Source organism: Carcharhinus amblyrhynchos, chromosome 1, assembly GCF_965287045.1.
Source record: "Carcharhinus amblyrhynchos chromosome 1, sCarAmb.v2.hapA, whole genome shotgun sequence".
Taxonomy (NCBI): Eukaryota; Metazoa; Chordata; class Chondrichthyes; order Carcharhiniformes; family Carcharhinidae; genus Carcharhinus; species Carcharhinus amblyrhynchos.
In genome coordinates this window covers 13,050,245-13,194,423 of record NC_137324.1, presented here as the reverse complement: position 1 = coordinate 13,194,423, position 144,179 = coordinate 13,050,245, and the positions used below count along the sequence as shown (strand labels likewise).

Sequence of the window (144,179 nt, the reverse complement as noted above, 5' to 3'; positions counted from 1 at the left end):
GAGTCTCGGTTCTCCCACAAAAGGAAACATCCTCTCCACATCTGCCCTGTCAAGACCCTTTGGGTTCTTTCCTAATAACTTGCTGTATCTGTACACTAACAGTTTGCAATCCCTCTACACCTCAGAGTTCTGAATTCCCTCGCCACTTAGATAATGATCTTTTTTGATTCTTTTTCTGCCGAAATGGACAATTCCACCATTTCCCACATTTTGCCCCATTTGCCAGATCTTGACACATTCATTTAACTGATCTGTATATGCGTAGAAACATAGAAAGTAGAAGGAGAAGGAGGCCATTTGGCCTTTCGAACCTGCTCCGCCATTCATCACGATCATGGCTGATCATCCAACTCTTTGCTGATGACACCAAAGTTGGAGGTGTGGTAGATTGTGAGGAAGGGTGTCATAGTCTGCAGGGAGACTTAGATAGGTTGCAGAGCTGGGCCGAGAGGTGGCGGATGGAATTTAATGCGGAGAAGTGTGAGGTAATTCACTTTGGTAGGAGCAACAGATGTGTCGAGTATAGGGCTAACGGGAGGACTTTGAATAGTGTGGATGAACAGAGGGATCTAGGTGTATGTGTACATAGATCCCTGAAAGTTGGGAATCAAGTAGATAAGGTTGTTAAGAAGGCGTACGGTGTCTTGGCGTTTATTGGTAGGGGGATTGAATTTAGGAGTCGCAGCGTCATGTTGCAACTGTACACTACTCTGGTGCGGCCGCACTTGGAGTACTGTGTGCAGTTCTGGTCCCCGCATTACAAGAAGGATGTGGAGGCGTTGGAGAGGGTGCAGAGGAGGTTTACTAGGATGTTGCCTGGTATGGTGGGGAGGTCCTATGAGGAGAGACTGAGGGATTTAGGGTTGTTTTCGTTGGAAAGAAGGCGGCTAAGAGGGGATCTTATTGAAACATATAAGATGATTAGAGGTTTAGATAGGGTGGATAGTGATAGCCTTTTTCCTCGGATGGAGAAAGCTAGCACGAGGGGGCATGGCTTTAAATTAAGGGGGGGTAGCTACAGGACGGATGTCAGGGGTAGGTTCTTTACCCGGCGGGTGGTGAGGGATTGGAATGCCCTGCCTGCTGCAGTTGTAAATGCGTCTAGTTTGGGGGCGTTTAAGAGATCTCTGGATAGGTTTATGGACGAAAAGGGATTGGTATAGGCTAGTGGGTCATTGTTTTTGTAACTGGTCGGCGCAACATCATGGGCCGAAGGGCCTGTTCTGCGCTGTAATGTTCTATGTTCTATGTTCAATAACCTAATCCTGCTTTCTCCCCATAACCTCCCTGATCCCATTTGCCCCAAGTGCTGTATCCAGCTGCCTCTTGAATACATTCAATGTTCTGGCATCAACTACTTCCTGTGGTAATGATTCCAGAGGCTCATCACACATTAGGTGAAGAAATGTCTCCTCATCTCCATCCTAAATGGTCTCCCCCAAATCCTCAGACTGTGACCCCTTGTTCTGGGCACCATCAGGAACATCCTCCCTGTCTTGTCCTGTTAGAATTTTATAAGTCTCTATGAGGTATGTCTGAACTCCCATGAAAACAATCCTAACCTCGTCAATCTCTCCTCATACATCAGCATCTAGCCTTACATCTTCTTCATGACTTACTTTCCTAACATCTTTGCATCATCAGCAAATTTAGCAATCATACAAAGAACAAGGAACAGTACAGCACATGAACAGGCCATTCGGCCCACCATAGAGTCCATAGAACCCTACAGTGCAGAAAGAGACCCTTCGGCCCATCGAGTCTGCACCGACCACAATCCCACCCAGGCCCTACCTCCATATCCCTACATATTTTACCCACTAATCCCTCTAACCTAAGCATCTCAGGACACTAAGGGGCAATTTTAACATGGCCAATCAACCTAACCTGCACACTAAGCCTGCACCGATCATGTTGTCCTATCTAGAACAACTGCATCCATCTATACCCCAACTGTTCATGCCCACCTCAATAAGTCTTAAATGTCGCTCATGTATCTCTCGCAACGACCTCACTTGGCAGTGCATTCCAGGTCCCCACCACCCTCTATGTAAAAAAAACCCATCCCCCCAGCACATCTCCACTGAACTTTTCTCCCATTATCTTGAACTTGTGCCCCCTTGAGATTGTCATTTCTGCCCTGAGAAAAAGCTTCCAACTGTTCACCCTATCCATACCCCTCTTAATTTTACAAACTTGGGGTAGCACAGTGGTTAGCACTGCTGCTTCACAGCTCTAGGGTCCTGGGTTCGATTCCCGGCTCGGGCCACTGTCTGTGTGGAGTTTGCACGTTCTCCTCGTGTCTGTGTGTCCTCCGGGTGCTCCGGTTTCCTCCCACAGTCCAAAGACGTGTGGGTTAGGTTGATTGGCCATGTTAAAATTGCCCCTTAGTGTACTAGGATGCTTAGGTGAGAGGGATTAGCGGGTAAATATGTAGGGATATGGGGGTAGGGCCTGGGTGGGATTGTGGTTGGTGTGGACTTGATGGGCTGAAGGGCCTCTTTCTTCACTGTAGGATTCTATGATTCTATCAGGTTGCCCCTCAACCTTCATCATTCTAAGGAGAACAATCCCAGTTTATTCGACTTCTCCTCATAGCTTTACCCTCCATTCCAGGCAACATCCTGGCAAACCTTTTCTGCACTCTCTTCAAAGTCACTGCACTTTGATCACTTTATCCAAATCATTTATATAAATTGTAAAAGGTTGAGGCCCAAGCACTGACCTCTATGTCATCTCACTTGGTATATCTTTCCAACCGGAAAATGACTTATTTATGCCTACTTTCTATTTCCTGTTAGTTAATTATAGTTAGTTTTGTATAGTTAATCATCATCCATTCCCCGGTTTACAGCTATTTCTGGAGGGTGACCACCAGCCTCCTGCCCCACCCACCACCCTACACCACGAGTTTTTGTTTTCTGCAAAGATAATGATGTTTTGAGAAATCTAAATACCGTACATCCTCTGGTTCCCCTCTATTCACAGTACATATTAATTCTTAAAAGAATGTCAATAAACTGGTTAAACATGATTTATTAAATCATAATGTCTTTAATGTCTTCAAACTGGATTCACTAATTTTAAGGCAATGACTGTCCTCTTTACTCTTGCCTCCTGTCTCTCCTGTTCCTTTATGGTCACAGTTACTAACCTTTATGAGTCACTATACACACGGGGATGTGATGGCCTAGTGATATTATAACTAAACTATTAACCCAGAAACTCAGCAAACGTTTGCGTTCAAAACCCACCATGGTGGAATTAGACTTTAAAAAAAATCTGGAATTAGGAATCTATTGATGACCATGAAACCATTGTCAATTGTTGGAAAAAGCCCATCTGGTTCACTAATGTCCTTTAGGGAAGGAAATCTGCCATCCTTACCTGGTCTGGCCCACACGTGACTCCAAAGTCACAGCAATGTGGTTGACTCTCAACTGCCCTCTGAAATGGCCTAGTAAGCCATTCAGTCCAAGGGCAACTCAGGATGGGCAATAAATGCTGGCCAGACAGCGACACCTCATGTCCTGTAAGATAATAAAAAAAATGTGATCCCAAATCAGAAACCAGTTTGGATTTTAGTCTGCTCTTCTCCTCTATTACGATCCATTCAAATCAATTTCTCTCACCTTCTCTAATTGATTCAGTGTTTTGTCTTTGGTCCATATTTGGCTTGAAATCTTTCAAAGGCCTTTTCTCTAAGGGCATGTTTGCTTCCTTTGTTTATCTAGTAAGGGAGAATGGAGTCTCTTTATTTTTCAGGTACCTTCAGGCTCACAGTGTTGACAGTAAACAGTTTACTTCCTTTCCTTCTCTGAGCGGCACGGTGGCACAGTGGCTAGCACTGCTGCCTCACAGAGCCAGAGACCCAGGTTCGATTCCCAGCTTGGGTCACTGCCTGTGTGGAGTCTGCATGTTCTCCCCATGTCTGTGTAGGTTTCCTCTCACGGTCCAAAAGATGTGTTGGTTGGGTGGATTGACCACGCTAAATTCTTCCTCAGTGTACCCAAACAGGTGCCAGAGTGTGGCGACTAGGGGGTTTTCACAGTAACGTCATTGCAGTGTTAATATAAGTTTACTTGTAACACTAATAAATTCCTGGCTTGGTTTACTGTCTGTGTGGAGTCTGCACATTCTCCCCGTGTCTGTGTGGGTTTCCTCCCACAGTCTGAAAGACGCGCTGGTTAGGTGGATTGACCCGAACAGGCGCCGGAGTTGGTGACTAGGGGAATTTCACAGTAACTTCATTGCAATGTTAACATAAGCCTTACTCATGACTAATAAATAAACTTTACTTCCTTTAAATAAAGTTAAAACTTAACAACTTAAAACTCTATCTCCCGACAGTCACACTGATCTTTGTTTAGGTGTTAATCCTATTTAAAGGACTCCGGTCATACATTTATAATATTATTCAAAATCTCTTTGGTCTGCCTTTCGCTAACATTAAGGCATCTTGAGCGCAGTTCTTGAATACTGAGCTTTCTGGCAGTCAATGGAGTCAATTGTTTTCAGAGTGAATTTTTCATCGCTGTGTATTAGACATGGCCTGCTTCAATTTAACATTGTTCACTGGCACTTTATTTCTCGAGCCAGACTCGCTAGAATGTACTCTGGACTGGGTCCTACCTGTGCAAGGTCTCGTTTGGCTCCTGCTACACTATTTCATATAGGACAAGTGTAGGAAAATGGGATTAGTGTGCCCTTAGTGGTAGGCATTGTTGGTGCAGACTTGATGGGCCAAAGGGCCATTTCTGCACTGTATGACAGCACAGTGGCACATGGTTAACACTGCTGCCTCACAGTGTCAGGGATCTGGGTTCGGTTCTGGCCCTGGGTCACTGTCTGTGCGGAGTCTGCACATTTTTCCTCTGCCTGCGTGGGTTTCCCCCCACAGTCCAAAGATGTGCCAGTTAGGTTGATTGGCCATGCTAAATTGACCCTATTGTCAGGGAGATTAGCAGGGTAAATGTCCGGGGTTATGGGAATAGGGCCTGGCTGGGATTGTGGTCGATACAGACTGGATGAGTGAATGGTCTCCTTCTGAACTGTAGGTATTCTATGATCCTTTGAGTCTATGTTTTGGCCTTGTCCAAGGCTGGCTACTTTCCTATCTTCTGTGTTCTCAAATTGTTCAAACATGATTGGCAAATCCATTAACACTAAGCCTATGATTGATATTTTTGGGGTAATCCCTGACGAGAAAGCGGCCAACCATCACCAGTCAGATGACTTGGCCCTTGCCTCAATGCTTGCATGTTGACTTATCTTTCTCACGGTGGCACAGTCACCAGGGACCCGGGTTCGATTCTAGCCTTGGGTGACAAGTCTGGTTGGAGTTTGCATGTTCTCCCCGTGTCTGTATGGGTTTCCTCTGAGTGCACCAGTTTCCTCCCACAGTCCAAATATGTGCGGGTTAGGTGGATTGGTCATGCTAAGTTGCCCTTTAGTGTCCCAAGATGTGTAGATTACATGGATTAGTGGGGTAACAGTAATGAGTGTGTGGAGTTACAAGGATAAGGCCTGGGTGAGATGCTCTGTCGGAAAGACAGTGAAAACTCAATGGGCCGAATGGCCTCCTTCTGCATTGTAGGGATTCCATGATTTAGTTGGATGTCTGCGGCTTCAGGGAGATGATGGCTATTGTTAAACTTGAAAAGATTAAAAATACCTGATCTGGATCAACTTGATTCAGCCTAGCAAACTTTTATTCATTATTTTGACGATCTCTTCTTTCTTCTACAGTTTGAACAATTCTTTCTACTCCTCGCCTTTTCTTTGTCACTTTTCTCCAACCCTCTTTTCTTCTAACATTTCCCTTGTCTGTATTTTTGTAAGAAAAAAGACAATAAGTGATGTTTTAAAACAATAATAGCCTGGAACATTTTCCCTGCGACAGATGTGAAGCGAAGTGGCCTGTAGTTTCGGGCTTTCCGTCTCCCTCCCTTTGTGAATGAAGGGTGGGATTTTCCGACACCCTCACCTGAAGCCAAGTCCGCCCCTCGCCCGTTACGATTCCCGTGGCAGGCAGGACAGGAAAACCCACCCCAAAGAGTCACATTGGCTGTTTTCTAATCTAACCGAGCCTTCCCTGAACCTAGGGAATTTTGGAAAATTAAAACCACAGCGTCTACTATCCCGCCAACCACTTCTTTTAAGGCTCTGGGATGAAATACATTTGGATCTGGGGATTTTCCAGCCCACTTCCCTAGTGATGGTAATTTTCCTGAGTTCCTCCTTCCCTTCCATTTCCAGATTTACAGCTAATTCCGGGATGTGACTTTTTTTTAGTGCCAAAGGGGGCCATTCAGCCCATCGAGTTGTGAAGAATGATACAAAACAGCTGTTTAATCCACCCATCCTCTCCTTATTTTCCTTACTAATTTTCCAGACTCACTTCCTATTGGACCAACATTCACTTTGTCAAGTCTTTGCGTATCTCTTACCACCTGTTTTGTTTTATATTTCAAGCTAGCTTATACTTGCACTCTCATTTTTCCTTCCTTCTCAATCTCTCAGTCAACCTTTGCTGTTTAAGGAAGGAAACACTTGCCTTAGAGGTGACAAGGTGAAGGGTCACTTAGATTGGTTCCTGAAAAGAAAAGGTAGTCCCAGACAGACAGGCTAAGTTTTTTTTATTCATTTGTGGGGCATGGATGTCACTGGCTGGCCAGCATTTATTGCCCATCCCTAGCTGCCCAGGGATAGTTGAGAGTCAACCACATTGCTCTGGCTCTGGGGTCACAAGTAGCCAGACCAGGTAAGGACAGCAGATCTCCTACCCCAGAGGACATCCGTGAATCAGATGGGTTTTTCCGACAATTGACAATGGTTTCACGGTCATCAGTAGATTCTTAATTCCAGATACTTTTTATTGAATTCAAATTGCACCACCTGCCGTGGCGGGATTCGAACCCAGGCCCCCAGATCAAGTTAGCCAAGTTTCTAGATGAATAGCTTAGCGATGACACACCACTAGGCCATTGCCTCCCAAGGGAGTAAATTGGGCCTATCGTGACTTTGGAAGAATATGAAGTGATCTCACTGAAAACAGACAGGTTTAGGAAGGGGACTGAAGGTGCCAACACTGAAAGGTTGTTCTCCCCGAGTGAGAAATCTAGAATGAGGGCACAGTTTCAGCACAGAGCACTGGTCATTCAGTAAAGCGATGAGGGGAAGTTTTGTAAGTCAATGGGTTGTAAATATTTTGAATTCTCTGCATGTCAGTGCAGCTAGGGAGGGAATTCCCAGATTTTGACCCAGTGGTAGAGAAAGTATGGTGATATATTTCCAAGTCAAGATGGTGAGTGTCTTAGAAGTGTTGTTGTGTTATTATAAGCATTTTCTTTTTCTTTGATTTCATTTGATTTAGTGTCACACGTATTAGTACACAGTGAAAAGTATTGTTTCTTGAACGCTATAGAGAGAAAGCATACCGTTCATAGAGAAGGAAAAGAGAGGGTGCAGAATATAATGTTACAGGCACATCTTGGGTACAGAGAAAGATCAATTTAATGCAAGGTAGGTCCATTCAAAACTAATGGCAGCAGGGAAGAAGCTATTCTTTAATTGGTACGTGACCTCAGACTTTCGTATCTTTTTCCTGATGGAAGAAGGTGGAAGAGAGAATGTCAGGGGTGTGTGGGGTCTCTCATTATGCTGGCTGCTTTTCCAAGGCAGCAGGAAACGTTGACAGAGCCAATGGGCTGTATGACTGGGTTTTGTTCGCTACTCTCATTTAAATGCATTTGCTGATGTCTTGTAACAATTGTGCACATGCGCAGAGTGACGACATCCAAGGGGTTGGGGGAGAGGCAGATCTCTTAGTGCACTGTGTACATCCAGTGTAAACAGCACACTGGATGATTGAGCTAGAGATCAGCAGCCAGCTTCCAGACATGACTAGGCTCCACCAACTCCCCCTACAGGCGTGAATCACATTTTGCCTCATTTTATTTGTCTTAGTATGGTACGATAGCATCTGGGAGCTCGCCCAAAAAAATGGAAGCGATTCTCTTCATTTTCACATTTGTTCGGTACATAGACTTTTTTGTAAGATCCCCCACTGAGTCTTGAGGATGTGAACTAGCTCCCAGTACTGCTATTCCTGCTGTATCATATTTTGATGTTTCATATGTCCCATTCATTGACTCTGTCTACTTTCCCGCCTCAGAAAAGCAGCCAGCATAATCAAGGACCCCATGCACTCTGGACATTCTCTCTTCCACTTTCTTCCTTTGGGAAAAAGATACAAAAGTCTGAGGCCACATACCAACCGACTCAAGAACAGCTCCTTCCCTGCTGCTGTCAGACTTTTAAATGGATCTACCTTGCATTAAGTTGCTCTTTCTCTACACCCTAGCTATGACCATAACACTACATTCTGCACTCTCTCCTTTCCTTCTCTATGAACAGTATGCTTTGTTTGTACAGCACGCAGGAAGTAATACTTTTCACTGCCTACTGATACATGTGATAATAATAAATCAGATCAAACGTCTTCTTGTATATAAAGCAGTTTGAATTTATTAATGTGTTCGCCTATCTCTTGTGGCTGAAGTTACCACAGAGGGGAACTCCCAGGTGGTGGTGTTTCCATGCTCCTGTTACCCTGGTACTTCTCAATGCTGGTGGTTGTGGGTTTGAAAGGTGCTAATGAATTTAGCGTCTGAAGGGTGTTTCACAGGTGTAGAATGAGTGAAAATTTGACACTGAGCGAAAGAAAGAGTTTAACAAAAAGGGCTGGTTTTACACCAGAACCTGGCAAGGGAGGGAGATATTTGGGTTAGGAACATCTACAGACCTGGACAACTGATGCCATGGACAGAAAGAAAATTTTGATTTGATTTGATTTATTATTATCACATGTATTGATATACAGTGAAAAGTATTGTTTATTGTGTGCTATACAGGCAAAGCATACTGTTCGTAGAGAAGGAAAACGAGAGAGTGCAGAATGTAGTGTTTAGGTGTAGAGAACAATCAACTTCATGCAAGGTAGATCCATTCAAAAGCCTGACAGCAGCAGGGAAGGAGCTGTTCTTCAAGTCTGTTGGTACGTGATCTCAGGCTTTTGTATCTTTTTCCCGAAGAAAGAAGGTGGAAGAGAGAATGTCCGGGGTGTGTGGGGCCTTTGATTATGCTGGCTGCTTCTCTGAGGCACTGGGAAGTGTAGACATAGTCAATGGATGGGAGGCTGGTTTGACTAATGGACTGGGCTTCATTCACGACCTTTCGTAGTTTCTTTGCAGTCTCGGGCAGAGCAGGAGCCATACCAAGCTGTGATACAACCAGAAAGAATGCTTTCTATGGTGCATCTGTAAAAGTTGGTGAGAGTCATCGCGGACATGTCAAATTTCCTTAGTCTTCTGGGAAAGTAAAGGCATTGGTGGGCTTTAGGAGCCTCTTCATTCCGGCTAGACTCTTCCTGGTGCAGCTCTCGCTACCAGCTCCCCACCAGCTGCCCTCCCCGCCCAACCCCCCCCCCCACCTCTCCCTCCGCCCAACCCCCCCACCCTTTCCCCCCTCCCCCGTGCCCAACCCCCACCCCTGCCCCCCTCCCAAACCCCCACCCCTCCCCTCCCCCCCTCCCAATGTCAGATATTTCCTAATGTAGTAGATCCAAGCCTTTACTTCTGCACCAACAGGACTCGCATTTCCATAACGTTAGAGCTCCAGCTTCAGATCAAATCAAATCCGGATCTTGACGAACATAAGACCGGAAGAGGGGACCGGTGGGGGGGGGGTTAGTTAGAAAGCGGGAGGTTCAGTGAGAGGGCGAGTCAGGGAGGCGAAATGACCAAGGGATCATAACTACTGCCATGCTACGATTCTCGCCAACTTTTACAGATTGTTGTAGGTAAAGATACCTCTGAGACAAATTGTGGGTCAAGGTGCAGCAGTTTATTCGAAAGCTTTTGGGAGACACACCTGTCAGCTAACAGCGGTTCCCCAGGCGTCTCCCTGAATACAAGTTAAGAGTGTATATTTATGCTGCCGCCGCCCCCCCTCCCCTCCCCCACCCCCCCACTCCCCATCACGTACGCATCTTCTCATTCTCAACAGTTTCCCAGGCTGTGGGTTGTCCTCCATCATGGGAACGTGGCTGCCTCAGCATTTCTTCATGGTTATCTCAAGGCCGCAACTGACGTGTGTGATTAGCCCTTAGCTAACGTACAGGCTGGCAAGACAAGTTAAACGGGCCGGTATAACAATCTATGCTCACAAGTTGCATTATATATATGTATAATATGTTAGTACATGACACATAAGCAGTATATAATGAATATATATATAAACATAAAATATATTTAGGACACGCAGGCTTCACTATATCAGGCAAAAGTCCACAAAATTAAAGACACAACATAACTACAAGCTGGGTCAACTACATTTCTAAGCAGGCTTATCATAAAACTTGCAAGAGCAGCTGCTATCTCCCTGTCTGGGTCACCTGAAACTTGTGTACAACAGCAAGGGCACTGAGCAGTCTGGCCACACGAAAACAAAGTTACATTTATCTGAAATATGTGAAATATATGCATCTACACTATAAACAGGCTTCATCTAGGCTACTGGATATTTTTTCTCATTCTCTCAAGCATTGCAAAGTTCATTAACTCATTCCCTACTACACAGACGCACCATAGAAAGCATTCTTTCCAGATGTATCACAGGCACCAAAGTGTGGCGACTAAGGGATTTTCATTGCAATGTTAATGTGAGCCGACTTGTGACACTAATAAATAAGCTTTAAAAGTTTAACTTTGGTATGGCTCCTGCTCTGACCAAGACCGCAAAAAATTACAAAAGGTTATGAACAAAGCCCAATCCATCACGCAAACCAACCTCCTACCCATTGACTCCGTTGCCTCAGTGTAACAGACGATCCCACACAGCCGGACATTCTCTCTTCCAGCTTCTTCTATTGGACAATATGTATGATAATACATACCACCCGACTCAAAACTAGCTTCTTCCCTGCTGTGGTCAGGTTTTTGAATGGACCTAACATATATTAAGTTGATCTTTCATAGAATCATCGAATCCTACAGTGCAGGAGGAGGCCATTCAGCCCATCGAGTCTGTATTGACTACAATCCCATCCAAGCCTTATCCTCATAACACCATGCATAAGAACATAAGAACGTAAGAAATAGGAGCAGGAGTAGGCCATCCAGCCCTTCGAGCCTGCCCCGCCATTCAATAAGATCATGGCTGATCTGAAGTGGATCAGTTCCACATTCCCGCCCTCTCCCCATAACCCTTAATCCCCTTGCCTACCAAAAACCTATCTACCCGCACCTTAAATATATTCAGCGAGGTAGCCTCCACCACTTCAATGGGCAGAGAATTCCAGAGATTCACCACCCTTTGAGTGAAGGAGTTCCTCCTCAACTCTGTTCTAAACCGCCCCCCTTTTATCTTGAGGCTGTGCCCTCTAGTCCTGCTGTCCTTTCTGAGCGGGAAGAACCTCTCCACCTCTACCCTATCCATCCCTTTCATCATTTACCCTAGCTAGTCCCCTTGCACTAAGGGACAATTTGGCATGGCCAGTCCACCTAATCCGCACATCTTTGAAGTGTGGGAGGAAACCAGAGCACCCAAAGAAAACCCACATAGACACAGGGAGAATGTGCAGACTCTGCACAGACAGTGTCCTAAGCCAGGAATCGAACCTGGGTCCCTGATGCTATGAGGCAGCAGTGCTAACCACTGTGCCATCCAAATGGAATTCTAGGTATTTCTTTACACCCTAGCTAAACTACATTCTGCACTCTTTCCCTTCCTTCTCTATGAACGGTATGCTTTGTCTGTATAGCGCACAAGAAACTATACTCTTCACTGTATACTAATACAAGTGGCAATAATAAATCAGATCAAAAACTGGAGGAACACCAAGCAGGGGTAGGTCTGGAGGAGAATACAGAGATAGGGTGGGGGGGGGGGTGCCAGGTGGTTAATGAAGGAATTTGAAATTACGGGTGGCAATGTTAGTCAGTGTAAGTCAGCAGGCATGATGGCTGAACGAGATCTGGCATGTGCAGGAATTCGGAGACTCGAGAAACGTTCCCCCCTTGTGTTCACTTGCATTCCTTTGGGAATTTTCACTGATCCCAGCTTTCTGCAGATTCCAGCGAAGTTTGTTCACGTGGTTTGCTGGAGCCCAGCTGAACCTTCACTTTCTGAATGGGAGTTTTTTAATTGTTGGTGGGAAGGTAGTTACAGTAAAGTGGAGGCAGTTACTGAACTTTTTTGCCTTTATTCTTGAACCAAATACCTAGAACTGCATTAGTCACCGTTTAGAGGTGTCACAGTTGAAACTGAGAAAAAGAATGCGGTCAGGGATAGCCAGAGTAGAAAGGAAGTGGTTTTAGTGTTTCTTTGTAAAATGCAAATGTTTCTAAATTGGTGGTTTTTTTTAGCAGCTATGTCATTCGGATCTAAATAATTAGTATTTCCCCCCCCAGTTAGAACCAATATGTGACTCCAAGCATCTTCCTTGTGGTAAAACATTCAGTCAGGTGATTGGAAAATCTCGGGCTTTTGAATTTAGCGGGAAAAATGAACAAGAAAGAGTTTGGAATTAGTAATTCAGAATGTTGCCTCAAACTCGACTATCCGGCGAATCAGAGGAGAAGACGGGGTTTTTTTTAAAAAATATTCTTTCATGGGGTGTAGGCGTCGCTGGCTAGACCAGCACTTATTGTCCATCCCTAACTCGCCCTGGACATGGTGGTAGTGAGCTGTCTTCTTGAAGCGCTGCAGTCGGTGCCATGTAGGTAGACCCACAGTGCTGTCAGGGTTCCAGGGTTTTGACCCAGCGACAGCGAAGTTGATCTTTCTCTACGCCCCAGCTGTGACTGTAACATTACGTTCTGCACTGTCTCCTTTCCTTCCCCCCCCACTGCCATGTACTGTCGGAACAGTATGTTTTGCCTGTACAGCGTGCAAGGAGCAATGGAGGCCATTCTCCCAGCCCGCTGTGCTGGTTTAGTGGTGCAGTGAGCCTGGAGACTCAAGTGGAGGCTGGGTAGTGGGCTCCTGAATCTCCAGTGCCGGCGCAGAGCTGTGTGATTTATTTATTTAATTGACCCTTTCAATACATTTTGATGTCATTGGTGGGCCCAGGACTGAACTCTCCAGGCCCACTGACATCAACTCCCCGACCACCTAGTTCACTCCAGCGGGGTTTACGACTGCTGCAGTGAAGGGTGGGCAAGCAAGGTGCCCCCCCCACCACCCCCCCCCACCTCCTCCCAGAGACTCAGGCACTGGGGGGTGGGGGGAGGTACCTCATGGGCATTGCCATCTTGACAGTGCCAGACTGGGCCCCCTGGAACTGCCCGAGGTGTGATGTTGCAATGCCCAAGACGCATCTTGGCACTGCCCACCAGGCATAGAGCAGTGCCAAGGGGGCAGGGCCTAACGGGGTTAGGGTCTGATGGGGGGGTGCGGGATGCAGGGAGATCAGTTGGGGTGGAGGGTCCCATTGCCACTCTACACTGGGATCAGTGACAAAGGGAGGGAGGCCAGTGATTGGGGCTGGTAGGGAGTGGGGGCCTTGTTCAGCCTGCTGGGGGATTGGGGGGAGCGGGGGTGGTGATCGGGAGGATTGGGGCTGCGTGATAGTGATGGGGGAACACATCTGGACAGGCTGGGGGCAACGCAGAGGGGGTCGAGGCTGGCTCAGGCACATCCAAGAGGCCAGCAACAGGTCCATGGTGGGAGCGGCACATCCAGCGAAGTGGGGGGGTGCGGGGCTGACCAGCGATCGGGAGACCGGCAACGCGAGGCCACTGCGCGTGCGCTGATCTCGGTGCCGACAGATCGGCACACGCACAGTGGCTCCCGACAACTGAATCTTGCTGAGGCATTCTGCATTGCAGAGTCTGAGAGATTCATTTTGAAAACCCTGCTGAAAAAAACCTGCAGGATTTATTCCATTTTTACACAAATTCAGAACTGAAAATAGTTTGGGGAGAATCGCCTCCCACAGTTTTCACTGTATCACGATCAGTGTGCCAATAGTAAATCAAATCAAGCAAAGTACAAAATAATCATTAAAGAACAGCAGGGCTATTCTGAAATGGGAAAAGCAAAGTTGCTTGCGGAGATTGAAGGAATGAAAGAGAAACTAAGCAAATATTGTGTCTTGATTGTAACAGTGTGTGGTAGTAAACATAGAGAAATAAGAGAGGATGCCCCATCGATAAGGAATAGCACTGAATAAGAAAGTGAAAAAGTAGAAAAGCCAAGGGCAGCGTGGTGGCACTGCTGCCTCACAGCGCCAGGGACCCAGGTTCAATTCCCGGTTTGGGTCACTGTCTGTGTGGAGTTTGCACGTTCTCCCCATGTCTGCGTGGGTTTCCTCTGGGTGCTCCAGTTTTCTCTCACCTTACAAAGCGGGTTAGGTGCATTGGCCATGCTAAATTGCCCCTTAGTTCCCAGGATGCCTAGGTGAGAGGGATTAGTAGGATAAATGTATGGGATTACGGGGATAGGGCCGAATGGCCTCTTTCTATGAATGAGAGCTGATGGTATCGTTTCTTGAACACGGTCCATAAGGAACCAAAGCAAATGACATCAATATTTCAGAAAGCCTTAGATGTGGAAATGACGACTAGAGGAACAGAGGGCTGCCTATCTAACAACTTCAATTCCAAAAAAGGAAAAATGATAAATAAATCCTTCCATCAGCTGAGCATCAGTAATGGTGAAGTGAGTAAAGGCCATGGCACAAAGACAGAAAGTGCTGGAAAACCTGAGCAGGCCTGATTGCATCTGTGGGGAGAGAATTGGGCCAACGTTTCCAGTCAGAATGATTGAATTGATTTGATTTATTATTGTCACACGTATTGGGATACGGTGAAATGATCGAGAGCTTCCATGTTTTAGGTGTCCAGGTCACCAACAACCTGTCCTGGTCCCCCTATGCCGACGCTATAGTTAAGAACATAAGAACGTAAGAAATTGGAGCAGGAGTAGGCCATCTAGCCCTTCGAGCCTGCCCCGCCATTCAATAACATTATGGCTGATCTGAAGTGAATCAGTTCCACTTTCCCGCTTTCTCTCCATAACCTTTAATTCCCTTGTCTATCAGAAACCTATCCACCTGGGACTTAAATATATTTAGCGAGGTAGCCTCCACCACTTCAACGGGCAGAGAATTCCAGAGATTCACCACCCTTTGAGTGAAGAAGTTCCTCCTCAACTCTGTGAAAACCCACCAACGCCTCTACTTTCTCAGGAGGCTAAGGAAATTTGGCATGTCGCCTACCAGCATAATCAAGGACCCCAGACATACTCTCTTCCACCTTCTTCTTTTGGGGAAAAAGATACAAACATCTGAAGTCACACGCCAACCGACTTAAGAACAACTTCTTCCCTGCTGAGATCAGACTTTTGAATGGACTTACCTCGCATTAAGTTGATCTTTCCCTAGCTATGACTGTAACACTACATTCCGCACGCTCTCCTTTCCTTCTCCATGAATGGTATGCTTTGTCTGTATAGCATGCAAAGAACAACTGTATGTTAATACATGTGACAATAATAAATCAAATCAAAACAATCTTCGAGTCGCATGATCTACAGGCATTTAGAGACACAAGGACTGATTAGGGACACTCAGCATGGCTTTGTGAGTGGAAAATCATGTCTCACAAACTTAATTGAGTTTATTGAAGGGGTAACCAAAAAGGTAGATGAGGGCAATGCAGTTGATGTTGTCTACATGGACTTTAGCAAGGCCTTTGACAAGGTACTGCATGGTAGGTTGTTGCATAAAGTTAAATCTCGCTGGATCCAGGATGAGGTATCTAAATGGATACAAAATTAGCTTGATGACAGAAACCAGAGGGTGGTTGAAGGGAGTTGTTTTTCAAGCTGGAGGCCTGTGTCCAGCGGTGTGCCTCAGGGATCAGTGCTGGGTCCACTGTTATTTGTCACTTATATTAATGATTTGGATGACAATATAGGGCGCACGTTTCGCAAGTTTGCAGATGACACCAAAATTGGTGGCATAGTGGACAGTGAGGAAGGTTATCTCCAATTGCAGCGAGATCTTGATCAGTTGGGCCAATGGGCTGACAAATGGCAGATGGAGTTTAATTTAGACAAATGCGAGGTAATGCATTTTGTAAATTGAACCAGGGCAGGATTTAATTAACGTTAGGGCATTGGGGAGAGGTACAGAACAAAGAGATCTAGGGATACATGTTCATAGCTCCATGAAAGTGGAGTCACAGGTGCACAGAATGGTGAAGAAGGCATTCGGTACGCTTGGTTTCATCGGTCACAACATTGCATACAGGAGTTGGGACGTCTTGTTAAAGTTGTACAAGGCATTGGTATGGCGACATTTGGAATACTGTGTGCAATTATGGTCACCCTATTATAGAAAGGATATTATTAAACTAGAAAGAGTGCAGAAAAGATTTACGAGGATGCTACCGGGACTTGATGGTTTGAGTTATAAGGAGAGGCTGAATAGATTTTCTTTGGAGCGTAGGAGGCTGAGGTGTGACCTTATAGAGGTCTATAAAATAACAAGGGGCATAGACAAGGTAGAAGGTCAATACCTTTTTCCAAAGGTAAGGGAGTCTAAAACTAGAGGGCATAGGTTTAAGGTGAGAGAGGGGAGAGATACAAATGTGTCCAGAGGGGAAATTTTTTCCACACAGAGGATGCTGAGTGTCTGGAACAAGCTGCCAGTGGTAGTAGTAGAGGCAGGTACAATTTTATCTTTTAAAAAGCATTTAGATAGTTACATGGGTACGATGGGATAGAGAGGTATGGGCCAAATGTGGGCAATTGGTATTAGTTTAGAGGTTTCAAAAAAAAGGTGGCATGGACAAGTTGGACCGATGGGCCTGTTTCCATGTTGTAAACCTCTATGACTCTGTGAGTCTAAATCAAGAAGTATTGTTTCTTGCGTGCTATACAGACAAAGCAGATTGTTCATAGAGTACATAGTATTGAACCTTTGCATTGGCTCTACTCTCTGTCCACAGATTCTGTCAGACCTCCTGAGATTTGCCAGCATTTTTCTGTTTTTTGTTTCAGATTCCAGCACCCGCAGTATTTTGTTTGTTGACACCAGGTAAAATTAATATTTATCAAGACTAGTGTAGGTTAATTAAAGATAGCCATGATGGATTTACAGAGGGCCCACCATTTCTTGAAAACTTTTGAATTCTTAATTATTTAGCGTCCTGAAAAACGCTGTGAATGTTGTGCATATTAGTTTTCAAAATATGCTTGAGGAGGTGTTATACAAGAGATACGTTGGTTAACTAAGAAACACAGGAATTATCCCAGTCACATCGTAAACGCGATAAGAATGTATTCATTGAATCTTGTTTAAAGTTTAAAAGTTTATTTATCAGTGCCACAAGTGGGCTTACATTAATACTGCAATGAAGTTACCATGAAAATCCTCTAATCGCCACACTCCGGCGCTTGTTCAGATACATTGAGAGAGAATTTAACATGGCCAGTACATCTAACCAACACATCTTTCAGACTGCGGGAGGAAACCAGAGCACCTGGAGGAAACCAATGCAAACTCCACGCGTAAGAACATAAGAACATAAGAAATAGGAGCAGGAGTAGGCCATTTAGCCCTTTGAGCCTGCCCCGCCATTCAATAAGATCATGGCTGATCTGTCGTGGCTCAGTTCCACATTCCCGCCCTCTCCCCATAACCCTTAATCCCCTCGCTTATCAAAAACCCATCAACCCGCGTCTTAAATATATTTAGCGAGGCAGCCTCCACCACCTCAACGGGCAGAGAATTCCAGAGATTCACCACCCTTTGAGTGAAAAAGTTCCTCCTCAACTCCGTTCTAAACCGCCCCCCTTTTATCTTGAGGCTGTGCCCCCTAGTCCTACTGTCCTTTCTGAGAGGGAAGAGTCTCTCCACCTCTATCCTATCCATCCCATTCATCATCTTATACGTCTCAATGAGATCTCCCCTCATTCTTCTAAACTCTAACGAGTACAAGCCTAGTTTATTCAGCCTCTCCTCATAGCTCAACCCCCTCAACTCCGGTATCAGCCTAGTAAACCTCCTCTGCACTCCCTCCAAGGCCAAAATATCCTTGCGTAAGTGCGGCGACCAAAACTGCACACAGTACTCCAGCTGCGGCCTCACCAATGCCCTATACAGCTGCAGCAAGACCTCCCTACTTTTATATTCAATCCCCCTCGCTATGAAGGCCAGCATCCCATTCGCCTTCCTGACCACCTGCTGCACCTGCAGGCTGGGTTTTTGCGACTCATGCACAAGGACCCCGAGGTCCCTCTGCACCGTCGCCTGCTGCAGTTTTTCGCCACTTAAGTAACAGAAGTGACCCAAGCCAGGAATTGAACCTGGGATCCCGGTGCTGTGAGGCTAACCACTGTGCCACCGTGCCACCCTCAGCTCGCGGTGGAAGCTCTGTCTTCCCCCGTCCCTCTGAGAGATGGGGCAGGTAGTCTTGTTGGGAAATTTGCTCTTCAGCAGGAGGTGAAATGTTCACATCTTTGGTGTATACACTAGGGGTGATAGGCAATGGCAGCGTGGGGGCTCAGTGGGCCGAGAACATAGAACATAGAACATAGAACATTACAGCGCAGTACAGGCCCTTCGGCCCTCAATGTTGCGCCGACCAATGGAACCAATCTAATGACCCTCAACCTAAACTATTCCAATGTTATCCATATGCCTATCCACTGACCATTTGAATGCCCTTAAAGTTGGCGAGAAGGACAAACTAAACCAACCAGGCTGGAATGTGTTGCTGGTCAATGAAGATTTGCATTTCTGTGGCATCTTTCATCACCTCACGATGATACAAAGTACCTTGGAATACTTGTGTTGGCGCTGTTGGTATTGCAGTGTAGGAGGCAGGACAGCTCTGTCCCATAACCAGCAACGTTCCGGAGCTCGGCTGGGTACCACTCATCTCTGTGACAGGACACTGTGGCTTTGGGTTGCAATCAGAGGCAATGACATCATCCAGACGAATATTGCAGTACAATACTGAGGGGGCGCGGCAGAGAGGGGGAAGGGCGTGGCAGAGGCGGGGGGGGGGGGGTGGTGGTGGTGGGGCGCGGCCGAGGGAGCTCAGTTGGCTGGGCAGCTGGTTTGTGATGCAGAGCAATGCCAACGGCGCGGGTTCAATTCCCATTCCGGCTGAGGTTATTCATGTAGGCTCGGCCTCTTGAACCTTGCCCCTGGCCTGAGGTGTGTTGACTCTGAGGTTAAGTCACCACCAGTCAGCCTACGGCCATCCACGACTATGGCAACTTTTTGACCCCATCAAAGGGTCAAGTGGACTGGAAGCAGCAGCAGGCTCTCTTACACTCATTCCAGCTTTGTACCAGGGTCCAAGAATATTGCTTCTGAGTGAAGCAGGGTAAGCCCCATGGCCAAGGCTCATATCTGTCGTGTTCCTACGCTGTTAGTGAAGCCAAATGGTGAATTTCCACAGGAGAAATGATTCCTCACAAAATTTCAAAATAATTAATTCTGGTAAACTGTAAGCACTTTCCTATTTCACAATTAATGTCTTTCTGAAGAGGAAATACAAAGTGGCATTTGGATTTCAACAAAGCATCAGTTCCCCATAAGTCACCTCGACTAGCCGTTCCGCCACATCAGACAATCATGGAGTCCTCACAGTGCAGGAGGCCATTCGGCCCATCGAGTCTGTACCGACCCACAATCGCACCCAGGGCCTATTCCTGAAACCCCACACGTTTACCCTGCTAATCCCCCTGACTCTAAGGGTCAATTTAGCATGGCCAATCCATCTCACCCACACATCTTTGGACTGTGGGAGGAAACTGGAGCACCCGGAGGAAACCCACGCAGGCTCGAGGAGAACGTGCAGACTCCACACAGACAGTGACTCAAGTCAGGAACTGAACCCGGGTTCCTGAGGCAGCAGTACTAACCACTGTGCCATTGTGCTGCCCAACTGACCATCTCGCCTTTATTCACAGGGAATCATGAACTTCAGACTAAGAGAAGTCTCAAATAAACGAAGAAGACTTTGACAGAAAAAGCATCAGGCTAAAGCATCAGGTCATATGATCAGTGCAACTTGTGGGCCGAAGGGCCTGTTTGTGCTGTAGTTTTCTATGTTCTAAAGGACCAGTGAGACCTGTTTACGTGGGCATTTGTGACATTCACCATTCCCCCCTTGAAGCGGGCAGTACGCACACTTGGTACTCCATTCTCATTTATAAAATGGCAGTGTTACCCGAACTGGGCCTACCTTTCTTGATGTCTGACTACTCAGGAGAAAGCTGGGGCACACGGCTGGGGAGGTCATTGCTGGACTGGCCCCAAGGACCAGACAGCAGTGCAGCAAGAAGTTCAATGACCTCAGGCAGATGGCCAAAGAACATCCCCCAGCCATTGCACCAGATGAACATACATATAAATATACAAATTAAGAGCAGAAGTAGGCCACTCAGCCCTGTGTGCCTGCTCAGGCCTTCAAATAAGATCATTTGATTGTAAAGTCAACTTCACATTCCTGCCTAACCTGATAACTTCATCGACACTCCCCAACTTATATATATGCATCATAGAAAGCATTATTTCTGGATGCGTCACAGCTTGGTATGACTCCTGCTCTGACCAAGACCACAAGAAACTACAAAGGGTTGTGAATATAGCCCCATCCATCACACAAACCAGTCTCCCATCCATTGACTCTGACTACACTTCTCACTGCCTCGGCAAACCAGCCAGCATAATTAAGGACCCCACGCACCCTGGACATTCTCTCTTCCACCTTCTTCCTTCGGGAAAAAGATACAAAAGTCTGAGGTCACGTACCAACCAACTCAAGAACAGCTTCTTCCCTGCTGCTGTCAGACTGTTGAATGGATTTACCTTGCATTAAGCTGATCTTTCTCTACACCCTAGCTATGACTGTAACAATACATTCTGCACTCACTCCTTTCCTTCGCTATGAACGGTATGCTTTGTCTGTATAGTGTGCAAGAAACAATACTTTTCACTGTATACCAATACATGTGAAAATAATAAATCAAATCAAATCCTCTCCCGCCCCCCCCCCCCCCCGCCCCCCTGTTAATCAAGAATCTATCTAGCTCCATCTTAGAAATACTCAAAAGGGCAGTTGAGGCGATCATACAGTGTGAATGCAGGAATGGCTGTGTTTTTGCACGTCCTGGCTCTACTTATCTTTCAATCCATTCTTCTTTGCTGGCGCATGGCCTGTAACTAGTTGCCAAAAGTACAACTAGTTTTGGCCTGATCCAAGGAAATAAGTCAAATGACACTCAGCTGCCAATCTAATCTTAATGTTCAATTGATTCTGGTGTGGATAATCTGCGCAGTGTTTGTGAAAGATCCCAGTTAACTTTTTTGACTGCAGAGGCTGAATTCAATCAAAGAAATGTTGGTTTGCAAGATGTGACTGGATGGAGCTGACTCGGGTGGGGCCTGGTTCACAGTGGCACCTCCTTGGTGAGCAGGCACGAGCTTGTCTGCTGCTGTTGGCGCCAAGATGAAGACTGCTTTTATGAGCAAAAATATGGAAGATGTATTCTGCTCCCCGGCACAGAATTCCTACAGTGCAGAGGAGGCCTGTCAAGTCTGCGCCAACAACAATGGAACCCAGGCCCTATCCCCATCACCCCATGCATTTGTTCTTGTTAGCCCCCCCTGACACTAAGGGGCAATTTACCATGGCCAATCCACCTAACCCGCACATCTTTGGAGTGTGGGAGGAAACCGGAGCACCCGGAGGAAGCTAGACAGACACAGGAAGAATGTACAAACTCCACACACAGAATCACAAAAACCCAGTCTGCAGGTGCAGCCGGTGATCAAGAAGGCGAATGGGATGTTGGCCTTTATAGCGAGGGGGATAGAATATAAAAGCAGGGAGGTCTTGCTGCAACTGTACAGGGAACTGGTGAGGCCGCAACTGGAGTACTGTGTGCAGTTTTGGTCGCCGCACTTGCGGAAGGATATATTGGCCTTGGACGGAGTGCAGAGGAGGTTCACTAGGCTGATACCGGAGATGAGGGGGTTAGCCTGTGAGGAGAGATTGAATAGACTGGGTCTGTACTCGTTGGAATTTAGAAGGCTGAGGGGGGATCTTATAGAGACGTATAAGATAATGAAGGGGATAGGGTAGAGGTAGAGATTCTTCCTGCTTAGAAAGGATAGCAGGACTAGAGGGCACAGCCTCAAGATAAGGCGGGGTGGGGGGGTGCAGTTTAGATCGCAGTTGAGGAGGAACTTCTTCACTCAAAAGGTGGTGAATCTCTGGAATTCTCTGCCCATTGAAGTGGTGGAGGCTACCTCGCTGAATATATTTAAGTCACGGGTAGATAGATTTCTGATAGACAAGGGAATTAAGGGTTATGGGGAGAAAGCGGGAAAGTGGAACTGATCCACTTCAGATCAGCCGTGATCTTATTGAATGGCGGGGCAGGCTCGAAGAGCTAAGTGGCCTACTCCTGCTCCTATTTCTTATGTTCTTGTGATCCAACGCCAGAATTGAACCTGGGTCCCTGGCGCTGTGAGGCAGCAGTGCTTGCCCTTGTGCCACTGTGCTTTCCACTATTGAAAGGACAACAGGAAAGTGGGTGGGGAATCAGGGCAACAAGTTAAGGCCGTGGAAACATGGCACTTTATTGCACTCCCTTCCATGGAGAAATGAAATGGAAGCTCAAAACTCAATGACCCATCAACGGATGTCCAGTGGATCCCAGGGTATTTAGCCTGTCTGCACCACCTTAGGACAAACACAGGATTTCTTAGACTCAGAATAACAAATAAACAGTCAAAAAACACCAATAGTTCTAATGGGATAAATGGCCTCCATCTGCTGTGGAGGGATTAGATGATTCTATCTGTGCGGGAGGAAGCGCTGACATGGTGAATGGTGGGACCTTAGGTAATATCATGGAACAGAGGGGCCTTGGAGTTCAGGCGCACAGTTCTCTAAAGATGGAATCGCAGGTAGATAGCACAGTGAAGAAGGCTTTTGGCATGCCCGCCTTCATCAGTCAGGGCACCGAGTACAGAAGTTGGGAAGTTACGTTGCAGTTGACAGGATATTGGTGAGGCTGCACCTGGAGTACTATGTTCAGTTTTGGTGGCCTTGCTATTAGAAAGATGTTATTAAACTGGAGAGGGTGTCAAAGAGATTTAACAAGGATGTTGCCAGGACTCAAGGGACTGAGTTACAGGGAGAGATTGGACAGTCTAGGACTTTATTCTTTGGAGTGTAGGCGACTGAGGGGTGATCTTATCGAGGTGTATAAGATCATGAGAGGCACATGGATAGGATGAATGCACTCTCTTTTTCCCAGGGTTGGGGAATCAAGAACTAGAGAGCATAGGTTTATTAAGAGTGGGAAGAATTAATGTGAATTAATCTGAGGAGCAACATTTTTACACAGAGGGTGGTATTTTTGTGGAATGAGCTGCTAGAGGGAGTGGTTGAGGCAGGGACATTGACAACGTTTAAAAGGCATTGGGACAGATACATGGATAGGGAAGGTTTAGAGGGATATGGGCCAAATGCAGGAAGATGGGGTTAGATTAGATGGGCCTTTTGGTTGGCATGGGCCAGTTTGGGCCGAAGGGCCTGTCTCTGATTCTATGACCATAATGGTGGGGGTTGTGATGTCTGAGTCTTTGAATTATTTGTATTGATTTTTGTTGGCCTTCTCATGGATATGTGTGAAGCAATGAATCCTGGGAACTCATTGCGTTTTGTATTGAATGTGCAGTTGAAAATTCTCAATAAAAACTTAATTCAAAAAATTCAAGGTTCTGCTTCTACTGCCTTTTGAGGAAGAGAGTTCCAGAGACTCACCACCTCCTGAAGGTGAATCTCTGTCTTAAGTGAGCGACCCCTTATTTTTAAACCGTAATGCCGAGTGCTGGAACCTCCAATAAGAGGTAAAATCCTCTCCACATCTACCCAGTATTCTCTCATGAAGTTCCATCTACAGCACCCCACTCACTCAGCAATAACTCCCAGCAGATTGGATCCATGTCTAAAACCCTGATATTGACATTATTAATGCATCGACAGGCCTACCAGAAACCTTCTGTCACTGTAAAGGTGCAGTGAGGAGTCCAGCTCCTGGCTGGCACATTGCATTGTGTGCAGTGGAATTTACTGCCTTGTCCATCACAGAATTGGAGCAGGCAAGGGAGTGACAGCGGAAACGTCTGTTGCCTTCAGGCGGGAATGTCCGATCTTGCTTGAGTGAGGCTGTAAAATCCTGCCCATAGAGTTTGGGGCTCGCACTCTCCATTGCAATCAACTCCATAACAGCAGTGAATCCAGGCATCGTACAACGTCTGGTGACTGCTTTCTCAGAAGTGCGAGGTGCTACAATTTCAAAGGAAAAACATGGAGGGACAAGATTAAAAAAAGGGGCAAAACTCCTAAGTGTGTATATGTGTATAGATCATGAAACAATCACAGGACATAGAGAGAACAGTTAATAAAGCCAGTGTATCATGGGTGGGCCTGGAAAAGCCCAGCCTTCGTTTTTGTTAATTAGCCAATGCTACACTCATGCTAATAGATCACTCCCAAAACCATGGGCTCTTAACTTGTGAAGAAACTTTTCACGTGGCACCTTTGAGGGTCTTCTGGAAATCTAAATGCACTACCTCTACTGATTCCCCATTATCTACCCTCCTCGTTATATCCTCAAAGATATATTCATCTATTTGTGAAACATCATTCTCTTTCACAAAACCATGTTGACTTTGCCTAATTGTTGAACGACTGGGCAAATGCATGTCAGAAACTGTATAATGTGACTAAAGATAACACTCATTCAGGAAGTTTACACAATTTACACAGTAAGTTCTGCAAATACACAAAGACAAGTCATGCTGACTGAATTCATGAGTCACTATTCAGTGACTCAGCCTTTGTCTTAACAGACATTTGCAAGCTTTCATAATGGTTACCTGACCTTGTTAAGTGTGCAATACTGGTAAAGATCAAATTTATTGTCAATACCCATTTACACTGAGGTTGCACTCAACTTTTTGAACTGTTGCAAACACTCATTTAAAAAAAAATCATGGTATTGCTGAAAAAAGGAGGCATGCTGTTGAAGCTTTTCATCTGGACAGATGCAACAATCCACATTTCAAAAGGGATAACAATTAAGTGTCCATGAAAGGATACTGATTGGTTGGCAAGTCAGCTCTGGTTGGTGAAATTTTGCCACGGGGAATGTACCAGGGTCTATTTCTCCCCATGTTTCAGTTCAATTCAAAGATGTTTGGACATACTCCACTGGGTGGCGCATCAATTCTGGCCTCGGGTCACTGTGTACGGAGATTGCAAATTCTCCACATGTCTGCGTGGGTTTCTAGTTCCTTCCACAGTCCAAAGATGTGTGGGTTAGGTTGATTGGCTATGCTAAATTAACCCTAGTGTCAGGGGGAATTAGTGGGGTAAATATGAGGGGTTACATGAATAGGATTGTGGTCAGTGCAGACTCTATGAGCCCACTGGCCTCCTTCTGTACTGTAGGACCATAAGACATAGGAGCAGAATTAGGCCACTTGGCCCACCAAATCTGCTTTGCCATTCAATCATGGCTGATATTTTTCTCATCCCCATTTTCCTGGCCTTTTCCCCATAACCTCCGATCCCCTGATTAATCAAGAACCTATTTATCTCTGTCTTAAAGACACTCAATGACCTGACCTCCACAGCTTTCTGCAGCAAAGAATTCCACAGATTCACCACTCTGGCTGAAGAAATTCCTCCTCCTCTCTATCCCTTTAGCCTGAGGTTGTGCCTTGATTTTAGTTTCCCTTGCCAACAGAAACATCCTCCCCATCCAGTCCGCAATAATTATCTGACCTTATTAAGTCCAACATTGGTAAGGTCAAATTCATTGTCAATTCCCATTTGCATTGAGGTTGCATTGCAACAACTTGAACTGTTGAGATTCTCTGACAGTCCTCTCATCTGCAGAGGGCAGGTTCCGGTCTAGGAATGCATGAAACTCTTAGCAAGCTTATGTGAACTGCATCAAGAGATCACCTGATAATCTTAAATCGGCTGTTCATGTAAAATCTTAGCTAGTTGGCCTGGTAGGTTACAGGTTAATGGCAAGGACACAAGACGATGGCAAAGAGGAATACCAGTGATGGCAGGGGAGATGGCCAGATTCTCTCATGCCTTGAGATCATTATCAAATGACCCAAAGCAACATAAGAAGATTCATTACACGGGAAGCAGCTCATCATTTGTGTTTGTTGAAAAGTGCTGTCAAGTCAAATCCCACCTACCTGCTCCTGGTCCATAGTTCTGTAGATTACGACATTTCAAACACGTATTTTAGCAGGAGACAATAATCCAGTAGTAATATCATTAAAAATCCAGTGCCCCAGGGTAATACTTCGGGCACACGGGTTCAAATCCCATCAAGGCAGCTGGTGAAATTTAACTTCAATTAATGGTGACCATAAGCCAATGATTAATTTATTTATATTAACGCAAGGCTTCGTGGGCGAGGGCAGCATTTGTTGCCCTTGAGAAGTTGATGACGACTTGCCTTTGTGCACAGCTGCAGTGCACATGGTGTAGGTACACCCACACAGTGCTGTTAGGGAGGGAGTTCCAGGATTTTGTCTCAGTGACAATGATATATTTCCAAGGCAGTTGTTGGTTTTTAAAAAAAAAGGGCCTTTAGGGAAAGAAATCTGCTGTCCTTACCTACGTGATTTTGGACACAAAGCAATATGGTTGAAATCAGATGCAAAGAAATCATTAAGAACCATGATCACATCTTGCACCTCCACACGCAAGTTACTTATTAGTCTTGGATCAGCCACACTATTTACTTCACAAAGATTTTCTCCTATCTTGCTTTCCTAATTCCCTTTTTAAATTCACCCCCTGCACTTTCTGTACCACTCTATGCTTCCTCAAGTATTGAGCTCTTGGTTATTTGACAAGATTTTTATTTGCCTTATCCGGGTCTATATGCTTTCCAAGAGGGTCTAGATTTGCAAGTCCTATATTTTTAATTGGTGCTACCTTATTTATTCTGACTCAATATGATAGTTGTGCCTTAAATGCTGCCAGGAACTCAGTAGCCCAGATGTGATTATTATACAAGAACTGGGCACGGGCTGCTTCATGATTGGGAGAACTGGAAATTAAGCAACACTTGGTGGAACAGTCAGTGAACTGCGGCTGTAGAGAAGTCCCTGAGGAACACCTGTAGCAACATGTTGAGAACTAAGATGATTGGGGCTTTAATAACCACTACAAACTTCCTCTGAATCAGGAATAACTTCAGCTGCTGGCGAGCATTTCCCCCTTGGCCAACTTTTAGACAATGAATGCTCACATCTAAATCACAAGGTGGTAGCACTTTTACAGCATGGCAATAGAAACATAGAAACTAGAAGCAGGAGTAGGCCAAACGGCTCTTTGAGCATGCACCACCGCTCCTTTTGATCATGGCTGATCATCGCTGATCATCGAATTCAATATCCAGATCCCCCTTCCCCGCCATATCCCTTTTGCCCCAAGAGCTATATCTAATTTCTTGAAATCAGACAACATTTTGGCCACGACTACTTCCTGTGGTGGTGAATTCCACAAATATACCATCTGGGTGAAGAAATCTCATCTCAGTTCTAAAAGGTTTACTCCTTATCCTCAAACTATGACCCCTAGTTCTGGGCTCCCCCACCAATGGCAACATTCTTCCTGAATCTATTCTGTCTAACCTTGTTAGAATTTTATAAATTTCTATAATATCCCCTCTCACTCTCGTAGACGCCAGTGAATATAATCCTAACCGACTTAGCCTCTCCCATATGACAAACCTGTCATCCCAGGAATCAGCCCAATAAATCTTTGCTGCGCTCCCTCTGTAGCAAGGGTGCTCTTCCTCAGATCAGGACACCAAAACTGCACACAATACTCCAGGCATATGATCAAACAAGTCAATATAGGTTGTCAATGCAAATTCATGCAACGTAGGAAGCATGGGATCCATTATGAGTGAGCGAGTGATGCAAATGAACCAAAACAAGTATCAGAGACAGACCCAAGTTTGTAATTTGATTTGACAGTACAATATGCACTCGGTAAACAAAATACGGTAAAACAAGATTTTTTGTTTTACTTTGCAGTCATTAAAATTGACATTGGTGACACCATGGAAATGTTCTAATATTTTAAACATTGTCTAACATTCAGAAAAGTACAATAATTCCATAGTAGGCTAAATTTTACAGCAAGTTTCTCCCTCAGTACAAAGGAAGCTTCTAAAATTTGTGCTTACGAGACCAGTATTGGAGATAAGGGGAGAAAGTGAATCAGAAATAAATATAGCAGCAACACCTATATTTTCTATTTGCTCTGAAATCAATAGTAACACAACATTTTGCCTGGTATCTGTGCGATTTGCAGTTGTGCAGAAAATAAATTACAATATGGAAAAAGGCAAAGTCCCAAAGCCTTAAATTATGTGCAGAGAAACAATGTGCTAGTCTTTCAAATAAATTATAAAGCTTTCGTTGGGAGAAGGGATTGGAGCATTTCACAAGCTCCAACTCACTTTTGACTCGTACAACTTTTTAACTATATGTAATTTACAGATTAAAACTATCCTGTGATTTCCAATTTAAAAACTTCAATAACAAATGTTACAAGGAGGATTGCAGCCTTACAGGATGCCATGCTAATTCATTTGCTAACTCCCTGTAAATTTTTACCTTTCCTCCAAGGCAAGAAGCCCAAGAAGGCTTAACAAACAATCCTGATATATTTAACGCGTCCCTCAATTTCAGGATAAAGATTCATAGCATTTGAAGCACAGCATCTAACACTTCAGAGACACAAGGCTCAAAAGTAAGTGCACCTATCCATTTATTGCTGCAGCTGACAAAAAGTTGTAGAATCATCTGAATTAAGTCAACATTCCTGGTAAAGAGAACTATACCTACATCAACGTGCAGAAGACATAAAAAAAATTTTCTTGACTGAAAAATGCACAAGTTTTCCCCTACCAGAGGATAAAAACAGCACTTCCTGCCTTAATGATAAAGTGTAACCCAGCTTTGAAATGCACCATTAAAGCTTCGCTTAACCCAAGTCACTTTGTATGAGAACTTCTGATCATCAGGAAAAAAAAAGCTACCTGAATTGGCACTTAGCGATTTGCAACAGTACTTAATTGGCTAGGTTTGAAGCTTCTCTCTTCTCCTCTTGGTTACAGACCATTAATTTACTGGCGGCACGGTGATTAACACTGCTGGCCCACAGCTCCAGGGACCCGGGTTCAATTCTAGCCTTGGGTCACTGTGCGGAGTCTGCATGTTTCTCTTGTGTCTGCGTGGGTTTCCTCCAGGTGCTCTGGTTTCCTCCCACAGTGCTGGTTTGCACTGGCCTTGCTAAGTTCTCCCTCAGTGCACCCAAACAAGCGCCAGAGTGTTGCGTCTAGAGGATTTTCACAGTAACTTCATTGCAGTGTTAATGTAAGCCTACTTGTGACACGAATAAGCACACTTTAAACTACTGCTGGCCAGCAGAGTTTTGCTTGCTGCCACCAGCCGCCTTATTGCAAACTTGCCAATTTCATTAAATCCAGCAAAAATATGACTTTGGCGAGTCTGACAGGTTTGCAGCAGGGCTGTTAAGGGAGGCTCCACCAACATTCCAACACCAGTCTTAAAGTGACCCAAGAGGCCATCTATCCTGTCCATTAGTTGGAGGTTTCTCTCCTCCTTCAAGGAGATGAAATGATTAAGAAACTGTTCAAAAGCACCCAAAAAAAAACAATGATGCTTCTAAATCCAACGCAGGACATCCTCAACCCTACAACTTCAAAACGTGCCTTCTGAAGAGGCTACTCGTACCGATTATAAATGTTGTGTAGAATCATGCTAACATCTGTGCTATGACTGAGGTAAACTAGATAAAACCATAGTGACCATTTTAAAAACATAAAACAAACTCAATTATTCAAGCTTGCCATGAGAAAAATTTAGATCTTGTCGGCCATGCTAAATTCTCCCTCAGTGTACCTGGACAGGTGTCAGAGTGCAGCGACTAGGGGATTGTCACAGTCACTTCATTGCAGTGTTGACGTAAGTCTACTTGTAACATTAATTTAAGAAAAAGCTTAAAATTTAATTACTACCAAATGAAGAAGATACCACTTTCTAAATCTAATTGTTTGTCATCCTTGCTCTAATTTACTCCCTTTCTCTCATGAGACTTCTGCTGAGTTTAGATTTGACAAGCGACAGCTTTCTAAGTTTTCAACCAAGCAGCCATTCTACATGTAAGCCTGGACAGCATCTGTTGATGCACCATGTGATAAACTCAGCCCTCCTGTTCCATCCAATATTCATTGTTCTCAACATAGGTCGCTGAAGAGCGACAAAGGGTTCAAAAACTCCGCTTATTATTTTTCATCCTTCTTAAACTTGAGCAGTCAAGCCACAAGTTGGTATCCTGCCCAACAGCAAGAAACTCATCAGTCTACAGAATCAAGCCCTCCACTTGTTAGACTGCATAGCAACTGGGCTGTGTGCTTATCTGCTAAGACAGAGAAAGTTGGTCAATTTACTAACAGTAATTTGCTCATCTTGAGCTGCCTTTAGTGGTGGTGTCTTCTTGAAAGCCGAAGGCAACGAGAGCTTCACGATCATTCAAAAGACCCATTTCAGCTATAATAAACTACACAGATGCACACACAAAGGGGAGGAGGAAAAAATAACTCACATTTGCAATTTAGCGTAGAGTTTTAAAAACTTGAAACACATGATGCAAAAAAGTTAGCTGCCAGTAGCTGGCTTCCAATTTTGTTTTTCCAAAAATTCCAGTTGAAGGACAAATCATGCACTTAAAAATAGTACTAGCAGTTTAGTTAAACAGGACATTGTAATGTTTTCCCATTAACTTGTTCCACTTCCAAGATGCCGCCGAACGATTGCAGAAAACCCTCTGGGAAGACAAAACATGGAAGGATGCTGGGAAACTGAAAGCTGTCAGTGTCTTACTATGCAACTCCAGAAACGGCATAGGTATGCAGAGTGAGCAAGGATAGGCTGAACAATATAGCAATGTGCTACTGTCCCTCATGATCAAAGACGTCTGCAATGACAAACATCTGTTTTTAGATGTGTGAGAGTGGGGTATGGAACCAACTGGTTGGGAGGCGAAATTTCCACATTGATATAAAGCTGAGCTTTATCTGGACATTGCACTCAACGATTACCAGACGCTAGAGGCTTAAGCCCTTGTAAGCAGACATAGCTCATAACTTGGCTTTGTTCGCCCCACAACTAGTCCCAGCTTGCTTGGCATTCCAGTCAGCGTAGTGTTCTACAAGTGCAAAATATTCACAATAAAGGAAATTGCCCTGCTGTGCGTACGTATGTGACTATGAAAATCAGGACAGTATATCACATTATAAAAATGATAAAGTAGAAAGTTATAACCCAGACATATAATTCCTTGTAATTATATCAATGTAGTGTCCAAACCTTTAAAAAGCTAAGCATTGCATGATGCTATTGCATTGCCACATTTACTTTTGTCCCAGTTTCACTTGCCTCTTATGCAATCTGCAAGGGTCACCCTTTCTGATTTGAGTTTCCAAATATGCACAAGTATGCAGATATGCAAATACATATACATACACAAAAAGGTGCACACACAGCAGCAGGTGCCTTCAGTGACAGGCGCACACACAAAATATGGTGTTCAAATCATTTCATGGTAAAGATGAGGCTTAATGGTTATTTGCACAATTCAACTCTCAAATAACACAATAGGGGAGAACCCACCAAAGAACGATGAAGTGTTAGTGCAGGAAAAAGCCATTCAGTAAATCAAACTGGTTATGTTTTTCACATAATCAACCATCTGCCCCAATTATTGCTGACTCCTGAAGCATCCTTTTCTCATAACAATCTGACATCTTTTTCAGTGAATTTGTGGAGAGGTTTGAAGATGTTTTAAATCTCATATTTTTGGGCCATTTTTATTTGAAGAATCTTTATCTTATTGTGCTCATGGTGAGAGATGCTAGTTTTTGGAAACGGAACACTTTCCCATTGCCAGTGTCACACACTTGAGTAGAAGTGAGGTACAGCATTGTGAGCCACAGCTCCTCAATGCTGACTCAAACATTTGTCTAAGTGCCAATCTCAGCACAGTACCCGCTACGACAGGCGTGCAGCATTTAACTATTTCCGCAACAGCTGCCCTGGAGTGACACGACCACATCACAGGAAATTGTGTGCGCACAATGGAAGTGGGTTGAGACTGTCCAATCTCATTTCACCTTATATACATGACATGTAGTACTTCCACATGAATGTTGTGCTGAGTTCCAGGACCTGAAAGGACAGTATTATCAGTTTCTACCCTGGAGGAGAATATGGGCAAACGGCAGGGCAGAGGAGTTCTCACCTTTGAAAGTAACTCACTGGCTGCTGAACCAAAATATCTTCTGGTCAGAATAAAGAATTATACAGCTAAGGGGAAGGCTATTCAGCCTACTGCCCTGGCTCCTTGTGGAAGTTATCCGATTAATCTCACTCTGGTGCTCTTTCTCCAATTTATTCCTTTTCAAGTAAAGGGCTAAATTCCTTTTGAACGTTACTGGTGAATCTGTTTTTTTTTCCCCTCTATCCTTTCAGGCAGTACGAAAGAAATTCTTAATTTTCTCTTTCGGTTCTTTCGGAGAAAAAAAAGAGGCGATTGTATTCAAATGCTGGATCTGGTTCCCATGTTGTATACGAGTAGATTTAGAGGCCAGCTATCCTTAGTCACTGGTCCCTTTGCCCACCCCAGTGCTACTGACTTCCTTTCCATTCACTGAAGTAGGCAGAGCTCCTCATTTTCCACCTCTTCTACATCTTCATCCTCCTTCAGGGCTTCTTCTGCCTCTTCATCTTGCTGTGCCTCTGTGCCAGTCAGCTTCTCGCGGAGTTTCATAAGCAAGTCGCGGCTCTCGCTGGCTGGCAGGTTGCTCAGATAGTACTGTGGCGCAAACTCAATCAGCCTGGGCAAGACAAAAAACACACAAGGTGAAATCCACCAGGGAGCTGTAAGAATTCTCAGCTTCAACTTCATTGTGGTTGACTCTGAAATAGCCCAGCAACCCACCATTTCAAGGACAATTAGGATCGGCAATGAATGCTAGCCTTGACACAGCCCTTCCTATCCCATGGAAGAATAAGAAAACAATTCCTTAGAACAGTATAGAACATAGAACACTACAGCACAAACAGGCCCTTCGGCCCACGAGTTGCGCCGATCACATCAACACCTATCTATAACCCCCAATCCCATAAAACCCCATATACTCATCCAGAAGTCTTTTAAAAGACCCCAGCGAGTTCGCCTCCACCACCACTGACGGCAGCCGATTCCACTCACTCACCACCCTCTGAGTGAAAAACTTACCCCTAACATCACTTCTGTACTTTCCTCCCCACACCTTAAATCTGTGTCCTCTCGTAGTGACCATTTCAACCCGGGGAAATAGCCTCTGAGAATCCACCCTATCCATTCCTCTCAACATTTTATAAACCTCCATCAGGTCGCCTCTCAACCTTCGTCTCTCCAGGGAAAAGAGACCCAGCTCCCTCAACCTAACTTCATAAGGCATGCCTCCCAGTCCAGGCAACATTCTTGTAAATCTCCTCTGTACCCTTTCAATAGCTTCTACGTCTTTCCTATAGTGAGGCGACCAGAACTGCGCACAGTACTCCAAATGAGGCCTGACAAGGGTCTTATAAAGTTGCAGCATTACCTCCCGACTCCTAAACTCAATCCCTCGATTAATGAAGGCCAGTACACCATACGCCTTCTTGACCACCTCTTCCACCTGCAAGGCCGATTTAAGAGTCCTGTGGACCCGGACCCCAAGATCCTTCTGCTCTTCAACACTACTAAGACTCCTGCCCTTGATAGTGTACTCGTTCATCCCGTTGGTTCTGCCAAAATGGACGACTACGCATTTATCCGCGTTGAAGTCCATCTGCCACTTCTCCGCCCAGTCCTGCATCCTATTTATGTCCTGCTGCAACTTTTGACATCCTTCCAGACCATCCACAACACCACCGACCTTCGTGTCATCAGCGAACTTACTTACCCATCCCTCCACTTCCTCATCCAGGTCATTTATGAAAATGACAAACAGCAAGGGTCCTAGAACAGATCCCTGGGGCACTCCACTGGTGACTGACCTCCATTCAGAAAAAGACCCATCCACAACCACTCTCTGCCTTCTGCAGGCAAGCCAGTTCTGGATCCACAAGGCCAAAGCCCCTTGGATCCCATGCCCTCTCACCTTCTCAAGAAGTGTTGCATGGGGGACCTTATCAAACGCCTTGCTGAAGTATAAGAGTAATGAGGTATACAAAATATTTATAGCACACCAAGAGGCAATTCTACATCAGAGTTTATACTTAACAAGTTTCTCCTCCCAACTTTTTTCATCAAAGGTATAATCTCTTGGTTCTGGTGTTATTTGATACTGTTTTTGGGGTGGCACAGTGGTTAGCACTGCTGCCTTACAGTGTCATGATGTGGGTATGCTGGCGTTGGACTGGTGTAAACACAGTAAAAAAAACTCAACAGGTCTCAACAGGGATCTTGGGTTCATGTCGCACTATCTGTAACCCCCGTGACTTGCCTGGGTTTGCAAAACCTCACTTACTGTACTGTCTGGAGACAATACACATCTCTGTAACCTGTGACCAGTGCTCCTTCCACTCACATTGTCAGCCACTTCAGGTCTTGAACAGCAGGTTAGGTGTAAGGATTCGCATTCTAACCAGTAATCTCTAAACTGTCTGTGCTTTATATGCTCTGTCTGAGGCCGGAACTCTCCATTCACCTGATGAAGGGGCAAACCCCGAAAGCTTGTGAGTCTATTATCAAATAAATCGGTTGGACTAAAACCTGGTGTTGTCAGACTTTTTACTGCCTTACAGTGTCAGAGACCTGGGTTCGATTCCCAGCTTGGGTCTGTGTGGTTTTCCTCCGGGTGCTCCAGTTTCCTCCCACAGTTCGAAAGACGTGTTGGTTAGGTGCACTGGCCATGCTAAATTCTCCCTTAGTATACCAGAGCGTGGCAACAACGGGATTTTCACAGTAACTTCAGATTTGATTTGTTGTCACATGTATCGGTATACAGTGAAAAGTATTGTGTCTCATATAGACAAAGCATACTATTCATAAAGGAAAAGAGAATCTTTGCAGTCATTTCATTGCCGTGTTAATGGAAGACTGTGACACTAATTAATAAACTTAAAATATTAATGAACTTAAACCTTTCAATACCACTGTCATCAATTTACTTTATATTTTGTGAATATATTTTATATTGTATAATAAATGAGGCAAAAATTTAAAAAAAATCACATAACTTGTCTTCTGTTCTGGATGTAGATCTAAGTATAAGTCTTTGTCAGGTGACAGCGGGCAGCGTCTGAGCGGGCAGTGGAGTGAGTGGGAAGCAGAGTGAGCTATTAGGGCTTAATATCAAAAAGGGCTTGAAGGAAAAAAGGCCAGGTGAGTTCGTTTGAAAAACAAAAAAAAAACAAAAAAAAAAATTTTTTCAAAACTACTACAGTGAATAATGGAGGGGCATGTGATGTGTGGTTTCTGTATGATGTGGGAACTGGTGGACCCCAGGGTTCATCCCAGTGACCATGTCTGCAGTAAGTGCAGGTTGCTGGAGGAGCTCCAGCTCAGGGTAAATGAGCTGGCCTCTGAGCTACAGACACTGAGGCTCATCAGGGGGAGAGAGGGTACCATTGTCAATGGGGTGCAAGTGACATCCACCCCCTCTAGACTGGCTAACTCTAAGGGTCAGGGACAAGAGGGGGCTGCTGGGAGGAGGAAGGGGGGTGAGGAGCGGAGGCCTCAGCCTCTTAATCTGCATAACACATTTGAGGTTCTTGCTTCCAGGCTGGATGAGAACGAGGCAGGTGAGGTTGGTGAGCAAACTGCACACGGTACAGTGCTGCAGCAGGACATAGGCAAAGAGAAGGGGAAAAGGAACGTAGTAGTGATTGGGGATAGTGGGGTGAAGGGTATTGACACTGTCCTTTGTCACAATGACAAAGTGCACAGAAGGGTGTGTTGTCTGCCTGGTGCTCGGGTCCGGGATGTCGCAGCTGGGCTGCAGAGGAACCTGGAGTGGGAGGGTGAGAATCCGGTCGTTGTGGTACATGTGGGTGCCGGCGACGTAAGCAAAATGCAGACTGAGGATCTGGGGAGGGAGTATGAAAAGTTGGGAATGGAATTAAAAAGTAGAACTGACAAGGTGGTTATCTCTGGGCTACTGCCTGAACCGTGTGCAGATGGGCGTAGGGTTGACAGGATTAAGGAAGTGAATGGGTGGCTCAGGGATTGGTGTGGGAGGAATGGGTTTGAATTTATGGGGCATTGGCACCAGTGTTGGGGTAGGTGGGACCTGTTCGGGCGGGATGGGGTTGGTCTGAACCGTGCTGGGACCAGAGTGCTGGCGAATCGAGTAAAGAGGACTGTAGACAGGGCTTTAAACTAATTAGGGGGGGGGAGGGTGTGAGGGTAGGTGATGGTAAGAGGTCTAAAGTTAAGGAGAGGGTACATGTAAGGGAAGAGGCCGAGGATGTCCCAATAATAGAGGGAGTAGGGGGTGTGAGTATAGTTGGTGGCGTTGCGGCAAATAGGGTCCAGGAGAAGGCTGGGATGAAAGCACTTTATCTGAACGCACGAAGCATTCGGAATAAAGTGGATGAGCTGGTGGCGCAGATCGACACAAATGGATACGATCTGGTGGCCATTACAGAGACGTGGCTGCAGGGTGACAGGGACTGGGAGCTGAATGTACAGGGCTATCAAGTGTTTAGGAAGGATAGGCAGGAAGGAAAAGGGGGAGGCGTAGCTCTGCTGATTAAGGATAGCATCACGGTGGTAGCAAGGGATGATACTGGAGCCAAGGAGCAGAGGGTGGAATCGTGGGTGGAGATTAGGAACAGCAAAGGGAGGAAGACGCTGGTGGGTGTCGTCTATAGGCCTCCGAATAATGATCTGGAGGTGGGGCGGGCTGTTAACGCGCAAATAAGTGCGGCGTGCAGGAATGGGACGGCCGTAGTTATGGGGGATTTCAATCTGCATATTGATTGGTCGACCCATGTTGGACGTGGGGGGCTCGAGGAAGAGTTCTTGGAATGCTGCCGGGATAGTTTCCTCGAACAGTGTGTGTTGGAGCCGACGAGGGAGCGAGCTATCTTGGATCTGGTGCTATGTAATGAGGCGGGTAGAATTAGGGACCTTGTAGTGAAGGATCCTCTTGGGGAGAGTGATCATTGTATGGTGGAGTTTCTGGTGCAGATGGAGGAGGGGAAAGTGGGTTCCCGGACACGCGTCCTTTGTTTGAATAGAGGGGAGTACAGTAGGATGAGAGAAGAATTGGCGAATGTGGACTGGGGGAGAGCGTTGGAGGGAGGGTCTGTTGAGGAGCAGTGGAGGATCTTTAAGGAGATCTTTCTTGGTGCTCAGCGGAAATTTATTCCGATGGTCAAAAAGGATAGTAGGAGGAGAGGTAATAAGCCGTGGATAACGAAGGAGGTGAAGGAAAGTGTTAAACTAAAAGCGGAGGAATTTAGAGTAGCTAAGAGTAGTGGGCGAGAAGAGGATTGGGAGAGGTTTAAATGTCAACAAAGATTGACAAAGAAGTTGATAAAGAAGGGTAGGAGAAACTATGAAGCTGGGCTAGCGCTTAATATAAAAAAGGATAGCAAGAGTTTTTATAAATATATAAAAAGGAAGAGGCTGGCTAGGGTGAATGTTGGTCCTTTAGAGGATGAGAAAGGGGACCTAGTGGTAGGGGATGGGGATATGGCTAAGGTATTGAATAACTTTTCTGTTTCTGTCTTCACGGAGGAGGACGTGAATAATTTGCCGGGTGTTAGCGATGGAAAGGTGGTAGGACTGGAGGGTCTTAATGACATTACTGTTACTAGAGAGGCGGTGCTCGACAGACTGGAGGGGCTGATTGTGGACAAGTCCCCAGGACCGGATGGAATGCATCCGAGGGTTCTGAAAGAAATGGCAGAGGTGATAGTGGATGCCATGGTGGTTATTTTCCAAATGTCGCTGGATTCCGGGGAAGTGCCGGATGGCTAGGGTTGTTTAAGAGTCACTTAGACAGCCACATGAGCGGGCTACATATAGGGGGATATAGTAGGCCTTACTAAACATTGTAGGCTTGGGAATACGTTTTGCCTCAGGGATGTTAGTCTTTGCCTGTTTAATAATGAATTTTTTTGTCTCCACAGGCATTTAAGTCCAGCAAGGGGCATGCATGCGGCAGGTTGTAGTGGGCTGCTCTTGGACGTTGCTTCGGGAGTTGCCTATTGCTTCATGTCGTTAGTGTGCTTAAACTGGACCATCTCAAGGGCAACATGACAGCTCAGAGACTATCTCTGTTACTGTGCGGACACATGGATTTGGGCCTGTGTCTGTGGGAGTTTGCACGTTCTCCCCGTGGTTGCGTGGGTTTCCTCCGGGTGCTCCGGTTTCCTCCCACATCCCCAAAGATGTGCTTTTAGGCTGATTGATTGGGTACTAAATTGTCCCTAAATTGGACCTCCCTGATCCTCGCACATTAGGCGTAGACTAAAATCATGAATAGGTCACTGAGACAGTGGGACGGCGGCGCGGGCTCGTTGGGCCGAAGGGCCTGTTTCCCGTGCTGTGTTGTTCTTTGTTCTTTGATTGGAAAACGGCTAATGTCACGCCGTTGTTTAAGAAGGGTGCCAGACAAAAGGCGGGGAATTATAGGCCGGTTAGTTTAACGTGTGTGGTAGGTAAAATGTTAGAATCTGTCATTAAGGAGGAAATTGCGAGGCATCTTGAAGGGAATTGCTTGATAGAGCAGACGCAGCACGGTTTCATTAAAGGGAAGTCGTGTCTGACAAATTTACTGGAGTTCTATGAGGATGTGTCTAGGGCGGTGGATAGAGGAGAGCCGGTGGATGTGGTCTTTCTAGATTTTCAGAAGGCGTTTGACAAAGTGCCTCACAAGAGGTTATTGCAGAAGGTCGAGGGACATGGAGTTGGGGGTAGGGTGTTAGCGTGGATAGAGGATTGGTTGTCAAATAGGAGGCAGAGAGTGGGGGTCAACGGGTGCTATTCGGATTGGCGGATGGTGACTAGTGGAGTGCCCCAGGGGTCGGTGCTGGGGCCTCAGCTTTTTACCATTTATATAGATGATCTGGAGGAGGGAACCGAGTGTAGAGTGTCGAAATTTGCTGATGACACCAAGATTGGGGGAACGGCAAATTGTGCGGAGGGTGTGGAGAGTCTGCAGAAGGATCTAGATAGGCTGGGCGAATGGGCCAGGAAATGGCAAATGGAATTTAATGTTGGCAAGTGTGAGGTGGTCCACTTTGGTAGGAAGAATGGTAGGAAGGACTATTACTTACGGGGCGAAAAACTGCAGCAAGCGACGGTGCAGAGGGACCTCGGGGTCCTTGTGCATGAGTCGCAAAAACCCAGCTTGCAGGTGCAGCAGGTGGTCAGGAAGGCGAATGGGATGCTGGCCTTCATAGCGAGGGGGATTGAATATAAAAGTAGGGAGGTCTTGCTGCAGCTGTATAGGGCATTAGTGAGGCCGCAGCTGGAGTACTGTGTGCAGTTTTGGGCGCCGCACCTGCGCAAAGATATTTTGGCCTTGGAGGGAGTGCAGAGGAGGTTTACTAGGCTGATACCGGAGTTGAGGGGGTTGAGCTATGAGGAGAGGCTGAATAAACTGGGCTTGTACTCGTTAGAGTTTAGAAGAATGAGGGGAGATCTCATTGAGACGTATAAGATGATGAATGGAATGGATAGGATAGAGGTGGAAAGACTCTTCCCACTCAAAAAAGACAGTAGGACTAGGGGGCACAGCCTCAAGATAAAAGGGGGGCGGTTTAGAACGGAGTTGAGGAGGAACTTCTTCACTCAAAGGGTGGTGAATCTCTGGAATTCTCTGCCCGTTGAAGTGGTGGAGGCTGCCTCGCTAAATATTTTTAAGACGCGGGTTGATGGGTTTTTGATAGGAGAGGGGATTAAGGGTTATGGGGAGAGGGCGGGAAAGTGGAACTGAGCCACGACAGATCAGCCATGATCTTATTGAATGGCGGGGCAGGCTCGAAGGGCTAGATGGCCTACTCCTGCTCCTATTTCTTATGTTCTTATGTTCTAACTCTACTAGAGGGATCAAATGAATGCTAGCCTTCCTAGGAGGCAGGAGGACTCACAGATTCCAACTAATAAAAAGCAAATTTAGGATCAATGTGGGAAATTATTCCACAGCAACAAGAATAATTTAGAAGCAGCTGCATACAGCAAGAGACCCTAGTGACAAACACTTTAAGAAGGTTTTAAGACAGAACACACTCCGACAACAAGAGTATACAGCACAAAGGGACTTGAAGATTAAACCATAGTTACAAGGCTACGGGCTGCATGGTGACACAGAGTTTAGCACTGCTGCCTCCTAGCGCCAGAGACCCGGGTTCGTGGCTTCGGTCACTGTCTCTGCAAAGTCTGCACTTTCTCCCCACTTTGTGTGGGTTTCCTCCCACAGTCCAAAAGACATGTTAGATGCACTGGCCATGCTAAATTCTCCATAAGTGTACCCGAACAAGCACCAGAGTGTGGCAACTAGGGGATTTTCACAGTAACTTCATTTCAAGCCTACTTGTGACTAACAAATAAAATTTAACTTTACAGGCTAAGTGCTGGAAAATAGGATTCGAATAGTAAGGTAGTCGCGATGGGTCTAAGGGCCTTTTTCTGTGCTGTATAGCTCTTTATTCTATGACACAGATTTAAAAGGGGGAAGACCCTGCCTGACCAACTCCTTAACCCTTTTTCAGGAAGTGATACCCAAGTGAACTTTGGAAAACCCTATGATGTAGCCTAACTGCACTTGCAAAGGCTCTGACACATTTTCATACAAAAGGGTGCCAAAGAGGCTTGGAAGTGGAGAGAAAAGCCAAAAGCGGCAAAATTGGCTGAAGTGCATGAAACAGCTGGATCTGATATTGGATTTTGGCACAAAATGTGGTGGCCCAAGATCAGTTTGCAGATTCTTCCTGTTTCTGGTGATATTAGTGACTTGAGGTCAGTAGGAAATAGAACGCTGAAATCCTACAGCAGAACAGGACATTCGTCACAGCACAGCACAATTAACTAACTTAAACATTGAGTGTGAAACCAGTAAACCAGGCTGTGATGACTTCAAATCTGAACAGACCATCTCAGAAGCAAAAGCATTCATAAAAACTGATGAGTCAGTTCAATGGTTGGAATGAAAAAAAATCATTGCAGTGAGTCACTGACTGTAAAATTAATTTAAACCTGGAGGAATATTAGCTATCCTCATAGCCTGGGGTATTAGCAGAATCCGATAAACAGAAAAGATTACAGCGGCACATTTCTAACCCAAGTTGTCATGTCGTCTTTGACTGCTTCACTTTTTTCTCATAATGGAATTACAGTGCAGAAGGAGGCCATTCGGCCCATTAGGTTTGTACCGACCACAATCCCATAACCGCATATATTTACCCTGCTCATCTCCCGGACACTAGGGTCAATTTAGCATGGCCAATTAACCTAACTCACACTGTGGAAGGAAAACGCAGCACCCGGAGGAAACCAACACAAACATGGGGGGAATGTGCAGACTCCACTCAATGATCTGAGGCTGGAATCGAATGTTGGTCCCTGGTGCTGAGAGGCAGCAAGTGAACCACTGTGCCACCCTATGACTTTTGCTAGCACTACAGTCATGCTGCTGATACAACTTCTCTCAAACGATTTCTCCAAATATTTGAAATAGATCTCGCTGTGAAAATATTATTCCATACATATCAATATTGCAGTGACTGTCTTTCCCTGTAGTCCCTACAATCTACACACAATCTCTGAAGACAAGAACCATTAAGTAACAATCTTACATTTCTGGTTGAATCTCAGAGACAACGCTGATGCAGTTGTCTTGGAAAATGGTGAACTCATGATAGAGGACCCAGGAGGGAGGCCGGGGTCGAGGCTTCCTGGTGAGATAACACGATGAAGGATGCAAGTGAGCCACATGCTTATGATTCAGCATCAGGTAATTCCCAGAGCCATCCACGTCTCTTGCTACCTAGAAATGGGTTGTTTTTTCCCAAATGGGAAAGTGGGGGTGGGGGTGGGGGTGGAGGGGGGGAAACAAGAGGAAGGGAGCAGAGGGGAAAGAATAAAAGATAGCGTGATTAATTAGTTAAGTCTATAGTGCTTAGTTAATTTATCATAAAATTTAAATACTTACCAGTCTTAGAGAAGACAACAGCCTCACCCTAAAGCGCTATTTTCTTTTTATATGCATTATAAATAATTGTGACATTCATCGATGGGAAATATAGAATTGCAAATTATGTTACTCATCTAGTAATCCAGTGGCATGAACTAATGGTCCACAGACACTGGCTCAAATCCTGCCTTGAAGAGGCAGTTCGGTTGTGGTATTGTTAGAGTCGTCGAGGTTTACAGCACGGAAACAGGTTCTTTGGCCCAACTTGACCATGCCGCCCTTTTTTTTTAAACCCCTAAGCTAATCCCAATTGCCCACGTTTGGTCCATATCCCTCTATACCCATCGTACCCATGTAACTATCTAAATGCTTTTTAAAAGACAAAATTGTACTTGCCCTATTACCTCTGGCAGTTAGTTCCAGACACTCACCACCCTCTGCGTGAAAAAAATTGGACACTTGTGTATCTCTCCCCTCTCACCTTAAAACTATGCCCTCTAGTTTTAGACACCCCTACCTTTGGGAAAAGATATTGACTATCTAGCTGATTTGTGCCCCTCATTATTTTATAGACCTCTATAAGATCACTCCTCAGCCTCCTACGCGCCAGATAAAGAAGTTCCAGTCTCTCCAGCCTCTCCTTATAACTCAATCCATCAATTCGTGGTAGCATCCTGGTGGATCTTTTCTGCACTCTTTCTAGTTTAATAATGGGGTGACCAGAATCGCACACAGTTTTCCAAGTGTGGCCTTGCCAATACCTTGTACAACTTCAACAAGACGTCCCAACTCCTGTATTCAGTGTTCTGACTGATGAAACCAAACATGCTGAATGCCCTCTTCACCACTCTCTCCACCTGTGACTCCACTTTCAAGGACCTATGAACATATACCCCTAGATCTCTTTGTTTTCAACACTCCTCAATGCCCTACCATAAACTGAATAATTCCTGCCCTAGTTCAATCTACCAAAATGCATCACCTAGCATTTGCTTAAACTCCATCTGCCATTTGTCAGCCCACTGGCCCAATTGATCAAGATCCTGTTGCAATTGGAGATAACTTTCTTCACTGTCCGCTGTGCCACCAGTCTTAGTGTCATCTGCAAACTTATTAACCATGCCCCTTATTGTTACTGGACTCCATGGCCAGAGATCTAGGAAAAGATCTGCGGATGTAGATTCAAATCCCATCATGTCAGATGATGAAATTTGAATTCAATAAGAAGATCTGGAATTAAAATTCTCATGGTGACCATGAAACCATTGTTGTAGAATCCCAGCTGATTCACTAACGTCTTTTAGGGAAGGAAATCTATCGTGCTTATCTGGGCTGGCCTACATGTGACTCCAGAGGAAGCCATAGCCTAGTGGTATTAATCGCTAGACTATTAAACCAGAAGCTCAGCTAATATTCTGGGACCCGCCATGGCAGCTGGTGGAATTTGAATTCAATAAAAAAAATTTGGAATTAAGAATCTACTGATGACCATGAAACCACTGTCGATTGTTGGAAAAACCCATCTGGTTCACGAATGTCCTTTAGCAAAGGAAATCTGCCATCCTTAACTGGTCTGGCCTACATGTAACTCCAGAGACACAACGTGGTTGACTCTCAGCTGCTCTCCAAGGGCAACTAGGGATGGGCAATAAATGCTCGCCAGCCAACGACACCCATGTCCCACAAACGAATAAATAAAGAAGATCCACAGCAATGTGGTTGACTCTCAAATTTTCCTCTGGCAGGCGATGAGTAAGTATTCTATCGGCTTTAGTTGGTCGAGCTCAGATAGGTGACAGCAGCTGCTCATGTTTCAGTTCTCACGGCAGCTCTGCTGGAAATATCTTTTGTTTGTTGATACTTGCCAGCCTCCTAAACATGCTCAGCACTTTCATTTTTTTCAAACCTGATTACTGTTCAATTTCTAACAACAGATTAATTAATCTGATTTGGAACAGCGCTCATTGAATATTGAATTTAAAGGCTGACAGAAAAATACGCTGGTATTTTAAAAATTAAAATTAAACTGGAAATATATCTTATGGACCAATGGGTTATGCAACCTCTTATTTAGTCTGTGGTTTTTACACTCTCACTGCTGCAGTCTGACTAAGTGCTTTTGATCCGATTGTAACACTTGACACAGGCAGCTAGCAACCATGTAGTGGGCAAACCAAACGTTTCCATTGCTATGGGCTAATTGGCTAAAACATCAGGCAAAGAATTTGAAGGCTCGTGTATCACACACTTGGTAGAGCGGCATCACCACTGACATGATGAAACCAGATACCTCAGAGGTTTTGCCAAGGAAAATTTGAGCAGGCAGCAACACTGCAAAATTAATATGAATTATTTACAGTTTGTGCAAGATCTCTGACTGGATGCCAGGACACGGAGGAGTTGCAATGGTACAGCATGAACACAAACCTTAAGGAAATAGCCAGAGATCAGAGCTTTCTTTATGTTAAGCACATTTTCCTCCATTCCGAAGTTGGGTGGTGAAACAGGCAGCTCAATCCTTTGCATCAATTCCAGCAATTCATAGCGGACAACATCAGCCAGCTTCAGAGCAGAATAACTCAAGTAATTCTTCAGGCACCACGTTTCATCTTCATTATCTAGAAGCAGATTTTATAGACTTAATGCGACCAATGAATACACTAAAAAGCTTCGCATACAATGGCAACTGCAACAGATTATGAGTTTTTCTTTGAAAGATTACATTAGTCATGGGGTCAGTTCACGATTTTAGTCAGAGGTGAAAAAAGTTTGATAGAAACAGAAACTAGAAGCAGGATCTGGTCATTCGGCCCTTCAATCCTGCTCTACCATTCCTTCTGATCATGGCTGATCATCAAATTCAATATCCTGATCCCCCTTCCCCCCACATCCCTTGATCCCTTTAGCCCCAAGAACTATATCTAATTTTTTCTTAAAATCAGACAATGCTTTGGCCTCAGTTAATTCCATACATTCACCACTCTCTGGGTGAAGAAATTTCTCCTCATCTCAGTTCTAAAAGGTTTACTCGTTACCCTCAAATTATGTCCCTTGGTTTTGGACTCCCCCACCATTGGAAACATCCCTGTCTAACCCTGTTAGAATTTCATAAGTTGCTGTGAAATCTCCTCTCACTCTTCTAAACTCCAGTGAATACAATCCAAACCGATTTAGTGGCTCCTCATATGACAGACCTGGAATCAGCCTGGTAAACCTTCGCTGTACTCCCTCTATAGCAAGGATATCCTTCTTCAGATAAGGACACCAAAACTGCACACGATACTCCAGGTTTGGCCTCACCAATGTTCTATACAATTGCAGCAAAACATCCCTATCTCTATACTCAATTCCTCTTGCTATGAAGGCCACATGCCAATTGCCTTCTTTACTGCCTGCTGTATATTGGTTCCACTGGTCGGCGCAACATCGAGGGCCAAAGGACCTATACTGCGCTGTAATGTTCTATGTTCTATGTATCTGCATGCTTACTTTCAGCAACTCATGCACGAGGATTCTAAGGTCTTGTTAAGTATCCGCCTCTCTCAATTTACACCCATTCAAATAATAATGTCTACCTGCTATTGGATAACCTCACATTTACCCACATTATACTGCATCTGACATGCAGATGCCCATACACTCAGTCTGTCCAAATCATCTTTGAATCCTCCTCACAGCTCACCCTCCCACCCAACTTTGTATTACCTGCAAATTTGGAGATAATACATTCAGTTTCCTTTTCCAAATCATTAATATATAATGTGAACAGTTGGAGTCCAAGTACAGGTCTTTGCGGAACACCACTCAACATTGTCTGCCAATCAGGAAAAAAACTCATTTATGCCGACTCTTTACTTCCTATCTGCTAACCAGCTTTCTATCCATCTCAAGGCATTGTCTGCAATCCCATGTACTCTAACTTTACATAGTAGTCTGTTATGTGTGACCTTGTTGAAAGTCTTCTGAAAGTCTAAATAAACCACATCCACTGGTTCTCCTCAGTCAACTCTACTAGTTACACCCTCAAAGAATGCCAATAGATTTGTCAAGCATGATTTTCCTTTTGTAAATCCATGCTTTGTCAGATTATACCACTGCCTTTCAAATCCTGAGTTATGAATTCCTTGATACTGGACTCCAGCAGCTCCCCAGTCGATAGCTTCCTGTTTTCTCTCTACTTCCCTTTTTGAATAGTGGGCTTACATTATCTACCCTCCAATCCGTAGGAACTATTCCACAGTCCAAAGAGTTTGGAACATAACCACCAATGGATCTACTATTTCCAGGGTCACTTCCTTAAAGATTATCAGGCCCTAGAGATTTATCCACTTTCAATCCCATCAATTTCCCCAAAAATATTTCTCTACTAATGCTGATTTCCTAGAAATACTGAAAACATGCTGACCCATGTTTAACAGAGAAATACTTGTTAAAATTTCTACAAACTTCTACAGAAAGGTTGCTTCTGAAATGTGAACACAGTCCCCTCTCTCAGATATTGCTTCAGCCCACTTTACCCAGTCAGAATGCCCAAATCTCACCCAAAGTTAATCATACTTAAATAACTTAATCATACTTAAATAACATAAATAACTTCTTCACTCAAAGGGTGGTGAATCTCTGGAATTCTCTGCCCGTTGAAGTGGTGGAGGCTGCCTCGCTAAATATTTTTAAGACGCGGGTTGATGGGTTTTTGATAAGAGAGGGGATTAAGGGTTATGGGGAGAAAGCAGGAAAGTGGAACTGAGCAGCGACAGATCAGCCATGATCTTATTGAATGGCGGGGCAGACTCGAAGGGCTAGATGGCCTACTCCTGCTCCTATTTCTTATGTTCTTATGTTCTTATACAATTAAGTACTGATTCTTGGGAACAGGTTGGGATGGCACCGCCACCCCACAGCACCAGGGGCCCGGGTTCGGTTCACAGCTTGGGTCACTGTGCGGAGTCTGCATGTTCTCCCCATGTCTGCGGGAGTTTCCTCCAGGTGCCCAGGTTTTCTCCCATAGTCCGAAAGATATGCTGGTTAGGCACATTGGCCATGCTAAATTCTCCCTCAGTGAACCCGAACAGATGACGGAGTGTGGCGACTAGGGGATTTTCACAGTCACTTCATTGCAGTGTTAATGTAAGCCAACCTGAGACTGATAAACTTTAAAAAAATAACTTTAAGTGTACGTTGATTGATGGTTTGATCCAACAGGAAGACCCAAGATGGGTGCAATGCCTTATCTTGTTTGTCTCTCTTGTGGGGACCATAAATTGGATTCAATTTGAATTTAGTTTTTGGAGGAAGGCGGAGATGGATTCACGTCCATCTGGTCCAGTCTGAGCAGTGACTAACTTTAAGAATGGAGTAAAAACTAAATAAAGTGGTACAATTCTTGAGAGTGTAAGAGTAGAGGAACTTGGATGCATATGCGTCATAGATCATTGCAGGTGGCAGGACAAAGAGGAGTTAATAAAGCATATAGTATTCTAGACTTTATCAATAGGGTCATAGAGTACAAGAACGAGGTTATGCTGAATTTATACAAGACAATAGTTAGGCCTTACCTGGAATGTTGTGTACAGTTCTGCACACCACACTATAGGAAGGATGTGATTGCATTGGACAGAATGCAAAAGAGGTTTAGGAAAATGGTCCCAGGGATGACAAACTTCAGTCATGAGGATTAATTGGAGATGTTGAACCATAGAATTCCCATAAGCCTGCACCAACAACAATACCACCCAGGCCCTAACCCCATAACCCCACACATCCACCCTGCCAATCCCCAGGTTAGAACTGTTCTCCTTGGAGAGAAGGCAGCTGAGAGCAGCTTGGAGAGAGATGTGCAATATCATGAGGGGGCTGGACACAGCACGTTACGGAGAAAATGTTCCTGCTCGGATCAAGAACGTGAGGGCACAGATTGAAAGTAACTTTCAAACAAGTGGTTTGGGTCTGGGCCGTACTGCCTGGAAGTGTGGTGGGGCAGGTTCAAATGAAACAATGCAGGTTGAACAGAAACAATGCAAGGTGAAAAGGTTGGGGAATTAATTAGCCATGATAATCATTTAGAAAAGCCGGTGCAGGCATGACGAGCCAAACAGCCTTCTTCTGCGCCGTAACAATTCATGATTCTATGGTTTGTGCTTGTTCTTTTCTCAAAAATTAATGCAAATAGAAGAGATTATGGAAATTTGTTGGCATACATGAATAAACAAATTAATTTTTTACATTATTCAAAAACAGATATGTTCAGCTGATCTGAGGTATATTGCTCACATTCCACACTATCTTCTACACAAATTTAAAGTAGAAGGGTTGGTTATTTTGATATGTGAAGTTGAGGAATAACAGTACTGGGGAATGGTGCACTTTCTATACGTGGTAAGGTTAGATAACAATGTTCGCTCTTCACTGTCACGCCAGTGTATCTTTGATCAAACCTCGGAAGAACACTGAGTAAAATATCTGGTATTCTTTAGTGATGAGCTTTGCCAATAATGAAACTGCTGCTGAATTAGTAAGTACAAACTCTGAAGGGATGGGGGTGCAGAGAAGAGACGGAGAAAGCGATGTGAGCGAGCGGAAAGCTAGTTTCATACTCACCCAAGACTTCAATGCAGGTGGGTGCAAAACCTGATCCTGTCAATTACCTGAGGGTAATAATGTTTGAATGCAACATTTTTTCCTCTCATCAAGAACATGTGGGAGACTGTCAATTTCATCCTGAATTGGGGCAGTTCATTGCTGCAAAAAGTAGGCTAAAATTGCCCATTTACCTTTCATTTTACACAGGATTTTATACCATTTTACCATATACTTTCAATATACAACATGGTGTAAAAAGAACATTTCAATTTGACAATTTACTGATCACGTGTAAATGGAAAACAGCAACATATTTGGGAGTATTTGCTAGGCTGTACGTCGTAAGTTGTAATTGCAATATTCCAGATGTATCAACATCCTTATAGCAAAAACAGACTTTTAAAATAGCTCTTCTATTCCCATAACCCCATATATTTAACCTGCTAATCCCCCTGACACTACGAGGCTGGTACAATAGCAACATTTAAAAAGCATTTGGATAAGTGCATGGATGAGAGGGGATTAGAGGGATATGGGCCAAAGTTTGCAATTGGAAGGAGGATACCATGGTCGGCATGGATCAGTTGGGCCAAAGCATCTGTTTCCATACTGAAAAAACAAATAAGCAAAAAGGGTCAAGTTAGCCAATCAACCTAACTCGCACAACTTTGGGAATGTAGAGAACAAAATGAAGGGACGAGGGAGGAAAGGCAATACAAGCCTGTCATGTTCACTACGACTTTACAGGTCATGTCCTTTTTGCTTATTTGTTTTTTTCAGTATGGAAACAGATGCTTTGGCCCAAGTGATCCATGCTGACCATGGTATCCTCCTTCCAATTGCAAACTTTGGCCCATATCCCTCTAATCCCCTCTCATCCATGCACTTATCCAAATGCTTTTTAAATGTTGCTATTGTACCAGCCTCAATCTCTGGCAGTTCATTCCATATACATACCATCCTCTGCGTGAAGAAGTTGCCCCTCAGATCCCTTTTAAATCTTTCGTCTCTCACCTTAAATCTATGCTTTCTAGTTTTCAACTTCCCTATCCTGGCAAACAGCATTTATCCTATCCATGTCCCTCATGACTTATGTCCCTATTTATACACTTCAATAGCTCACCCCTCATTCTCCTATGTTCCAATGAATAAAGTCCCAGTCGGGTCAACCTCTCAGGCCCACTAGTCCTGGCACTATCCTCGTAAATTTTCTGTGCACTTTTTCCAGTTTATCAATGTCTTTCCTATAACAGAGTGACCAAAACTGCATGCAATACTTCAAGTTGGCCTCACCAACAACTCATACAACTGTAACATAATGTCTCAATCTTATACTCAATGCCCTGACTGAAGGAGGCCAGGGTGCTAGATGGCTTCTTCACCAGTGCGGTCAAATTAGACCCAACATAAACTGGACAACTAGGATAACCTGGCCTAACCTCGTTGGGTGTTGTGACTTTTCCCCTGTCCACTGGCCGAAAACCAGCGAACATTCGAAGGAGGAAGGAGAATGACAAAAATAGCCATTCAAGACAAACTCCAGTAAACACTCCAAACCTACTGTGACCTGACACGATGCAGGAAGGCATGCGAGGTCCACCTTCGTGCTAAGAGCACCTTGTTGCTGCGAACTCAGTGAATCGAGTCCAACAGCCCAATCGATTTTACCAGACTGGGTAATATCTATTATAATTGCCTAGTTTGGGGAAAGTTAACTTAACCTATTGTGTAAGAATTGTTTCTTTAATCTGCAAGTGTTTTTAATAAAGCTAAAAGCAAATTACTGTGGATACTGGAATCTGAAATTAAAAGAGGAAATGTTGGAAAATCTCAGCATGTCTGGCATCACCTGTAAGGAGAGAAAAGAGCTGATGTTTCGAGTCCAGATGATTCTTTGACAAAGGACCATCTGGACTCGAAATGTCAGCTCTTTCCTCTCCTTACAAATGCTGCCAGGCATGCTGAGATTTTCCAGCATTTTCTCTTTTGGTTTAATAAAGCTAAGTTTGAACCACAGTCCTTTGTCTCAAAGTAAAGGCACTTGAGATAAACACAATAAACTGATCTAAGTGACGGTATAAAATATTTCACGAACAACACTACCCTGCCTACCTGTGATGCTGCTTTCAAACTACACACTTAGATTCTCAGATCCCTCTGGTCTTCAACACTCCCTAGGGCCCTACTGCTCACTGTATAAGTCCTACCCTGGACTTCTTGTCTATAGTAAGAAGTCTCATGACACCAGGTTAAAGTCCAACAAGTTTATTTGATAGTAAACCCACAAGCTTTCAGGGTCTGCCCCTTCGTCAGGTGAGTGGAGAGCGCTCTCCTGGAGAGACTCACCTGACAAAGGGGCAAGTCCCGAAAGCTAGTGGGATAACTATCAAATAAACTTGTTGAACTTCAACCTGGTGTTGTGAGACTTCTTAGTGTTTACCCCAGTGCAACGCCGGCATCTCCACATCATGACTTCTTGTCTATACCAGTGCACGCTTCATCATTTCAGAATTTTCCTTTACTTTCTATTCCTTTGAAAATATTTTTAGTTCATAAACCCTTTCAGTTTTGAAGGAGGCTTCATGCTTGAAGCATCAAGTTCTCCCCATCAATGTTACCTGACTTGCTGCGCATCATTTTAGATTTCTGGCATTTGAAGTTCTTAGGAAATAGCATGAGAAGATGCAAGCTCAAACCAGTGAAAGGTAATTTTAGCGATGTCATCAGGGACGTTTTCACACAAAACATGCTGGTTAGGTGCATTGGCCATGCTAAATTCTCCCTCAATGGACCAAAATAGGTGCCATAATGTGGTGACTAGGGGATTTTCACAGTAACTTCGTTGCAGTGCTCACGTAAGCCTTGCATGTGACTAATAGATAAAATTTAAAAAAAAACAAGGACTGATCAATTTGAGGAATGAATTTCTAGACAGAGCAGTGGATGCGAAAACCTGGATTTAAAAAACAATTGGGGAAGGGTTTAGAATATTTCTGATTTGAAAAACTAAGATCGGTGGCACGGTGGCACAGTGGTTAGCGCTGCTGCCTCACAGCGCCAGGGAACTGGGTTCATTTCTTGACTTGGGTGACTGTGTGAAATTTGTACGTTCTCCCAGTGTCTGTGTGGGTTTCCCTGGGTGATTCCACTTTCTCCCACACTCCAAAGATGTAAATAGGGTTAAACAGATTGGCCATGATAAATTGCGCCTTCGTGTCAGGGGAACTAGTAGAGCAAAATACATGGAGTTAGGGAGAATAGGGCCTGGATGGGTTTGTTATTGGTGCAGACTCGATGGGCCGAACGGCCTCCTCCTGCACTGCAGGGATTCTATGATTTTTGTGATCCCTATGATCCTTAAAGAAGTATCTGGATGAGCGCTTGGAACATCATAAAATGCAAAGCTATGGGCCAAGTGCTGGCAGATGAGATTAAGTGGGAGTTCAGGTGTTTCTAAAGGTGCAGACCCAATGGGCTGAAGGGCCTCCTCTGCACTGTATGATTTTAAGGTACGATTATCTTGTAGCATGCTTTTCCTACATGACATTTGAAATGGGTAGGGTTTATGATAGTATAAGTTGTGCAGAACAAATGGACTGGGTGGAATATATGTTGGTGACTTCAGGGCAGTTATGGATAGACAATAAATACTGGCCGAGCCAGCGATCCTGTAAAAGAACAAGTATAAAAAGAATAAAATCTATGCCACACCGCAGCTAGTTTTGCACCTCAGAGTAAGATTCTCAATCAGGACATTCTTGTGCTTGCCGAATGCCTTCTTCATCACTCTGTCCACCTGCGACTCCACTTTCAAGGAGCTATGAACATGTACCCCCTGGATCCCTATTCTGTAACTCTCCCCAAAGCCTTACCACTAACTGAGTAAGTCCTGCCCTGGTTCAATCTACCAAAATGCATCACCTCGCACTTGTCTAAATTAAACTCCATCTGCCATTCATCAGCAAACTGACCCAATTGACCAAGATCCTGTTGCAGTTGGAGATAACTTTCTTCACTGTCCACTATGTCACCAATCTTAGTGTCAGCTGCAAACTTACTAACAATGCTGACCACACTAATTTTGTAACCATGCCTCCAATATTCTCATCTGGCAGCATCTGTGGAGCGAGAAATGTAGTTAACATTTCAAGTCCACATGACTCTTCTTCAGTTGCTGCCAGATCTGCTGAGTCTTTCCATCAATTTATTTTTAATTTCGGACTGCGGATGCTGGAAATATTTTGCTTTTGTTTTGATTAGTTAGATGACCAGTAAAGATGGGTATGTGGCAATGTGAGCTCCTGTCGTAACAGTATCACTTTTTGGATGTGTGTGTGTGTGTGTGTGTGTGTGTGTGTGTGTGTGTGGGGGGGTGGGGTGGTGATGGTGGTGGTGGAGAGTGGGGAAGAAAAAAGTTAACGGCTTCATTACAAGTGAAAGCTTCATTGATTTTTCCACACTTACGTTGTTTGAATGCATTGTAGACATTGATGAGCGTAAAGTGATCCCCCTCAGGATGTAGAAGAACTCTCCTGCGTATGGCTGCAGTTTCCTCCAAATGTTTGGGTGGCGCGATGAAACACGGCGACGCTGAAGGGAAATTAAGTACACAGATGTCATAATGCCTTCAACGCTCAGTACGTATATAATAATCAAAGGGAGAAAATAGCATTGTTTAAATACCTAGCCATGATTGCTATGACAGTGGCACAAATGGTTAGCACTGCTGCCTCACAGCATCAGGGACAGGGTTTGATTCCCGTTTTGGATCACTGTCTGTGCTGAGTCTGCACGTTCTCCCCGTGTCTGCATGGGTTTCCTCCGGGTGCTCCAGTTTCCTCCCACAGTCTGAAAGGTGTGCTGGTTAGATGCACCGGCCATGTTAAATTCTCCCAAACAGGTGCCGGAATGTGGCGACTAGGGGATTTTCACAGTAACTTCACTGCAGTGTTAATCTAAGCCCACTTGTGACACTAATAAATAAACTTCAAAACAAAAACAAAAAACCTGGCAACCATTCTTTCAACTTGGGACTAGACAATTCTGCTTTGAAGCTTGAAATCCGTCTGGCGTTTTTTTTTGAAAAGAAACTGTGGCTGGTTACTCATTAGGAATTGCGACCAGCAACAAGAGGTGTAATTTTTAATATCATTTTAGCACATAATATCAAAAGATCATTATAATGCAGGGTTAACTTATTGGCTAGTAACCATTTACGTAAAATCAGGCAGGTGGCAATCCCTAGGGGTAATACTGCAAGTGAAACAGAAACCAACTGCCCACATCCAAAGGTAGGGGAGTCTAAAATGAGCAGGCATAGGTTTAAGGTGAGAGGGGAGAAATACACAAGTGTCCAGAGGGGCAACTTTTTCACACATCAGGTGGTGAGCGTCTGGAACGAGCTGCCAGAAGTAGTAGTAGAGGCGGGTACAATTTTGTCTTTTAAAAAGCATTTAGATAGTTACATGGATAAGATGGGTATAGAGGGATGTGGGCCAAATGCAGCCAATTGGGATCAGCTTAGGGGTTTAATTAAAAAAATTAGCAGCGTAGACAAGTTGGACCGAAGGGGCTTTTTCCATGCTATAAACCTCTATGGTTCCATACCTGCACACTTCAAAAATTTAGAAGCCAATCTGAAATAAAACCGCAGAAAGGATTTGCTCATGTTGGATTTCACTTCCCTTCTACTATTACATTCGCATGAGAACACATCATGAATTGTTATTCATTCATTCTGCAAGTCTTGATCTGTATCATTCCCTGCCCTTAAACTTAGCATACAACTGCCTCACATTCCAAATCCCACATGGTCATATTTTCTGTAAGTTGTAAGGTAGTAAAATGCCCCCAGGCACTTCAGACAAAATTTAACACTGGAGGGAATTTTCCTGTCCCACCTGCTACGGGAACTGTACAGTGGTGGACCGTGCAAAAGTCCGTTGACCTTGGGAGGATTTTCTGATTTTAGGGCAGGTCCGATGGTAAAACCCGCCCGAGTCAGTTAAGACTTGGTCAAGGAGGTTGATTTAATGCAATATCCTCTGTGGAGCAGCAGATATTGAGCTAGAGAGATTTAACAACAGTTCCAGTGCTTAGGACCTAGACAGTTGAAGGCATTAGCTGCAGATATTCTCTGACAGCATGGGAACAATGAGTTCCAATGGTTTCTACCTGACTTTCCCATGGCCACCTGGCCTAAATTCTTATCTGGTTTAACACTCTGTCTATTCATTAAGCTTTCTGGAACCATTAGCTTGTCCTTGCTCACTGAATGTCTCATTCACTGATCTGAATGAGACAAGTTTGACAAATTTATTGGATTTCTATGAGGATGTGACTCGAGCGGTAGAGGGATCTGGATAGGCTAAATGAGTGGGCGAGGACCTATCAGATGGAGTATAATGTTAGCAAGTATGAGGTTATCCACTTTGGCAGAAATAATAGTAGGAGAGATTACTATTTAAAGGGCGAAAAGCTGCAGCATGCTACGGTGCAGAGGGACCTGGGGGTCCTTGTGCACGAGTCACAAAAACACAGTCTGCAGGTGCAGTAGGTGATCAAGGCAGCGAATGGGATGCTGGTCTTTATAGCAAGGGGGATTGAATATAAAAGTAGGGAGGTCTTGCTGCAACTGTACAGGGTACTGGTGAGGCCACAGCTGGAGTACTGTGTGCAGTTTTGGTCACCGCACTTGTGCAAGCATATATTGGCCTTGGGGGGAGTGCAGGGGAGGTTCACTAGGCTGATACTGGAGATGAGGGGGTTGGACTATGAAGAAAGACCACATAGACTGGGTCTGTACTGGTTGGCGTTTAGAAGGATGGGGGGATCTTATAGAGACGTATAAGATAATGAAAGGGATGGATAGGATAGAGGTAGAGAGATTCTTCCTGCTTAGAAAGGATAGCAGGACTAGAGGGCACAGCCTCAAGATAAGGGGGGAGCAGTTTAGATCGGAGTTGAGGAGGAACTTCTTCACTCAAAGGATGGTGAATCTCTGGAATTCTCTGCCCGTTGAAGTGTGGAGGCTACCTCGCTAAATATATTTAAGTCATGAGTAGATAGGTTTTTGATAGACAAGGGAATTAAGGGTTATGGGGAGAAAGTGGGGAAGTGGAACTGATCCACTTCAGGTCAGCCATGATCTTATTGAATGGCGGGGCAGACTCGAAGGGCTAGATGGCCTACTCCTGCTCCTATTTCTTATGTTCTTAAATGGTGGGGTGAAGGAAATCCAAGAAACTTGGAAAGGGCACAAATATCCCAGAGGTTTATAATATTGGAGGAATTTATGGAGCAAGGCCATCAATGCATCTCAGAACCGCTACAGTGCAGAAGGAGGTCATTCAGCCCATCGAGTCTGCACTGACAATCTCACCCAAGCTCTATCCGTGAAACTACCTGCTGATCCCTCTGACATACACATCCCGGGACATTAAGGGGCAATTTAGAATAGCCAATCAACCTAACCTGCACATCTTTGGACAGTGGGAGGAAACACACATAGATACAGGGACAGCGTGCAGACTCCACACAGACAGTGACCTGAAGCCAGGAATTGAACCTGGGTCCCTGGCGCTGTGACACAATGAAATCACTGTGCCACTATAACACAGGATGAGAATTTAAAATCAAGGCATCGATTAATTAGGTGCCAATGCAGTTCAGTGGGCACTTCTTGCGAGTTCGGATACAGGCAGCAGAGGTTTAACTGAGCTTAAGCTTATAGAGGATGGGAGATGGGAGGTTAGCCAAGACAGAACTACAATAGTTGAGTCTGGAAGTAGCAAAAAATAGGTGAGGGTTCGAGAAACAGGTGGGCCAAGGTAGGAGCAGAGAAAGGAGATGCTATGGTGATGGAATGTAGTGCCTTGGAGGTGAAGAGGAAACTGTGGTAAGGTCAGCTCAGGGTCAAATAGGACAATAATCTCTCCCTCAATGTCAGTAAGAAGGCGGCAGTCATTGATATCAGGAAGTGTTGTACAGGACATGCCCGTCTATAACAACGGTGATGAAGTAGAAATGGTCGAGAGCTTCAAGTTTTTGATCACCAACATGTCCTGGTTCCCCCCACTCTGATGCTACAGTTAGAAAAAGCCCACCAATCCTTCTACTTCTCAGAAGGCTAAGGAAATTCAGCATGTCCACCATGATTCTCATCAATTTTTACAGCTGCACCATAGAAAGCATCCTTTCCAGACATACCATAGCTTGGTATGGTTCCTGCTCTGACCAGGATGAGAAGAAGCTACAAGAGTTGTGAACACAGCCCAGCTCATCACGCAAACCAGCCTCCTATCCACTGATTCGGTCTACACTTCCCACTGCCTCAAAACTGCGCAGGTAGTCATTAATGAACTAATGATGTAATTGGGATCTCGGAGACTTGGCTCCACGGTGATCAGGGATGGGAATGCAATATCCTGGGGTATTCAGTATTCAGGAAAGGAAGGGGGATGGGGTAGCATTGCTGGTTAAAGAGGAGATTGCAATAGCAAGGAAGGACATTACCATGGATGATGTGGAATCTGTGTGGGTGGATTCATGAAAGTGAAATCGTGCTTGATAAATCTTCTGGAATTTTTGAGAACGTGACCAGTAGAGTGGTCAAGGGTGAACCTGTGGGTGTTGTGTATCTGGACTTCCAAAAGGCTTTCGACAAGGTCATCCACACGAGATCAGTGAGCAAATTTAACCTCATGATATTGGGGGTAATGTATTGACAGGTTGGCAGATAGGAAGCAGAGAGTGGGAATAAACAGGTCCTTTCCAGAGTGGCAGGCAGTGACTAGTGGGGTACCACTGGGTTCAGTGCTGGGACCCTAGCTATTCACAATATACAATAATGATTTGGACAAAGGAATTGAATGCAATATCTCCAAATTTGCAAATGACACTAAGCTTGCTGGCAGTGTATGCTGTGAGAGGGATGCTAAGAAGCTGCAGGGTGACTTGGACAAGCTGGCTGAGTGAGCAAATACTTGGCAAATGCAATATAATGTGGATAAATGTGAGGTTATACACTTTGATGGCAAAAACAGGAAGGAAGTTTATTTTCTGAATGGTGGCTGTTCAGGAAAAGGAGAAGTGCAACATGATCTGGGTGTCATGGTGGAACAGTTGCTGAAGGCTGGCATGCAGGTACAGCAGGTGGTCAGGAAAGTTAATGGTACGTTGGCTTTCATGGCAAGAGGATTTGAGTATAGGAGTGAGGATATCTTGCTGCAGTTCTACAGGGCCTTGGTGAGGCCTCACTTTGAATATTGTGTGTAGTTTTGGGTCTCCTAGTCTAAGAAAGGACATTCTTGCTATTGAGGGAGTCTAGCGAAGGTTTACCAATCTGATTCCTGGAATGGCAGAACTGACATACGAAAGAGACTGGATTGACTGGGCTTGTATCACTGGGATTGAGAAGAATGAGAGGGATCCCATAGAAACATCTAAAATCCTGATGGGGATTGGGCAGGCTAGATGTGGGAAAAATCTCCCAATGTTGGAGAAGTCCAGAACTAAGGTTACAGTGTAAGAATAAAGGGTAAGCCATTCAGGACTGAGATGAGGCAGAACATCTTCATTCAGAGAGTTGCGAACCCACGGAATCCTCAACCACGGAAAGTTGTCGGGGCCAGTTCATTAGATATGTTCAAGAGGGAGCTGGACGTGGCCCTTGTAGCTAAAGGGATCAAGGGGTATGGAGATAAAGTGGGAGTGGGAGACTGAAAGTGCACAATCAGCTACGATCATACTGAATGGTGGTGCAGGCTCAAAGGGCTGAATAGCAAATGTCTAAAAGCAGCCAGGATAATCAAGGACTCCACGCTCTCTGGACATGCTCTCTTCCTTCTTTTTCCATCAGGAAAAGGATATAAAAGTCTGAAGTCACGTAACAACACCTACTCGAACTTCCCTGCTGCTGTCAGACTTTTGAACGGACCTAAACCTTGTATTAAGTTGATCTTTCTCTACACCCTAGCTATGACTGTACATTCTGCACCCTTTCCTTTCCTTCTCCATTATGTACTCTATGAATGGTATGTTTTGTCTTTATAGTGTGCAAGAAACAATACATTTCACTGCATACCAATATATGTGACAATAATAAATCAAATCAAATCATAAAGGACATCAATGATTTAAGACTGTAAATGTGTTAGACCGAACCGGAGAAGGGTGACAGAATTGGTGACTCGGGAACAAAAGCATAGACCCACTGTGGTGTGAATGACCACAAGTAAATAAAACTAACCCACAACAATCCCCTCTCAAGCCATAGTGGCAATGTTCAGGTCTACCACGTCACTACCTTCACGTGTTATTTCCAAGCTGTGGGAGATAAGGTTGTAAATTCTGAAGTCATAAAAACCATTCCTCTTCAGTGCTTCTGCTTTTTGTTTGCAGGAAACAAAGTACATGCAAGAAATCTCTGATACCAACACCACAGCATCCTTATATTTTAAAGTAAAATTTACAAGCAGGCTTACAATGAAGTTACTGTGAAAATCCCTTCGTTGCCACACTCCGGCGCCAGTTCGGGTACACTGAGGGAGCATTTACCGTGGCCAATGCACCTAACCAGCGCATTTTTCAGACTGCAGGAACACCTGGAAGAAACCCTAGCAGACACAGGGTGAAGGTGCAGACTCCACACCGATGATGCAAGCCGGAAATTGAACCTGGGTCCCTGGAGCTGTGAGTTAGCAATGCTAGCCACTGTGCCGCCCAGAAATTCCAAATAGGTTTTTTGGTGTGGCCTAAAATGAGGTTGTATGGGGAATTCTTCCCTGGAAAGGGAGCCCTGCCTCAAAACATTGGCATCCAGCTCATACGCATAAACATTGCAGGTCCCTAAGTCATTTTACAGCATTGGACAATGGTTCCCAGGCATGACCAATATTTCAGTGTCAGCGGGGCAGGGTGTGGCCTGAGGGGGAAATTTGAACTGCTGCAGAAATAAAATTATGGAGTTAGATTTTCCATCCATGTGGCTGTAATACTTAGTTTGAAAAGCTGATGCACTGATGAGCAACCATTAAGTAGGTATCTGAGGCAAACTGTTTGGAAATTCTGTTCCGTTTTCAGCGCACAAATTATCAGGCTGGAAGGGGTAGTTTCCGGGGTGAAAAAGAGGAAGGAAAGTGATGCTGATCCCATTTCTGAGTATCTGGCCCTCTTCGTGAATGTGAAAAATCCTGCTAGGGGCCAACTCCCTCTCCCTTTCTCGTGATAGCAGAGTTAAGAGGAGGAAGCTGAGTGGGACCAAAGAGCTATTATCAACCAGCCACTGAGATCAGAGAGATTGATTAGCACCAAGTACGTGGACACATTTATCAGGAGTCTGGACAGAGCAAATAGAGAAAAGTCGCTTCCACTGATGGAAGATTTGAGAAGCAGAGGGCACCCTCTTAAAGGCAAGTTGCCCTTTCCTCAAGAACAACTTGAGGAAAAACAACAAGTGGGTTAGGATCTGAAATAGCCTGCTCAAGAACATGGTGGAGGCACCTTCAAATGTGGATATGAAAAGGGGATTGGATAATCATCTGAAAAATAATTATCAGGCAGGAGGGTGGGACTAGCTCTTACAGTTTTGCAGGCGCAGACACGATGGGTCGAATGGCCTCCTTCTGTGCCGTAGCTTGTTCTGTGATTCCACCTCGATTGAAGAGCACACCAGCGCTCCTAACTCAAACTCTGCTCTACAGCCACACCATTGCTTGCACCCCCCACCCCCAAACCTTTTACCCGACTTCTGAAATATTAGCCATGTCTGAGAAAGGTTGTCCAGGAAACGTTGTAAAATGGCGTGTGGGCCTGCACCTTTTATGCAGATGACCTTGGTCCCCAGGTTTTACAGCAGGGTTCTCTCTCTGTGGAAGAATCCCCACGCAGCTTTTAGTCACACTGCTGCCAGTCGGAATTTCTGGGCTAATTTGTTTCAAATGTAAAAATTCTGTGGTATTGGCACCAGAGAGTTCTTACATCTACTTTATTTCATGAAAAGTAAAAGCAGAAGCTTTGAAGAGGAAAGGTTTTTTTTCAATTAAACATTCACAATCTTCCGTCCTACAGCTTGGAGGTCATGTGGAACTCTCAAACATTGCTATTTTCTCACACTTCTGAAGGCATTCGACATGCTGCCACACACCATACAGAAATAAATCACCTTTTTCCATCTTTCTACTCAGCTTACTTCAGTTAGAACACAGAACAGTACAATGCAGTACAGGCCCTTCGGCTCTCGATGTCATGCCAAGCTTTGTCCGAAACCAGGATCAAGCTATCCCATCCCCTATCATTCTGGTGGGCTCCATGTGCCTATCCAATAACTCCACTATCACAGTCCATTCCACACCTCAACCACTCTGAGTAAAGCATCTACCTCGGTCATCTCTCCTATATCTCCCACCATGAGCTTTATAATTATGCCCCTGAATAACAGTTACATCCACCTGAGGAAATAGTCTCTGAAAGCCCACTCTATATATCCCCCTCATCTTCTTATAAACCTCTATTATGTCGCCTCTCACCCTCCTCTGCTCTAAAGAGAAAAGTCCTAGCTCCCTCAACCTTTCCTACCCTCCAAACCAGGCAGCACCCTGATAAATCTCCTCTGCACTCTCTCCAATGCTTACACATTCTTCTTGTAGTGAGGTGACCAGAACTGAACACAATATTCCAAATGTGGTCTCATAAAAGTCCTGTACATTTGCAGCATAATCCCATGGCTCTTAAACACTAACCCCTTGTTAATAAATGCTAATGCACTACAGGTCTCCTTCATTGCTTCACCAGTTGAGTGGCAGCCTTCAGAGATCTGTGGATATAAACCCCAAGGTCTCTCTGTTCCTCCACATTCCTCAGAACCCTGCCATTGACCCTGTAATCCGCATTCAAATTTGTCCTACCAAAATGAATCACCTCGCACTTATCAGGGTTAAACTCCGTCTGCCATTTTTCGGCCCAGCTCTGCATCCTATCAATGTCTCTTTGCAGCCTACAACAGCCCTCCACTTCATCCACAACTCCACAAATCTTGGTGTCATCAGCAAATTTACTGACCCACCCTGCAGCCCCCTCTTCCAAGTCATTGATAAAAATCACAAATAGCAGAGGACCCAGCACTGATCCCTGCTGGTAACTGGTCTCCAGTCTGAAAATTTTCCATCCACCACCACCCTCTGTCTTCTATGAGACAGCCAGTTACTTATCCAATCGGCCAAATTTCCCTCTATCCCACACCTCCTTACTTTCTTCATGAGCTGACCATGGTGAACCTTATCAAATGCCTTACTAAAATCCATGTACACAACATCAACTGCTCTACCTTCATCCACACACTTAGTTACCTCCTCAAAAAAAGTTATAGGAAAATTTAAAACTATTGCAACAAAAAAATTAACATCATGCCATTACTTGCCAACTCACCAAATACAGAAATGCTTATTAACCACAACTACTGTTCCTCACTGCATTTCATAATTATAGTCATTGGTCTCCCAAGACCTCTCTTTTAATCAGTTTCAAACAGATGACATCTTGCATGTTTTTGCTTTCTGCATCTTGGAAATAAGCTAATCCTTTTCACAACTTGAAAACTATGGAATCACCTACCTTTTGGAAACCTCCCTTTTTTCTACAAGTTAAATGTTTTTAAAGCCCCACCTTGCCACCACTTGAAATGCGACAACCACTTCAATGGGAGGCATGGTGGCACAGCTGCCACACAGCATCAGGGACCCAGGTTCAATTCCCGGCTTGAGTCACTGTCTGTGCGGAGTCTGCACAGTTCTCCCAGTGTCTGCGTGGGTTTCCTCTGGGTGCTCCAATTTCCTCCCACAGTCCAAAAGACATGCTGGTTGGGTGCACTGGCCATGCTAAATTATCCTTCAGCGTACCCGAACAGGTGCCAGAATGTGGTAACTAGCGGATCTTCACAGTAACCATTGCTGTGTTAAACTTACTGGCGACACGAATAAATAAACTTTAATCAATTGGATTCATTTTATCTTTAATTTTTTTTCACTTGTCTTGGGGAAGTCTTAGCCTTTCTGAAACTAGTTTTCTAAAATTAAAACAAAACAGGGCCAGGGAGAATGTAAATGTGATAATGAAAAGTGCAACTGAAGCCAGGTGAGAACTCCCCTCAAAAGTGATGAAATGTTTGGAATAATTTATGATGGATAAAATGCCAGAGATAGTTGTCAACTGTGTAACTGGCTTTGAGGAAAAAAAAGGGAAATAAACAAGCCAGGAGATTGAACTACATCCATCAACACTTACTAAGCGTGAAAGGAATGTTGTAGGATGTGGGCACAATATGTCAAGGGTGAGCAAAGCCCCACGTAGGACGGAATGCAGAAATTACCGTAACAAGTCACGTAAAATGCCTTTTCTAAAATGTCTACTGTTCAAATAACCAGATCAAATAAGACTTAACCAGGTATTACATAAGTAATATGCTCTACTGTGCATGTAAACATGAATGACAGCCTCCCTGCAGGTGATCTTTTAAAATCATTCATGGGACACGGGTTTCGCTGGCTGGGCCAGCATTTATTGCCCATCCCTAGTTGCCTTCAGTGGGCAGTGGCGAGTCAACCACATTGCTGTGGCCCTAGAGTCACATGTAGGCCAGGTAAGGACGGCAGATTTCATTCCCTGAAAGGACATTAGTGAATCGAACGTGCTTTTCTGACAATCGACAATGGTTTCATGGTCATCAGCAGATTCTTAATTCCAGGTATTTTTTATTAATTACAAATTCCACCTTCTGCCGTGGCGGGATTTGAACATGGTCCCCAGAACGCTGGCTGAGTTTCTGGATTAATAGTCCAGCAATAATACCACTAGGCCATCGCCTTCCCTGTGTAGGAAATGGATGTTGATTGATGCACTCTATCTGACCATTTCCTTCAGCCTACAACAACCTGTAATGTCAACAACCTGTAATGTCAACAACCTGTAATGTCAACAACCTGTAGTTGTAAAAATACAACAACCTGTAGTTGGAAAAATGCTTGAATCCGTCATCAAAGAAGAAATAGCGAGGCACCTAGAAAAGAATGGTTTGATAGAGCAGACGCAGCATGGATTCGTTAAGGGGAAGTTGCATCTGACGAATTTATTGGATTTCTATGAGGACGTGACTAGTGCAGTAGACAGAGGGGAACCGGTAGATGTGGTGTTTCTCGATTTTCAAAAGGCGTTTGATAAGGTGCGCACAAAAGGTTGCTTCAGAAGGTTAGGGTGCAGAGAGTTGGGGGTAAGGTGTTAGCGTGGATAGAGGATGGGTTGTCTAATAGGAGGCGGAGAGTTGGTATCAATGGGTGCTATTCTGATTGGCGGTTGGTGACTAGTGGAGTACCGTAGGGATCGGTGCTGGGACCTCAGCTATTTACCATTTATATAGATGATCTGGAGGAGGAGGCTGAGCGTAGGGTAACGAAATTTGCTGATGACACAAAGATGAGTGGAAAAGCAAGTTGTGCGGAGGGTGTGGAAAGTCTGCAGAGGGATCTGGATAGGCTGAGCGAGGACCTGGCAGATGGAGTACAATGTTGGCAAGTGTGAGGTTATCCACTTTGGCAGAAATAATAGTAGGAGGGATTACTATTTAAAGGGCAAAAAGCTTCCACATGCTACGGTGCAGAGGGACCTGGGGGTCCTTGTGCATGAGTTGCAAAAACCCAGTCTGCAAATGATCAAGAAGGCAAATGGGATACTGGCCTTTATAGCGAGGGGGATAGAATATAAAAGCAGCGAGGTCTTGCTGCAACTGTACAGGGCACTGGTGAGGCTGCAGCTGGAGTACTGTGTGCAGTTTTGGTCGCCACACTTGCGCAAGGATATTTTGGTCTTGGAGGGAGTGCAGAGGAGGTTCACTAGGCTGATACCGGAGATGAGGGGGCTAGACTATGAAGGGAGACTAAATAGGCTGGGTCTGTACTCAGGAGTTTAGAAGGATGGGGGGGTTCTTATAGAGACGTATAAGATAACGAAAGGGATGGATAGGGTAGAGGTAGAGAGATTCTTCCCGCTCAAAGGACAGCAGGGCTAAAGGGCACAGCCTCAAGATAAAGGGGGGGGTGCAGTTTAGAACGGAGTTGAGGAGGAACTTCTTCACTCAAAGGGTGGTGAATCTCTGGAATTCTCTGCCCGTTGAAGTGGTGGAGGCTACCTTGCTAAATATATTTAAGACACGGGTAGATAGGTTTTTGATAGACAAGGGAATTAAGGGTTATGGGGAGAAAGCGGGAAAGTGGAACTGATCCACTTCAGATCAGCCATGATCTTATTGAATGGCGGGGCAAGCTCGAAGGGCTAGATGGCCTACTCCTGCTCCTATTTCTTATGTTCTTACGTTCAAGGCACCAAATTTCTTCAAACAGAACAATGGTAAAGCCAAAGTGATCATTTTTGTCCTCCACCATAAACGCTGCTCCTTCGCCAATCCTTTGGAAATCTTCTCCCAACTATCTGTTCAGGGACATAGGAATTAGGAGCAGAAGTAGGCAAATTTGAGCCTGCTCCGCCGCTCAATCAGATTATGGCTGATCTCTCCCTGGTCTCAAATCCACCTTCCCACCTGTTCCACATATCCTCTTCCCCTTTTTTTATTAAAAATATATCTATCTCCCCCTTGAAACCATTTAACAATTCAGACTCCACCAACTAATGGGGCGAGTTCCATAAATTCACCACCCTCTGTGAAAAGTAGTTCCTCCTCATTGCAGTTTCAAATCTGACGCCTCCAATGCCACCACAGCATTCCTCAAATAAGGAGGCCAAAACTGGGCACAATACTCCAGATGTAGTCTCACCAACACCCTATACAATTGCAACAACACTTTTATACTCCAGTCCTTTTGCAATAATTGCCAACATCCTGTTCGCTTTTTTAAAAATTCACATGCTGCACTTGCATACTGAATTTCTGCGATTCATGAACACAGGCACCCAGATCCCTCTGCCCGGACGCATTTTAAATCTGTTTTCCATTTAGGTAATAATTTGCCTTTGTATTTTTTCAGGTTGAACAGTGATGAACCAAGGTGCTCTGTTCAACCCTGAACTGAACGTCAAAGTTAAATTCCTATCCAGCAGCAAAGCTGCTTACGTCAACCTGTACAACGCGGACTGCCTTGTCCACCCGTGTCTCGCTCCACTGCTGCTGAAATCCTGACCTGGGCCTTTGTCACCTCTATGTTCCATTTCTCCAACTTCCAATCGATAGGCTACCAGAACAATTAACACTTAACTCTGTGAATTCTAATCTGTTCATCCATCAGCTCCCCTCCTGATGGCTCTTTGGCCTCCAAAGCAGTGGATTTAAAATCCTAGGCCTCAGCATTATCCAATTATTTAACTTTCTGGAGCTTACATCCCTTTGTGCATCTTTCTGACTATATTTGCACATCAAACTTTCCACTCCATCTTCAGTGCAGAGCCAGTTGCTCAGGGCTAATTCTATGGAATTCCATTCGTACACCCGCACCTCTTCCCAGATTAACTGAAGAAACTTTGAGTTAGTTAGTTCTCCTAATGCTGCCTGACCAATTATCAATTCCCTTTCTTCCATCTATTTTTCTCTCTACCTATCTGAAGTATCTTTCAGGACAGTAATGATGCAAGACAGCGGCCTACGCTAATGATCTGACGACATGGGCTCAATTCACATCATGGCAGCTCATGGGATTTAACTTGAATTAATAAATCTGGATTTGAAAAATTAATCACGAAACTATCCAGTTCACTTCCACTCCAAATGACCCTTGCCAGGGATGGAAATCTCCATCCTTACCAAGTCTGGACTCCAGACCTACAAGAATATGGTCCGACTCCAAAACGCCCTAAGAAATGGTCTAGCAAGCCCTCAATTCAAGGGCAATTAGGGATGCGGCAACAAATGCTGGCCTTGTCAGCGATGCCCACATCCTATGAAAGAATAAAGAAAACTGTATCTTAAAAATATTTATTTCAAATGGTGTGATGAGGGCAAGGAGAGAAGTTACTTCAATGGGTTATATGTACCCAACGTGAAGTATGAATAGGACAAAAATCTGTTCCTTGTTAGTGGGTTTATCCACAGGATGCAGCATGATAGACCTCTCAACTACTAACTCAAGTGTTCCAGCTGATTTTCTCCACGTGTACTTTCAGTACTTGATCAAACAATGCTCGTCACCTGTATATCTTTAACAGCATAAATCGATTGGGATTGTATTCGCTGGAGTTTAGAAAAGCAGAAGTTAGCGTTATAATGGGGAATGGCAGGAGTGGAAAAATGATGCATAATCTAGCTAAAAACAAATACACATCACAGTTCAGTTTTTAAATGTCTTTAATTTTAAGACATTTCACCTACAATGGAAAAATAGTTACCGTTGAGTTATGCATAGAGTTATTGTTCTTACTATTGATAGAGATAAGAAAATATGACAAAACTGCAGAATAGTGGAACTTTGAATAGTATCTCTAAAAAAAAACAATTGATTCTTACCTATTATCATCGCAGCAATTGTTAACATCTCATTCACACAATCAAATTCACAGGATGCAAGAAGAGCTTTGGCAAGTTGAGGATCCAACGGGAATTCAGACATAATAATTCCAACTTCTGACAGGTTCCCATCATCATCTAGAGCAGCCAAATAGTCAAGATCCTCCAGTGCCTGCATCAGTGCCTCTGGGGCTGAGGGAAGATGGAGAGATATTACCGCTCTGTGTGTTTTCATTGTCTTATTATGGGTGCCAAGCAGTGGTAATTGAAGCTGGAAGGAGTCCCTCAAAACTGAAACTAGTGGCTGCTGGCCACACAATTATACTCAATGTACGACGCAGCAATCATATTGTTCCCAGAACTGAATGTATAGTGCAATTTGTTATTCACTATTTGTACAGTGTATTTGTTATTCACTAATAGCACTGTAAATAGCAATAGTAGATAATATTGTTCGTCTGCTTAAGAAGGGCAAAAGGGACAAATCCAAGGTAATTACAGGCCTGCGAGCCATACATCAGTGGTGGGAAATTATTGTAGAAGGCCCTTAGGGATAGAATGTACTCACATCTGGAGGAGAATAGGCTTATTAGCAACAGACAGCATGGCTTTGTGAAGGGGAAGTCATGATTCTCAAACAATCCAAAGATGCGCAGGTTAGGTTGATTGGCCAAGTTAAATTTCCCCTAGTGTCGGGGGATTAGCAGGATAAATTAGGGTTACGGGAATAGGGCCTGCATGGGATTGTAGTTGGTACAGACCCAATGGGCTGAACGGTGTCCCTCTGTACTGTAGGGATTTTATGAAACCTGATTGAGTTATTTGAGGAAGTGACAAGAAATTGAACAGGGCAGCGGATGTTGTATACGTGGACTTTAGTAAAGCCTTCGATCAGACTCCTCATGGCAGACTGATACAGAAGGTGAAGTCGCATGGGATCTGAGGTGAGCTGGTCAGGTGGATGCAAAACTTGCTTGGGCATAGAAAGCAGAGTAGCAGCACTGGAAGGATACTTTTCTAAATGGAGGTCTGTGACAAGCGATCCGTACTGGAACCTCTGTCATTTGTAATATATATATAAAATAATTTGGAGGAAAATGTAGGTGCTCTGATTAGTAAATTTGCAGGTGATACAAAAATTAGGAGAGTAGCAGAGAGAGTGAGGAGGATTGTCAGAGGATACAGCAGGGTATAAAATCGACTGGAGACCTGGGATCAAAGATGGCAGGTGGACAAATATGTGGTGATGCAATTTTGAAGGTCTACTGCAGAAGGAAAGTAAGTGGTAGAGCCCTTAGAAATATTAGCATACAGAAGGATCTAGGCATGCAGATCCACAGTTCCTTGAAGGTGGCATCTCAGGTGGACAAGGTGTTCGGGATGTTGAGTATAAGAATCGGAAAATGTTATAGGCTTTGTTTAGGCCACATACGGAATGTGGGTACAATTCTGGACACCACACTACTGGAAGGATGTTGATGCATTGGAAAGGGTGCAGAAGAGATTCACCAGGATGTTGAAGAATGTGGGTTATGAAGAAAAGTTGAACAAACTTGGATTGTTTTCATTTGTGTGTCAGAGGATGAGGAGGGACCTGATAGAGGTTTATAAGATTATGACAGGCTTGGATAGAGTGGATAGTCAGAGTCTTTTTCCCAGGATTGAGGGATCAATTACCTGGGGGTCACAGGTTGAGAGCGGGGTGGCGGGGGAGCAGGAGTGTAAAAGAGATGTAAGGGGCGTGTTTTTCACACAGAGGGTGGTGAATGCCTGGAACTCACTGCTGGAGGAGGTGGTGGAAGCAGTTTCTATAACAACGTTCAAGAGACATCTGGATAGATATATGAATAGGCAGGGAATAGCGGGATACAGACCACACAGGGGCCTGTTCATGTGTTATTCTATTCTTTGTTCAGCATCAAGGGAAGACTTGACATAAGGCTAAAAACAATTTGATTTCTATGCTGACCATTAAGACCTTGTATAATTTGTCTTGAATTGCAATTTTATAAAATTGGAAGGGGAAACCAGTTAGGCTCATTATCCAATAGCCTCCCCCCACACCCCCAAGCCAAATATTTAACTTTTTAAAACTACTGGAGATTTTCTGCCCCAGAAAGCAGTCGATGCTCAATCACTGAATATATCCAAGATCAAATCAATAGATTCTTACTGGAAAAACTCAGTAGGTCTGGCGGCATCTGTGGGCCGAGAAGCAAGACTTAGCTTTTCTAGTCCAACGTGACTCTTTTTCATTACTTGGCCTATGTAAAGATTCAGACATTCCCACAGCCGCAATATCCACCTTTTCAACTGATACTTGTTTCAGAGATAATGGGAGGGATGGTGGCATGATGCTAATCCCGAGGCCCAGACTAATCATTTGGGCGCATGGGTTCAAATCCCACCATGACAACTGGTAAAATTTAAATTCAATTGATAAAAATATGCAACTACAAGCTAGTCTCAGTAATGGTCCCCATGGAACTATCATTGATTGTGTAGAAATCCATCTGGTTCACTAATGCCTTTTGGGGAAGGAAATGTGCCATCCTTCCCTGGTCTGTCCCAGAGCCACAGCAATGTGGTTGACTCCCAACTGCCCTCTCAAATGGCCTAGCAAGCCACTCAGTTCAAGTGCGATAAACGTTGTCCTTGATGGTGGCACCCACATTCCTTGAAAGAATATTTTTTTTTACAATTGCAACATCCTTAAGAACAATCATCTTGGACTGGAAAAGATGTCTGTTTCTCTCTCCACAGATGCCACCAGATCTGACGAGTTTTACCAGCGCTTTCTGTTTTTATTTCAGATTTTGGGCATCCACAGCATTTTATTTTTGTATCAATCGATCCTTGTACACAAAAGGAAATTAAAGAATGGGGTGAATTTGCGGGAAAGTGGAGTTAAGGTAAAAGACTGGTTTTGAGTGGATTTCCTCCGGGTATGCCAGTTTCCTCCCATAGTCTAAAGATGTGCCGGTTACGTGGATTGGCCACGCTAAATTGCCCCTTAGTGTCAGGGAAATTAGAAGGCTATTTATGTGAGTTTGCAGGGTTAGGACCTGGGTGGGATTGTTGTCGGTGCAGGCTTGATGGGTTGAATGGCCTCCTTCTGCACTGTAGGGATTCTATGATGGAACATTAAATTCAGAGGACAAATGATCTATTCCTACTTCTATTTCTTACGTTCTGAAGCATCACAGAAACTACACAAAAAATGACAGAGGATTCATACTTCAGTTCATTTCAAAAATTATTCTTTTCACATGACTGGATATTCTGGGCCAATGTGTGCACCATACAAATTACTGTGTTGCCTTTACCTGGCCTATCCAAGAAGTCACACTGCCCCATATCTGCAATATCTAGCCTCTTCAGCAGTAGAACCAGGTGACTGAGGTTTGTTTCAGACACTCGAGGTGGTGGAACATCCGGCATCTCATTGTGGAATGCTTCAGAGTACAAGCGGAAGCACTTCCCTGAAAAGACAAATACGCAATGTGAATCAGCTCTTAAAACGTCACCTCCATAGCACTTCCAGGCAACATGCCTTGCATATCTTGGGTTATCCAGAGTGAAGGGTCCAGATTTCTATAGCTTCCTCACAACTCACAATCTTGACCAAAAGGTGGTTCTTCTCATCACTGTCTCCAATGTCTCAGTAACCTGAAATAGGACTTCTTTGCTGAGTAGTTTAATTGATTTTGTAGACTGCCGCTTTGTATCATGTGGCCATGGTTAGCATTGAGTCTAAGGTTACAAATTCTCTTAACATTTCATTTGAGCTATTTTAATACCAGATGGCAGGGATATTTCTTATTTTTCCACCCAATGGATAGTATTTTGGATTTGTCTGAATTGAAGTTCACCTGCGGGCACACCTATTAAACCTAGAAACAGGTGTTCTATTGAGTAGCCCTGTTTAATTATGGCTTTGTAATTTTATCTGAGAGAGATACCACCCACTAGAATTCTCTCACCTAAATGGGTGAGCGCCAGCGATCCCAGAACGCCAACTGGAATGCCATTCTCCAGCTGTTTCTGTCCAAACGGTGCGCACCTCCAATACACGGCGAATTAATGGTGGTCACCTGGGCTGGTAACTGGAAATTTTTTTTCCTGTTCTTGATTCCAAAAATAACTCCTGAAGAACCATCTTTTCGAAAGGTGTTTTTTTAATTGAAAAGAAGTGTCCCTCGAATATGGGCTATGTTGGTATTTGCTGCATTTGCTCCTGATCCATAGTTGTCCTGACTGCGTGGTTTGCTGCACCACTTCAAGGAGTGTAAAGAAGCATCTATACAGGGTGGGATTCTCCGGCCTCCTAGTTACGTGTTTCCTGCTGGCGGGAGCTGGCACTTTGCTTGCAAGCGGCGGGATTCTCTGGTCCCAATGCTGTCAATGGGAATTCCCACTGTGTCACTCCACGCCAGCAGGAAACCCGCGAACTGGGCTGCACTGCCGGCAGGACTGTAGAATCCGGCCATAGTGTGTGACCACAGTCAGACGCGAGTTTGATTGATTATACAGGGCAGGTTTCCGTTTTTCCGGTGCTCACCCAAAAATTACTTACCAAATTTATTAAATTTAGTTCCATAACTTATGTTGGGATTTAAACTCTCAATCTCTCAGGCCACTAACAAAAATGCGTTTCTTTAAAGTTGTTTTAAAAAAAAACATGATTTTTCAATATGAAAAGATGGACACTAACCACTATTTTCAAAACTACTTGTAGCTACATAATCGAGTGCAAACAGGAGTGATTTTCCACAGTCTTTCAAACTTTTAAAATAATCATTCCATACTTCTGTGATGATATTTACATGCATCAGACATTAGCTAATCAAAGGCATGAATGTCTGGCAATGCTGTGCTAAACAGGCTCCTGCCAACTTCCCTTTGATCTCTAATGTGCTCCCCTCCAGCCTCAGGGCTGAGAGTTTACACTCAAATTTTCTCATGCTTTCTTTCACTGAGACACCAAATGGTGCTGGAGTAGCCTCTAAACTAGTTTATAAATAAGTTGGGGTATTTAAAAGATTGACGCTACTTTCAAAACTACTGTATTTGTGGCCGGAGTAGCCTTCCATCATTATTTGCATGCATGAACATGGGTTGTTCTTGACTCCTTTTCTCTTCTGCCTTGGAATTCTCCAACAGTCCACTGCTCAATAAAGAGCATTGTCACAGTTCTCTTCACAATGTTGTTTAAAGTTAATTTATTAGTGTCACAAGTAACACTGTAATGGCATTAATGTGAAAATCCCTTAGTTGCCTCACTCATGCGCCTATTTGGGTACACTGAGGGAGAATTTAGCACGGCCAATACACCTAACCAGCATGTCTTTTGCACTGTGGGAGGAAACCGGAGTTCCCAGAGAAAACACACACAGACACGGGGAGAACATGTAGACTTCGCGCACAGTGACTCAATGACCTGGGAATCTTTCCCTGGCGCTGTGAGGCAGCAGTGCTAATCATTGTGCCACCATGCCGCTTCATAGATAAATTTAAGATATTATGGAGTTCATCACCTTCAACAAAACAGTTTTTAAATTACAGCACTAAGTCAAAGATATCTTCTTACCTATTTTGTTGTTAATGAGTCTCAGGCAAATACTTACTGCAAGTCAGGCTGTCAAATAATTTCACTTTTCTTTTCAATTTTCATATTAGGCAAAGATGCGTTTCTTTAAAGTTGTTTAAAAAGAATCAGGATATTTCAATATGAAAAGCTGGGCACTAACCACTATTTTCAAAACTACTTCATTTGTGGCTACATAATAAAATGTAAGCAGAAGTGGTTTTCCCACAGAGTCTTTCAAACTTTTTAAATAATCATTCCACATTTCAGTGATGACATTTACATGCTCAGACATGAGCACGAACGTCTGGCAATGCTGTGACAAACATTCCTGCCAATTTCCTTCGATTTCTAATGTGTTTGCCTTCAGGCTGGGGCCTGTGAACTTACACTCAAAATTTCTCCCGCTTTCTTTCACTGAGACACAACAATGTGGTGGAAGGCTACTCCTGTTGCCTGTAGAGACATAGGAATCGCAAGATGAGAAAAAAAGACTGTGGTCCATCTGGTGCAACTTCTACCTAGTTGCTAGTCATATGATAAAACGATAACAAAGTCAATGACTAGTTGTAGCAACCCCTCTCCATCGACTACAAAAGACCCAAGACACGAGACAAAAAACATGAGGTAAAGTTATAGCACAGGAGGTGGCCATTTGGCCCATCTTGCCAGCCCAAGGACACGCGGGTGCCCTTTCTAATCCCACTTTCCTACACCTAGCCCACAGCCCTGTAGCTTACAACACGCAAGGTGCAGATCTTTTAAGAAGAGTTTAGGGTTTCTGCCTCCACCAACAACTCATAGCGAAACCCAGACACCCACTACCCACTATGTACAAAAAGTTCTTCCTCATGCCCTCTTTACACCTATTGCCACTTGTATTGAATCCGTGTCCCCTGGTTCTAGAACTCTCCACCACGTGAACCTTTTTATCCTGTCCATTCCCATCATAATTTTGTACAGCTGAATCAAGTCACCTCTCAGCCTTCTTTGTTCCAAGGAAAACAACAAAAATAATTCCAATCGCTCCAATCTCTCCTCATAGCTACACATTTATAGCCCTGGCAACATTCTTGTAAACCACCTCTACATTCTCTCCAGAGCAATTACGTCCTTCATGTAACGTGGTGACCAGAAATGACTAATACGCCAGTTGTGGTCTCACCAGTATTGTATACAGTTCCAAAATTATACCCTCATTTATATGTTCTATACCTCTGCCAATGAAGGACAGCACTCCATACGCCTTCTTTACCACCTTGTCTACTTGAACTGTTGATATTAGGGGCCTACGTACTTGCACACCAAGATCTCTCACTTCATCGACCGCTCAAAGGATAGTCCCACTTAGAGTATTCCCTATAACTGTTTCGCCTCCCTAAATGCACGCCTAAATGCATTTAGTGGTGAAAAACTTAGTTCCGAAGCTATTATTCCTCTTAACTCTGTTATCCTCACTGCACGTCATGTCCCGGATGAAACGCCATATCATAACTATAGGCTCGAAAGAAGAAGAGAAAGAGACTGCAATGTTCACTTTCTGGAGTTGGGTCACAGTGTCGACGCCACCGTGCTGGCCATAAGGCACAGTGGTTAGCACTGCTGCGTCACAGCACCAGGGACCCGGGTTTGATTCCCAGCTTGGGTCACTGTCTGTGTGGAATCTGCATGTTCTCCCCATGTCTGTGTGGAATTCCTCCAGGTGCTCCAGTTCCCTCCCATAGTCTGAAAGACATGCTGGTTAGGGTGCATTGTCCATGCTAAATTCTCCCTCCGTGTATCCAAACAGGCGCCAGAGTATGACGACTTGGGGATTTTCACAGTAACTTCATTGTAGTGTAAGCCTACTTGTGACTCTAATAAAAGTAAATAAACGGTAATTAAATTTGCCGAATTTGGTGCGAGTTACAACATGGGCAGCAGGACTTTGGACAGTGGAGGGTAGAAAAGTGTGTGTCTAAATAGTCAAAAGGTACACGTTTAAAAAGGTACAAGTGAGATTCAGCAGGAGAGAAGTGGAGGTTAGGCTCGCATCAGGCAATGTTATTTGGGTGGAAATAGGTGGCCTTAGTGATGACACAGAAGCTTGTCTCATTATTTTTACTTTGAATAATTTGAGATTAACCTTTATTCTGACAACTTTTAGGGCCATTATTAGATAGAATCTTGCAAGCAGGCTCCACAAGTGCAGACATTAATGCATTAAATCAAAAACAGACAATGTTGCACATTCCCAGCAGGTCTGACCGTATCTGTGGAGGGGGAATAGTAGCACAGTGGTTAGCAGTGCTGCCTCACAGCGCCAGGGACCCAAGTTCGATTCCTGGCTCGGGTCACTGTGTAGAGCCTGCACGTTCTCCCTGTGTCTGCATGAATTTTCTCCAGGTGTTCCAGTTGCCTCCCACAGTCCAAAGATGTGCGGGTTAGGTTGACTGGCCATGCTAAATTGCCCCTTAGTGCCAAGGAGGATTAGCAGGATAAATGTGAGGTTACAAGGAGAGGGTCTGGGTGGGATTGTGGTCGGTGCAGTGCTCTTTCTGCACCGTAGGGATCCTATGGAACAGAGTGAATGTTTCAAGTCTGGATAACCTTTCGTTAGAGCATTAAATCACCTTGTTCCGCACGGGTACAATCTACAAGTAAACACCTACAGTGTACAGTCTATCAAACTATCTTGCAAACAAATCAACTGTTATTTTTTGGGTGCTGCTGCTACCAATACATGATCAGGCAAAAAGCTTCAACTTATCACAGCTTTCCCAAAGGCAAGTCACAGAGAACCTTAAAATGTTCTAAATTATGGAGCTACACAAAATTTCCACTTTATTATTTTGACTCGCTTGTACAGCCAAAGAAAAAAAGTGCAACAGTGCCTGCTCAGAATAGCTGGTGGAAGCTCCACACACATTATCTTGAACTGACCTTTGACATTTTACTCGCCTGCATTTCTTACCTGGGCAGGTGTGGCCTAATCTCTGCCACCTCAGCTCAGCCTGGCTCTTGCTAATTGGCTGAACGACCTGAGAATCGGCCCGAATGCGAGGATTGTATACCTGGGGGTAAACCAAAACATCTAGTAAATATATCCTAACAATTAAATCTTTATGTACTGTGTCTCGGGTCTCATTTTGACAGGTTTAGACAGTTGATTTGGGGACGGGGGAGAACAGAAAAAAAAAGCCCTTCAGGAAAATAACGCACTTCAAAGTTAATAAAGCTTGACAAATTATACAGGCAAGAATTTACAGCCTCGCTCGTCTCGAAATCATAAAATCCCACCTGAGGTCAATGGACATTTCCATTGTTCATCCCTCGCCCACTCCAATTCAGGCGGGGCAGTAAAATTGGCACCTACAAGTTTAAAGAAGCAGTAGTATTTTGTTTATTGATCAACACACTCCTGAGTTTAACACTGGCTAAAAGCAAATTACTGCGGAATGTGAAACCAAAAGAAAAAAAAAATGTTGAAAAACCTCAGCAGGTCTGGCATCATCTGGAAGGAGAGAAATGCAGTTTAGAAGAATGGGAGCTGATCTTATTGAAACATACAAGATTCTGAAGGGGCTTACCTGGGTAGACACTGAGCGGCTGTTTCCCCAGCTGGGAATTTTAGAAAATGGAGGCACAATTTCAGAATAAGTAGAATTAGAACTGAGATGAGCAGATATTTCTTCACCCAAAGGATCTTTGAAATTCTCTACATGAGAGAGCTATGGATGCTCCATTGTTTGAATATATTTAAGGCTGGGATGGACAATTTTGGCCTATCAGAGAATAAAGGAACATAGGGGCAAGCAGGAGATTGGAATTGAGGCCAAAGATCAGTCATAATTGTAATGAATGGTGCAGCAGGCTTGAGGGGCCGTGTGGGCTATTCCCATTTCCATTTTTCTTTCCTTTTTGTTAAAGTTTTAAAGTTTAAAGTTTATTTATTAGTGCCACAAGTTGGCTTACATTAACACTGCAAAGTTACTGCGACAATCCCCTAGTCACCACACTCCGGCACCTGTTCGGGTAGACTGAGGGAGAATTTAGCATGGCCGATGCACCTAACCAGCACATCTTTCAGACTCTGGGAGGAAACCGGAGCACCCAGAGGAGATCCACGTAGACACAGATAGAGTGTGCAGATTTCGCACAGGCAGTTTCCCAGGCCAGGAATTGAACCCAGGTCGCTGGCACAGCGGCAGAAGCGCCACTGTGCCACCTTGCTCCCCAATGTCAACTCCATTATAACTGAAAGTACTGGAGCTATGGGAACATTTCAACATAGATTCAGCAGAATAAACCAGGCACAAGAGAAGACGGTTGCAGCGAGACTTAAAACAAGAAATGTGTTTATTGAAGGAGAGGAGAATTAGAAGATACCTATCCAAAGTGTTCAAATTATGAAAGAGTTTGAGAGGCTAAGTCATGAATGACTGACATGGTGGGGGGTGTGACATTTTCCCCCCAGATACAAAGCTGTGAGGTTAAGGATTGCATTTTAAAACAAGATTACTGAAGCTTGGTGAAATCACCAATCCCAGGAAGGAATGAACTCAAAGCTGTGCTAAGAATTTAAAAAGGAAAAGTGGGAAAGAATAGGGAAATTAAATTGGAGAGAGTGAGTTGTTAGAACATAATTAATACTAACTGATATTGTGATAATTAGAGTAGGGATTTGGAGAATTGATCAATACCAAGGAATCAATCAACACAAGTGAAATAGTGGATTCATGAATAGTAACTTGAATTTATACTGCATCTTGAAATGAATAAACGCCCCCTCCAGGACAGTTGGAAGAGGGGCACATTTCATTTATCTGTTTTCAGGGCATGGATGCCACTGACAGACTACATTTATTGCCCATGCTGATTGTTTTTAGTCCAATGTCCAGTTGGGGAATTAGAAGCTAATCATGTCGTGGGAAAATGCAGTCAAACTTAAAATTTGCAGGTTTCCTTCTCCAGTGGTCATATCTACCCTGCTCTGCTTGTAGCTACTCTTACCAGGCAAACTGCTGTCATGGCAGATCATGCATACCTGTTTTGCACCATCCTCACAAATCCACTATAGCTCATCTGCAATCACAATGCGACATCCATCATCCAACTATGCCTTGGTCAACCCCTCTTTCTGCTGCCCTCCACTCTGCCCTCTAGGAGAGATCTTTGTAGCTTTCCATATCTGATCAAATGGCCAAAGGTTTCTTTTCTGGATCCGATTGAATAATTTTGGTGACAGTGCACAGCCTTGTTGTACCCTTTGCTTGAAATGATGGCACAGTGGTTTGCACTGCTGCCTCACAGCAAGAGGAATCTGGGTTGAATTCCCAGCTTTGGTCACTGTCTGTACGGAGTTTGCATGTTCTCTTCGTTTCTACATAGACAATTCATGATTTTGTCCCATCAGCATGAAATGACACTCAAGTTCAGAGAATAATTATGGTCACTTAAAATGGTCACTTCACAACCCAAACCAGCAGAAACATTCCAAATCGGGCTCCCATAAATAGGTGCGACTTAATCAGTCCAAGGTATGTTACAAGTACAACACTGATGCTTGTGGTCATTTGGACAAACTTCTTGAATTCATCATACAAGACTAGCACAAAAGCACCACCCATGCCTCTGAACACATTGGGCCAGCATCCTTGAAGAAAGCTCGTTCGCCCTCATCTCGAAGGATCTTCCTCCAGCATGTTCCTTTGTACATAATATCAGCTCCTCTCTGACCAGGCCGCATCATACGACCACGAACAGTGTCAAATGGGTAGGAAGTTACACCAGCAACAGCCGATACCGTCTGAGCTATCATCCAACTGACCACAATGTGGGTGTTCTTAGGATTTGGGAGCATTGCTTTAGCAGTGTCATAAATGCAAAAATATGCAGCTCTGCAAATGATGATGCCTTGTTGTTGTTGTTCATCCATCATCATTGATGAGGCCCTCAACACCATTAATCATTTTGAGGCTGAATGTGGTGTGTCCGAAGATGACTGATCAGGCCAATTTGGGCATGGAACGTCCTGGCACATATTGGGCACACTTGTGTAGGCACTGTAGTTGTTGCGCAGCTCATGCTTAAGTTGTGCTTCAGCAATGCACATTGCTTCGTAAGCTTGACAGCCCTTGTGAACGAGGCAGCATCAGGTAGGACGGTTTTGTGCCAGCATTTCACAGGTGGTTGAGTCTATGTCAAGCAACTTCAGGGAGGCCTAGAGTGCGTCTTTGTAACGTTTCTTATGCCCTCCATGCGAGTGTCTTCCAGCAGAGAGTTCCCCAAAAAGGAGCTGCTTGGGTATGCGCTCGTCTGATATATGGATGACATGACCTGTCCACTGGGTTTGTGCTCTCATCAGCAGTGTGTGGATTGATGGTAGACTTGCTCTAGAGAGAACTTCAGTGTCTGGTACTTTGATGCCTTGGACAGATACATTAAAGCCCTGGCACAGCCCCCTGAGGCCATCCGACTTGAAGGTCTTGGTAAGACAGACAGTTACCCAATCCTGTGAATTCTCGCTCTGCCGAAGACTTCCCAACATCAGCAGTCAGACGTGTTCGGGCAAAGTCAAGGGGATAGACAAAACAGAGTGACGTAACACCAGCTGCACCATTGGAAGATAAATTACCAAAGTAACGCCAGAATTGCTTCATGTCGATACCATCAAGGAAAAACTGTTTGTACACATCTTTGAAAGCAAAGTTGAGAGCCTGGGTGGGGAAGTACCTTATCACATTGGCCAAATCTTGTCAGTCGCCATTTCTTGCTTCTTTCCTCCTGCTCTCTCGTTAGTTTAAATGCTTATTTTTTTTTATTTACTCCTTTTCTTCTTTCTAATTAAGGCCCTTGCAGTGGAGCCAAACACCCACTTTTTAAACTATTGCTGGCGCTGACCTCTCAACAAACACTGAAAAAAAGATGTGGTTATATTTGTGTGTCCTCATTGCAGCCAAGTAGAAAAACCACAAAATGTTACAGTTGTACAAAACATTGGTCAGGCCACATTTGGAATACTATACTGAATTCTGGTCACATTACCAGAAGGACATGGAGGCTTTGGAGAGAGTACTGAAAAGGTTTACCAGGATGTTGCCTGCTATGGAGGGTATTAGCTATGAGGAGAGATTGAATAAAATGGGATTGCTCTCCCAGGAAAGATGGAAGCTGAGGGAGTGACCTGATGGAAGCTTATAAAGTTATGAGGGGCATAGATAAGCTTAAAGCTTTTCCCCCGGGCAGGAATGACAAGGGGGCACAAGTTCAAGGGGGGAAAGGTTCAGTAGAGATGTGTGGGGGAAGTTTTCTTTTGACAGACAGGGTGGTGTGGGAGTGGGATGCACTGCCAAGTGAGGTGGTTGAAGCAGATAGATTAGCAACATTTAAGTCTTATCTTAATTGTCATATGAATGAATGGGGAATAGTTGGATATAAGCAGTTGGTCTAGATAGGACAATGTGATCGGAGCTGGCCTAGAGGGCCTGTTCTGATGCTGTACTGTTCTTTGTTTGTTCTAAAAGAAAACCCTTTTCAAAGTAACCAGGGCCTTCAAATTCCAAACTTTGGGTCTATTTTGGTATGGAAACGATTTGCTTGGCAGCGGAACAGTTCCATCAAACTAGAACGCAAACTGGTGACACTGAACTGGAACAACAAATGCCTGCCAATCCCACCATGCTCTCCCTCCACTGTATTAGTACCTGGTTATCATTCAATGCTGCATCTAAGCTATTACAAATCCTCACTCATTCATTCGAGGCCATTCAAAAAAGACTATTAAACATATGGTGGTAAGTGATCATCAGGAGTCTAGAGCACACAGCAAGGTTTGTAACCTTTCCATTCAAGTAAGATGTACGTGCTACCAACAAGAAATAGAGATGTTCTCCTTTATTGAAATATGCTATTAAAAATGAAGTGCCATTCCATGGGTTATGAATTTGGATAATGTCAGTGCAAGTTTCTTAATACTAAGATGCACAAAAACTTAAGTAAGTCCATGACAGAGGAATGAATACAAGGTTGTGCTGACAGGGTTGAATGAATTAAGCTGGGAGGAGTGCGACCACCAACTGGGCTGAATGATATCGAAGTTTTACATAGGGCTAAGCTCACAAGAACTTCGATGCTTCAACTTTTTTTATTCATTCGTAGGATATGGGTGTCATTGGCTGGCCAGCATTTATTGCCCATTCCTAGTTGCCCAAGGACAGTTGAGTCAACCATGTTGCTGTTGGTTCTGGAGTCTCATGTAGGTCAGACCAGGTAAGGACAGCAGATTTCTATCGCTAAAGGACATCAGTAAACCAGATGGGTTTTCCTGACAATCGACAGTGGTTTCATGGACATCAGTAGATTCTTAATTCCAGACTTTTTTTTTATTGAATTCAAATTCCACCCCAGGCTGTGGCAGGAATCAAACCCGGGTCCCTGGAACATTAGCTGAGTTTCTGGATTAATAGCCTAGTGATAATGCCACTGGAATCATAGAGTCCCTAAAGTGTAGAAGGAGGCCGTTTGGCCCATCGATTGTGGACTGACCACTCGGCTATCCCCTCCCCCAAACTGGCACTCGATTCACAATCTTGCTTTGAAGACTTGTGGGGAATGTGGTTAAATGTTACTCTGATGAAGCAATTGCTGCCTGCTGCTGGTGCTGAGCAGTTTGAGCTTATAAGCGGGGCTGAGTGTTTTACATACAACTTGGCACAAGCTAACCTGCCTGGGAGGGATCTGATAGGATGGGGTGCTTATTTTTCCAATGAAAAGGCAAATCAAGCAGGATATAAATTGGGTAAGTGGATCAGTTCCACTTCAGATTAGAAGTGGTCAAAAGTGTCCCAAACAGGAGGAAAACAAAACAATAAATATGCATTTGAGCGTAAAACAATTTTCTTGTGAAGTAATAGTTTGGATTAGAAATGTAATCACTAAGAGTTAAAAAAAAGTACCCAAGAGTTGAAGAGTTCACTTACATTTTTCTGTTCCATTCCAGAGTCTATTACATAAGTGACATCAATGGCGAATGAAGAATCAGCTAATGAGTCTGCAATAATGATCTTCCTCCGGTAATCCTCAAACCTCTGGTTCCAGTTTTCATAGATTTTTTGGAAGTTGCTTCCAATGCCTGAATGCAACGGGATGGGAATGAGCTCACCCAACTGAGACCCGATAGCACCCCCTTCTGTCCGTATAGCTTGACAGCAGTCTGTTATCTCCTGCAAAAAACCAGAGACAAGGTACACAAGTCACGCCAGTTGCTCGCTGGTAACAATCACCTCGTTTATGTAATGAGTTAATTGCAAATTGAAGTGAAGAACTTCCACTCCACTTCCAAGCAGTCACCTGATGACAACTCCCATCACTGCTCCTTGGCATGCCTCAGCAAAGTAATATATTTTGGAAGAAATAACAAGGGACAATACAAGCTAAATGGCACAATGTTAAACAGGATGCAAGACGACAGCACCTACTATTCACATATATAAATCTTTAAAGAGATTAGAAAGTGTTTAGGCTGCTGTTTTATAAACAAAGCTTGGCTTTATAAACAGAAACCGAGTGTGCAAAAGCAATAATGTTTAGAAATCATTGGTTAGGCGTCAGCTGAAGAACTGTGTCAATTTCTGGGTGGCAAACTTCTAAGGAAGTTATCAAGGCCTTTAGCATAGGGGGCAGAGAAAGAAATGTGGTAAGGTAGCACAGTGGTTAGCACTGCTGCCTCACAGCACCAGATCTGATTCCCGGCTTGGGTCACTGTCTGCTTGGAGTTTGCACATTCTCCCCATGTCTGCATGGGTTTCCTCCCGCAGTCTGAAAGACATGCTAGTTAGGTGCGTTGACCCGAACAGACACTGAAGCGTGGCAAAAAGGGGAATTTTATTGCAGTGTTAATGTAAGCCTTACTTGTGATTAATTAATAAACTTTAAAGTTTTTGTATAGCAAGATATTATGATGAAAATGAACTGCCTGAAAGGGTGATGGAAGCAGATTCTGGATAGATATTTTAAAGGAATAAATGTGCAAGGTTGTGTGGAACAGGAGAATGGATAGTTCTTTCAAAGGGACAACACAACCACGATGGGCTAATTACATTCTTCTCTACCACATAATTCTGTGAAAGGTTACTTCATGTTAATTGTTCGCTGGTAAATAGGCAGTTGTTTCCTGGTTAAGTTAATTAATCGCAAATTGAAGTAAAGAACTTCCTCTCCACTTCAAGCACACACTTGGTGATAACTCCCATCACTGCTCCTGGGCATGCCCACAACAGCATAATATATTTTGGAAGAAATAACAAGCTGGAAAAATGACCGGAGAAATCGCAGATGAATTTAATCTAGACAAATGCAAGGTGAATCATTTTGGTAGATCTAATTCAGGTGGGAGCTACCAAATAAATGGCAGAACCATCAGGGGCATAGATACACAAAGATCTGGGAGTACAGGTCCACAGATCCTTAACAGTGGCAGCACAGATGGAAAAGGTGGTGAAGAAAGCATATAAGAACATAAGAAATAGGAGCAGGAGTAGGCCATCTAACCCTTCGAGCCTGCCCCGCCATTCAATAAGATCATGGCTGATCTGTTGTGGCTCAGTTCCACTTTCCCGCCCTCTCCCCATAACCCTTAATCCCCTCTCTTATCAAGAACCCATCAACCCGCTTCCTAAAAATATTTAGCGAGGCAGCCTCCACCACTTCAACGGGCAGAGAATTCCAGAGATTCACCACCCTTTGAGTGAAGAAGTTCCTCCTCAACTCTGTTCTAAACCGCCTCCCCTTTATCTTGAGGCTGTGCCCCCTAGTCCTACTGTCTTTTTTGAGCGGGAAGAGTCTCTCCACCTCTATCCTATCCATCCCATTCATCATCTTATACGTCTCAATGAGATCTCCCCTCATTCTTCTAAACTCTAACGAGTACAAGCCTAGTTTATTCAGCCTCTCCTCATAGCTCAATCCCCTCAACTCCGGTATCAGCCTAGTAAACCTCCTCTGCACTCCCTCCAGGGCCAAAATATCCTTGCGCAGGTGCGGCGCCCAAAACTGCACACAGTACTCCAGCTGCGGCCTCACCAATGCCCTATACAGCTGCAGCAAGACCTCCCTACTTTTATATTCAATCCCCCTCGCTATGAAGGCCAGCATCCCATTCGCCTTCCTGACCACCTGCTGCACCTGCAAGCTGGGTTTTTGCAACTCATGCACAAGGACCCCGAGGTCCCTCTGCACCGTCGCCTGCTGCAGTTTTTCGCCACGTAAGTAATAGTCCTTCCTACCATTCTTCCTACCAAAGTGGACCACCTCACACTTGCCAACATTAAATTCCATTTGCCATTTCCTGGCCCATTCGCCCAGCCTATCTAGATCCTTCTGCAGACTCTCCACACCCTCCGCACAATTTGCCTTTCCCCCAATCTTGGTGTCATCAGCAAATTTCAACACCCTGCACTCGGTTCCCTCCTCCAGATCATCTATATAAATGGTATATGGCATGCTTGCCCTCATTGGCCAGGGCATCAAGTATAAAAGTTGGCAAATTATGTACCAGGTAAATAAAACATTGGTGAGGTCACATTTGGAATACTATCTCCAAATCTGGTCGTCACACTATCAGAAGGACGTGGTGACTTTGCAGGGAGTACAGAAAAGGTTTATCAGAATGTTGCTATGAGGAGAGATTGAATAAACTGGGATTATTCTCCCTGGAAAGACAGAGGCTGAAGGATAAACAGATAGAATTTTATAAAACTATGATGGGTATAGGTAAGGTGAACAGTTAGACGCTTTTTCCCCAGGGCAGAAATTACAATTATAAGGGGGCATAAGTCCAAGGTGTGGGTTTGGGGAAGACTCAGTACAGATGTGCAGGTGAAGTTTTTTTTTAAACACAGAGGGTGGTGGGGACCTGGAATGCACTGTCAAATGAGGTGGTTGAGACAGATATGTTAGTAACATTCGAGACTTATCTGGATAGGTGCATGAACAGGCGAGGTAGAAAGGGAAACAGGTGGTTAGCCTAGATAGGACAACGTGATCAGCACAGGCCTGGTGGCTGAAGGGCCCATTCCTGTGTTGTACTGTTCTTTATTCTCATCATTATTCCAATATTGAAATCCGCACAACTGCCCTTGCATCTCTCAGCGTTATTCCAACGTCCTTTGTGGTATCAGAACTATCTCCCCAAATGGTCCATCCTCAGCTGTCACTGAGCAGCTTGGTTAGCATTTGTTCCAGGCAAAATTTTCTTGACCTGTCTCCTCCTTGCGCTAATGAATCCTTATTTGCCCAGTCACATTCCTTTCCGTATTGGCCCCCTGAAAATTCTCATGCACACAGATAAACTCCTAAATTTCAGAGCTGTCTTAGATACCTTTTATGTTTCAATTACTCATGCAATTGGATCCCACACCCACTATATGTCAGAGTAGACTTGTGCTGCCCTGGGGTGTAACAATAGTGCTCTCTTGTGGTCCATAATAGATATTCTTATCTTTAGAAAGTATCTCTGAAAATGCCTTGTTAATCTTCTTGAATGTGGACAAAAAGCATCAGGTGAGATGAGACCAGATTCAAATCATTAAGCTTGTCTAAATTTCTGTTGCATGTATCAAACCCAGTACTAAATTCCATATGCCCAATTTCCCAACCACACTGACCTACCTTCGCCCCCCCACTCCATGGCCTTGCACATCCTGGCTTTGAAATCTCTGAAAGCCTCACGTCCTCTCCGACCAATAGCATGCCCGATTCAGCTTCTTGTGTAACTGCACTCCTCAGGTTCAGTGCCTTAGACTGCATGGATCCTAATCTCTGGAGTGTTCTGTCATGAACCCTTAACTCTTTCTCACTCTTTTAGAAAGCTTAATACAACCCAAGTCTTTTTCCACTTCTCCCAACTACTCTTTTCTTGCCTCTCTGTCCCTTTAGTCTTACACGCGTGAAGGAGCTTGCATCATTCTTCACATTAAATGCAATGAGAGTGAGAAATTTAAGTAATTAATATTGGCAAAGAAAAATGTACTGGAAACATTAATGGGTCCAAAAGTCAGCAGGTCCCTGACACTGACAGTCTGCATCCTGGGCACCCTTAACAATCATAAGAACATAAGAAATAGGAGCAGGAGTAGGCCATCTGGCCCTTCGAGCCTGCACAAGTAACTACAGCAGATTTGATAGAGGTTATTCAAAATCACGAGGGATCTGGATAGGGTACTTGGAGAGAAATTGCACAAACTAGTGTAAGGATTGAAAACTACGGCACACAGATTTACGGTAAGTTACGGAGGAAACAAATATAGTGAAATGAGAAATAACTTATTCATGCAGCAAATGGAATACAGTGCCTGAGATAGCACTGAAGGCTGTTTTGAACAAAGCATTCAAAAAGGAATTAGGCTGTTAACTGAAAAATATGCCATGTACAGGGAGAAAGTGCAGGGATGCCAATAAGTGAAACACTCATTCAGAGAACTGTTGCATGATGGGCTGGATAGTCTCCTTCTGCACTGTAATAATTCTGTGATTCAACGATGAGATAAATACATGGAATGAGAAAAGGCCACTTTTTCGACATACAATGCACACTCAACCAAAATACATGGACCAGGCACCCATCAGACACAGGATCATAGAAAAATCTGGGGCAGCACAGTAGCACAGCGCCAGGGATCCAGGTTCAATTCCCGGCTTGGGGTCACTGTGCGGAGTCTGCGCGTTCTCCCTATGTCTGCGTGGGTTTCCTCCGGGTGCTCTGGTTTCCTCCCACAATCCAAATGACGTGTTGGTTAGGTGCATTGGCCATGCTAAATTCTCCCTCAGTGTACCCGAACAGGCGCTGGATTGCAGTAACTAGGGGATTTTCACATTAACTGCATGTAAGCTACTTGTGACACTAATAAATAAAACCTTAAACTTTAAAGAAAAACTTCTTCAGTCCCCACAGAACTGGAGTCCCTTATCTCTGCATAATTCTAATAAATCTCTTCTGCACCCTCTTCAAGGTTTAGTCACACATACAGAGGGTGTTGCTTGTGACATCTGTTACGGTCATTGATGCTGTGTGAATCAAAACCTCTCAGTGCCACCCTAGCCCCAGATACCCAGCCATTCCCAAAAACAAGGTTCACTTGAGCTTGCTTATTTCCCATGCGTGCTCTTCAATTACAGTTTAAAGTAGCCAGCCTACATCTGAAGGACCACGTAGTTCTTACAATGCTAAAGAAATCTGTTAAAATTTAATACTGAACTGTAGGAATTCGACTCTAACCCAGTTTAGTAACTATCTGCCTTATCATCATCAATTCAAACATGACAATTCCGCTATTATAAGAGTCTGTCCACCATCTACGAGGCACAGGTCAGGAGTGTGATGGAAAACTCCCCACTTGCCAGGATGGGTGCAGTTCCAACAACATTCAAGAAGCTTGACACCACCTGGGACAAAGCAGCCTGCTCGACTGGCACCGCATTCCCTCCACACCGACGCTCGGTAACAGCAGTGTGTACTATCTACAAGATGCGCTGCAGCAATTCACCAAAGGTCCTTAGGCAGGACCTTCCAAACTCATGACCACTTCCATTCAGAAGGATAAAAGGTGCCACATACATGGGAACACCACCACCTGCAAGTTCCCCTCCAAGTCGCTCACCATCCTGACTTGGAAATATATTGCTGTCTCTTTGCAGTAATGGGCAAAAATCCTGGAATTCCCTCGCTAACAACATTATGGGTCAACCCACAGCACATGGACTGCAGCGATTCAAGAGGGCAGCTCACACCACCTTCTCAAGGAGGATGTGGGATGGGCAATAAATGCTGGTCTGCCAGTGATGCCCACGTCCCATGTGGACACTAAAATCTTAAACAAAAACAGAAAATGCTGGAAAATCTCAACAGGTCTGACAGCATCTGTGGAATAGAGTCAACGTTTTGAGTCTTGATGACCCTTCGTCAGTCAATTCTGCTACTGGGTTCAGATTGTTTCACTTTTTTAATGAGTGAACCTGATGATCTGTGTTAGGGTTGGCAGTCCTCCAAGATTTCACATGAATTAAATATTCACCTCTGGATACGTTGTGAGCAATGCAAGAGAGAAAATAAAAATCAGAAGGAAATCAGAATAAAAGTGTCACTTTCCTAATTTTTTTTGAGCCCTTTTGGTTATGAGTGCTAAAAGAATTGAAGAGTGGGACTGTTTGACTGGGAGAGAGCTTGAGGAGAGAGGTCAGGGGATGGAAGCCTCCAGGAATATACTCCTCCAGTGCTGACAACCCTCATTAACAGAAACCAGGTGATTCTGGCAGCGTATCTCAGGAAATCACATGCATGTAGTACCTTTCTATCTAGCAAACAAGCGGACTTGCTGGGAGTGCCAGATACAAGTAGAAGGGAAATCTGTGGAATGTCCTCCACCCAAATGGTAATTAGTGGATTTGGGGAACAGGATTCCAGGAAAGGCCATTATAATTGCTTTCAAAATGCAATTAAAAGAGTTTGAATTTCTTTTATTCATTTGTGGGACATGGGCATCACTGGCTGGGCTGGCATTCATTACCAGTCCTTATTTGCCCTTGAATGGAGTGGCTTGCCTGGCCATTTCAGAGGGCAGTGACGAGTCAACCACACTGCTGCAGAATTGGAGTCACAGGTAGGCCAGAGCAGATAAGGCAGCAGATTTCCTTCCCTAAAAGGCGTTAGCAAATCGGTTAGGTTATTACAACAATCAGCAATGGTTCCACGGTCATCGTTAGACACTTAATTCTGGATTTTTATTGATTTCACATTTCACCACCTGTTGTGGTCCCCTGAGCATTACTCTGGGTCTTTGGATTACTACTCCAGTGATAGTACCACTGTGCTACTGCCTTCCCCTCAGGTTGGTGATTGCTTGCTGGATGCCAAGATTATTCCCTGCTAATGCACTGCTTGACAGGTTGCTGTTGTTAATGATGGATTGGGTTAATAGCATGTACTCCACTGAATTCGAGTTCAACACAGCAATTCACAGAGCAATATAGTGTGTAAATATTAGCAATCCTTGTTCAAACAGCAGCCTGTCAGCAAATAGCCTATTTCCTTAAAGTATACACCAGACCCAGAAAAGTTCAGATTATAAGGATTTTTAAAGCTTCTCTTGCATAAAGTGCTGTCCTTCGCTAACCTGTCTTTATCTTGTAATGTGCACTGTCAGCCCCTCAGAAAGAGGGGTGAAAAATTAGGCCCGTCATTAAGTAATAGAAACATAGAAGATAGGAGCAGGAGGAGACCATTTGGCCCTTCGAGCCTGCTCCACCATTCATTATGATCATGGCTGATCATCCAACTCAATAGCCTAATCCTGCTTTCTCTCCATAACCTCTGATCCCATTCACCCCAAGTGCTATATCTAGCAGCCTCTTGAATACATTCAATATTCTGGCATCAACTACTTCCTGTAGTAATGAATTCCACAGGCTCACCACTCTTTGGGTGAAGAAATGTCTCCTCATCTCCGTCCTAAATGGTCCACCCCAAATCCTCAGACTGTGACCCCTGGCTCTGGACTCCCCCACCATTGGGAACGTCCTCCCTGCATCTATCCTATTTAGTCCTGTCAGAATTTTATAAATCTCTATGAAATCATGACTGTAACAGGGCAGTTCACCAACAATTCATCTTAAAACTTAAACTACAATGGCACAGCACAGCAAGGTTACAAACAATATTTGCTGCATTATTGCTCATCATTTTAAAGTCGAATATAGAAAGAGTGAGAAATAAAAGTGGAATTTTAAAGCAGATATCACACTGACAAACACAGTTGCTTATAATCACAATTTCTGCTGTCTGCAAAGCTGTATCTGCTTCCTCCATAGTCACCCTTAGCAATTCTAAACAAACCTATGTGAAATAATAATTTCCTTTACAAAAATCAAATGTGATGATTCACTTGGTGAACTTTTACAATTGTGTGCACAGCAAGGATCCATTTTTAGTTGGAAATTGCAACAATTACAAGTGCCAACAAATTCCATGATTACAGGGATAAATACCAAACAATCCCCCATCATAATTTGTTGAAATAGTAATTAAAATGCAAACTTGTTGATATCTAATTTGGAAAAAACATTTTATTCAGTAAACAAAAGGGTGAGTCACTTTTATGTTGATATCAACCCATAAAAACATAGTAAATAGGAAAAGGCCATTTGGCCCTTCAAGTCTGCTCCACCATTCAATATGATCATGGCTTATCTTCTATCTCAAGGCCATACTCCCACTCTCTCCCCATATTCCTCGACACCATTAGAGTCTTGAAATATATCTAATTCCTTCCTAAATATATTCAGTGACTTGGTCTCCACAGCATTGTGGTCGAGACTTCCACAGATTCACCACCCTCTTGAGTGAAGGGGTTTCTCCTCAAGACAATCCTAAATGGTCTTCTCTGTATAGTTTAGTTTATTTATGTCACAAGTAGGCTTACATGAACACTACAATGAAGTGACTGTGAAAATCTCCTAGTCGCCACACTCAGGCACCTGTTCGGGTACACTGAGGGAGAATTTAGCATGGCCAATGCTCCTAACCAGAACGTCTTTTAGCGTCTGGGAGGAAACTGGAGCACCTGGAGCAAACCCACGCAGACACGGACAGAATGTGCAAACTCCACACAGATAATGACAAGCCAGGAATCAAACCTGGGTTCCCTAGCGCTGTGAGGCAGCAGTGCTAACCACTGTCACCATACATCTCAGCCTTGAATACACTGCAACACACAGAGGTTAATCCCCTTTACCTTGCATTGTAATCTGCTACAATATTTCAAAAAGGTATTATTTGTTCTTAATTAACAGTTAGATGTTCATTAATATAAAGGTCTGACAGTCCCTTTAAGTGAATAATTAACAAGGTATTTATTATAATAACCAGGAATTTTAACTAAACGAGGAACATATAAGGAACATTGATTACCAAAATGGTAATAACAGAAGTTTAGTCATTCTCAAAAAAAAATTATATACCCAGGCCTGATAACGTTTGAAAGTTTTGGAGGTCTACAGTAGTTGTCTAGTGTCCGTAAGGTCTTTCTGACTCTATCTTTCTGTTAGATAGCTGGATAATTCTCTTAAGAGATATTTAAACTAGTAGGTGTGAAGAGCTGCTCTAGAGATGAATGCTGGCTTTTTTGACTGGCTGCCCTGGCCTCTGGGGGTGTCCTTCCAGGATGTTTTCTTGAAAATGACTGTTGGTTTGACCAACTTCAGAAGTGTCAGGAGCAGAATCGTGAGCTCTACACAACCTTTGTTGACCTCGCGAAAGCCTTTGACACTGTAAGCCGACAAGGCGTGGAGGATCATGTCAAAGTTCGGCTGCCCCCCCCCCCCTCCTCAAATTCATTCAGGTGGTACGCCAGTTCCACGATGGCCAGAGTACAGGATGGTGGAGAATCCTCTCAGGCATTCCCAGTCACCAGTGGCAAACAGGGCTGTGACCTCACATCCACACTGTTCAGCATGATGTTTACTGCCATGCTGAAATATGCCTTCCAGGACAGTGTTGCTGGAATGGGCCTCAAGTACAGAGTGGATGGAAAACTCTTCAACCTGAGGAGATTTCAAGCTATTACCAAAGTGAAAGAGACTGTTCCGAGAGATTTCCTCTTTGCCAATGACTGTGCCCTGTACACTGGCTCACAGCCAGAGATGCAAGTCAGTATGGACAAATTTTCCACAGCTTGTGATAACTTTGGACTCACCATCAACATTAAAAAGACAGAAGTCATGCACCAACTTGCTCCACGTGCACCGTACACAGAATCCATAATCTCAAAGGGCAGAAACCTTGGGCAGTGGACCAGTTTACTTATCTTGGCAGCACCCTCTCCCAAGCACTGACTATTGATACAGAAGTTAACTGCAGAATAGCAAAGGCAAGTTCTGCTTTCGTTAGACTGCGCTCCACTGTATGGGAACGTCGAGGAATCAGCCAAGAACAAAACTGAAGGTCTACAGCTCCGTGGTTCTCTCTACCCTCCTGTGTGCTTGTGAAACGTGGATTGTACATCAAAGGCATGCAAGACAGCTCAATCATTTCCATATAACTTGTCTTCGCAGAATATTACGCAACCGATGGCAAGACAAAGTAACAGACACTGAAGTTCTCTCTAAAGCAAGTCTACCATCAATCCACACACTGCTGATGAAAGCGCAGACCCGGTGGGCAGGTCATGTCATCCGTGTGTCAGAGGAGCACGTACCCAAGCAGCTCCTTTTTGGGGAACTCTCTAGTGGAAGATGCTCGCATGCAGGGCAGAAGAAACGTTTCAAAGACACACTCAAGGCCTCCCTGAAGTCGCCTGACATAGACACGACCACGTGGGAAACGCTGGCACAAAACCGCCCTACTTGGTGTTGCCTCATCCACAAAGGCTGTCAAGCTCATGAAGCAAGGTGTGTTGCTGAAGCACAACTTAAGCGCGAACTGCACAAGTCCAGAGCCACCAGCGCAACAACTACAGTGTCTACACAAGTTTGTCCAATATGTGCCAGGACATTCCGTACCCGAATTGGCCTGATCAGTCATCTTCGCACACACCGCAACCAGCCTCAAAATGACTAATGGTGTCGAGGTCCTCATCGATGACAATGGATGAACAACAACACATATTTTCAGAAATAAATATTAAAGTACGAGCAGTTCCAATAGCCCAGTTATTGTCAAGAACCTTGGCACTGAACTGAAATTACAATAATTTCAAAAACAGACAGAGCTGCTGCGTGAGACGTTTATCTTAGACTATTTATTTCAAGTTTGCCTCTAGGATATTTGCAAAAATTGAAACGCAGCTTAAAGGAACTTTTGCCTCCTTGATTTACAAGGGAGTAGATGGAGTGAAAAGGGGTTTCCAAGGGCAGCAGCGGTTGCTCCTATAATCTCATGTGTCACTGACATATTTATAAAATGATTGTAAAATCTGGGAAGATGCAGGGAAATGTGCCAAATATAGAGCTAACTGAACACTCACTGCCACAATGAAAGGACTAGTCATTATACTCCAGCTTCTCCCTCTGATGGCCCAGATATAAAGCTGTCTGGGCCTTTTGGCTAAGCTGAAGCTCGGATTGAGCCTGGGAAGAGCTCTAATGCCTCATCCTGTCAGTTCAAATCTTGTTTGATCGAAATCAAGGTGGGATATATATCTATCTCAAAGTTTATTTTGCTACTGTCACAAGTCGGTCTACATTGACTCTACAGTGAAGTTACTGTGAAAATCCCCTTGTTGCCACACTCTGGTGTCTATTCAGGCACACTGAGGGAGCATTTAGTATGGCCAAGATACCTAATGAGCACGTCTTTTGGACAGCGGGAGGAAGCGAAGAACCCAGAGGAAGCCCACAGAGACATGGAGAGAACATGCAGGTGCCACAGACAGGTGCAAGCCAGAAATTGAACCTAGGTCCCTGGCGCTGTGAGGCAGCTAACCACAGTGCCACCCTATCTCGTTAGCTTGGATCTGGTTTGTCTGGTACCTTGATTGGACTTAACTGGCTTTTTGATTAGGAATAAAGTAGAAAAAAGGTCCCAGATGGGAATGTTCTCACTCATTCTACCCCATGTAAACAACTGAATACCATTGAAAATAGTCATTTAGGTCCTTACATCTGTTCCCCCATTCAGTTAGACCATGGTTATTCTGCAAGTAGGTTATTCTACCCGCGTTTGCCCCATGTTCCTTAAGATCTTTATTTAACAAAGATATCAGATTTAAAATGAACATTAATTGCCATACGTGAAGGAGACAAACTTCTACCAGCCTTTGGGCAAAGCGGTGTTTCCTCATTTCACTCCTGAAAAACCTGGCACTAGTTTGTCGTGATATGGAGATGCCGGCGTTGGACTGGGGTAAACACAGTAAGAAGTCTCACAACACCAGGTTAAATAAACCTACTGGACTTTAACCTGGTGTTGTGTGACTTCTTACTAGTTTGTCGGCCATGTTTCCTTGGCCTAGACTCCCCAACCCACAGAAATTGTTTTCTCAAATTAAACTATTTCCCTTGCAACTTAAACACTTTGATTCAGCCTCCCCTTTACCTTCTAACTTCCAGGGAATACAACAGCTTGGTCTCATTCTGGTAAACACCCCATTCTACACCATCTCTAAGACCAACAAATCCTTCCCAAGTTTTGGTGCTCAGAACTGCTCATTGTATTTCAGGTGTGGTCTAAGAACATAAGAAATAGGAGCAGGAGTCTAAACAGGGTTTTGTATAGCTGAAGCACAACTTCTACCCAAGGACAACGTTTCTGATTATTTTCTGTACTTGTTTATGATAACAATCTATTTACTTGAACTACCAAGTCTTCTTGATTCTCCACTAACTTCTTCATTTCAAAAGATATAAGCTGTAAATAAGTAGATCAGGCTTAGTGAGGCAGTGCATATTTATATCAAACCAAACTTCCTTCCTCTGTGAAACCTGAACATCTCTTGTGTCCAAGCCTGCAGCATTAACAATAGTTACTAAATGAAAAACCATCCTGCAAAATTGGTTGAGTTGAGGGCTGTAACACAAAACAGCGACTCAACGGAATTATAGAACGACACACAGCAGGAGATGTCTATTGCAAAAGCACTCTCAAGGACTTATCAAAGGGCATCAAGTCTGGTTACTCTTGTTCATTCTGCACACCCCACCCAATCCAAAACCCACCAAGAGCAGGCAATGGCCGAGTGGTATTATCGCTGTGATATGTTCCTCCTCATGTTGACTTCGATTATTTTGCCAATCAATTTAAATTGAGGTCCTCTGATCCTCAATGTTATCTACCTGACAGAGGTGGGTAGGCTTTTCATGATTTTGAGCACTGCCATCAAATCTTCTCTCAATGTTCTCTTCCAGGAGAGCAACCCCAGAATCTCCAAACTGTTCATGTACCTGAAGTCCCTCATCCCTGGAGCTATTCTTGTAAATGTTTTCTGTACCTTTCCCAAAGCCTTTACATGCTTTCTAAACAGGATGCCCAGAGTTGGGGAGGCGATGGCCTAGTGGTATTATTGCTAGACTATTATTCCAGAAACTCAGCTAATGTTCCATGGACCCAGGTTCAAATCCCACCACAGCAGATGGTGAAATTTGAATTCAATTAAAAATATACGGAATTAAAAATATTCTGACGACCATGAACCATTGCCAATTGTCGTCTAGTTTATTAATGTTCTTTAGGGAAGGAAATTTGCCATCCTTAACTGGTCTGGCCTACATGTGATTCCACAGTGTGGTTGACTCTCCACTGCCCTCCAAGGGCAACTAGGGATGGACAATAAATGCTGGCCCAGCCAGCAATGCCCACGAATGAGTAAAAATGACCTAACATCACAATGTCAGACTCACAAAAGACAAAACTAATTTGTTTAATGTTTATTTATTAGTGTCACAACTAGGCTTACATTAGTACTGCAATGAAGTCACTGTGGAAGGCTAATGTGCTGTGGGCTAACGAGGTACAAGCAAGCCACAAATACCCCATCACTCCTATTCTGCAGATTAGGCTGTATTTTTAAATTGGTGCGCAACAACAATTTGATTGAAACATGAAAGTTAAAATAATTGGAGCTTATAAACCCACAACCTTAATTACTTTGGGTATCAAATGAGATCTCTGATGGAAAGATTATACCCCAGGCTAACTGCACAGATTGAGGCAATTCAGCCTAAATGGTGAACAGCTGGGTGCACAACCGTAGCAGAAAAGAAACGTGAATACAAATTAATCCTTTCATCAAAATGCCCAAGCAGTTATTACAGAGATTCGATCCAATTTTGTAAACCACCAGTTTTTCTGAGGCGAGAACATGGAACACAGCAGCATGGTTGGATTGTTAAGCTATCGTGAAGATGGTATTACTCCATACATGGTTTTCTTCAAGGACGATTTGGAAATTGAAAAAAATGCTAAATCTGCTGCCTGCAGTTCATCATGCTGAACTCACTGTTCTACGTGCAACGGAGTTGGACTGGTATCATTGTGCTGATTTATGACCAGAAATGGAGGCATTGTTTTGACATTAAGTCGTAATAGAGTGCATTAATCTCCTAAAAAATAAATCAGCTGAGCTTTTTCTGGCAGCAAATCTTGCCTTTCTACTATCCATGACTTGATGGACTTAAACACATTTCACTCGAGTTTCACGATATCTACTGGAAGTATTGACACGGTGGGCAGAATTTTCCCGTCCCGCCTGCCACGGGAATCATAGCGGGTGGACACAGACCTCGTAAAGGTCTGTTCACCTCGGGGCGGGGGGGGCGGTTTCCATATTGGGAGGGGGGAAGGGGGGGCCGGAAAATCCTACCCGACAGTTACAATGGATTGCCATCCTTTGAATGAGCAAGGTCGGTAAGGATCACAAATTATTTCCAAGCTCCATGAGATAAACAAAAAAATCTGAATATCTCAAAAATAACATTAAAAAAAATGCTTTCCTTTCACAAATTGAAATGAAAAGCTGCGCAAGTTCTGCATTCCATCATGTAGGCCAAAGCAAGCAGCATATAGGCCATCTCCCCTGGTGGCATCGCACACAGCTAGAGAGCCGGTTATTTTAGAAGTTGTTACCAATGTGACCAGACTCTGAAGTAGGTAATCAGATCACTGCAGGAACCTCTGGGGGTAACGTGCTGCTAGCCTACTTAAAACCAGGGTGATAACTGTATCAAGCTCCTTCAATCTGCAATAACTGACCCAAAACAGCGGCAATGTTCCTCTTCCTAGTCATTCTCTGAGGGTGAAGGAGACCATTACTATTCCGGCTCCTTTGTGGCAGAGTTGAGCTTCTAACTGCATTTCCAGCTCTTTGCCCACATCTATCTCCTTTTAAGTAAACAACCTATGCTTTGGCCTCAGCTACCTCACCTTTGTTACTTCTAGGCTTAAATTATTTAAACACTTCTCTGGTATGGCTCCCATCTTCCACTCTACATGAGCCTGAGCTCCTGCATAACTCCATAATGAATGTGGACGTGCTGGCGTTGGACTGGAGTAAACACAGTAAGAAGTCTTACAACACCAGGTTAAAGTCCAACAGGTTTATTTGGTAGCAAAAGCCACTTGTCAAAGCTAATGGCGTTTGCCACCAAATAAACCTGTTGGACTTTAACCTGATGTTGTAAGGCTTCTTACTGTGTTAACTCCATAATGACCACAAGGTGGCACAGTGGTAAGCACTGCTGCCTCAAAAGGCCAGGTACCCGGGTTCAATTCTGGCCTTGGGTCATCGTCAGTATGGAGTTTGCATGTTCTCCACGTGTGTGGAGGTTTCCTCCTGGTGCCCCGGTTTCCTTCCATAGAGTGTGAGTTTGGTTGATTGGTCGGGGGATTAGCAGCATAAATAGGTGAGGTTACGGAATAGAATGAGATTGTTGCCGGTGCAAGCTCAATGGGCTGAATGACCTTCTTCTGTACTGTAGGGAATTCTGAGAACTCTGCTCCCCTTGTGAGAACAGTGCCAATTACAGTTCACCCATCACCCATGTACTCACTGACCTATCTATAATCGACTTCCTGTCCAACAATACATCCATTTTAAAATTCAGGTTCTTATTCAGCTCTCCCTGGCTGTGATCTTCTCCAGCCTTACAAGACGTCTGCTTCTCCAAACCTGGCCACCAAATAATATCTGATTATAATCTCTTCATATTGATGACTGTTCAGCTGCCTGATAAGAATTTGATCATTCTACGTTTTGTTAGGATTTGTTGTTGTTCACTAAGATATATAGATTTTATTATTTAACCACACTCTAAATTAAATGGTTCAGTTTGAGTTTCAGTTAGCCAGACAATGGGCAGTCAAGGCAGTTGGGGTACTTTACGTGAATGTTGTTAGACCATAGGAGCAGAATTAGGCCATCTGCTCCACCTGTTGTTTGAAAGAAATTTTTAGATAATTGTTTTATGACAAATTTCCTGTCTCGATTCAACAGTTCTCTGTTGTAATGGAAACTTTTTAAAACCAGCTTTGAAGAAGTGGCTGAATTGTAGTTTTGAACTTTGGATGACTAAACCCCATGCATTGATTCAATTGATTAACTATATTTGTAAGTTAAAATATCTGGATTAGATGTGTCGGAAGTGTTTTTAATGTTTATTCTCAATGGTTTTAATCTTTCTAGGAATGGTTAAAATGCATTATTGACAAGTGGATGTGGCATTGCTTGTGACTGCTCTGTATCTAAAGGAAATGTTTGTTGACAATGAAATGTAAACTCTAGGTCCAGGGATACAAGGGAGGAACATTTGTCTTTGGTCAATATGGTCCCAGTTGCCGAAGCGGGGTGATGCAAGATGACTCGCAGTCTCAGTCAATAAAAGAGGCGAATTTAGAAAATTTTCTTTTATTCATTCATGGGACACAGGCATCGCTGGCTGGCCAGCATTTATTGCCCATCCCTAGTTGTCTGAGGGCAGTTGAGAGTCTGTTATGACTCTGGAGTCACACGTAGGCCAGACAGAAGTAAGGACAGCAGACTTCCTTCCCTAAAGGACATTAGTGAACCAGATGAGTTTTTCCAACCATAGACAAAGATTTTTTTATTGAATTCAAATTCCACCATCTGCCATGGTGGGATTCCAACCACGGTCCCCAGAGTATTACATTGGGTCTCTGGATTACTGGTCCAGTGACAATATCACTATCCCACTGTCTCCCCTTAACTGCGTCATGATTGATATTCCATCTCAACTTCACTTTTCAACCTATTCCTAAATCCATTGATTCTCTTCATTCCAAAAACAAAAGTCGATCAGTTAAGGCCTTGCACATACTCATCGACTGCATAGTTATAGCCCTTGTAGTCCAGGATTCACAACCCTCTAAGTGAAGACATTTTTCATCTCAATCCTGAATGAGACTAGATTCTCCAGTTAGAGAAATGGGCTTAGAATCCATAGAATCCCTACAGTGCAGAAGCAGGTTTCTCAATAGTTACTCTTAAGGTCTGCTAGAATTATTTACAGTAAAAGTTTTTAAAGCTTATTTATTAGTCACAAGTAGGTTTACATTAACACCAATGAATTTAGTATGAAATTTCCCTGGTCGCCACGGTCAGGTGCCTGTTCGGGTCAATGCACCTAGCCAGCGTGTCTTTCAGACTGCGGGAGGAAACCCGAGCACCCAGAGGAAACCCATGCAGACACAGGGAGACCGTGCAAACTCCACAGAAACAGTGACCCAAGCTGGGAATCGAACCCAGGTCCCAGGCGCTGAGGCAGTAGGACTAACCACTGTGCCACCATGCTGCCTTAATGAGATTAATTCTCATTTTGCTCAATTCCAGAGAATATAGATCCATTCCACTCAATCTCTTTTCACAAGTAAGACTTCTTGTCACACAAATTAATCCAGGCAAGTTTATCTTGCTTTAGGTAAGAGACACAAAACTGAACACACTTGTCTAGATGTGATCTTACCAAAATGCTGTACAATGACAATAGTACTCCCTCTTTATCTTCCTCTTGCAGGAGTGCCTAATTGATTGCTGTACCTACATCTATGTATTTTTCACATCTATGTTAGTACAGTACAGATATATGTGCAAATATCCAAAAATCACTCTGACTCTAACATTTAGTCTCTCGCCGTTTGAAAAAAATATTATACTTCTTCAATCTTCTTAAAGTGGATAATTTCATACTTCCCTGCAATGTTCTGCAACTGCCATTTTCTTGCCCAATCATTTAACTGGTCTATATCCTTTGTAGCCACTTTGTCACCTTTCATTTAGTTTAACGAGCAAAGCCTTTGATGTAAAGTATAGCTAGCTTAGGCCCAAGTACCAATATGCGTGGTGCTCCACCAAAAATAGCTCCTGTTTCAAAACGGGTTTGATAATGCTCCTGCAAAAAACTAAATTTGGGATCTTTTGCTTCATTAAAATGTGTTACATAAATACAATTTGTTACTGTTTTTACTGTGGTTCATGCTCAGGGATAGTGTTACTTATGGGCATTTCTAGGCTAAGCTAAACAATTGCCGCCTTATGTCGTTCTTAATCCAGAACTTGTATTACTTTTAAGTTAAACAAAGAACTCAAATGGGATTGAACAAGGTATGTTTCTCTTGTCTATTTGTATATCTGTTCACCAGCATCCAAAGTAAAGCTAATATTAATTTACAATTATTAGTCAGTTTGGGCGAGTCCAACTCTTCTGCACCCATGGAATGGCAGTCAGTTGCTGTAACCTTCAGGTACTGATTGTACCTGATATCACAATTTTTGATCCATCTGCTAAAAGGCAGCTGAAGTAAGGTCCACTGTTTACAACCAAGGTGTGGTTCGTCTAATCTCTGCCACGCAAACAGTTTCTAACTTTGATGTTTAAAACTCCTCACTGTAGTTTGCTGTGCACTAAACAATCTCTTTGAACTGCTGAGTTACACATAAGGAGGCACACGTGGCAGGGAGTGCTTAGGAACGCCTGATGTAGTTCTGGCAAGTGCAGCTGCAAATGGCTGGCATGTCGCTGACCCCATGCAAAGATCAAGTATGAAGAAGTGCGAATGCTACTGGACAATTAAGAAGGTCGATGTTATTTAAGCTGAGGCTTAAATCAGTGACAAGCTCCAGGTTTGTCCCTTCCTTATCCACTTTGGCAGGAATAATAGTAGGAGGGATTACTATTTAAAGGGCGAAAAGCTACAGCATGCTACGGTGCAAAGGGACCTGGGGGTCCTTGTGCATGAGTCGCAAAAACCCAGTCTGCAGGTGCAGCAGGTGATCACGAAGGCAAATGGGATGCTGGCCTTCATAGCGAGGGGGATAGAATACAAAAGTAGGGCACTGGTGAGGTGGCAGCTGGAGTACTGTGTGCAGTTTTGGTCGCTGCACTTGCGCAAGGATATTTTGGCCTTGGAAGGAGTGCAGAGGAGGTTCACTAGGCTGATACCGGAGATGAGGGGGTTGAACTATGAAGAGAGGCTGAATAGACTGGGTTTGTACTCGTTGGAGTTTAGAAGGATGAGGGGGGAATCTTATAGAGACGTATAAGATAATGAAGGGGATGGATAGGGTAGAGGTAGAGAGATTCTTCCTGCTGAGAAAGGACAGCAGGGCTGGAGGGCACAGCCTCAAGATAAGCAGGGGGGGCAGTTTAGAACGGAGTTGAGAAGGAACTTCTTCACTCAAAGGATGGTGAATCTCTGGAATTCTCTGCCCATTGAAGTGGTGGAGGCTACCTCGCTAAATATATTTAAGACACGCGTAGATAGGTTTTTGGCAGGCAAGGGAATTAAGGGTTATGGGGAGAAAGCGGGAAAGTGGAACTGAGCCACTTCAGATCAGCCATGAACTTATTGAATGGCGGGGCAGGCTCGAAGGGCTGGATGGCCTACTCCTGCTCCTATTTCTTATGTTCTTATACCTCCCTCCTGCAATCTTAATGTAACATAGTTGGGAGAGGAGTATATACAAGTGTGACCTGGAATTTTCTTCAATGACCCCCAAACAGTACAGTGGCACAATTGGAGGCAGTGCTGTCTCAGTGCCAGGGACCCAGGTTCGATTCCTGGCATGGGTCACTGTCGCATGTTCTCCACATTGAGTTTCCTCCCACAAATCTAAAGATATGTTGGTTAGGTGCATTGGCCATGCTAAATTCTCCCTCAGGGTACCCAGACAGGCACCAGAGTGTGGCAACTCAGGGATTTTCACAGTAACTTCATTGCAATGTTAATGTAAGCCTACTAATAAATAAACACAAGCTTAAACATTGACTGCCATTTTCATTCCTCTGCAAGGTTAAAATATGGAACACAAAAAACTGAGAACATACATTGCCTGGAGGTTAGAGTGGATAGGTGAATAAAGGAAAAAAAAACATTTTGGATGGGGCACAGAAAAGATTTACCAGGATGTTGCCTGGTATGGAGGGTATGAACTATGAGGAAAGACTGGAGAAACTTGGTTTGTTCTCACTGGAACGACAGAGGTTGAGGGGAGACCTGATAGAAGTCTACAAGATTATGACAGGAATGGACAAAGTGGATAGTTAGAAGCTTTTCCCCCAGGTTGGAAGAATCAATTACTGGGGGGCACAGGTTTAAGGTGCTAGGGGCAAGGTTTAAAGGAGATGTACGAGGCAGATTTTTTTTTACACAGAGGGTGGGTGACTGGAACGCGCTGCCAGAGGTGGTAGTGGAAGCGGACAAATACATGAATAGGATGGAATAGAGGGATATGATCCCCACAAGAGTTTTAGTTAAGTCGGGCAGCATGGTCAGAGCAGGCTTGGAGGGCGGAAGGTCCTGTTTCTGTGCTGTAGTTTTCTTTGTTCTTTGATAGGGAGGGTAAATACTGAGATCTGGTTAGACTAAATGTCCTGTTTCCATAATGTAATTTCCATGTGTTATCAGGCAGATATCCAGCTGATTATCTGTCACACATTCAGCAGCCATCATAATTAAATCTCAGCTGTAAAGCAGGATGTATACTTCAGAAAAACTTGCTTTTACAGAACTGTAACACCCACCTTTTCACTGGCCAAGAAAACAAAGATGTTGCCCTCTTCTCCCTTCCTGTGTATATCCAATACAGTTTGCGCAGCAGCTGAAACACCCTTCTTAAACTGGCCATCTCTGTATATAACTTCCACAGGAAAGGAATTCTCTGCAGTATCCTTCACTTTTACAAAAGGCACACCGGCATAGTAATTCCCCAGTCTGCCCTCCAGGTGTGGCGCTGTGATGACCACAACCTTCAGCTCTGGCCTTTGCCTGGGCAAGTCTTTCAATAAACCTAGCAGGACATCCGTTGCCACTGTCCGCTCATGGGCCTCATCAATAATTATAACTCCATAGTGATGCAGCAAGGGGTCAGACATCGTTTCACGGAGCAGGATATCATCTGTGCAATACCTGTTGAGAAAAAGAATCACTTTTTATACAGCTCCTCATCATGCTCCAAGGATATTACAAACTGTTTGTAACCAATGGATATTCACCATATGGTCCATCTCACCAGGCCCAGTTTTTGTATCATATGATGATGATGAATTGGCTGCCTTAGCCGAGGGTTACCAAACTGCGGGTCTTAACCTCACGAGCAAACGGGGTTGTGAAATCCCCCCCCCCCGAGGCAACAGTGCTGACTATGAAGCTGAGCCGCTGGTGGGAATATGCCCGGGATCAGAACCAAGTTTCCATAGAACATAGAACATTACAGCGCAGAACAGGCCCTTCGGCCCACGATGTTGCGCCGACCAGTTAAAAAACAATGACCCTCTAACCTAAACCAAACCCCTTCCATCCATAAACCTACCAACGGATCTCTTAAATGCCCCCAAACTAGGCGCATTTACATCTGCAGCAGGCAGGGCATTCCAATCCCTCACCACCCTCTGGGTAAAGAACCTACCCCTGACATCCGTCCTATAACTACCCCCCCTTAATTTAAAGCTATGCCCCCTCGTGCTAGCTTTCTCCATCCGAGGAAAAAGGCTGTCACTGTCCACCCTATCTAAACCTCTAATCATCTTATATGTTTCAATAAGGTCCCCTCGTAGCCGCCTTCTTTCTAACGAAAACAGCCTCAAATCCCTCAGTCTCTCCTCATAGGACCTCCCCTCCATACCAGGCAACATCCTGGTAAACCTCCTCTGCACCCTCTCCAAAGCCTCCACATCCTTCCTATAATGTGGGGACCAGAACTGCACACAATACTCCAAGTGCGGCCGCACCAGAGTTTTGTACAGTTGCAACATGACGCTGCGGCTCCTAAATTCAATCCCCCTACCAATAAACGCCAAGACACCGTATGCCTTCCTAACAACCCTATCTACTTGATTCCCAACTTTCAGGGATCTATGCACACATACACCTAGATCCCTCTGTTCATCCACACTATTCAGAGTCCTACCATTAGCCCTATACTCTACACATCCGTTATTCCTGCCAAAGTGAATTACCTCACACTTTTCCGCATTAAACTCCATCCGCCACCTCTCGGCCCAGCTCTGCAACTTGTCCAAGTCTCCCTGTAGACTAAGACAGCCTTCCTCACTATCTACCACACCTCCGACTTTGGTGTCATCCGCAAATTTACTAATCCACCCAACTATACCCTCATCCAGATCATTTATAAAAATTACAAACAGCAGTGGCCCCAAAACAGATCCCTGAGGCACACCACTCGTAACTGAACTCCATGACGAATACTTACCATCAACCACCACCCGCTGTCTCCTATCCGCCAGCCAATTCCTAATCCAATTTCCTAACTCACCCTCAATCCCATACATTTGCAATTTCTGCAGAAGCCTTCCATGGTGAACCTTATCAAACGCCTTACTAAAGTCCATATATACCATGTCAACTGCCTTACCCCCATCCAACCTCTTTGGTCACTTTCTCAAAAAACTCAATAAGGTTAGTAAGGCACGACCTACCCTCCACAAAACCATGCTGACTATCTCTAATCAATTCATTACTCTCCAAATAACTATAAATCCTATCCCTAATAATTTTTTCTAAAACCTTGCCCACTACAGAAGTAAGACTCACCGGTCTACAATTCCCATAATTTCCATGGCACACACACGAACATGATTTATCTTCCTGCCACGGTTTGGAGGTATGACTGTAGGGAATGGGCTCTGAGGCCCCAGTACTACCACCACCATCTGCAAAGAGAGTGTGTGTGTGTGCGCGCGCGCGCCGGGGGGGGGGGGGGGGGGGGGATCCATTGTTCCCCACTCTCACAATTATCCCTCCTGCCAGCTTTCATATCTCCCAATCATCGTTTTTCAATACTTCAATTAGCACTCACTATTTTTCTTGTGAATACCACTGCACTAACTGATGGTGGAGGGGCAAGGATGGAAAGTTAAGGCTTTAAGTAAGCTCACAGCAACCACAAGTTTACTCCGTTGAACACCAAGATCACCAGATGCACCAACGAGGCTAGTCTATGAACAACTAAATCAACATCATACAGAAAAAAATATATATAATCAAGCTTTGTACAAGTCCACACAACCACATATGCAACTGATAGATACATTTCTGAGTTTGGTTATTGTAAGGTCCATTCATTCCTTTAAACAGAGGAGGACAGCACTGCTAAGCTGTTGAAGTGAATTTGTTTTATTGAACAGAACTTAAAGAAAATTAAATCATTCCAGAAACAAAAAGAAAAATGTTGGAGAGACTGTTTTTTCCTGCCAGCCCTGTACTAATCACACAGAACCGAGCTTGAAGGGCATCCTGAAAACAAAAACTATGCAAACGCATACTGAAACCAAAACGTATTTCAACCCAATCTCATTAATGGAAGTGTTTTCCACAAGCTGTCTCTGTCTGACAAACACGGGTCTTGCATCTGTTGTTATCAACAGTTGTTTTGCTTGCTATATACTTTTCAGGAATGCTGTCAATTTTTAAGCTAACCCAGCATGCCCTCTGAGTTTTAAAATGTAGTCAAGTGTTAGTTAATTTGTTAAGTTTAGCAGAGTTAGCTACATAGGCAGGAATATCTTAAAATGAAGTATTTGCATAGACTGAAGCAAACAGAGCTAAGCATACATAGGATCCCTCAGTTATATAAATTGGAGTTCTGTATTAACTGGAACAGAAAGAGCCAAAGCTTCAGAATTCTGCAGAACTATTACTCATGAGGAACAGCTTTAATCCTTGGTAATGATTTGGGTTTGAGACAGTAATGTGATGACAACTGTATTGCAACAGGCAGTCAGGTGATCATGGCAGTCTTAAATGTTTGAAAATCACTGTGGAGAAAAACGATACACTTATTGCAGATATGCAACTGAAGGAACATCTGATTAATGCAGAAAATCAAATTTCATATATGAAAGAGGAGTAAAGTTTTAAAGTTTATTTATTATTGTCACAAGTAGGCTCACATCAACACTGCAATGAAGTTACTGCGAAAATCCCCTTGATCAGAGAGTATGCGAATAAAGGAAGAAAACTGATAACAACTGGGATCAGTCAGGAACCTAAAAAAGCAAAGCTGACAAGGTTGATCATCTGGTAAAATTTGATGACCTTCAAGCATCTATATTTATGAAATATTGTAGGAAATGTTATGAGCAGAAAAGGAGATTCTGAAGTAAATCAGAATAATTGGTTGAATACAGAATTGAAAAGTAAAACTGACTAACTGTTAGAAATGCTGAGGACAGTGTAGAATTATTAGAACTTCATTGTGAAAAGAGCAGAGATTTTCGTACTTGAAAGTAGGATGGAGAAAAAGATGATGGAAGGTATGGTTGTTGCAATTCAAACTTTGTCTCGTGGAATACTGACTCAGTTGAGCAAAGAACTGATTCAAATAATATTACTGATATATCAAAATCAGTAATCAACAATAATAGCTGAAGTAATTGAAAAACTGGACTCCCTTAGTACTGAAGTACATCATCGCAGATCAAGTCCTGGCATGGGACTTGAACCCATTAACTTCCGATTCAGAGGCAAGAGTGAGCGAACCAACTGAGTGAGCCACGACTGACACACAAACTCAGGGACAAAACTTATATCTGACCACGTTCTGATCACCTGTCCCTAATATTTTTATGTGCCTCAGTGCCAAACACTCCTGTTGGGGTGTTCCTACTATTTTTAAGGTTCAACTTGATACTGTAGTGAAGAGAAAGGTGTTTTTTTCCCCATGCAGTCAAGCAGACTTGGTAAACTCCACATCAGACAGTTTATTTCACGTCAAAACATGGAATAAATAGGGGTGGTATAGAGGCATTGGGATCCTTGCTTTTCTCCATACATATTAATGATCTAGACTCTGGTATGCAGAGGACAATTTCAAAGTTTGCGGACGATACAAAACTTGCAAGTACTGTAAACTGTGAAGAGGACAGTGGGGAACTTCATAAGGACACAGACCAGTTGGTAGAGTGGGCAGATGAAGTTCAATGCAGGTAAGTGTGAGGTGATGCAGTTAGTAGGAGAACATAGAGTGACAGTATAAAAAAGGGTAAAAGTGCAGGGGCAGAGGGTCTTGGATGTGTACATGCATTAGTTAAAGGCGGGAGGGTAGATGGAGACGCAGTTAATAAAGCGTATAGTAATCGGGGCTTTATCAATAAGGACAAAGAGTACACGTGCAAAAAAGTTAGACTGACCTTATACAAAACACCAGTTAGACCTCAGCTAGAATACTGTGTACACTTCTGGGCACCACACTATAGGAAGAATGTGAATGCACTGCAGAGAGCAGCAGAGGTTTACGAGAATGGTTTCAGGGAGGGACCTGGACAGAGTAGAAAGGGATAAACTGTTCCCATTTGTAACAAGATCAAGATTGAAAGTACCCAGTTTTAAAGTGATTTGCAAAAGAAGCAAATGTGATGTAAAGAAAAAACATTTTCACAAAAATGGTTTGAGTCTGGAATGGTGGAGGGAAACATAGGAGAGGAGGCCATTTGGCCCTTCGAGCCTATTCCGCCATTCATTACGATTATGGCTGATCTCCAACTCAATAGCCTAATTCTGCTTTTTCCCTACTATCTTTGATCCCATTTCTCCAAGTCCTATTTCCAACTGCTTCTTGAATACATTCAATGTTTTGGCATGAACTACTTTGTGTGGTAATGAATTCCACAGGCTCACCACCTTTTGGGTGAAGAAATGTCTCCTCACCTCCATCCTAAATGGTCTACCCTGAATCCTCAGGCTGTGACTCCTAGCTCTGGACTCCCCAACCATTGGGAATATCCTCCCTTCATCTACCCTGTTTAGACCTGTTAGAATTTTGTAAGTATCTACGAGATACCCCCCTTCATTAGTCTGAATTCCAGCAAAAACAATCCTAACCTAGTCAATCTCTCTTCATACAACAGTCCCGCCATCCCATCAGCATGGTAATCCTTCGCTGCACTCCCTCGAGAGCAAGAACATTCTTCCTCTGAAAAGGAGAGCAAAACTGAACATAAGAAATAGGAGCAGGAGTAGGCCATCCAGCCCTTCGAGCCTTCCCCGCCATTCAATAAGATCATGGCTGATCTGTCATGGCTCAGTTCCACTTTCTCGCCCTCTCCCCATAACCCTTAATCCCCTCGCTTAACAAAAACCCATCAACCCGCGTCTTAAAAATATTTAGCGAGGCAGCCTCCACCACTCCAACGGGCAGAGAATTCCAGAGATTCACCACCCTTTGAGTGAAGAAGTTCCTCCTCAACTCCGTTCTAAACCACCTTTATCTTGAGGCTGTGCCCCCTAGTCCTACTGTCCTTTCTGAGCAGGAAGAGTCTCTCCACCATCCCATTCATCATCTTATACGTCTCAATGAGATCTCCCCTCATTCTCCTAAACTCTAACGAGTACAAGCCTAGTTTATTCAGCCTCTCCTCATAGCTCAACCCCCTCAACTCCGGCATCAGTTTAGTAAACCTCCTCTGCACTCCCTCCAAGGCCAAAATATCCTTGCGCAAGTGCGGCGACCAAAACTGCACACAGTACTCCAGCTGCGGCCTCACCAGTGCCCTATACAGCTGCAGCAAGACCTCCCTACTTTTATATTCAATCCCCCTCGCTATGAAGGCCAGCATCCCATTAGCCTTCCTGACCACCTGCAAGCTGGGTTTTTGCGTCTCATGCACAAGGACCCCGAGGTCCCTCTGCACCGTCGCCTGCTGCAGTTTTTCGCCACGTAATAGTCCTTCCTACCATTATTCCTACCAAAGTGGACCACCTCGCACTTGCCAACATTAAATTCCATTTGCCAGTTCCTGGCCCATTCGCCCAGCCTATCTAACTGCACACAATACTTCATGTGTGACCTCACCAAGATCTTGTACAGTTGCAAAACATAGTTGCTAATGTACTTGAAACCTCTCGCAATCAAGGCCAATATGCCATTTGCCTTCTTTACTACCTGCTGCACCTGCATGCTTACATTCAGCGACTGGTACACAAGGACAGCCAGGTCCTGCAGCATACTCCCCTCTCCCAATTTACAGCTATTCAGGTAGTAGTCTGCCTTCTTGTTTTTGCTTCCAAAGTGAATAACCTCACACTTATCCAAATTATACTGCAGATTGGCTCAATTGAGCCACTGAAGAGGATATTAGATGATTAGTTGAATGGAAACAACGTGCAGGGGTACAGGGAAAGGCGCTATATCATGATGCTGGTTTGGAGAGCTGGTGCAGGCAATGAGCTAAATGGCCTCCTTCTGCACTGGTACCATTCTGTGATTCGGGACTAGAATGACCATTTGTGTCCTTTATACAATCTTTCGGATTTCTAGGCATGAGAGATTAAAAAAAGGTCAAAAGAACCAAAAATAGAAGGAAGGGAACCGACTAAGTTCTGAAAGATAAAGCTGAAACTTGTTTGTGTGTTTTTCCCTCTGTTGTACTCTCTCTTTTAACCAGTATTGTTTTCTTCTGGATCTCAGGGATTCAATTAAAATTACATGCAAACTGATCCAAGAAATCCTCATGAGTATAAAAAAAATTGGCAAACTGACAAAGCAGTGCACACCTCTCTTTGATTGCGAGTATAATCTCATACTCGTTGAAAACCATTCAAAATTAACAGACTCCTTCTGAAGAATTCTTTCAAGAATAGAGAAAAATCTAACTCTAAAGAGGTTGGAATTAAGTAAAATCTCAAGGGAGAAATTAATTAAAACCTCATGACATTACACAATCTCTAAATGGTTCTTCTACTGTAACCGCAAGCAGCCAATTGAGAGTGATTCAAAGCACAGTGCCCGAGGACACAGGTAGGGTGTGTCCTGAGACACAGTTCACACTAAGATTTGAAACCAATTTCACAATTGTAGGTTATGACACAAAGATTCAAACATTCTTATAAATCCTTATGGTTAATACGGGTTTAGAACAGTAATAGCAGGGATTAATAAAATGAATGCTTAACATGCATGAACACACTAAATGGGAGGCTGAACCTTTGTTTTGCAATCAATTAAAACATTTCCGTATTTCAGTGCAGTGCAGTAGCCAACTACCAGTTCCGGCACAGTCCCAATGACATAACTTCAAACATGTGACTATCAAGGCACAAATGACCTCATCTTAGCAAACAGTGAATACTAATAAACAGCCTCATCTTTGCTTTTATTGCTCATGAATCTTATGAATCTTAAGATGTATTATAACTGTATAACGTACACCTGGAACTCTACATAATAATCTATACAACATGCACAATTTATGTATTTTATCACCTAGTAGTTTATCAGTAGTAATCCATCAACTGACGTTCTCAACATACATGATGACATCATATTGTATAATGTATAAGTTATAACAAAGAGAAAATAGGTGTAAGTAGGCCATTTGGCCCTTCGAGCCTGTACCAGCATTCAATATGATCATGCACTTTCAGTATCCCACTCCCGCTTTCTCTCCATACACTTTGATCCTTTTAGCCACAAGGGCCATGTCCAGCTCCCTCTTGATCATATCTAATGAATTGGCCCCAACAGCTTTCTGTGGTAGAGAATTCCACAGGTTCACAACTCTGAGTGAAGAAGTTCTTCCTCATCTCAGTCCTGAACAGTTTACCCCTTATTCTTAGACTGGGGCTCCTCGTTCTGCACTTCCCCAACATTGGGAACATTCTTCCTACATTTAGCCTGTATAGTCCTATCAGGATTTTAAATGCTTCTATGAGATCCCCGTTCATTCTTCTAAATTCCAGTGAATACAAGCTCAGTCGATCCAGTCTCTCTTCATAGGTCAATTCTGCCATTGTATGAATCAGTCTGATGAACCTTTGCTGGACTCCCTCAATAGCAAGAATGTCCTCCCTCAGACACCGAAACTGCACACAACACTTAAGGTACAGCCTCACCAAGCCCTGTATAACTGCAGCAAGACATCCTTACTCTGAGACTCAAATCCTCTTGCTATGAAGGCCTGCATGCCATTAGCTTTCTTCACGGCCTGCTGTACCTGCATTCCAGCCTTCAGCAATTGTTAGACCATGAAACCCAGGTCACATTCACTTTCCCTTTTCCTAAATTGTCACCATTTGGATAATAATCTTCCTGTTTCTGTTTCTGCCACCACATTATATTACATCAGGTAATTAAGAAGTCAAATAGAATTTTGTCCATCATTGCTAGAGGGATGGAGTTTAAAAACAGCTACGTTATGTTGCAGCTGTATAGGGTGCTGGTGAGGTGACACCTGGAGTACTGGGTACAGTTTTGGTCTCCTTACTTGAGAAAGGATATACTGGCACTGGAGGGGGTGCAGAGGAGATTCATTAGGTTGATTCCTGAGTTGAAAGGTTTGGCTTATAGGAGAGATTGAATAGACTGGGGTTATACTCATTGGAATTCAGGAGAATGAGGGGAGATCTTATAGAAACATATAAGATTATGAAAGGAATAGATAAGATCGAAGCAGGGTAGTTGTTTCCACTGGGGGGTGAAACTAGAAATAGAGGGAATGGCCTCAAAATAAGGGGGAGCAGGTTTAGGACTGAATTGAGGAGCAGCCTCTTCACACAATGTGGAATTCTCTGCCCAGTGAAACAGTTGAGGCTACCTCATTGAATTTTAAGGCAATGATAGATAATTCCTTTACTGTTCAAAAATTTAAGAGTTATGGTGAGCGGATGGGTGAGTGGAGCTGAGTCCACAAAAAGATCAGTCATGGTCTTATTGAATGGTGGAGTAGACTCAAAGGGCCAGATGGCCTACTCCTCCTAATTCTTATGTTATTTTCCAAGTATTTACCCACTCAGCTAACCTGTACAAGTCAATCTCAGCATCCTCCTCACAACACACACTGCCAGCCAGCTTAGTGTCATCTGCGAACATAGAGATATTGCATTCAGTTCCTTCATCCAAATCATTGTGACTAGCTGGGGTCCCAGATCCCTGTAGTACCCCACTAATCATTGCCTGCCACTCTGAAAAGGACCCATTTATTCCCACTCTCTGCTTCTGGTCTGCCAACCAGTTCTCTACCCACGTCAATACATTACCCCCAATGCCATGAGCTTTAATTTTGCTCAGTAATCTCTTGCATGGGAGCTTGTTAAAAGCCTTTTGGAAGTTCAGATGTACAACATCCACTGGTTTACTCTTGTCCACTCTACTGGCCACATCCTCAAAAATTCCAGAAGATTTGTCAAGCACAATTTCCCTTTAGTGAATCCATGCTGACTTTGGCCAATCCTGTCACAACTTTCCAAAAGGTGTTATTAAGTCCTTAATAATTGACTCCAATATTTTCCCCCCAATGATGTTAGGCTAACTAGTTATAATTCCTCGTTTTCTCTGTCCCTTCTTTTTAAAAAATGAAGTTACATTAGCTGCCCTCCAGTCCACTGGAGCTCTTCCAGAGTGTACAAAATGCTGGAAAATGATCCAATAACCAATACAATGGGTACTAAAATTGTCCCTAAATTGGACCTCCCTGATCCTCGCACGTTAGGCGTAGACTAAAATCATGAATAGGTCACTGAGATAGTAGGACGGCGGCGCGGGCTCGTTGGGCCGAAGGGCCTGTTTCCCGTGCTGTGTTGTTCTTTGAAATCTTTGAAACACCCACTATTTCTAGGGTTAGACCCTAATCCTTGTCTACTCTGGAGTGCAGAGCATCAGGCCCTGGAGACTTTGTGGGTTTTAATCAATTTCCCCAATATGATTTCCTGACAAATAAGGATTTCCTTCAGTTCCTCCTTCATGGTAGATCCTCTGACCCTCGTATTTCTGGAAGGTTATTTGTGTCCTCCTTAGTGAAGACAGATCCAAAGTATTTGTTCAGCTGGTCTGCCATCTCTTTGTTACCCATTATGAATTCACCTGATTCTAACTATAGGGACCTATATTCGTCTTCACCACTCTGTTTCTCTTCACATCTCTATAGAAGCTTTTGCTGTCAGTTTGTGTGTTTTCTGCAAGCTCACTCTCATATTCCATTTTCTTCTTCCGAACTAAATCCTGTGTCCTACTCTGCTGGATTTTAAATTTCTCCCAGTCCTCAGGTTTGTTGCTTTTTCTGGCCAATTTATATGCCTCTCTTTGGCTTTAACACTATGCCCGATTTCCCTGTTAGCCATGGAAGAACCACCTTCCCCATATTACTCTTATGCCAGACAGGGATGTACTGTTGAAGTTCATCCATGTGTTCTTTAAACATCTGCACTGCCTAAACATTGTCAACCCTACTAGACTGTAATTTATAATTAGAATTCCTACACTGTTCCTATTCTTGCACTATAAAAGTTTGAAGTTCTAACTTTAAATATTTATAGTGCAGGAGGAAAGCATTTGGCCCATCGAACCAACAATAATCCCACCCAGGCCCCATCCTCATAACCCCATGTATTAACTGCTAATTTCCCTGACACTAAGGAGCAATTTAGTGCGGCCAATCAACCTAACCCACACATCTTTTGGGGTGGGGAAGGAAACACACACAGACATGGGGAGAACGTACAAACTCCACATAGAACAGTGACCTGAGGCCTGAAATGAACTTGAGTCCCTGACGCTGTGAGGCAGCAGTGCTAACTACTGCGCTGCCCATTGATTCACAGGCGTCAAATACAGGTAGAGAACTCAGGGACAGAAATGCAATAACAGAAAGCTGAAGATCCAACTCTAACTTGTATACCAAGTGTATTTTTGCTGGTTTGTGGTGCACCTTTATTCTGACATTAGAATGTCACAGATTAAATCCAGACTGCAGGACCTAATGCAGTCCATGGTTACCTTTCTGTTATTGGGGAAATGTCGAAGCAATTATGGTGCCATCCTTTAAAAAATGTTAATAAAACTGTCTCGGACTTTCAGACGGATCTTTATGGCCCATTATTCATGGGAAAGCAGGAAATTTTCATACTGTCCTCTCAACACAGCTAGAAACAAATAAGAGCAGAGCAGGGGCACATGGTGGCAAAGCGGTTAGCACTGCTGCCTCACAGCTCAAGGGACCCAGGGTCGATTCCCAGCTTGGGTGACTGTGTGGAGTCTGCATGTTCTCCTCTGTTTGTATAGGTTTCCTCCAGTTTCCTCCCACAGTCCAAAGATGTGCAGGTTAGCTTGATTGGCCATGCTAAATTGACCCCAGTTTCGGAAGGATTGGTAGGGTAAATATGTGGGGTTACGGAGATAGGGTGGGGTTGTTGACGGTGCAGGTTTGATAGCCTCCTTCTGTACTGTAGGTATTCGACGATCCTAATGTTGATTCACTGCAAATGCTGGAAATCTAAAGTTTGTTCCTAGAAATAAATTTCAATATCTACCACTGCTATTTGTCAGAACTTCCTGTGCACTAAACGTTTATAATATTTCACTACAAAATCTCAGTCATTCTTTAAAAAGTTTGAGAGATGTGTTAAGGCAACATGAAAGAATTATATTCTTTGATTGCACTCAGTTAATTAAATAGTTTTCCTTGTAGTCAGGAAAGGAGAGTACAGTTAATTGTGGGATGACACACCAAGTCAATCTTCACTGGCAGACCTGGTTCCTAAAGATGTGACTTCATGGCTACATGAGGCCATCAGTATTGGCCCCAGTGCTACCCTTACTTGGTATGTGCAGAGGCAAATATTGAATGGTAGTCACAGAATAACAACCAGCAACAGACATCCTGGCTGTTCCACCTGGCCACCCCAATACATATCTCTGAACAAGCAGTGCTGATTGCCACTCGAGTATCTAAATCACCGCCCTAGTTGAAATCAGCTAACTCGCACACACTGGAAACAAAATAAGGAAACTATATCAAAAGGTTGCTGGTTTAGTTTAACTTTTTTTAAAGTTTATTTAAGTGTCACAAGTACCCTAACACTGCAATTAAGTTGCTGTAAAAATCTCCGAGTCGCCACACTCCGGCACCTGTTCGGGTACACTGAGAAAGAATTTAGCATGGACAATGCACCTCTTTTCGAGCAAGTCCTAATTCATGTAGTTGAGTACAGACGCTAGATTGGCCCTCCAGTGTCGTGTTGAGTGAGTGCTGCATTGCTGAACATTGTTGGAGGATTAGACATTAAAACTCCGCAATACGTTTGCCCCATTCAGCTAGATGTACAAGATCCCATGGTATTATCTCCAAGAAAATCAAGACAGTTCTCTCTGGTGTCCTGGCCAAAATTTCTCCTTGAATCCAATGTCACTAAAAGCAGTCTACCTGGTCATGGTCACACTCCTACTTGTGGGAGTTTGCTCTGTGCATATTGATTGCTGTATTTACTATAATAGTGACTACACTTCAAAGTACTTAACTGACAGCTACACACTTTGGGGGCATCCATAGGCCATGAAAGGCATTGAAGAAATGTGAGAAATTCCTTGTATGGCTTAGTGTAAAATTAGGTGGAGTCTTTGTATAAGCCAATGCACTCCAAAGGTAATCTAGTGTCTGAAGTACTTGGAGATTATTTGTGATATTAAATAGTTGGCCTTTTCTCAAAGCTTAGTTGACAGCTGTGGCATTCAAAGCAAATGACATCTTTCATAAACAGCAATAAAGGACTGAAAATTCATCTGCATGCAAAACTGACCTGAGAATAGTTTCCGTTGTGCAGCAGTCTTCATAAGGGACACGGTATCCAATCTCATGACCCACATTCAAGTCCAGTTCATCTGCCACACGTTGCGCCAAACACATAGCGGATAGACTGTGGGGCTGGGTGCACACCACCATGCCATGTTGGTACTGAACCGAGAGGGCATACTCCGCACACCACTGGGGAATCTAAAGTGGAAGAACAATACGAGCCAGATTTTTATACAAGCGCCTTTTATTGCTAACTATTCCTGATTCCTTCAGGTAACTGCAGTAAAATAAATATTTCCCTGAAGAAAAATTACAAGAGAAAATGTAACAAACACTAGCTTGATCATGAAACCATCAGCTGCTGCAATAATAGAGTAGAATCAGAATCACTATACTGCAGGAGGCCGCCACTTGGCCCATTAATCTTGCACTTACAACAATCCCAGTCAAGCCCTATTCCCATCACCCCACATATTTACCCTGATGGCCCCCATGACACTAAGGGACAATTTAGCATGGCCTAAAAGCCTGACTGCACATCTTTGGAATGTTAGAGAAAACCAGAGCTTCCAAAGGAAACCCACGCAGACACGCGGTGAACACACAAACTCCACACAAACAGTCACCCAAGGCTGGAATTGAACCCAGGTCCCTGGCGCTGTGAGGCAATAATGCTAACCATTGTGCCACCACACCACTCTTTAATAATAACGCAATAATAAAATTAATCTTACTTTATGACTTGGTATGGGCGAGGGGAATCAAATGCCTTCGCACATTTCCAGGTCCTATATTCAAGATGTCCGAATGAAGGCTCCCATCTTGGAGCAGAATTTTGTCAGTTTTATGTGTCATTCGTTATCCAATGAAAAGTAGTTTGAGATTGACCACATTTATTTAACATTGGATCCTTACAAACTACACACAGAGAAAGACTTTCAATCAGCAAATCTTTAGAGAAAGTCAAGACGAAGCAGACAAAATTAGGACCTATGCAGTGCAAGTAAAAGAGGCAGCATGGATAGAAAGAATGGTAAAAGATATACACCAAAGGATTACAATAAATGTTTCTCAGACTGACATAGTTAATGCAGTCCCCCAAAAGTTTACAGAAGTTTGTAGATGTGGAGAACAGAAATTGAATAGGAAATATGAGGATTTGAATTATAAGGAGAGGCTGGATAGACTGGGACTTCTTTCTCTGGGGCTTAGGAGGGTTAAGGGTGATCTCAGAGGTCTACAAAATAATGAGGGGCATATACCAGCTAGTTAGTCAATATAAACTAGAGGGCACAGGTTTAAGGTGAGGAGGAGAGATACAAAAGGATCCAGAGAGACAATTTTTTCACCCAGAGGGTGGTGAGTGTCTGGACGAGCTGTCAGAGGCAGTAGTAAAGGTGGGTACAATCTTGTCTTTTAAAAAGCGTCCTGACAGCTAAATGGTTAAAAAGGGTATAGAGGGATATGTGCCAAACGCAGGCAATTGGGACAAGCTTAGGAGTTAAAAAAAAGGAGTGGATGGACAAGGGCCTGTTTCCATGCTGTAAACCTCTATGGCTCTATGATTAATAAGGAAAGATTTTGAGAGGTTGAGTGTAAAAACATTGGCAGGTGTCCAGATTACAATGCTGGAATCTCAAAGGAGATTAGTGAAGAGGTAGCAGAGGGCCTGATCACGATTTTATCGCAATTCAGTGCACAGAAGCTATGCCAAAGGACTGGAACGTGGTACATGTGACATTTCTGTTCAAAAATGAGAAAGGTTAAGACAGGCAACTACCAACTGATTTATTATAAAAGCACTAGAAAATTAAGCATCAATACTGATTGTGAAGCAAAACTTATACAACATAGAAGGAAGAGACCAAGGGTAGATGCAGTTCATTTGGATTTCTAAAAATGATTTCATGAAGTGCTTGTGTAAAGAAACCGATTGACGAAAGCCTCACTAAATATTTTTAAGACGTGGGTTGATGGGTTTTTGATAAGCGAAGGGATTAAGGGTTATGGGGAGAGGGCGGGAATGTGGAACTGAGCCACGACAGATCAGCCATGATCTTATTGAATGGCGGGGCAGGCTCGAAGGGCTAGATGGCCTACTCCTGCTCCTATTTCTTATGTTCGGAATTAGGGCCTGTGCAGTTTAAGTCGCAGCATGGATTGAAAGAATGACAAAAGATCTACTCCAAAGAACTACAATAAATATTTATCAGACTGGTACATAGAACATAACAGCGCAGAACAGGCCCTTCGGCCCACGATGTTGCACCGACCAATTAAAAAAGCAATGACCCTCTAACCTAAACCAATCCCTTTCCATCCATAAACCTATCCACGGATCTCTTAAACGCCCCCAAACTAGGCGCATTTACATCTGCAGCAGGCAGAGCATTCCAATCCCTCACCACCCTCTGGGTAAAGAACCTACCTCTGACATCCGTCCTATAACTACCCCCCCTTAATTTAAAGCTATGCCCCCTCGTGCTAGCTTTCTCCATCCGAGGAAAAAGGCTATCACTGTTCACCCTATCTAAACCTCTAATCATCCTGTATGTTTCAATAAGGTCCCCTCGTAGCCGCCTTCTTTCTAACGAAATCAACCTCAAATCCCTCAGTCTCTCCTCATAGAACCTTCCCTCCATACCAGGCAACATCCTGGTAAACCTCCTCTGCACCCTCTCCAATGCCTCCACATCCTTCCTATAATGTGGGGACCAGAACTGCACACAATACTCCAAGTGCGGACGCACCAGAGTTTTGTACAGTTGCAACATGACGTTGTGGCTCCTACATTCAATCCCCCTACCAATAAACGCCAAGACACTGTATGCCTTCCTAACAACCTTATCTACTTGATTCCCAACTTTCAGGGATCTATGTACACATACACCTAGATCCCTCTGTTCATCAACACTATTCAGAGTCCTACCGTTAGCCCTATACTCTACACATCTGTTATTCCTGCCAAAGTGAATTACCTCACACTTTTCCGCATTAAACTCTATCCGCCACCTCTCGGCCCAGCTCTGCAACTTGTCCAAGTCTCTCTGTAAACTATGACACCCCTCTTCACTATCTACCACTCCTCTGACTTTGGTGTCATCAGCAAATTTACTGATCCACCCAACTATACCCTCATCCAGACCATTTATAAAAATTACAAACAGCAGTGGCCCCAAAACAGATCCCTGAGGCACACCACTTGTAACCGAACTCCATGACGAATACTTTCCGTCAACCACTACCCTCTGTCTCCTATCTGCTAGCCAATTCCTGATCCAATTAACTAAATCACCCTCAATCCCATACATCTGCATTTTCTGCAGAAGCCTTCCATGGTAAACCTTATCAAACGCCTTACTAAAGTCCATATATACGTCAACTGCCTTACCCCCACCCACCTGGTAGGCAGTCATCAGTGCAGTACCCCAAAGACTGGCATTGAAACTATATGTGAAAAATATATTTGCAAGCACTGTTTTTTTAACGAATTTCCTGTTGTCACATTTTCTTTAAAAATCTTCCACCGACATGGGCATTGCTGGCATGACCAACATTTGTTGCCTAACCCTAATTTCCCCTGAGAAAGTGGTGGTGAATTGCCACCTTAACCTGCTGCAGTCCATGTGGTTTAGGTATAGCCACAGCACTGTTAAGAAAGAGATCCAAGATTTTGACCCAGTCAAAAGACAAGATTGGAAGGAAAGGCAATAAAAAGAAAGATGATATAGTTCCAAATGAGGATGCTGTGTGGCTTGGAGGGGAACATTCAGGTACTTCAATGCATCTACATGGTGGCCCATGAATCTGGACAGCACTGTTGAAGGAGCCTTAGTGAGCTGCTGCAGTGCACTTCATTGGGGACGAAGTAGAAAGGGTCAAGAGCTTCAACATTTTAGGTGTCCAGATTACCAACAACATGCCCTGGTCCCCCCATGCAACACTATAGTTAAGGCCACCAATGCCTCTACTTTCACAGAAGACTAAGAAAATTTGGCATGTCAGCTACGGCTCTCACCAACTTTTACAGATGCCCCAAAGAAAGCATGCTTTCTGGTTGTATCACAGCTTGGTATGGCTCCTGCTCTGCCAAAGACTGCAAGGAACTACAAAAGGTCATGAACGTAGCCCATTCCATCATGCAAACCAGCCTCCCATCCATGGACTCTGTCGGCACTTCCTGCTGCCTCGGCAAAGTAGCCAGCATAACTAAGGACCCCAAACACATTCTCTCTTCCATGTTCTTCCGCTGGGAAAAAGATACAAAAGTCTGAAGACATGTACCAACCGATTCAAGAACAGCTTCTTCCCTGCTGCTGTCAGACTTTTGAATGGACTTACCTTGCATTAAGTTGATCTTTCTCTACACCCTAGCTATGACTTAACACTACATTTTGCATGCTCTCGTTTCCTTCTGTACAAACAGTATGCTTTGTTTGTATAGCATGCAAGAAACAGTACTTTTCACTGTATGTTAATACGTGTGACAATAATAAATCAAATCAAATAGTATACACTGTCACAGTGTGTTAGAGGTGGAAGGAGTGGATGCTTAGCGTGGTGGAAGGGGTGCGGATCAAGTGGGCCACTTTGTCATTGATAGCATCGAGCTTCAAGTTGCACTCATGCAGGCAAGTGGAAGGTACTCTATCATACTCCTGACACCCAGGGGATTGATAACTGGAGATTCATTGGTGGTAATGCCATTGAATGTCAAGGGGAGATGGTTAGATTCTCTCTAGTTGGAGAGAGTACTGGCATTTGTGTGGTGAGAATGTCACTTGCCACTGATCAGCCCACCTTGAATGTTGTCTCACCTCTACGTTTGGCAAGCTTCCTCTTTCTCCTCAAAATATTGTGATGAAAGATTCTCCATTCTCCCAGTTTTAAATTCCAGTATAGTTCATCTCTAATGATGTGATATTCCCATTCTTCATGCCAAAACTTAACACTTCATGCTTCTCAGCAGTAAATCTGATCTAGACTCATCAAAATCATTGAAACCTTACAGGGCAGAAGGAGGCCATTCACCCATCATGTCTGCACTGACATCAGTCCCATCCAGGCCCTATCCCCACAACCCCACACATTTACGCCACTAAGCCTTCTAACCTACGTATCCCAGGAGGCTAAGGGGCAATTTATCATGGCCAATGCACCTAGCCTGCACATTTTTGGACTGTGGGAGGAAACCAGAGCACACGGAGGAAACCCACACAGAAACAGGGAGAACATGCAAACTCCACATAGACAGTGACCCAAGCTGGGAATCGAACCCAGGTCCCTGGAGCTGTGAGGCAATAGCACTAACTACTGTGCCATCACGCGACCCCCTGCAAGTGACAGAACCACGAGATCTGCCCGTTTCACCAGCTTATCAATGTCCTCTTGAAATTTCTCACTATTCTCCTCACAGATCGCAAAACATTTGAATAGATTCTCAATGTTGAGTACCAAAAGGCGAACATTGTGCAAGATTATTGGAAAAGGGAACGGATAGATATTTATTTCAAAGAGCCAGCACAGGCATCATGGGTCAAATACCCTCCTTCCGTGCTATATCAAATGCAGTGGACCTTCATAGGGATTAATGCATGTAAATGCATAAACTATTAAATGGTGAAAAGAATTTTTAAAAACCACAAAAAGGGAAAATGAGATTTGGAGTGAGAGAGCTGGAATACAAAAAGAGGTCATGATGACAATGTAGAGCTTTGTTCAAATGGAAAATAACTTATAATTTTGGGTTCCTCATTACTGTGGTGTTCAAGGTTGAAGCAGCATGGAGCTTTATATTTTGTTCAACTGTAATAATTAATGGGTAATTTGCCAGAATTAATCAAATGATAAAACAGGCACGCTGAATGCAGATAAATGACTTCCATTAGTAGATAAATTGAAGACAAGAGGATCTGAAGATAAGAACCAGACAAATAAAAGGAAAGGATAAACACTTCCATTCACAGATTAAGGGCATGTGAAATCAACAGCAAAGTTCAAAAGGTTTCACCATAATTACTAAAAGATAAAAGTATGGAGAAGCATGAAGACCGAGAATGTGGACTGGGGGAGCGCGTTGGAAGGTAGGTCTGCTGAGGAGCAGTGGAGGATCTTTAAGGAGATCTTTCTTGGTGCTCAGCAGAAATTTATTCCAATGGTTAAAAAGGACAGTAGGAAGAGAGGTAATAAGCCGTGGATAACGAAGGAGGTGAAGGAAAGTGTTAAATTAAAAGCGGAGGAATTTAGAGTAGCTAAGAGCAGTGGGCGAGAAGAGGATTGGGAAAGGTTTAAATGTCAACAAAGATTGACAAAAAAGTTGATAAAGGAGGGTAGAAGAAGCTATGAAGCTGGGCTAGCGCTTAATATAAAAAAGGATAGCAAGAGTTTTTATAAATATATAAAAAGGAAGAGGCTGGCTAGGGTGAACGTTGGTCCCTTAGCGGATGAGAAAGGGGACCTAGTGGTAGGGGATGGGGATATGGCTAAGGTCTTGAATAACTTTTTTGTTTCTGTCTTCACGGAGGAGGACGTGAATAATTTGCCGGGTGTTAGCGATGGAAAGGTGGTAGGACTGGAGGGTCTTAATGACATTACTGTTACTAGAGAGGTGGTGCGTGACAGACTGGAGGGGCTGATTGTGGACAAGTCCCCAGGACCGGATGGAATGCATCCGAGGGTTCTGAAAGAAATGGCGGAGGTGATAGTGGATGCCTTGGTGGTTATTTTCCAGACGTCGCTGGATTCCGGGGAAGTGCCGGAGGATTGGAAAACGGCTAATGTTACGCCGTTGTTTAAGAAGGGTGCCAGGCAGAAGGCGGGGAATTACAGGCCGGTTAGTTTAACGTCTGTGGTAGGTAAAATGTTAGAATCCGTCATTAAGGAGGAAATTGCGAGGCATCTTGAAGGGAATTGCTTGATAGGGCAGACGCAACACGGTTTCATTAAAGGGAAGTCGTGTCTGACAAATTTACTGGAGTTCTATGAGGATGTGTCTAGGGCGGTGGATAGAGGAGAGCCGGTGGATGTGGTCTTTCTGGATTTTCAGAAGGCGTTTGATAAGGTACCTCACAAGAGGTTACTGCAGAAGGTCAGAGGACATGGAGTTGGGGGTAGGGTGTTAGCGTGGATAGAGGATTGGTTGTCAAATAGGAGGCAGAGAGTGGGGGTCAATGGGTGCTATTCGGATTGGCGGTTGGTGACTAGTGGGGTGCCCCAGGGGTCGGTGCTGGGGCCTCAGCTATTTACCATTTATATAGATGATCTGGAGGAGGGAACCGAGTGTAGGGTGTCGAAATTTGCTGATGACACCAAGATTGGGGGAAAGGCAAATTGTGCGGAGGGTGTGGAGAGTCTGCAGAAGGATCTAGATAGGCTGGGCGAATGGGCCAGGAAATGGCAAATGGAATTTAATGTTGGCAAGTGTGAGGTGGTCCACTTTGGTAGGAAGAATGGTAGGAAGGACTATTACTTACGTGGCGAAAAACTGCAGCAGGCGACGGTGCAGAGGGACCTCGGGGTCCTTGTGCATGAGTCGCAAAAACCCAGCCTGCAGGTGCAGCAGGTGGTCAGGAAGGCGAATGGGATGCTGGCCTTCATAGCGAGGGGGATTGAATATAAAAGTAGGGAGGTCTTGCTGCAGCTGTATAGGGCATTGGTGAGGCCGCAGCTGGAGTACTGTGTGCAGTTTTGGGCGCCGCACCTGCGCAAGGATATTTTGGCCTTGGAGGGAGTGCAGAGGAGGTTTACTAGGCTGATACCGGAGTTGAGGGGGTTGAGCTATGAGGAGAGGCTGAATAAACTAGGCTTGTACTCGTTAGAGTTTAGAAGAATGAGGGGAGATCTCATTGAGACGTATAAGATGATGAATGGGATGGATAGGATAGAGGTGGAAAGACTCTTCCCGCTCAAAAAAGACAGTAGGACTAGGGGGCACAGCCTCAAGATAAAGGGGGGGCGGTTCAGAACGGAGTTGAGGAGGAACTTCTTCACTCAAAGGGTGGTGAATCTCTGGAATTCTCTGCCCGTTGAAGTGGTGGAGGCTGCCTCGCTAAATATTTTTAAGAAGCGGGTTGATGGGTTTTTGATAAGAGAGGGGATTAAGGGTTATGGGGAGAGGGCGGGAAAGTGGAACTGAGCCACGACAGATCAGCCATGATCTTATTGAATGGCGGGGCAGGCTCGAAGGGCCAGATGGCCTACTCCTGCTCCTATTTCTTATGTTCTTATGTTCTTATGAGAGGAAATTCTGTAGCTTAGGGCTGAGGCTTCTGAAGGCACAAATACTAATGGCGGTGGGATGAAAATCAGGATGTGCAGCATCAGAAAAGAAGGAACACAGAAAACAGAGGATTGTAAGGCCGTAGGAAGGGTTTGAAAGTAGCAATGAGAATTTTAAAAATCAAAGCATTAACAGAACAGGAACCAAAGTAAGCGAGTCAGCACAAGGGCGATGGGTGAACGAGTTAGGATAGTGACAGAAAAGTTTTGGCTGATATGTTGGTTCTTGGGCTTCTCACCAGTGCTCTGTGAGTTTGACATGTACAAAGGAGCCAACTGGACTTTAACAGTCGCATTCTAAAACCATTTAAAATTTATGAGCTGAGGCCTATGAATGTGAATGCCTTCAAGCAACGTTTGCTCTAATTTTTCTTTGCTATGCACAGACGGCTTGTTGTGCTTCATGGACACTTTAAGACTGACTAATAGCCATTAGTGCATCTTAAAGGGGACACCATTTGTGTGCAAGCGCCTCTGCGGCACATTCCTAATTGCAATGTGGCTGCACAACTGGCCATCCACCTCATCTTTCTAATAAAAACAATCAACTTTGTCTCGAATGGCTGTTACCCTACCCAGAAGATTGAACTCTATTCCCGTGAAGAACACTCTGCACAACATAATGCCAAAACCTTTTAGCAGTTTGCCTGCTATTGTGGTTTGACTAGATCGCAACTTGGGTATGCTGAAGTTGTGAGGGGAGTGGGGTGGGAACATTAAGGTGCTACCGTACTCCCTCAATATTTTCTACAATGTAGGTTTGGAGGAAATACCAGATGGGTCTGATCTGAATGAAACTAATGAAGGTCAGCATCTGATCTTTCTCTCAGTCATGTGCATAAGCCATGTGACAGAGAGAGAGATGGAGAACAGGTTTTAAAAATAAAATAGAACAAGAAACTGACGTTCTGAAAGATCACCGAAACATGATCATGTATTGAAACAAATCTGTGTGGTCGGATTACCATCGACTGAAGCTTAGATCACTCTTTATGATGTCACCAGAACACAATTATATAACACAGCCAACCTTGTAACTCTCCATTCACCACACATGTGTTTCTATAGTGAACAGGTCCTGACCAGACACAAGCCTGACCAAAAAAAAGGGTGTCTCCCAAAATTCTCGTCCAGAAAAATGAATAAAACCACCCTCCATCAATTCTGCTCATGTCTACTGTATGAAACATGCTGCAGGGTATCTCATGGCATTTCACAAAACGTCAATAGATGACTCAATCTTTGCTTTTAAAACTTAGAACATGATCTCAACTGTGATGTGTTTACATTTTATTCAATATTTAACAGCTACTGATTCTATTTACTTTAAAAGCTATTCAAAGGTAAATTGAAAGCAACCTTCTTTTACCAACTGAAAAGTTGTGATTCCATTTTTGTAGAAAGATATTTATCGACTCACCCCACCCCCTCCCCCTCAAAATTATTTCTTCCCTCTGAACATCTTGGGCACACATCACCTGGTCCAAGTCATCACCAAGCACCAGAGCGAGAAAATTGTGATTAATTTCCTTGCAGAGTTTCACATCATCCCTCCAGGGATGATAATGGGCCCAGCCTAATCCCTCTGATGGTACAGCTGAGGCAACAAATATACTAAAGTGGAGGCAAATAAAAGTGGCACTGTGTTAGTACTGCACAGTGCAATGAGCAAACGCTATCACCCCCACATACTCAGTGCATGATTGTCATGAATTAAGATACTGATCAAGGTGGACTACCACGTAGAAACTAGAAACAGGAGTAGGCCATTCGGCCCTGCTCTACCATTTATTCTGATCTTGGCTGATCATCAAATTCAATATCCTAATCCCCCTTCTCCCCATATCCCTTGATCCCTTTTGCACCTAGAGCTACATCTAATTTCTTCTTGAAATCACACAATGTTTTGGCCTCAGCTACTCTCTGTCATTTGTTTTTAATGCATTCGTGGGACATGGGTGTCGCTGGCTGGCCAGCATTTATTGTCCAAGCTTAGTTGCCTGAGGGCAGTTGAGAGTCAATCACATTGCTGTGGCTCTGGAGTCACATATAAGCCAGACCAGGTAAGGATGGAAGATTTCCTTCCCTAAAGGACATTAGTGAACCAGATGGGTTTTTGCAACATTCGACGATGGCTTCACGGTCAGCAGTGAATTCTTCTGCCAGATTCGAATCCAGATCTCCAGAACATTAGCTGAGTTTCTGGCTTAATAGCCTAATGGTAATATCACTGGGCCATCGCCTCTCCATATTCTACAATCACCACCCTTGAGTGAGGAAATTTCTTCTCATCTCAGTTCTAAGTTCCCTAGTTTGGACTCCCCCGCAACTAGGAGCACTCGTTATGATGAAAGGTAGAGGGACTTAGGCAGGCTTCTGCAACACAACTGACAGAAAAGGTTCAGTAACACACGGTAAATGAAAACCCAATATTAGTGCATATCCAATAACACAGTTTGGTCACTGCGGCGTCATGTTGCTGCTGCTGGCTCAAAGCCTAAAACACGACATAAAAACAAACTGCAGACAGAATTAAACTACCTCCCACAATCTTTGCCAGCTTAAATACAGGCAGGATCATGTTCAGACAACACACAATCTCAGAGCTCTAGATGATGCTGCCAAATCATCCAGGCTTCCTGTTCAGTTTCTTTACATCAGTTGCTTATGATCTAGGGTTGAAAATGCAACGGCATGGGTTTAAGGCAATTTGGAAATAGACAAAAACAATGTGACGAGAAAAGTCACGGTCAGTGGTTCAGATCTCGAATGCATTGCCTGAAAATGTGGTGTAGGCTTTCAAAAGACAATTATTTGAAAAGGAATAATGTGCTGAGTTACAAAGAGAGGGCAAGAAAATGGTACTAAGCAAACTGATCATTTGGAGAGCCGCTGCAGACACAATGAACCAAATGACCACCTCTGTGCCATAACTATTTGCAGTTTTATTAATGTACCACAGAAGGGCAAACAAAAAGCTTATGGAAGCCTTCAAAAAATGCTCAAAATTGAGAAATGAAATTATGCCAAATTAGGTTATCAAACTGATAACTGAACTGCAAATCCATTGCAGGAAGGAGCTAAGAATTGATATGGAAAAGGGTGAATCTGAGGAACTTTATTCAAAAGGATTATTCGGATAGAAATGTGGAATGTTCCAACTGTAAGTATTGAAGCTGTGCTAATTACAGTGTTTAATAAAAATATCAGATGAACTTTGGAAGAACAAAACTGTTAGTAGGTACGATGTTTAAAGTAGGTCATTCCAGCAGAGAGCTCATACCAACAAATACGCAAGTCTGATGACCTCCTCTTAGGCTCAATGTCCCTGTTTGTATAAATTGGAACAGTACAATTTGGCCACCATTTCTAACCTGAGTTTTGGGATGACTATAATCATGACTGGTGTAAGTCACATTTGGGGCACAGATTCAGTACAAATACTGAAGTTACAGCAGAGGGAGCTTTATTCTACATTATAATTCATATTGCTGGACCCACTACAGTTCACCTACCACCGTAACAGGTCCATAGCAGATGCCATCTTCTGAGCCCTACACTCAACCCTGGAACACCTAAATAACAAAGACACCTGGTATCAGACTCCTATTGATTGAAGGCTGAGCTGTTGTCAACACCATCATTCCTATAAAACTCACCTCCAAACTCTGTGGCCTGGGGTTCGGTCCTCTCTCCGCAACTCAATTTTCAAGTTTGCAGATGACACCACTGTAGTGGGCAGAATCTCAAACAATGATGAATGAGACAAAGCGTAGGAAACGGATAGAGAAGCTGATGGACTGGTGTGATGATGATAATAATCATCTCTCCCTCGATATCAACAAAACAAAGGAGATCACCATTGAATTCAGGAAGCGTAGTGGAGGACATGCCCCTGTCTACATTAATGAGGGCAAAGTAGAACCGGTCAGGACCTTCAAGTTTTTAGGTGTCCAGATCACTAACAAATTGTCCTGGTACTTCCACACCAATTGTTTAGAAAGCCCAGTTTCTACTTTCTCAGGAGATGAAGGAAATTTGGCATGTCAGCTATGATTCTCACCAACTTTTACAGATATACCACAGGAAGCATTCTTTTTAGTTGTATCACAGCTTGGAATGGCTCCTGCTCCGTCCAAGGCCTCAATAAACTACAAAGAGTCGTGAACATAGTCTGATGCATCACTCAGACCAGTCTGCCATCCACTGACAGTCTACACTTCCTGCTGCTTCAAAAAAGTAGCTGGTATACCCCGCACACCCCAGACATAGTCTCTTCTACCTTCTTCTGTCAGGAAAAAATAGGAAAGTCTGAGGACACGTACCAATGAACTCAAGAACAGCTTCTTCCCTGCTGCCAGACTTCTTAATGGACCCTACCTTTCATTAAGTTGACCTTTCTCTATACCCTAGCTACGATTGTAACACTACATTCTGCACTCTCTCCTTTCCCTCGCTAAGAACGGTATGCTTTGTATAGTGCAGGAGAAACAGTACTTCTCACTGGATGCCAATACACATGACAGTCTTAGGATAGATAAGAGGCCTAGTTATTTAGGACTGAAATTATGATACATTTCTTCACTCAAAGGACAGTAGATCTTTGAAATTCTCAATTGTAGAGAGTCAGAAATGCTCTATCTTGGAGTCCATTTAAGGCTGAGGCAGACAAATGGTTGGCATCTCCTTGTGTAAAGAGTTACAAGGAGGGGAAAGGAGAGTGGAACTGAAGCCAATGATCAGCTGTGATTATACTGAATAACACAGCAGGTTTGAGAGGTTATACAGTCTATTGCTCCGATTTCTCTCAAGACTTACCTTGTGATTTTATCTTATCCTTTTAATTCAGTAATCAACTTTGCCTAACCGTGCTCTGTGACTTCCTTTAATTTTAAACAGAAGCGCCTTCCAACAGTATCAAAAGATGTTACCATAGATATACACAAGATTGGAAACAGTATAAATATGTAAATGTACACATAGTTCTAAATGGTTCTAATTAATAACAGGTAAATTGAGATTTAAATTAACATACTTTCACTCAATATTTGATAGCCAGAAAGAAATGGATATAAAAGCACCCTGGAAGTGTTAGCTTCATGCTCAGCAGAATCCCTAAAGTGCAGAAAAGGCCATTCGGTTCATCGGATCTGCACTGTCTTTCGGACAAAGAATCTTACCTAGGCCCTATGCCCTGCCCAAATGTGTAATCCCACACACACTTGGGACGGCTAACCCACCTTTGGGCTCGTTTAATGGAAGAATAGTTGGAATGAATTCAGATAAGCAAATTTTACAAATATAACCTTGTGAAATCAGTATAGAATATTAAAATATATATATATTTGTGACAATAGCTTCTCTGTTTAATGCACTCCACTTGTAGAATATTGCTCTCAAAATTCTAAAACATGACCTTTAAAAGAAATATAACCCAAGGAATTCTGATGTAAATGAATGTATTTGTAAATTTTAACCTCAGTTAGGAGCACAGGAAACAGTAATCAGACAAAGAACAATTTGCATCTCGTTTGTCTGTTTCAATCCTGGTAGTCACATAATATAATTCAATTGTTGACTAACATAACAGTCGCCTCTCAGCCTTTTGGCTAAGGTCAACTGTAGTATGGACATGCTGTGATCGGTTGAAGTCATTAGGTTACATTTCAGCTTCACTTGAAGCAATTCTTAAAAGTGGCATCTTGGCCTTCTGGCTAAGATGCAAATGAGATCAAGCCTTGGAGGAGGATCTATGCCTACATCAATCAGTTCGGATCATGTAGATCAAGCCCAAGATAGGAGGTGAGAGCCCTGTCTTGTCAGCTTGGATCGGGAATGTCTCAACTTGTCGAGACTCTGAACTGGACTTGATTGGATTGAATTGGAAAGGAAACAAAAAAAAAGTTAAACTCTATCATTAGCCTACCACAGACTCAGATATGAAGTGAGAAAACCCCAGATTTGGGAAAGATGAAATTACTTGCTACATCCATACATACCAACGAAGTTAATCACATTCAGTTAGATATTATTTAGTCTCTCACTGACAAAAAATTGCACATGTTCTTTCTACAAATCCTGAAATTCTCCAACAACACAAATAGGTATGAATTATAAATTAATAGATGAGATCAACACTATTTAAGGTCAAATTCTCACTTCCAGCATTTTCCATCTTACTCTGTCTCCGTGTAGAAAGTAGAAAGAATGACGAAGTAGAAAGGGTCGAGAGCCTCAAGTTTTTAGGTGTCCAGATCACCAACCTGTCCTGGTCGCCCCATGCCGACACTATAGTTAACAAAGCCCACCAGTGCATCTACTTTCTCAGAAGACTACGGAAATTTGACAAGTCAGCTTCAAATCTCACCAACTTTTACAGATGCACCATAGAAGGCTTTCTATCTGGTTGTATCACAGCTTGGTATGGCTCCTGCTTTGCCCAAGATCTCAAGAAACTACAAAAGATCGTGAATGCCACCCAATCCATCATACAAGCCGGCCTCCCAGCCACTGACTCTGTCTACACTTTCCGCTGCATTGGAAAAGCAGCCAGCATAATTAAGGACTCCACACACCCTGGACGTTCTCTCTTCCATCAAGAAAAGGATACAGAAGTCTAAGGTCACCTACCAACTGACTCAATAACAGCTTCTTCCCTGCTGCTGTCAGACTTTTGAATGGACTTACCTCACATTAAGTTGATCTTTCTCTACACCCTAGCTATGACTGTAACACTACATTCTGCACTCTCGTTTCCTTCTCTACGAATGGTACGCTGTGCCTGTAGAGCATGTAAGAAACAATACTTTTTACTGTAAGCTAATGCACGTGACAATAATATGTTGGGATTAACCAAAATTGGTTACTCTTTAAACATGTGCAATCTGCCAGGCATAGGCAATGCTCGAACACGCTTAGCCATTCAGTAACATCATGGCTGATCTTGCCTCGACCTCAACTCTACTTCCCTGTCCGTTCTCCTTCAACTCATTATGAATTCAAAATCCATCTCTATCTTCTCCTTAAAATTAAAGTTTTAAAGTTAAGTTGATTTATTAGAGTCACAAATAGGCTTACATTAACACCGCAATGAAGTTACTGTGAAAATCCCGTAGTTGCGACACTCCACCGCCTGTTCAGGTGCACTGAGAGAGAATTTAGCATAGTCAATGTACCTCACCTGCGCATCTTTCAAACCATGGAAGGAAACCAGAGCACCCGGAGGAAACCCACGCAGCACAGAGAGAACGTACAAACTCCACACAGCTACCCAAGTAACAAAAGGTGGTAATGAAACCCAAGTATCTGGCGCTCTGAGACAGCATTGCTAACCACTGTGCTGCCCAATGTCTCAGCATCCACTGCACTCTAGGACAGCAAATGCCGAAGATTCACGATGCTTTGAGAAAAGGTCTCACCTCTGTTTTAAATCTGACAGACATTATTCCGGGACTATGTTCAAGATTGTGCCGCCAAAGAAAACATCCACCCTACATCCACCATGTCAACCCCATCTAGCATCTTATATACCTCAATTAGATCTCCCAGCTCCCTAAGCTGTACACATAGAGTCACAGAGGTTTACAGCATGGAAACTAGCCCTTCAGCCCAACTTGTCCATGCCTCATTTTTTTAAACCCCAGAAGCTAGTCCCAATTGCCTGCATTTGGCCCATACCCCTCTATACCCATCTTACCCATGTAATTGACTAAATGCATTTTAAAGACAAAATTATACCTGCCTCTATTACTCTTTCTGGCAGCTTGTTCTAGGCACTCACCACACTTCGTAAAAAAATTGCCCTTCTGGACATTTTTGTATCTCTCCCCTCTCACCTTAAGCCTGTGCCCTCTAGTTTTGGACTCCTCTACCTTTGGGAAAAGATATTGACTATCTAGCTGATCAATGTCCCTCATTATTTTGTAGACCTCTATAAGATCACCCCTCAGCCTTCCACGCTCCAGAGAAAAAAGTCCCAGTCAATCCAGCCTCTCCTTATAACTCAAATTATCAAATCCTGGTACCATCCTAGTTAATCTTTTCTGCAGTTTTTCTAGTTTAATAATATCCTTTCTATAATAGGGAGACCAGAACTGTACAATGTTCCAAATATAGCCCTATCAATGTCACATTCAACAAGACATCCAACTCCTGTATTCAATGTTCTGACCAATGAAACCAAGCATGCCGAATGCCTTCTTCACTACTCTGTCCACCTCTGACTCCACTTTCAAGGAGCTATGAACCTGTTTCACTACATCTCTTTGCTCTGTAAATCTCCCCACTGCCCTACCATTAACTGAACCAGGGCAGGACTTATTCAATCTACCAAAATGCATCACCTCACATCTAAATTAAACTCCAGCTGCCATTTGTCAGCCCAATGGCCCAATTGATCAAGATCCCACTGCAGTCCGAGACAACTTTCTTCACTGTCCACTATGCCACAAATCTTGGTGTTATCTGCAAACTTACTAACCATGCCTCCTATATTCTCATCCAAATCATTAATATAAATGACAAATAACAGTGGACCCAGCACTAAGCCCTGAGGCACACCGCTGGTCATAGACCTCCAGTTTGAAAGTTAGCCCTTTACAACCATCCTCTGACTACTGCCATCAAGTCAATTTTGTATCCATTTAGCTATCTCACCCTGGATCCCGTGAGATTTAACCTAATGCAGTACCTTGTCAAAGGCCTTGCTAAAGTCCATATAGATGACATCAACTGCACTGTCCTCACCTACCTTCTTCTTTACCCCATCAAAAAACTCAATTAAATTTGTGAGACATGACTTTCCACTCACAAAGCCATGCTGACTATCCCTAATCAGTCCTTGTATCTCTAAATGCCTGTAGATCCTGTCTCTCAAAATACCTTCCAACAATTTACCCACCACAGATGAGAGAGACTCACTGGCCTGTAGTTCCCATGTTTTCCCTGCGGCTCTTTTTAAACAAAGGCACAACATCTGCCACCCTTCAACTCGGGCACCTCATCTGTGAGTAGCGATGATTCAAAAATCTCTGCTAGGGCACTTGCAATTTCCTCCATCGCCTTCCACAGTGTCCTGGGATACATTTCATCAGGTCCCGGGGATTTATCTATCTTGATGCGCTTTAAGACTTCCAGCACCTACTTCTATATTATATGTACACTCCTCAAAACATCACATTTATGTCCTCAAGTTCCCTAACATTCATGCTTTTCTCAACAGTAAATACTGATGAGAAATATTCATTTAGAATCTCACCCATCTTTTGTGGATCTGCATATAGATGACCTTGTTGATCCTTAAGAAGCCCTACTCTCCCCCTTGTTACTCTTTTACCCTTTTTGGGTTCTCCTTTGCCTTATCTGCCAAAACAAACTAGTGTCCCCTTTTTTCCCCTCCTGATTTCTCTCTTAACATTACTCATTCACCCTCCATACTCTTCAAGGGATTCACTTGATCCCAGCTGCCTTTGCATGTCATGTGCCTCCTCCTCCTTCTTGACCAAGGCCTCAATATCCCAAGTCACCCTGGGTTCCCTACTTCTGCCAGCCTTGCCCTTCACTCTAAGAGGAATGTGTTTACTCTGAACTCTGGTTAACACACTTTTGAAATCCTGCCACTTAATAGATGTTCCTTTGCCTTCCCACAGACTCCCCCAATTGACTTTTGAAAGTTCCTGCCTGACGCCATCAAAGTTGGCCTTGCCCCAGTTTAGAATTTTAACTTTTAGGACAGACCTACCATTCTCCATAGCTATCTTAAATCTAATAGAATTATGGTCACTGATCCCAAAGTGATCTAACACTTCTGTCGCCTCCTTTCCTTATTTCCCAAGAGGAGGTCAAGTTTTGCCCACTCTCTCGTTGGACCATCCACACACTGACTAAGAAATTCTGTCTATAAAAATTGATAACAAGTAATTTAACAAGTAGAGCTTCTTGCTACAAGTTAACAAAGAAGCATTTGTCCTGTACTTCATGTGACAGGAATGAATAAAACAACTAACTACTGCAGAGGGGAAAAAAACTGGCAACTGTAATGCACAACCTGAAATTTAAGTTTATTTATTAGTGACACAAGTAGGCTTATGTTAACACTACAATGAAATTACTGTGAAAATCCCCTAGCCACCATGCTCTGTCGCCTGTTCGGTTACACTGAGGGGGAATTTAGCATGGCCAATGCACCTAACCAGCACGTCTTTCAAAATGTGGGAGGAAACCAGAGCACCCAGAGGAAACCCATGCTGACACTGAGAGAATGTGCAAACTCCATACACACAGTGACCCAAGCCAGGAATCGAACCCAGGTCCCTGGCACTGTGAGGCAGCAGTGCTAACCACTGTTCTACCGTGATTTGCTTTGGCAACTGGTCAGAACACAGCTCAGTATATCAGGCAGGGTTTTTTTTTAAAAGATGGCACTGTTTCTCACCCTAGTACCTGGAGAGTCAGGAGGAAATGCTTTGCAGCCAATACTGGTGTCCCACTGTCACTTAATGGTTTTCGATTTGTTGGAGATGGGGCTTTTGCCCCTCACTCAGGAGGACGTCCCACCTCGGTGAGCTGCTCTGTTTCTGCTCGACTCACCCGATGAAGGAGCAGCACTCCGAAAGCTCGTACTACCAAGCATGTTGGACTTGAGACTTCTTACTGTGGCCATCTCAGTCCAATACCGGAATCTCCACATCATCTGGTAGACATAAAGGTGATGTGGGCAGAATTTTATGCTCCCCCATCAGCAAGTAGAGGGGTGGGCAATAAATCCCCAAACGCAAGAATAAACAAAACACTTTGGTTCATGATCATGTGCTTTCTTCAGGTTGTCAAACTGAAACTATAGGGGGGAATTTTCACAGTAACTTCATTGCAGTGTTATTGTAAGCCTAATTGTGACACAAATAAATAAACTTGAAAAAAACTTAAACTAAAACTAGTTACAGACGTGTCATGCAGAATGAATGACAAGCAATCAGATCTATGCTCTGCTAATCACATTTGTGTGACTAAGAATGAAATTGTGAATGTTTAACTCAACAGTTCAGTTTCAATAGTTTAACACTAACCTGAGTACTTTTGCCACATCCCAATTTCCCAGAAACTAGCACCACATTATTGTTGACAAGGCTTTCCATGAAGAAGTATTTGATACTCCAGACTGGCAGAGCTTTTCTCCGTTTTAGTAGTTCGTAGTACCGTGAGGAGAAAGGTAACCCGTCAAAAGGATTGACTTCCAGATCACCACTATCGCAGTTCAAGCCCTCGTCTTCATCATCGTCTAACGCGGAGTTGAAACCGTTCAGCTTTAAGGAGGAGACTGAGATGGAGTCAGCAGCTGTCCCACTGCCATCGGCCTCGCTGTCCACCCTGCCAACGTCCATTTTGCTAAGTCACTTTTACAGTTCAGATGCCGTCTTCAATGCTGCAAAGAAACAAGGGAGATCAGAAATTAAACAGAGCCAGCAGATGTGACACAGTATATAAGAGCCATGTAACTGAAGCTCACACTGACACTTCCTAATCTCAACTGTGACCACCAAAGGCTAGGAGTAATCAACACCCAGTAATAGAAAGCAGCAAACAGAGGATTAGCAAACGTTGCACTGACTCCCAAGCTAGCAACTCCATCTGTCACTCCCTTATACAGTGGAACAGACAAGCCAGCTACCTGATCTCTCAGCCAGGGGTTCATTCAGAAACAGTTCAGAATTCATTCAGGTAACTTATAAATCAGTTATTTTTTTCCTTTATAAAAATCAAGTTGTGAACAAATAGAGTTTCGGATTCAAATCAACTTCCAGTACGGCCAAATCAGGTGCTTTTTGTTTCATAAGATCACAAGGAGGTGGTGGTATAGGTCATTCAGTCCGTCCAGTCTGCACTGCCATTCAATAAGGGCGGCATGGTAGCACAGTGGTTAGCACTGCTGCTTCACAGCTCCAGGGACCTGGGTTCGATTCCCAGCTTGGGTCACTGTCTGTGTGGAGTTTGCGCGGGTTTCCTCATAATCCAAAGATGTGCGTGTTAGGTTGATTGGCCATGCTAAAATTGCCCCTTAGTGTCCTGAGATGTGTAGGTTAGAAGGATTAGGGGGTAAATTTGGGGGGGGGAATTGAGGTCGGTGCAGACTCAATGGGCCAAATGGCCTCTTTCTGCACTGTAGGGTATTGTGATCTATGAAGTTAATTTTCTACCTCAGCTCCATTTCCTGCACTATCGCCATATCTCCTGAGCCCAAAAATCACTGCCGTAAATTTACGCAGTGACTAAGCATCCCACTCTGGGACAATTCAACTGATTTCATAATTCAGTGAAAAACTTTCAGTCTGACATGAACACTCAGAACATACAAACTCCACAGGCTGGAATAGAATCCGGCTCCTGGAGCTCTGAGGCAGCAGTGCTAAGGACTGTGCTACGCTGCTGCCCTCAAAAATTTCAAATGTTTCAATGAAATCCCCTCTCATTCGACAAAATCAGAGGAACCAGGGATTAAAACATAATTGTGTTCCCTGACACTCCTTCCTTAGATAAACTCCACATCAGCAAGCCAGTGACATCTCCCAGTAAGAACATTCATCCATTGATTGATCGTGAGGGATGACTAAAGGTGGGTTTACACTAGCAGATCATACCCACCAGCAAATAATCTGAGCCTGCCCAATCTCATTTCCTGCAAGATAGCCCGCCCTCGTAGCCAGCAAGTGGGGAAGGCCTTTAGTTCCATTCACAAGGTGCACATCCTTTTCTATAGTTACTCAGTATTACTATACAATACATCCATTATTTATATATATGGGGGCTTAGACAGTGTAAAAAGAACACGCAGTTTAAGCATATCTACTTCACATGCAAGCTAGTAAATGTGTGCAAGTGGATAATATCCAAAATTCAAGAGAGTCTCAGATGGGCTTTTTTTTCTGTTTGAGACAATAAAGAATAAAAAAGGAGGAAAACCAGCAGGCATATAACTTTGGGCTCATCAGATGATGTCAAAGTTTTTTTTCCAGTTCTCTCCATTACTGACACGTCAGGGATCTGGTGAAGAGAATTGTAGGAGTTTTACAAACAAACATTACTTATTATAGTAACTAATTTAAGAAACAAAATATCTTTGAGTGCAAGAACTCTCAGATGCAGTCCAGGAACACGATGTGGATTTATAATTATCTATCGGTCTCCAAATTTGGTGCTAATTTTCTCCTGACTTTATTTAAAGTAACAAGTGCCTCAGAATAGAATTTATATTCTCCTTGAATACTATGAATAAAGGAATGTACTGTTCATCTGTAATAATGGGCAATTAGGGATGGACAATAAATGCCGGCCATCTCAGAGAAAGATTTTTAAATTAATTTAATTCTATACAATATTTAGTAATTATGATGCAGCATTTCTGCATGCTACCCAATGGAAACGGGTGCGTATTCCAGAAAGAAACGTACCAATCATTTTGAGGGTTGGACTCTGCTACGTCTCATCTACCTTCTTGGCACCAAGTTGCTGCCTCAATGCAGATGCATTATATGGTGGAATTCCCACCATACAACCCCAAATTGTACCACAGCCAATTAAATACTTCTGAAATGAGGCAGCTAATTTGTACACCAAATCCCAGTTATAAATGACAATCCCTATTTTAATGTGGTGGTTGCCAGTTATTTAGAAATGCTGGGCAATTACAGAAGAGCTTGTAGGGCGAGATAATGATAAATCTCGAGGAGAGGGGTTAACCAGTTAATTGGCAGACAAAATTCCTTGTCAGAGCCACTTGTGGACATGTTCGTCATACCTAAACAATGATAAGAGATTTGTACATATTTATGCCGCATGCTTGGAATACTTCGAGCTTCTATCAGAAGTGCAGAAATAAGAACACAGAGCTTCCAGTAAACACGTGGCCATGCTCCTCCCAATTCCAACAGTAGTATAGTTCTGCTTTCCCGCAAGGACCAAGATCACGCCAAGGTTAAACTCAACTCAGTCATATTGGGAAGAACATAAGGACTAGGAACAGGAATAGACCTTACAGCCCGTCGAGCTTCTTCTGCTATTCAGCGTGGCCGTGGCTGATATACTGTCTCAATTTCACATTCCAGCTCCTTGTTGTCCTCGATTCCCCGAAAGACCAAACTTCTCTCTATCGCAGCCTTAAATTTATTCAACTATGAAACAGCCCAACCTTTGGGGCAGGGAGTTCCAAAGATTCACAACACTTTGAACGAAGAAACTTCTTCTCACCTCAGTTCAAAATAATTGGTACTTATCCTGAGGTTGTATCCCAGTGTTCCAGATTTCTCAGCTAAGCTGCCTCTCATTAAGGAAAAAAAAACAACACAAATACTAATTCTCACTGGAGTTAACTATTTTAAAGTGAGGCACGGCAGTAATATTTTATAGGTGCACGTCAAAATAATTCACTAAGCATTTTGAGACATGATTAGATGCATTATGGAAACATTGTAAATAGGAGTAGGCCATTCGGCCCTTCAAGTCTGCTCTGCCATTCATCATGATCATGGCTGATCGCCCTACTTAGCGGCTTGTTCCCACTTTTCCCCACATATCCTTCCATTACTACAGCCTCAAGAGTTATACTTAATTCCTTGAAAACATATATAAAAATCTGGCCTCAACTGATTTCTGTGATAGGTAGCAAATTCCACAGGCTCACAACTATCTGCGTAAAGAAATTTCTCTTCATCACAGTCCTAATCCTGCACCCTCAGAGCGTGACACCGGATTCCAGGCTCCCCACCATCAGGAACATCTTTCCTGCATGTACTCGATTCTAGTGTTAGAATTTTAAGTCTCTGTGAAATTTCCCTCTTCCTACCTCTGAACTCCAGATATCCACTTATAATACAAAGCTGTTGTTCAACCAAGTGCCTTGTTCGAAGATTTCATATCCTAGTACAGATTAAAGAACTTCCTCCAGTCACGACCCTACGCAATGCACAAGTAACTGCTGGGTGTTTCTCACTCATCTGTAAACTGAACTGTACCAATGGTCTGCCTCACAGAGCCAGGGACTCAGGTTCGATTCCCGACTTGGATCACTGTCTGTGCAGAGTCTGCATATTCTCCCCGTCTCTGTGTGGGTTTCCTCCGGGTGCTCTGGTTTCCTCCCACAGTCCAAAGATGTGCAGGTTAGGCGGATTGGTCATGCTAAATTGCCACTTAGTGTCAGGGGAACTAGCAGGGTGGATATGTGGGGTTAAGGGGATAGGGGCTGGGTGGGATTGTGGTCTGTGCAGACTTGACAGGCCGAATCATCTCCTTCAACACTCCAAACCCGTGACCCCCTACTACCTGGAAGGGCAAGGACAGCAGCTGCATTAGATCATCTGCAAGTTCTCTTGCATCCTGACTTGAAACCATATCGCCGTTCCTTCAAGGTGCTAGGCAAAATTCCTGTCACTCTCTCCATAACAGGAGTGTGTGTACTCACACGTGGACTGCAGGAGTTCAAGAAAGCAGCTCACCACCATCTTCAGAAGGGCAATTAGTGATGGATAATAAATAAGTTTAAGTTTATTTATTAGTGTCACAAGTAGGCTAATATTCACACTGCAATGAAGTCACTGTGAAAATCCCTGAGTCGCCACACTCTGGCACTTGTTCGGCTATACTGAGGGAGATTTTAGCACGGTTAATACATCTAATCAGCATGTCTTTCAGACTGTGGGAGGAAATCCATGCAGATATGGGGAGAACGCACAGACTCTGCACAGACAGTGACCCAAACTAGGAATCGAACCCAGGCTCCTGGTGCTGTGAGGCAGCAGTGCTAACCACTGTGCCACGGTGCCTGTCTTAAAATGAAAGCCTTGTCAGCAATACCCACATCCCACGAATGATTAAAAACTATAGTCACCTGGAGACTTCACTGAAACCTTTGTGACAATATTGTATCCATTAAAGAAAAGAATACACTAATTTATATTTAATGTAATTTTTAAACACAAAATTTCCACTGTTTAGTTCCAAAATACATTTCACAATATCCAAATTGTTAAACATTGCCAGTAAGTTTAGAGAGTGCTCCACGATTGCCAGACAAAAATATTGCAAACTAGCTATTGGCAAACTTTGATGGTGGAAGGGGAGGTGTTTGTGAACTGGGACAGCCTTGCATCACCCATCACGACATGTGTGACCCAACGAGAGTTTGCAACAACTTTTAGACCATTGCATCACTCACTGCACAGGCTAACCTTTCATGGCTATTTCTGGAAAAAAAAAGGAAAGCACACATTTTACTGAACAGACCGTCCCTCATCAAGGACTTCACGACATATCATTTTCATAGGAACACAAAATCTAGAGTCAGAAAAGCAACTCAAGCCACTGAGCAATTCCATCTGCCTGTGGTGATGCTATAACGGACATTGACTGACTTTCTTATCAAGCAGTAGATTTAAATTTTAAATGAAAATATATTTGTAAACCCTTCACACAGTAATTTAAGTTACAAATATATTTACCAATCCCATCCTCAATCTCAAGATCCCACTGATCAAGTGAATTCTGACTCATCTGATGAAGAAGTAACGCTCCAAAAGTTTGTGCTACCAAATAAATCTGTTCGACTTTAACCTGGTGTTGAGAGGCTTCTTATTGTGCCTATCCCAGTAGGTATCACCATTTCTGACTTCATAGAATCCTGCAGTGCAGAAGGAAGCCATTTGGCCCGTTGAGTCTACATCAACCACAATCCCACCCAGGCCCTATTCCCATAATGCATACATTTACCCTGCTAGTCCCCCAGACACTAAGGGAGAATTTTGCATGGCCAATCCACCTAACCTGCACATCTTTGGACCGTGGGGAAAAAAAACAGAGCATCTGGAGAAAACCCATGCAGACATGAGGAGAACATACAGTGACCCAAGGCTTGAATTGAACCCAGGTCCCTGGTGCTGTGAGGCAGCAGTACTAACCACCTTGCCACCACCACCCCCCCATTCAGAACATCTGCATTTCTCCCCACCCCCCCAGTTAAATTTCCTGACCCAATAAATATTAAATTATAAAGCTTCATGCTGAGGATCGATATGCGTTTCAAAACAACTTCTCCCAAAACTCAGAATCTTGAGTATAAAACTTAGGCTGATGCTCCAGTGCAGTGCTGAGGCGCCACCTTCCAGAAGGCATCAAACCCAAACATGTCCGCGTCCTCCAATGATGTGAAAGATCCCACTGCCCGATTTCAGTGAAGAGCCAGAGTTTTCCCTCATGTCTCTGTTTGATATTTATCCCACAATTAACATAAATAACTTTCAAAAAAGGGTGGCACAGTGGTTAGCACTGCTGTCTCACAGTGCCAGGGATCTGGGCTCGATTCCTGGCTTGGGTCACTGTCTGTGTGGAGTTTGTACATTCTCCCCGTGTCTGTGTGGGTTTCCACTGGGTGCTCCGGCTCTCTCCCACAGTCTGAAAGATGTGCAGGTTAGGTGGATTGACCCAAACAGGCAGCAGAGTGTAGTGATGAGGTGAATTTCACAGTAACTTCATTGCAGTGTTAGTGTAAGCCTTATTTGTGACAATAAATAAACTTTAACTTTAAAAGAAACAGATATATAGAATCTCCACAGTACAGAAGTGGCCAATTAGTCCACTGAGTCTGCACTGACTCCCTGAGGCCCTCACCCTGTCCTTTCCCAGTAACCTCACACATTTCCCACGGCTAATCCATCTAATCTACACACTCCCTCTTCCCTGTCCCCATCAAACACTCCCAGGGCAGGTAGCAAGGGGACAGCACAAAAACACAGCTACAGTGACTGTCTGCGTGGAGTTTGCAGTTCTCCCCGTGTCTGCATGGGTTTTCTCTGGATGCTCCCAATCCAAAGATATGCAGGTTAGGGGATTAGCTGGGAAAATATGTGGGGTTATGAGAAACAGCCCAGGTGGGATCCTCTGTTGGAGAGGCAGCCCAGACACGATGGGCTGAATGTCCCCCTTGTGCACTGTTGGGATTCTATGATCCTTTGAATCAAGGAATGGGAATCATGTGGGAAAAGTGGAAATAGAAGATCAGCCAGGATCGCAATGAGTGACAGAGGAGGCTCAATAAGGCCTGTATGGCCTACCTTGCAGCTATTTCTTGTCTCTCCTTATAGGCATTGCTTTCCTTCAATGACAGCCACAACCTCAAAAGCACAGCGAGGATCATTAAAGCACTTTGAATCGGCCCTGAGGGGGACAGCACAAGACGGTATACAAATACAAGTCCTGTCTCCCTTTTCTATCTTCCCTACGGATCAATCCTCACCTTGGGAACGTACAACAAATAACCACACCCCAGCCTGCGATAGTTAGAGACACACACACACACACACACCTGGCTTCAAAACCAATTAAATACCAGGTCATTAAAAAGGAAAATCACAGCAAATAAAATATATAGAGAGACATATACCATATTATTACATTATTTACACTCTATGATACATAAGTACATAGTTATATAAAATGCAAATGTAAAAAGCTGTCAGCACAGAGCTGCCAGGCAATAGTCTCACCTGTTCCTGTCTCTCAGGGGGCAAATTCCAGGGATAATAATTCCTCCCTTTTCTTTCTCTCTGGTTTATTTTTAATCAATTCTTAAATACTTTACGCTGATTATAAAATATTACTATTTAAAGACCCAAAGATTGGGGTTTCACCGATTAATTTCCACCAGGACCGAATCTAACGAGCTGAACATTTATATTATAATAATTATTGATAATAATTTTAAATATTTATTCCTCATTCCCCCCAGGAATTATTTTGTTTTATTTCCTATGTCTGTATTCCCTTCCTCCCTCTCCTCTTCTCTCTCTATCTTTCCCTCGTTGGGTTCTAGCTCATGGTTCCCTCTCTTTATATTTGAGCTGATTCTTTTCCATTCTGTTATTAATTTAAACTTGTTCCCAGAGCCACAGCACTGACTCCAGCTGCAGCTGCGGCGCCATGTTGGAGTTAAAGGGATACAGGGGGCGGGGCTGAGGCTGTTTGCCGACGGGAAATCAGGTTAAAGGGGAAGGATCTGGATTATGTGTCTGTGTACAAGAAATCAGGTTAAAGGGCCAGGATCCTGATTATGTGTCTGTGTACAAGAAATCAGGTTAAAGGGGAAGGGTAAGGAGATGGTTAATGTGTGTGTGTGTGTGTGTGTGTATACATAAGGAATCAGGTTAAAGGGGAAGGATCCTGATTATGTGTCTGTGTACAAGAAATCAGGTTAAAGGGGAAGGATAAGGAGATGGTTCATGTGTGTGTGTGTGTGTGTGTGTGTGTGTGTCTACACAAGGAATCAGGTTAAAGGGGAAGGATCTGGATTATGTGTCTGTGTACAAGAAATCAGGTTAAAGGGGAAGGGTAAGGAGATGGTTAATGTGTGTGTGTGTGTGTGTGTGTGTGTGTGTGTGTACACAAGGAATCAGGTTAAAGGGGAAGGATCTGGATTATATGTCTGTGTACAAGAAATCAGGTTAAAGGGCACGATCCTGATTATGTGTCTGTGTACAAGAAATCAGGTTAAAGGGGAAGGGTAAGGAGATGGTTAATGTGTGTGTGTGTGTGTGTGTGTGTGTGTGTGTGTGTCTACACAAGGAATCAGGTTAAAGGGGAAGGATCTGGATTATGTGTCTGTGTACAAGAAATCAGGTTAAAGGGGAAGGGTAAGGAGATGGTTAATGTGTGTGTGTGTGTGTGTGTGTGTGTGTGTGTGTGTGTGTATCTAAGGAATCAGGTTAAAGGGGAAGAATCTGAATTATATGTCTGTGTACAAGAAATCAGGTTAAAGGGGCAGGATCCTGATTATGTATCTGTGTACAAGAAATCAGGTTAAAGGGGAAGGATAAGGAGATGGTTAACGTGTGTGTTTGTGTGTGTACAGGATATCAGGTTAAAGGGGAAGGATCTGGATTATATGTCTGCGTACAAGAAATCAGGTTAAAGGGGAAGGAGGTTGATTATGTATCTGTGGACAAGAAATCGGGTTATAGAGTTAGAGAGTCATAGAAGTTTATGGCATATGGCATAGAAACAGGCCCTTTGACCCAACTTATCCATACTGCCCTTTTTTTAAACCCCTAAGCTAGTCCAACATCATACCATTAACTGAGTAAGCCCTGACCTGGCTCAATCTGCCAAAGTGCATCACCTCGCATTTGTCTAAATTAAACTCCATCTACCATTCATCAGCCCACTAGCCCAATTGATCAAGATCTCGTTGCAATCGGAGATAACTTTCTTCACTGTCCACTATGCAAACTTATTAACGATGCCCCCCCCCCCCATATTCTCATCCAAATCATTAATACAAATGACAAAATAACAGTGGACCCAGCACTGATCAATGAGGCACACCGCTGGTTACAAACCTCCAGTTTGGAA

At 43.7% G+C, this 144,179-nt stretch overlaps 1 protein-coding gene and 1 pseudogene across 1 annotated transcript; both read right to left on the bottom strand.

Annotated features, from left to right (window-relative positions):
• Positions 1–28,148: 28,148 nt before the first annotated feature.
• On the bottom strand, positions 28,149–142,745 carry dqx1 (DEAQ box RNA-dependent ATPase 1). Its single transcript, XM_080193633.1, has 12 exons — positions 142,319–142,745; positions 134,858–135,213; positions 115,522–115,715; positions 102,519–102,903; positions 81,980–82,222; positions 75,973–76,072; positions 70,759–70,914; positions 67,433–67,624; positions 53,398–53,523; positions 44,782–44,972; positions 42,017–42,207; positions 28,149–33,072 (listed from the first exon to the last, which is right to left on the bottom strand). Exons 2-12 carry the CDS (start codon positions 135,170–135,172, stop codon positions 32,883–32,885), a joined length of 2,283 nt encoding a protein of 760 aa, XP_080049759.1. The 5' UTR covers positions 135,173–135,213; positions 142,319–142,745; the 3' UTR covers positions 28,149–32,882.
• Positions 78,464–80,753, bottom strand: LOC145348310 (ADP/ATP translocase 1 pseudogene; annotated as a pseudogene).
• Positions 142,746–144,179: the final 1,434 nt, after the last annotated feature.

Excerpts from the sequence above, each read along its gene's own strand:
- dqx1 (XM_080193633.1), bottom strand. The coding sequence starts at position 135,172 with ATGGACGTTGGCAGGGTGGACAGCGAGGCCGATGGCAGTGGGACAGCT. Across the intron at positions 70,915-75,972 it reads ATTAGGCCACACCTGCCCAG|GGAAGTGCTTCCGCTTGTAC; the intron begins GTAAGAAATGCA and ends TTGTCTTTTCAG. Across the intron at positions 44,973-53,397 it reads CTACAATGCATTCAAACAAC|ATAATGAAGATGAAACGTGG; the intron begins GTAAGTGTGGAA and ends ATCTGCTTCTAG.